General features: G+C 37.4%; 9 protein-coding genes, 5 long non-coding RNA genes and 1 other non-coding gene across 20 annotated transcripts; 5 read left to right on the forward strand and 10 right to left on the reverse strand.

The window, feature by feature from the left end:
- The first annotated feature begins 28,354 nt into the window (after positions 1 to 28,354).
- LOC108806990 (uncharacterized) lies at positions 28,355 to 30,900 on the forward strand. 2 transcript variants are annotated; one of them, XR_001942636.2, is made up of 6 exons: positions 28,355 to 28,583; positions 28,696 to 28,827; positions 28,906 to 29,049; positions 29,169 to 29,455; positions 29,668 to 29,721; positions 29,814 to 30,900. It is a non-coding gene; the product is annotated as an uncharacterized LOC108806990 (long non-coding RNA). The 2 variants fall into 2 exon arrangements; XR_001942637.2 differs by having other exon boundaries at positions 28,356 to 28,583; positions 29,172 to 29,455.
- Positions 30,901 to 33,294: 2,394 nt separating this feature from the next.
- Positions 33,295 to 33,397, reverse strand: LOC130497142 (U6 spliceosomal RNA). The gene has a single exon (XR_008936155.1). It is a non-coding gene; the product is annotated as a U6 spliceosomal RNA (small nuclear RNA).
- Positions 33,398 to 36,130: 2,733 nt separating this feature from the next.
- Positions 36,131 to 37,629, reverse strand: LOC108806867 (protein RER1D). Of its 2 annotated transcripts, none has more exons than XM_018579073.2 (4): positions 37,115 to 37,629; positions 36,806 to 36,986; positions 36,626 to 36,709; positions 36,131 to 36,413 (listed from the first exon to the last, which is right to left on the reverse strand). In XM_018579073.2, the coding sequence occupies exons 1-3, from the start codon at positions 37,483 to 37,485 to the stop codon at positions 36,638 to 36,640; spliced, it is 624 nt and encodes a 207-aa protein (XP_018434575.1). In that variant the 5' UTR covers positions 37,486 to 37,629; the 3' UTR covers positions 36,131 to 36,413; positions 36,626 to 36,637. The 2 variants fall into 2 exon arrangements, with proteins under 2 accessions (XP_018434575.1, XP_018434576.1); XM_018579074.2 differs by having other exon boundaries at positions 36,131 to 36,435.
- Positions 37,630 to 38,652: 1,023 nt separating this feature from the next.
- LOC108808179 (uncharacterized) lies at positions 38,653 to 39,132 on the reverse strand. The gene has a single exon (XM_018580362.1). It carries the CDS (start codon positions 39,130 to 39,132, stop codon positions 38,653 to 38,655), a length of 480 nt encoding a protein of 159 aa, XP_018435864.1.
- A 115-nt stretch (positions 39,133 to 39,247) lies between these two features.
- Positions 39,248 to 41,234, reverse strand: LOC130495669 (uncharacterized). The gene is made up of 3 exons (XM_056987111.1): positions 40,497 to 41,234; positions 40,398 to 40,403; positions 39,248 to 40,285 (listed from the first exon to the last, which is right to left on the reverse strand). The coding sequence occupies exons 1-3, from the start codon at positions 41,232 to 41,234 to the stop codon at positions 39,248 to 39,250; spliced, it is 1,782 nt and encodes a 593-aa protein (XP_056843091.1).
- Positions 41,235 to 42,918: 1,684 nt separating this feature from the next.
- On the reverse strand, positions 42,919 to 43,845 carry LOC108808180 (uncharacterized). The gene has a single exon (XM_018580363.1). It carries the CDS (start codon positions 43,843 to 43,845, stop codon positions 42,919 to 42,921), a length of 927 nt encoding a protein of 308 aa, XP_018435865.1.
- Positions 43,846 to 44,753: 908 nt separating this feature from the next.
- LOC108806794 (soluble inorganic pyrophosphatase 2) lies at positions 44,754 to 46,918 on the forward strand. Its single transcript, XM_018578986.2, has 9 exons — positions 44,754 to 44,911; positions 45,387 to 45,544; positions 45,643 to 45,671; positions 45,753 to 45,818; positions 45,926 to 46,033; positions 46,119 to 46,184; positions 46,284 to 46,404; positions 46,506 to 46,587; positions 46,676 to 46,918. The coding sequence occupies exons 2-9, from the start codon at positions 45,400 to 45,402 to the stop codon at positions 46,716 to 46,718; spliced, it is 660 nt and encodes a 219-aa protein (XP_018434488.1). The 5' UTR covers positions 44,754 to 44,911; positions 45,387 to 45,399; the 3' UTR covers positions 46,719 to 46,918.
- Positions 46,919 to 47,511: 593 nt separating this feature from the next.
- LOC108813373 (nucleolar complex-associated protein 2) lies at positions 47,512 to 51,375 on the reverse strand. The gene is made up of 12 exons (XM_018585911.2): positions 51,240 to 51,375; positions 50,945 to 50,974; positions 50,655 to 50,857; positions 50,504 to 50,575; positions 49,882 to 50,433; positions 49,499 to 49,801; positions 49,094 to 49,423; positions 48,818 to 49,024; positions 48,645 to 48,731; positions 48,466 to 48,560; positions 48,204 to 48,338; positions 47,512 to 48,019 (listed from the first exon to the last, which is right to left on the reverse strand). The coding sequence occupies exons 2-12, from the start codon at positions 50,955 to 50,957 to the stop codon at positions 47,692 to 47,694; spliced, it is 2,325 nt and encodes a 774-aa protein (XP_018441413.1). The 5' UTR covers positions 50,958 to 50,974; positions 51,240 to 51,375; the 3' UTR covers positions 47,512 to 47,691.
- Positions 51,376 to 51,530: 155 nt separating this feature from the next.
- LOC108811096 (uncharacterized) lies at positions 51,531 to 52,906 on the forward strand. Its single transcript, XR_001943231.2, has 4 exons — positions 51,531 to 51,940; positions 52,056 to 52,210; positions 52,362 to 52,429; positions 52,746 to 52,906. It is a non-coding gene; the product is annotated as an uncharacterized LOC108811096 (long non-coding RNA).
- A 6,731-nt stretch (positions 52,907 to 59,637) lies between these two features.
- On the reverse strand, positions 59,638 to 61,483 carry LOC108810461 (uncharacterized). Its single transcript, XR_001943107.2, has 6 exons — positions 61,421 to 61,483; positions 61,159 to 61,339; positions 60,760 to 60,916; positions 60,225 to 60,667; positions 60,006 to 60,146; positions 59,638 to 59,929 (listed from the first exon to the last, which is right to left on the reverse strand). It is a non-coding gene; the product is annotated as an uncharacterized LOC108810461 (long non-coding RNA).
- Positions 61,484 to 66,430: 4,947 nt separating this feature from the next.
- On the forward strand, positions 66,431 to 68,133 carry LOC108808181 (uncharacterized). The gene is made up of 4 exons (XM_018580365.2): positions 66,431 to 66,862; positions 67,152 to 67,772; positions 67,840 to 67,962; positions 68,050 to 68,133. The coding sequence occupies exons 1-4, from the start codon at positions 66,431 to 66,433 to the stop codon at positions 68,131 to 68,133; spliced, it is 1,260 nt and encodes a 419-aa protein (XP_018435867.1).
- A 1,401-nt stretch (positions 68,134 to 69,534) lies between these two features.
- On the reverse strand, positions 69,535 to 69,849 carry LOC108808182 (uncharacterized protein At4g04775-like). Its single transcript, XM_018580366.1, has one exon. The coding sequence runs from the start codon at positions 69,847 to 69,849 to the stop codon at positions 69,535 to 69,537; it is 315 nt and encodes a 104-aa protein (XP_018435868.1).
- A 15,373-nt stretch (positions 69,850 to 85,222) lies between these two features.
- On the forward strand, positions 85,223 to 92,718 carry LOC108806078 (mitogen-activated protein kinase 7). 4 transcript variants are annotated; one of them, XM_056989089.1, is made up of 4 exons: positions 85,223 to 85,453; positions 85,728 to 85,927; positions 91,472 to 91,713; positions 91,836 to 92,718. In XM_056989089.1, the coding sequence occupies exons 2-4, from the start codon at positions 85,747 to 85,749 to the stop codon at positions 92,517 to 92,519; spliced, it is 1,107 nt and encodes a 368-aa protein (XP_056845069.1). In that variant the 5' UTR covers positions 85,223 to 85,453; positions 85,728 to 85,746; the 3' UTR covers positions 92,520 to 92,718. The 4 variants fall into 4 exon arrangements, with proteins under 4 accessions (XP_056845069.1, XP_056845068.1, XP_056845066.1 ...); XM_056989088.1 differs by having other exon boundaries at positions 85,224 to 85,453; positions 85,643 to 85,927; XM_056989087.1 differs by having other exon boundaries at positions 85,225 to 85,453; positions 85,731 to 85,927.
- A 2,618-nt stretch (positions 92,719 to 95,336) lies between these two features.
- LOC130494629 (uncharacterized) lies at positions 95,337 to 96,965 on the reverse strand. The gene is made up of 3 exons (XR_008935749.1): positions 96,685 to 96,965; positions 96,346 to 96,592; positions 95,337 to 96,278 (listed from the first exon to the last, which is right to left on the reverse strand). It is a non-coding gene; the product is annotated as an uncharacterized LOC130494629 (long non-coding RNA).
- A 19,057-nt stretch (positions 96,966 to 116,022) lies between these two features.
- Positions 116,023 to 117,926, reverse strand: LOC108808183 (uncharacterized). The gene is made up of 5 exons (XR_008935748.1): positions 117,748 to 117,926; positions 117,352 to 117,660; positions 116,827 to 116,925; positions 116,609 to 116,710; positions 116,023 to 116,514 (listed from the first exon to the last, which is right to left on the reverse strand). It is a non-coding gene; the product is annotated as an uncharacterized LOC108808183 (long non-coding RNA).
- Between the last annotated feature and the right edge of the window lie 12,312 nt (positions 117,927 to 130,238).

A 130,238-nucleotide genomic window follows, 5' to 3' on the forward strand; every position in this document is an offset into this window, starting at 1 on the left:
TCTAATCTAATTTTCGCGAAACGTTTGGCGGCTAGGGTTGCCGGGTTAATGAAAAATATTCCGAGGAAAGCAGGTTCCTCGAAATTTCCTCACAATATTGTGAGGAATTTCGAGGAAACATGGTTTGAAAGCAGGTTCCTCGAAATTTCCTCACAATATTGTGAGGAAATTTCGAGGAAACAGGGTTTGGGGTTTTGAAAACATCGATTTTTTTCCTCTATGTCATTTCTTATACAAATATAATTCATACTAATGAGGTTTCTTTGTATAGATGATCATAAACAATGAAATAACACAATTACAAAAATAATTTTAAGTATTTCCTTTAACGTTTATTAAAATGTGTAAGTGTTTCTCTTATGTTGTGTGGTTTCCGTTCAATCCGCAAAACATTATTTTCGGTTTAAAACCCTAAAGTTTGACTTCATAATCTGCCTAAGACACTTAATGAAGGTTATATACGTGTTATTCAATCCGCAAAACGTTGTTTTCGGTTTAAAACCCCTTATTCCTCGAAATTCTCTCGGAATATTGTGAGGGAATTTCGAGGAAATACCGAAAATCATTTGTTTCGTAGAAATTTCCTCGAAATATTTCGAGGGTATTTCGACGAACAAGGGGTTTTAAATCAAACCCCTCAACCGTGAAGGGACATTCCAAGAAAATTTCGAGGAAACCCTATTGTTCCTCGGTATTCCCTCGAAAAATACCGAGGAAATGTGTCTTCCTCGCAATTTCCTCGAAATTTTTCGAGGAAATGTGTCTTCCTCGCAATTTCCTCGAAATTTTATCCACAACATAGAGGGTGGGAGGTCTCTCTTACACACGGGAGTAGTGCTTTGGTTAACACGAAAGCTGAGTTTTTCAAATATGGTTTTATTAGCCTCTTCATGCTAGGATGGATAATTTGGTGTACAAATATATATTATTTTCTCGGTCCTACGAGGTATATAATTCTGGACAGGTTGGTAGATTGAATCTCTTTGCTCAGAGAAGAGCAATATATTAAAATTTGAAATTTAAATGAAGATTTTAAGTTGGAATTGTCAAGGTCTCGGGAGTAAGTGGACTATTAGTTATTTGCGGGAAATATATTATAAACATAAACCAAGGTTTATTTTCTTGTCGGAAACAAAACAAAACTTTGATTTTGTTCAATCTTTTCATTTTCATTTTGGATTTAGTCATCTTCATACAGTTGATCCCGTAGGCAGAAGCGGTGGATTGGCGTTATACTATGATTCTACTTATAAGGTGACCATTATATCGTCTAGTAACAGAATCATTGATGTGGAAACAGAACACAAAGGAAAACGGATCTTCTTATCGTTTGTTTATGGGGAACCGAATCAAAACTTACGGGAACCAGTATGGGAAAGATTAACGAGGATTGGTGTTTCGAGAATCGATCCATGGTTTATCATTGGGGACCTAAATGAGATTAGAGGTAATCATGAGAAAGAAGGTGGCACTCTACGGCATGCAGATACTTTTCTAGATTTTAATAATATGATCGATAATTGTGGCTTAATGGAATTTCCTAGCCTCGGGAATACTTTATCATGGAGTGGGAGGAGGAAAGGACATAATGTTAAGTGTCGGTTGGATAGAGCTCTGGGCAACAACGACTGGCACAATATGTTCCCCTACTCCCATGTAGAATATCTAGGTATGTTTGGATCGGATCATAGACCGATTGTGGCGTCCGTTGAGGACAGAGTGATTAAATTCAGAGGCTCCTTCCGGTTTGATAAGAGATGGATAGGTGAAGAGGGATTGATGGAATCAATATCCAGGGGTTAGCAATCAAGACGGGTAAATGATAAAGTTGGAATCGTGGATAGGGTACACTGGTGTAGACACGAGATATCAGTATGGAGAAAGAACAATCCTCCATATGGGAAGAAAAAAATAAATACTTTACAAAAAGCACTTGAGGAGATCCAAAATGACTTTACTAAGTCAAATGAGGAGGTATTGGAGGTTTCCAGAAAGCTAAAAGAAGCATATAGAGATGAGGAGGAATATTGAGAACAAAAAAGTAGAGTTAAATGGCGCACTTGTGGTGATAGAAACACTGAGTTTTACCATGCGTTGACAAAACAACGGATAATCCAAAATAGAATAACTGGTTTACAGAAAGAGGATGGAACATGGGTTAATTCGGAGGAGGAAGTAGAGAGAGTAGCTGTTAACTATTTCAAAGATTTATTCCGTACTTCTTCTCCATCAGGTATAGATAGTTTTCTAGAAGAGGTTCCGACTTCGGTTACAGCAGCCCAGAATAATAGATTGGTAGCTAAGGCCACGGAAGAAGAAGTAAGGGCAGCTCTTTTTATGATGCACCCGGAGAAGGCTCCGGGACCAGATGGGATGACAGCTTTGTTTTATCAACAATCCTGGTCAGTAATCAAAGGGGATATGGTTCATATGGTTAATGAGTTTTTGAGAACTGGGGTTTTTGATGACATATTGAATTTGACAAATATATGTCTTATTCCGAAGACAGCGAGACCGAGTAGAATGACCGAGCTTATACCCATCAGTTTGTGTAACGTTGGGTATAAGATCATCTCTAAGCTGTTATGCCAGAGACTCAAATTAATACTGCCAAATCTGATCTCGGAAACACAATCGGCATTTGTTTCTGGGAGGTTGATATCGGATAATATTCTTATCGCGCAGGAAATGTTCCATGGGTTGCGAACAAATAAGTCATGTCAGGGAAAATTTTTAGGGATCAAGACGGACATGAGCAAGGCATATGATCGAGTTGAGTGGATTTTCCTCCTACGGATTTTATTAAAAATGGGGTTCTCGGCAGAATGGGTCGCGTTGATGATGCAATGTATTTCCTCGGTCAGTTACAAGGTCTTACTGAATGGACAGCCTAAAGGGCATATCTTCCCAGAACGAGGGTTACGACAAGGGGATCCGTTATCACCGTACTTATTTATTTTATGTACAGAAGCTCTTATTGCCAATATCAAAAAGGAAGAGAGGCACAAGCGGTTAACAGGTTTAAAGGTAGCTCGGGCTAGCCCGGCAATTTCTCATCTACTTTTTGCGGATGATAGTTTATTCTTTTGCAAGGCGACAGTGCAGGAGTGTGGAGTAATTCTTAAGTTGCTTAAAGAATATGAGAGCGCATCAGGTCAAAAGATTAATTTCTTGAAGTCGTCGATCCAGTTTGGCCATAAGGTTGCCGAGGAAGTCAGGGTGGTTATTCATGAGTTGTTGGGCATCTCCACTTTAGGTGGTATGGGGAATTATCTAGGTATACCTGAGAGTCTCGGGGGATCAAAAATACATATCTTTGGTTTTTTAAATGAAAATGTTAATAAGAAGGTTAATAGTTGGACAGTAAGGTTCCTTACACGAGGTGGTAAAGAGGTTTTAATCAAATCAGTATCTTCGGCTATGCAAACACATGTTATGTCCTGCTTTAGACTACCGAAGAGGGTTACAAAGAAACTAACAAGTACCACAGCACATTTCTGGTGGGGGGGGGGGGGGGGGGCAGCGGTAAACTGATAGTGCTTAAATTACCCAGTAGAGCTTACTCTCTCAAATAAGAGGTATAACTGTAGTACTTAGGGATCGAATCACGAGGAGCTAGGGAACCAATTAAATAAAATCTACTAATCAATCCTAGGCAAGGTTGGTTTATATGATAGAAATGAAAATAACAAATCCTAAAATGAGCAAGGCAGTTGCTCTAACTAACAATATGAAGGTTGTTTAAATGGGATAAAGAGTGCTAGACATAGGGTTTCTATTCAGGAATGGAGATTATAATCTCTATAAATGCTTTAATAAGTTGCTTGCATGATACTATAGATCTCAGCCGCTTAACATATGTGAATGAATCATTGGTTAAAATATCTAAATCTTTGGCCACACCTTTCGCATGATGACACAGAAAAAGATTCGGTCGATATCCTTTTGAGATATCGAGCGATACACCTTTCACGGCGCCGATCGATATACCAGTAGGGTATCGATCGACGGCTTCTAGATCTGCCGAGGCGCGAACCGAATATTACCGCGAGGTCTCAAGGAGGAATTGTCGTTCTTCTCAACGGGAAACAGGCATCGCTCAAATGGATAATTCAAGATAATCTAAGATCCTAGTGATCTATGTTCTAGTTAGCTACTCTAAAACAAGCATATGGTACAATCCATTTGATGAGTATCACAACTTAGCAATTATAGTTTGGGACTAATCCCACAAACCTATTTAAACCCTAGATCTAACAAGTAGACTACTCAGACATAGCTAAGCAATTCATAACAATAGATAGATGAAAGAATTGCATAGATAGAATAAAGTAGAAATACAAAAGGAGATGAAAAATCTCTCCAATCTCTCTCAAAAAAATAAAACTCTAGTTTCTCTCTCACACTCTTTGCTTTGGTTGTGAAAAGCTTCAAGCTTCAAAGGGTTTCAAAACTTTTCGTCAAAAAGACTTTGCAGGAGTATTTAAGCATTTCCATTAGGTTAAAAACTCGTCAGGGGCAATCTCGTAATTTGGTGAAGTCTTGGTGAAGTAGTCGGCTAAACCATTTCGTCCTCGATATTGATCGACAACACTGAATGTGTATCGATCGGTTATAATCTTCTAGTACGCGGATCTTCTCAGCTACATCGATCGACAACTCAGGATGAGTATCGATCGATTGTAATCGCAATGTTGACTTCCGACTTGGTCTTGAATGGTCAACTCGGGTGTATCATCTCTTGTACTCCAAAATGCTCCAAAAACATCACTTTCTCACAAAATGCTCCTGAACCTGAAAACATACCTAACAGGCTAGAAAACAGATTAAATATATAGTAAAACACTAGTATACCATGGTTAAAAACGGGTGAAATCCATGGTATATCAACTCCCCCAGACTTACTCCTTTGCTTGTCCTCAAGCAAAAATAGTAGTCTTTGGAAAAGGTTTGGAAATATCAGGAACTCAAGGATTCAATATATTGAAGTCATCACTCTATGGGTTTGCAATTCATGTCTAAAATCCTAATCACAGAAGTTCATTATGCCTTATCCTAGCTTAGCAACTAAACTCATCTAGTCAACAACTTAGCAATTCTCATCTGACATTCCCCTCTACTAACCTCATTTCTTAACATAAAATAAAGTGCAGGCTTTACCTTGGGAGTATCGATCAAAGAACATATGGATTCAACTCAAACAAGTATCTGAACACACATGTAGTCTTCTCTAATTCCTTTCTCCCCTCTTCTCTCTTCACTGAATCTCTTATTAGTTTCAATTTCAACAGGTTTCGATGCCACATAGGTCATCTAGTCCATCTCATTGACATTTACGTTGTAACTCATACATTTTTGACAAAGTGTAGCGAATATTGGGGTCGCAGGAATCACTCCTACCCCTCGTTTCCACAATGTGTGATCATTCTTGAGATTTAGAATACTGGGGTCGCAGGAATCACTCCTACCCCTCTGCTTCTCAAGAAATCATTTCAATCTTTTATAACATAAACTTAGATCTCGAGATGCCGAAGAGAGCGAAGGAAGGGAACCAGAAACACACAGACTTTTTACCTTCCAGACTTGTAAGAGGATTCCGATCCAGTGATATCCAAGCCCCAAGACAAGCAAATAAGTCAGTATTAATGTTGGAGGTCAGCTTTGGTTCCTTCAAACAATCTTAGCTAGTGAATATAGATAGCAAGTTGATCCACTTTAGCATCTTTAGTACTATCTGCAATCAGTAATCTAGAATGGTGCTAAAGAGTGGTCAGACAATCAAATATAAATTCATATCAATGTTCCTATTTAATACTTATGCGAAAAATAATTTTGAAAAACATTTTAATAAAAACCAAAAAAAAACACATATTAGTAAACTTCCCCCCCGACTTAAATTACACTGTCCCAGTGTAACATCCGGTGGTGAGGTAAATAAAATAAAACATAATAAATATAACAAGTTAGAATGAATAAACCTGATCGACAAGATGTCGATCGATTCGTAGTGGTAAACGTCGATCGTTAGTAATGGTCGTGTGGTGTCGAGCGATATGAATGGTGAATGTCGGTCGATGGAATTATCATTCTACTTGGATCTAATAATACTGCAATAGTCATTTAGCTTGACTGTGGCAAGTGAGTGACTCATGGGGTGCAGTGGGGGTTTTTGTTTGCTGGTGGGCAAACACTTCCCTCATCTTTGGACTCAGCAGCAGTGAAGCTTCTTGTGGCATCACCTGATCTTGTCCATCTAGGAGATATCTTTGCTAAATCGGCTTTGATGACTTGCAACCTTCTGACCAAATCTTCTGTGTCTAACTGATGCTGATAGAAGTTAAATCTAGAATGCTCAGGTAGATCTGCATGTTGGCCTTTGGCGTGCTGGTCCTGAATCTGTTGATCCTTATCGGCCAAAGCGGTGGTATCGATCGATGCTACAATTGGTATGTCGGTCGCTTCGCTGGGATCACTGTCGATCGACTCCGTGTCAGCTTTGTCGATCGATTCTGAACGTTGGCCTTGGTACTCAAGATTGCTCTGCATAGTGCGTATCTCATTCTTCAAGAGACCAGTAGCTCTGCAAAGGTTGGTCACTCTTTCATTGAGAGTCTCCTCAATGTTATCACTTCTTTCTATGAGTCTCTCCTCCATAGAATTCATGGTTTCGTAAAGCTGATCTTTGATATCATCAACTTCTGCTGCAGTGCATACTCTCTTCGCTGGTGGTGGCTCGCTGTCGATCGATATTGGTTTAGGCCTGTCGATCGATGCTTCGTTGCTGTCACGGAGATCAATATAAGCTTGAACAATGCTCATGTCTCTTTCTAGCTTGTCCAGCTGCCGTGACATTGTGTGTTGGCATCGCAGGATAGGAGAACTGAAAATTTCATGCTTCCTTACATACGCTTTCATCCTATCTTCCAGTTCTGCAAACCTTTTGTCGATCGATGATGAAGTATATGTGTCGATCGATGAAAAAGTAGCAAGCTTAGCTTTGTCATTCTGGCGAATTGTATCCAACTCTTTCTGTAGAAGATCGATCCTCTTGCTTAACCATTCGACATTGTTGTTGAGAGGGCTGTAGACGTCTCCAATCCGTGTATTGATGTAAGCAACCTCCCATTCATCTTTCTTAGGTGATGAACATTCTGGTCGGTCCATGGATGTAGTCTTGCCGATGTCGATCGATGGTACAGGTACTCTGTCGGTCGATACTGGTGGCGTAGCCTCTTTCTCAAGCGTGGTCAATATGTTTCCAAGCTCCACTCTTATCTCAGCCATATCATTCTGGAAGTCTTTGTAACTGACATCCAAAGGCTGGAAAGTGTCTTCCACCAATGTGCGCATGTTTGCCTCAAGGTGCGCCTGAGCTCTCCATACATCAGTCACCATATCATCCACCTCCTCTCTACTGTAGGGCACTGGTGGTGGTGTGTATGCATGGTAAGGGCGTGTGTGTATTGGAAGTTGTAAGCAACCTCTGTGAAAAAGGGATGCTCTATCCAAAAGTCTCTTTACTTGCTCCTTGGTAACATGGATGATCTCACCATCAACTCCTCTAGCATAGCCAAACTCATCTCTGTAGACACCATATTCATCCTTAGCCTCCCACTTGAATCTCCTGGATCCATCGGTAGTGAAGGCACGTCGTCCAAACTCCAGTCGTCTGTCGGGCGATCGGACTCTCGGTCTGTCGATCGATCCTGGATATCCGCCGTCGATCGACGGTGTTGAAACGATGTCGATCGATGGTGAATGTCGAGGTTGACCGAAGTGTTGAGGAACTGGATCCTCCCTTGTGTTGGTGTTGTGATTGTCCTGGACGTGTTGTAGGATGTTTGGATGGCTACGTTGCTGTGTGAACAGGTTTTCTGGTCCATTGGCAACTTGGAGGATGTCTGCTATGTCCTCTCTGGTTATGTGCAGAACTCTTCCATCCATAGCTCTTGCATAGCCATCTGTGTCCCTGAAAATTCCAAATTCATCAGGTGTTAGTGAAACGTTCCTGATATCATAAGGTTCATGAGATCTCGGTTGAGCTCTGTTGAAGGTGTCGATCGATGGGTGTGTGGTGGTGGCGGTCGATGGTGCACGTCTAGCTGCATAGTTGGATCGATTGATCATGTTGTTGCAGTCTTCCATTGATGAATCTCTGAATGCTGGAAGCTGCTGGGTAGAAGGTGAAAAGTTTTGAATTTTCGTGGCTTGAGTTGTCAACCTTTTATACCCATGTGTTGCCCTAATCGGTGAAATTCCGATTTTGTCCTTTAAGTCGTCCGGGTTAATATCGATCGATATTATACTGGCAATGTCGATCGATGGACGATGTCGTTTTGCTGGATGAAGTAGATAATCGATCGATGGTGGGCGTTTGTTGTCGATCGATTGTGGTGCAAATCTGTCATTCTCCAAGTAGATTTCCCAAGCTCTCTCTTCCCAATAGTCTTCATCATATTCTTCACTGTGGTCTCCACTGTGGGAAGAGGTGGCTATGTCTACTGCAAAACTCTCATGAAATCCGCTATCTGCCCAACTCCTTATTGAGTAATCATCTTCCTTTCGGTTGGGTGGGATGGCGAAATTCGGGTAGCAATGATCTGGTAGATCGAGTTCATCATCCGGTGGGTCTCTGTCGATCGATGATCCATAGTTGTTGTCGATCTCCTCTGACTTGAATGTGTCGATCGATGACGTCAAAGTACTGTCGATCGATCCCGAGTACTCTGTCTCGTACTCAACTTCACAATGACAAACTGCGATGATACCAGTATCATCTTCCTTTACCACTAATTTGGCTGGTGGTTTGTCAAGCTTGACAGGGTCGTAGTGGATATCTGGATCTATCATAGTCAAGCACATCCTGTTGGTCTTCATGTCACATATGGCTCCTACTGTAGCCATAAATGCTCTTCCAAGTAAGAGGGAAGAGTTCCAATTTAGCTTGATGTCTAGGACATGAAAATCCACAGGGACGATAGCATCACCAATGTGCACCTCTAGGTCTTTGATGAAGCCTCCAGAGTTTCTCTGAGAGTAATCCACGAAAGTAAAGATCTGTGGTGAAGGCTCTACTTGCAGGCCCAGATGGTCTGCCATGACCTTTGGTAAGATGCTGACTGATGAACCAGTGTCACATAGTGCGTGAGGAAATTCAATACCTTGTACCACACAGGGTATTGCAAACTTCCCAGGATCACTCTTCTTTAGCAAAGTAATCCTTTTCCTCATCTCTTCTCTGACGTTGTCAAACCTTCTCCTAATGTCAGTTTCAGTCTCCCTTGTTTCTCTGAAGAACATCCACAATCTCTTTGTGAAATAAACCTCCTCAAAAGGTTTCTCTGGTGGGATTCCGATAACTCTCTTAGTGAAACCATCAATCTCTTTTCATTAGCTTCCCTCTTAAGGTTCTTAGGAATCTTCTCCTTCCGACTCCTTAACCTTCTTCCTTCAGTTCCCTCTGATGTAGGTGTAGTGTCTGAAGGGTTACTAGTTATTTCGGTAGGGGTAGCTTGTGGTTTCGGTGTGGGTCTGAGTGCATTGATTCGGTTGCTGTCTATCGATGGTAGTTGCACTCGGTATATGAGAGGTGCGTGTCGATCGATAGGTGGAGAATAGGATCGATCGATACGGTTCTCTTCATTGTGTCGATCGATGAGTGGCTCGTCTCGTCGGTCGATATCTTCGTAGGTGTGGGTGGGTGGGTATGGATGAGAAGCCGTGAATTCAGCATGTGTCAATATCCTAACCGCGTTGCAGTCTGCAAGCGTATCCGGAAAAGACATCGTCGATGTCGATCGATGTGGACTAGTTGGTGTCGATCGACACCATTGTGATCCACCGAGACTTAGCGAACTTTCCACTTCAAAGTCTCCTTCTTGTAGCTTCTCCTGTTTCACCACTTGCCAGAAATCATCATCTATGATAGCATTGACGTGGTGTTTCCTATTTCCTTCCCCTACTTCCTTAGAAGTTCCAATCCTCCTGATAGAGTCTTCAGTCTGGACAATCTGTGTCTCAAGTTTCTTAACTTGAGTGCAGATGGTATCTATCCTCGTGGTCAGATTGTTAAAGACAGAATCAATCTTCCCATTGAAGTCTACTGTAAGCTTCTGCTGACCTTCCAGAACTCTATCAATCATGGCATCAAACTACTCTCCTGGGTGGGTGGCGGTGGGTTTTGGTAAGCTGAGTTGCCGTAGTTCCTTGTGTTGGTGAAGGGTTTCTGATACTGTGAACTCTGGTTGTAGTTACTCTTCTGACCACTGCCAAAGAAGTTTCTGTTTCCACTCTGGTTTCCATATCTCTGAAATCCAGTACCTCCAATGTAGTTCACATCTTCCTCTGTATCATCCTCTCTAGCCTCTCCTTCTTCAGCTGAGCAGACTGGCTGCCCCAGAAATGCGTGTAAAGCGTCTATCTTGGCTCTGACTTCATTCATCTGGTCTTCACCGATGGCTGCAACCGATTTCTTCTTGTCAGAGTCAGTGTTCTTGGTGCTGCTGCTGTTGGCTAGGTTCTCAATAAGTCTCACAGCCTCTATTGGATTCCTAGTGTTGAAGTTCCCCTCACTAGCAGTATCAAGAGCCATCTGATACCTTAAGGCGATACCTCTGTAAAAAGTGCTTAACAGCTGCACTTCATTGAATCCATGGTGTGGACAGTCTCGCTGGAAGAACTTGAATCTGATCCACGCGTCTTTAAAAGTCTCACTAGGCTTTTGCGCGAAAGTGGCTATTTTGCTCCTTAAGTCTTCAGCGCGTGCCTCATCAAAGAAATTACGCAAGAAGGCGTTTTTGATGTCGGCCCAGGATGTCAGTGATCCTGTAGGTAGCTGCTTGAGCCAGTGCGAAGCTTCTCCAATCAGTGAGTATTTGAAGAGCTTGCAGAGTAGGTAGTCCTCGGGGACTCCATCCATACGAATAGCAGCGATAAGATCCTCGAACCTCTCCAGATGGTCCATAGGATGCTCGTGTGATTGCCCAGAATAAGGTATCTGAGACACGAGAGAGTAGTACTGAGGCTTGAGCTCGAAGTTCGGCTTCTGAATCTCTGGAAGTCGAATAGCTGATCTGTTGGTGTAGTACTCGTCTGGACGGTTATAGTCTGCCAACGATCGTGTTTGAGCTTCTCCTGTAGCCTCAGCTTCAGTTTCAGGGATTATGTTTCCCTGTGCATCTAGCTTCTGACCTGTTGCATTACGCAGATGACCATCTTGGTCATACAGGTTTCCATTCTCGCCCTGCGTGAGAATGACAATCGCGACCATGCTTCGCGGAGTAGTGTCGATCGATATACGGTTAGAAGTATCGATCGATGTTGATCGGTGAACGGTATCGGTCGACGGTGCTGTCTGAGTGTCGGTCGACTGTTGAACGTGAGTATCAGTCGACGGTAATGCGGCTATGTCGATCGATGCGGAGCGTAGGTTTTTGCGGATTGAGCGTTCCAAGTGTGCAGGATCCTCTGAGAATAATAGTTGATTTCCCTTGTTGCTTCTGGTACTGCTGGGCATGTACCTGAAAAGACAAGAAAAATTTAAATAAGAAAGGGGGTAAAAGAAAAACCTAAGATTAATAAGATTAAATCTAATGGCGATCAAAGCTCCCCGGCAACGGCGCCAAATTTGATAGTGCTCAAATTACCCAGTAGAGCTTACTCTCTCAAATAAGAGGTACAGCTGTAGTACTTAGGGATCGAATCACGAGGAGCTAGGGAACCTATTAAATAAAATCTACTAATCAATCCTAGGCAAGGTTGGTTTATATGATAGAAATGAAAATAACAGATCCTAAAATGAGCAAGGCAGTTGCTCTAACTAACAATATGAAGGGTTGTTTAAATGGGATAAAGAGTGCTAGACATAGGGTTTCTATTCAGGAATGGAGATTATAATCTCTATAAATGCTTTAATAAGTTGCTTGCATGATACTATAGATCTCAGCCGCTTAACATATGTGAATGAATCACTGGTTAAAATATCTAGATCTATGGCCACACCTTTCGCATGATGACACAGAAAAAGAGTCGGTCGATATCCTTTTGAGATATCGAGCGATACACCTTTCGCGGCGCCGATCGATTTACCAGTAGGGTATCGATCGACAGCTTCTAGATCTGCCTAGGCGCGAACCGAATATGACCGCGAGGTCTCAAGGAGGAACTGTCGTTCTTCTCAACGGGAAACATGCATCGCTCAAATGGATAATTCAAGATAATCTAAGATCCTAGTGATCTATGTTCTAGTTAGCTACTCTAAAACAAGCATAGGGTACAATCCATTTGATGAGTATCACAACTTAGCAATTATAGTTTGGGGCTAATCCCACAAACCTATTTAAACCCTAGATCTAACAAGTAGACTACTCAGACATAGCTAAGCAATTCATAACAATAGATAGATGAAAGAATTGCATAGATAGAATAAAGTAGAAATACAAAAGGAGATGAGAAATCTCTCCAATCTCTCTCAAACAAATAAAACTCTAGTCTCTCTCTCACACTCTCTGCTTTGGTTGTGAAAAGCTTCAAGCTTCAAAAGGTTTCAAAACTTTTCGTCAAAAGATTTTGCAGGAGTATTTAAGCATTTCCATTAGGTTAAAAACTCGTCAGGGGCAATCTCGTAATTTGGTGAAGTCTTGGTGAAGTAGTCGGCTAAACCATTTCGTCCTCGATATCGATCGACAACACTGAATGTGTATCGATCGATTATAATCTTCTAGTACGCGGATCTTCTCAGCTACATCGATCGACAACTCAGGATGAGTATCGATCGATTGTAATCGCAATGTTGACTTCCGACTTAGTCTTGAATGGTTAACTCGGGTGTATCATCTCTTGTACTCCAAAATGCTCCAAAAACATCACTTTCTCACAAAATGCTCCTGAACCTGAAAATATACCTAACAGGCTAGAAGACAGATTAAATATATAGTAAAACACTAGTATACCATGGTTAAAAACGGGTGAAATCCATGGTATATCAGTAACAAAAAAGGTATACATTGGTTCTCATGGGATAAAATGTGCACCCATAAAGAGGAGGGAGGTTTGAGTTTCAGGGATCTACAAGATGTCAATACGGCTCTATTGGGAAAACAACTATGGCGATTAATAGAAAAGCCAGATTGTTTATTTTTAAAGGTGTTTAAATGAAGGTATTCCGACATTCTCATCCTTTGGATGAACACAGATCTTATTCTTCATCTTATGGGTGGAGAAGTATCTGTTCAGCTAGATCTCTGGTTAAAAAAGGGATAATCAAAAGAGTTGGAACCGGGCAGTCGATTTCTGTTTGGAATGACCCCTGGATCCCAGCTCCTCGCCCGAGATCAGCACAACAACAAAAACCCGGTTCAATTCTTAAATCCATCCTTAAAAGTGGAGGATCTCATCAACCCACTAGACAGGACTTGAAATGTAAACTTGCTTAATGCATATATACATCCGGATGATGTTAAGATCATCAGAGGTATGGCACTTAGCCGCAATCACCGGCCTGATACATATGGCTGGGCATTTACAGAATCTGGGAAGTATTCGGTGAAATCGGGATTTCGAACGGAAACAATTTACCCGGACAGGGAACCAAGGATAACACCTTTTGGACCAAATATAAAATCTTTGCTGGCTTATTCTTGGAAACTAAATTGCTCGCCAAAATTGCGACATTTTATTTGGCAGATACTATCTGGAACATTACCAGTGTTCAAAAATTTAAAGACACGGGGTATTGAATGTGACCTTAGGTGCAATATTTGCGGAGCGGAGGAAGAAACGGTGCGTCATGTTCTTTTTGAGTGCCCACCAGCACTACAAACATGGGCTTTATCATGGATCCCGTCTCCCCCTGGAATTTTTCCGTCCACATCAGTTTTCACTAGTTTGGACTATTTATTCTGGAGGCTGCCGAAGGAAGTGGACTCAAACTATTTTCCTTGGATTATGTGGTATATTTTGAAGAATAGGAATAGTAAGATCTACACAAATAAGAATGGGAATCCCCAGGAGATACTGAGGATAGCGGATCTCGAGGAAACGCTATGGACGGAGGCACAACTATTGATACCAAAGACCCACGGAAATGTTCAGACTACCAACGATTGGCAAAATTTGGGCACAACCAGAGTATGTTTTGTTGATGGATCTTGGAAGGAACAAGATATCTTTACTGGACAGGGGTGGTATTGTAAGATAGATTCAGAGGACAAGATGATGAGGGCAATGAATCTCCGACGTAACCTATCTCCTTTACATGCAGAATGTGAAGCGCTGAATTGGGCAATGAAGTGCATGAAGACCCTGCAGTTCTCAAATTGGTTTTTGCTACGGATTGTTCTCAATTGGTGACGATGGTGTCCTCACCCGAAGAATGACCAGCATTTACTACGCATATGGAAGAATTTCGCCAAAGTAAGACTTTCTTCCCTAATTTCAAGATTCGACATATTCTAAAGGCGCAAAACACAATGGCGGACAAGCTTGCTCATGGAACAAAGACTTCACCATCAGCTATGTTATATGTTGATTCGATACCTCCGGCTTGGCTTTCCAATCCGGTGGAATCTATATAGAGTAGTTAAATGTTGTCAAAAAAAAAAACCTTCTTAAGGCATCTATGTCGACAGTTTCAGCCAGTAAGATTACAGCGTTTGTCCACGTCATTTGCAACTGGCCCAGTTAAAAATGTTTTGGCGTTTTATGTGATACTGGACAATATGCTTGACGTTTTATGTAATGTCGAGAATATGCTCTGTCGTTTTTTCTCTTCATTTTAGCCAATACTCTCAGTTTTAGAAAAGGGCAACATTGTTCTTCTTCTCGAAGATTCATCCTCTCTGGATCTTCATGTAACTTCCTCAACTCTTTATCTTCCCAGCTCTTTCCAGATTCATGTATTATTTTGTGTTTGTTCTAATTCCTCATAAATTTGCCAATAAATGTTTTCTTCCATTAAAGCCCTAAAGAATCTCAAACCTCTCGGTCTCCCTTCCCGGTGCAATGTAAACCGGCAATTCACCTCAAACCCTATAAATTGGAGAGCGATGAGAGGAGGATGGATCTTCACAGGCAGTCTGCGTCCGATGCTGCCGTTGCCCAATCACCGGGTCCGCACTCCACCTTCTTTCTAAATAGATCTTCCCGATTCATTGTTGCTCGCCTCCTCAGCTTTTGCAACTCTCGAAACATCAACAAGAACGGTCCATTCTTGGTCAATTCATGAGAAGGTAATTGTTATCTAACGCTTAAAATCCCTATTATTCGATCTCCGATTTTTCTCCCCAGGAAAAAATGTTAAAGTGATATATCTTGTGGTGTATTATAAATTTATCAGAATTACTGATGGCAACAGAAACGACGAATCAACCGGTATGCCCCTATGGCTCTCTTCTTCAGTAATGATGTTGCTGGTTTAAAGCTATACTAAATAATAAAATTCTTTTTCAGTGAGCGAGAAACACAACGAAAGATGGCTCCCTAATTGATCTGGAGCTCTTTCTTATTGATGAACATGCATGAACTCATCCTTCTATGACGACAGGGTTGTGTAAGTTGGAAATGTAAACTTTCAAAGCTTTATGGCCTTTACAGACGAGGAATACTCTTCTTTTGTTAGATTTGAAGATTGGTAAATTTGTATAGTTCCAGATGACAATGATATCCTTTTGCTAAAATCTCTACTATTCTGTTTTATCGACACCTAAATTGAACTAATATCTTCTTATTTTAAAGCTTTCCTCTTGAACCGAGCTGCCTACTACTTAAATCATCGAGTGAAGAGTGAAGAGGGAATGAATAAAAAAGAGATATATAGGCTAAGAAGAGAGGGAAGAATAAGAGGGGCAGAAGTTGATACTGTTGCCCTTTTCGTCCTTGAATCCAAAGGTACGTGTGTGTTGTACAGATTAATAATAGATCCGCACCGATTAGGTTGACCGTTTTTAAACAAGAACCACAACCTTACTCTATTGCTATGTATATATCACCGTATGTATTTATATTAAGAATATGTGTTGACAGTAATATAAAAAAATTATAGAGTGGTGACAATAATATAAAAAAAAATCATTGAGAATTATGAATAATGGTGAAAACTATGTGGCACTGCAGATTGAACTTGACGACATCGATAATGGTGCCTCCATGAGTCAACCACTTTCTTTCAAGTTCATAGGATGGGCTGCTGGAACGTGTTTGGTGTGAGGAGCAGCTGTCTGTTCTATTCATATACACTGATGGATGGAGAGGAAGAGAAGCGGTAACGTAAGGAGATTCACTGTTACATTCTTTTCCTTCCTCAGTTCCTCTGTTATGTTTTTACTTTTCTCTTCATCCTCACTCTCCAAACCCAACCCTAACCTACATATCTCTCTTAGCAGAGCCCTACGTTAACCTACATTTCAAAGAACAATCTATATGAGTAATGATACAAGAATATTAAATTGTATTAATGTATTAGAAGCTATATTCGCATGTATTAATTGTAAAATACATTTGATGTATTGATGGTAAAATTGTTGGGGAAATAAGGCACACGGCGCAGCGGAATTTAACGGTCGTGTTTCTCCTGATCTTGTGTGAACCTGTGAGGAAAATACTTCGATGATAGCAGGATATGGAATAAGCAGAAACTAAATGAGACAAGCACTTTTTACGTGGAAAACCTCTTCGGTGTGAGAAGGAAAAACCACGGGACCGTAGTCCACTCAACAATCCGCTATATAAATGTATGTGAGTACAACCATGTCCTCCCTGTTCAACAACCTGAACAGAACAGAGACTCTAGCTACAAAGAACTATCTTCAACACAAGATACTACAACAACAAAAGAGCAACACAAAGCTTCAAAACCGGCAGCAACAAAACGACCTCAGTTCACAAGGATTCCGGTAACCAGAGACTAGTCCCACCGTAAAAATCCAAGATGAACAAGTCCACAACACCTCTGCCAAATTTCAGCTCAATCAGAGAAGATCTCACCGTCGGATTTACCAAACACTCAAGACAGCACTGCTGAAGAACTGTGACGACCAGCTTCACTAAAACCTAGATAACAGAAGATCCAACCGTTAGAATCCAAATCTCTTCGGTGAACCTTTAACCCACTGACTGAAGAAGCTTCCCACAAAATATCAGTCCGATCAAGATCCGTTTGACCCTCCAAATCTGCCTTGACAAACCCAGACGAAATCTGCCTTCTTCTCTCCTTTTCTTTCTTTTGTCTTGAGAGTCTTCTTGAGTACTCTTCTTTCTTTTCTTGTGTTATGTCTGCTGTCATTAGCAAAATTAGGTTAAGAAACTTTATATGGTGTCTCACTAACCCTAATAACCTCCAATGCCCAATACTAATCTCATGGACTAATACCAATGGCCCAACTTCCAAGTTTGGTTATCACCAACCAAACCCAATGGGTTTCCTCCATCTAGAAGGAACCCAACAAACTCCCCTCCGACTAGATGGAGGAAACAGCCATTCCGGTTATCCCTCGGCATACTTCAAGCTTTCCCCTCGGCAAAGATTTTGTCATCATATCAGCTCCATTATCATCCGTATGAACTTTTGCAAGTTCCACTTCCTTAGAAGCAACCACATCCCGTATCCAGTGATACCTCCTCTGAATGTGTTTCGACTTCGAATGAAATGTAGAATTCTTCCCGAGACAAATGGTGCTTTGACTATCAAAAAGCAACTCATACTTTTCTTGCTTGAAACTGATCTCTTCACAGAAGTTCTTCATCCACAACAACTCTTTACAAGCTTCAGTTGCATCAATGAACTCTGCCTCAGTGGTAGATAGTGCAACACACTTTTGCAACTTTGACTGCCATGCCACAGCTCCACCCGCAAATGTTACTAAGTAACCCGAAGTAAACTTGCTAGAATCAACATCTCCAGACATGTCAGAATCAGTGAAACTGACCAGCAAAGGTTTCTTACCCCCAAATGTAATCTTCAGATCAGAAGTCCCTCGGAGATATCTCAAGATCCACTTCATAACATTCCAATGTTCTCTTCCCGGATTGGAGATAAACCTGCTGACAACTCCAATGGCGTAGGTTAAATCCGGTCTTGTACAGACCATGGCATACATCAAACTACCCACTGCAGAAGCATATGGAACCTTCGCCATATCTTCCTTCTCCTCATATGTCTTCGGACTCTGTTGACTGCTCAGTCTTAAGTATGGTGCAAGCGGAGTACTCAACACTTTAGACTTGTCCATGTGAAACCTTTTAAGTACCTTTTCAATGTACCTCTCCTGAGACAAATGAATCAGCTTCTCACCTCTGTCTCTAACAATTCTCATACCGAGAATCTGTTTCGCTGGACCCATATCTTTCATGGCAAAGGACATCCTGAGCTGCTCTTTCAACTCCTTAATTCTGTCCATGTTCCTGCCAACAATCAACATATCATCGACATACAGCAACAAGATGATAAAATCATCCTCACCAAACACCTTCACAAATACGCATTGGTCTGAATCAGTCTCTGCATAACCATGCTCCCCCATAACAGACTTGAACTTCATGTACCACTGCCTCGGTGTTTGCTTCAATCCATAAAGGCTTTTCTTCAAGCGGCAAACCAAATTTTCCTTGCCCTCTTTAACATAGCCTTCCGGTTGTTCCATGTAAATCTCTTCCTCCAAATCACCATGAAGGAAAGCAGTCTTCACATCCATTTGCTCAACCTCTAGATCAAGGCTCGCTGCCAATTCAAGCACAACCTGAATGGATGACATCTTCACAACAGGAGAAAAGATTTCATCATAATCAATCCCCTTCTTCTGGCTGTAACCTTTCACAACCAATCTAGCCTTGTATCGAGGTGGCTTTCCATTCTCTTGCTTAGTTCTGTACACCCACATATTAAGCAAAACCTTCTTGCCCTTTGGCAATTCCACCAACTCAAAAGTGAGATTCTCTTCAAAAGAATCCATCTCCTCATTCATGGCTCCAAACCACAGATCCTTGTGCTCATCCTCCAAAGCTTCATAATAGCTTTCAGGCTTTCCCCCATCAGTAAGTAGCACATACTCATTCGGATCATACCTTGTCGACGGCTTAAGACTCCTCTCGGATCTTCTCACAACAGTAGGTTGGTTCTCAGCAGCTGGTGTCTCACCATGATCGTCACCATGATCACCATTGCCATCTTCATGTGCGGGAGCATCTGCACCGGGTGTACCATCCTGAACCTCAACCTCAACTTCACCGTGGACTGATGTAGAAGGAGTAGCCTCTATATCGATCAAACCTTCATAAACCTGAGTTGGAATTTTGGACTTTTCAATGTCCTTAATCGTTTGATCTTCCATGAACACAATATCTCTGCTCCTTACGAGCTTCTACTCAACGGGATCATAAAATCTGTACTCGAACTCATCCTGACCATAACCGATGAACACACACTGCCGCGACTTCATCTCAAGCTTCAATCTATCAACCTTGGGAATATGAACAAATGCCTTACACCTAAAGACCCTCAAGTGACTGTAAGAAGCATCCTTACCAGTCCAAACCCTCTCTGGAATATCACCCTCCAATGGAGCACTTGGTGACAAATTCAGCACATGAACCACCGTGTTCAAAGCTTCTGTCCAGAAAGTCATCGATAAGCCTGACTGTGAGATCAAACATCTCATCCTCTCGACAATCGTCCTGTTCATCCTTTCAGCCAACCCGTTCAACTGTGGAGTATAAGGCGGCGTGAACTGATGCCTTATTCCATGCTCTTTGCAATAAGCATCAAATGGTCCAATATACTCTCCACCATTATCACTGCGGATACACTTCAGCTTCTTTCCCGTTTGTCTCTCAACCAACGCCACAAAATGCTTGAAATATTCCAGCACCTGATTTTTCGTCCTCATAGGAAATACCCACAACTTCCTTGAATGATCATCAATGAAAGTCACAAAATATGATCCACCGCCAAGAGATCTTGTCTTCATTGGACCACACACATCTGAGTGTACCAAATCCAGTACCTCGGTTTCCTAGAAGGCGCAGAAGACTTGAAAGATACCATGTATTGTTTTCCCGCAAAGCAATGCGAACACTTCTGCAGGTGCAAATCAGAGATTCCTGGAATCACCTCATTCTTGGACAACACAGCCATTCCCTTCTCATTCATGTGACCGAATCTCTTATGCCATAGCTCCATGGCATTATCATTCTCCACCGCATTAACAGCATCCTTGGAGACCTTAGCCTGCATCCAATAGAAAGATGAAGACTTCTCACCTCGAGCCACAATCAAAGAACCACGAGAGAGCTTCCATTTACCACCACCGTGCAAACTGAAATAACCCTCATCATCAAGTCTTCCCGTAGAAATCAGATTCATCCGAATATCTGGGACATGCTTAACATCCTTAAGCACCAGCCTAGTCCCAAGACTAGTCTCCAAGCAAACATCACCAATGCCAGCAACCTGAGCCATCGCATCATTCCCCATCTTCACAGAACCATAATTATCCGTAGTATAGGTAGAAAACAAATCCCGCTATGATGTGGCATGAGTAGTAGCTCCACTATCAATCACCCAACTGGTGTCCTGGCATGCGACATTAATGGCATCACCCTCAAGAAGAATGAGAAACTGATCTTTGGTGACGGTCACCCGATCCACCTTTTCTTCTTGATTTTCTTGCTGCTTGTTTTTCAACTTCCAGCAATCTTTCTTCATGTGCCCTTTCTTATGACAGAAATAGCATTCCATATTTGCAAATCTATTAAACTTGCTCCTGCTCCTGTTCTTATCCCTCTTGGGATCTCTACTTGAACTCCTCCCCCTTGACTCAGTAACAAAGACATCTGAATGTGAACTGCTAGCATTCGACTGCCTTCTTGCTTCCTCATTAAGAACACTGTTCTTCACTGAATCCATCGAAATAACACCTTCCGACGCAGAGTTACAAAGAGATCCTGAAAACCTCCCAAGAATCCGGTAAAGTACCGAGAAGCCACAGACCGTGAATCGCATCATCAAACTTGATGCCCATATCAGACAGCTTGTTGAGTAATCCCTGAAACGCATTCAAGTGATCTGTCATCGGAGTCCCCTCTGATACCTCAGCTCAATTAACTTCTTGATCATGTACATCTTGTTATTTCCGGTCTTCCTAGCATATAACCGCTCTAGCTTCTTCCACAAAGAACGAGCATCCGTCTCAGTCTCAATATGATGCAACACATTATCATCTACCCACTGCCTTATCAACCCACACACTTGGCGATGCTGCAGCTTCCACTCTTCATCCGTCTTTTTCTCAGGTTTCTTCTCCTCGAAGACAGGAACATGGAATTCTTTAACAAAGAGTAAATCCTCCATCTTGCCTTTCCATAGATGATAGTTAGCACCATTCAAGCTTATCATCCTGCCCATATTCTCCATCATTCACACAAGCAACAATAACCCGAAGTTATCAAACCCAAAGCTCTAAAACCAGAAGCTCTGATACCACTCTGTTGGGGAAATAAGGCACACGGCGCAGCGGAACTTAACGGTCGTGTTTCTCCTGACCTTGTGTGAACCTGTGAGGAAAATACTTCGACGATAGCAGGATATAGTATAAGCAGAAACTAAATGAGACAAGCACTTTTTACGTGGAAAACCTCCTCGGTGTGAGAAGGAAAAACCACGGGACCGTAGTCCACTTAACAATCCACTATATAAATGTATGTGAGTACAACCATGTCCTCCCTGTTCAACAACCTGAACAGAACAGAGACTCTAGCTACAAAGAGCTATCTTCAACACAAGATACTACTACAACAACAAAAGAGCAACATAAAGCTTCAAAACCGGCAGCAATAAAACGACCTCAATTCACAAGGATTCCGGCAACCAGAGACTAATCCCACCGTACAAATCCAAGATGAACAAGTCCACAACACCTCTGCCAAATCTCAGCTCAATCAGAGAAGATCTCACCGTCGGATTTACCAAACACTCAAGACAGTACTGCTGAAGAACTGTGACGACCAGCTTCACTAAAACCCAGACAACAGAAGATCCAACCGTTAGAATCCAAATCCCTTCGGTGAACCTTTAATCCACTGACTGAAGCAGCTTCTCACAAAATATCAGCCCGATCAAGATCCGTTTGATCCTCCAAATCTGTCTTGACAAACCCAGACGACATCTGCCTTCTTCTCTCCTTTTCTTTCTTTTGTCTTAAGAATCTTCTTGAGTACTCTTCTTTCTTTTCTTGTGTTATGTCTGCTATCATTAGCAAAATTAGGTTAAGAGACTTTATATGGTGTCTCACTAACCCTAATAACTTCCAAGGTCCAATACTAATCTCATGGACTAATACCAATGGCCCAACTTCCAAGTTTGGTTATCACCAACCAAACTCAATGGGATTCTTCCATCTAGAAGGAACCCAACAAAAATATAATAACTACGATAGTTTAAGTAAGTTACGTGTCTCATTTGAGGTATATCTCTCAACAAAATACTCAAATAAGATAAGTTACAGTAGTACAGCATCTAAATTGCTATGCTTTTCATGTTTCAGACTTTGCATTGTTATTTCCTATTTCCATGTTTTAGATTTTTCAGCCATTTACATTTACGGCATAGTTACTCCGACGAGAAGAATAGTGAAGTCAGATAAAGGGTTGTCTCTCACCTTCAAAAATCTCAGTTCATTAAGTTATGATCATTTTAAAGTCAATACTGCAGAGGGTATCAAACGTGAGAATCTCTAAAGAAGTCATGTTCTCTCCTGAGTACGTGAGGTATCTCACTACAGAGATGACTTGCGAGTAAATTTTGGAGGATAAACCCTGAATCCCATAACTGACTCCCAAAGCTCTGCAAAAATAAGTTTTTCATGGATTAACAAAATTAGCTCACACTTAGCTTTAGACCAAAGAGAACCCAAAACTGTACATAAAAAGGGAAATCAGCTATTAGCGAAAAAACTAAACCAGAGTTTCAATAAGAAACTCATTATAGCCGTAATTAGAACCAAGATCAGCCTTGAGCTGTTCAACAAATTCCTTCCTCTTCACTCCTTCTGGCCTCAAATCCTTAAAATTCGACGGCACTCTAACAACTGAACACATATAAGTAACAATAAGCTACAAAACAAAGGCTGTACACAACTAAAATTTTAATAATAATTAGCCTCTTCAAACATTTTGAAAATTTTAATATAAAGCTACTACTAATAAGCTGAAACAATTACTATGAAAATTATTTACCAAGATTTTTTTTTATAGAAACAACAAACAAAGAAAAAATATTTAAATATTTTATCAAGAATCCAAACATATAAAAATAAGTTAAACAAAAAAATAATAATCAAAACAGTTTTTTTCATGTACCTATCATCTTATAAATTTTCAACAGGAGTCTTCTTTGGTGATAATATATACAATTACAGTAACATAACTGAATTGGGATAATCCTTTGTGAAAGAATATATAATTACTTTTATATTCTTATATCACTAAATTTATAACAATATAATATATTTTTAGTTATGTCAACTATTAAATATTTTAGAGTCAAATTTAGTAATATATTAATAATAAAATTTCTGTTATTAATAATGTATATAATGTTTAAATATATGACTAAAATAAAAATTATGTAAAGAAAATTGATAAAGACAAAAATTAGTGTTTATTTTTTTTGTCATCGACTTTTACAGACTCAAAACGACCCTGTAAACCAAACAGGTAACTCTGCATCCATATGCACGACAAAAGTCGGTTGATTCCTAGCACTTCTGGCGAGGTTGTCGGCCTTTTGATTCTTCGTGCGAGATACATAAATAATATCTGAACTATGAAAGTTTCCTTTCAAAGTCTCGATATCTGCTAAATAGGTTGCAAAAGCAGGCAATTCTTCTGGTTCCGAAACGATCTTCACCAATTGAGAACAATCTGTCGCAAATGTAACCCTGTACTGTCTCAGATTCCGCATACACTTCATTGCCCATATTAAAGCTTCTATCTCTGAGTGGAGAGGAGATAGGGAAGCCCTGACATTCCGTACTCCCATAAGACCATCATATCCCTCAAGTATACTATACCATCCCTGTCCCGAGAATATTTCCTTATTCTTCCAGGATCCATCAATAAAACACCATCGTCCTGGAATGGAATGAAAGTATACAAAAATTAGTGTTTATATTTTGTAATTTTTTAGTCGAAACATTGAATGAAAGTTGTTAAATGCTTCAGTGCTAAAAGTAAGATCTTATCTCAGAAGCATAATAGACATTATAACTAACTTAAAAATACTTATAGAAAAGTAGTCTTTCAACATATAGACTTATGGTAATTATTAGTCTATCAAGTTAAAAAATAATAAAGTAATAACTAAGCTATCATCATGTACATTTTGTGTTAATATATTATATAATGTTGGGTTGAATTGTGTAAAATATCTAAAAATTTCACAGAATTTAGAAATTTATAAGATTTATAGTAACTAAAAATTTAATATATTATACGCATTTTCCGCGCGTAGCGCAGACAACGAGTCTAGTAACTTAGTAAGTATTAAAAGGAGAATAAGTTCATTGGAGAAACTGTCCATCTCTATTATTAAAAGAGAAGTACATTTAGGAAATGCCCCTGAGTTTTCAATGTTAATTACATTTACATGCCACTGATCCTATTAAATGAAGTACTAAATAAAGCTATATTTAAGTATAATTGTCTTTTTTTTATTTAAATAATAGATTTAAGCATTTAATATATTTTCCTAATTTAAATCCTAGATGTCCTTAATAAAATCTTAACCAAAATATATTTCCTAATATATATCACATTAACATATTAAATATTTTAAATATTTATTAGTAATAAATAATAAAATAAAAAATCACACATCATAATAAATTTATATAACATATAAATAAAATATAAAATAATTTATTCATATAGTATTAGCATAATGCTTCCATAATATAAGTCCAATAAGTTATAAATATAAAATTTGTTAATACAATACATTATGATATAATAGACGATTAAATCACAAAATATAATTATTTTAGAGTAATAAATAAAATCATTATGTTTTAAAATGTTATATTAACAATTATGTAATACATTTTAATTTACAAATATATATATAGTATACCATTAGTACAAAGAAAAAATTAAAAGTGAAAGAAAATATTTATACGATCACGGATCGAGCTCTAGAAATAAGCGCAACATTATTTAAAAAAAATTATAGAAATTATAATTCCAAATATGCTTATATATTTTGTGTATTTATAAATTTATTTTCTTTGTTTTTGAAGGATGATAAGATTTTTGAATTGGAAACAATTATGATCCACCTCTATATTATTTTAATTAAGAAATTTAAAATTTATATCATAATATTTTATTAAAATTTTTAATTTTAATTTTTATTATAACTGCAAAAATTAATTTTCAATCTAAATTTATATTTAAATATTACAGATACATCATTTAATATTAAAAAAAACTAAAAACATAAAATAAATAGGCGGGTCAAGATCTAGCTACTTTATTAAAACAGAAATACACATATAGATTAACCCTAAAAGTTGCATATTATTTACATTCTAATGCCACTGAAGTTTTAAATAATCCTTCATTTTAGTAATGTTGTCTTTTCTGATTAATAAATGTATTTTCTTATTTCTAATTTTACCATAGAAATGGAAACAATGACTTCAACGTAATCTATTTTATTTAATTAAACTATACAATATCAAAATCTAAGGAAAAGTGAAAATCGTTTAACAATTTGTAACTACAAATTTCTTCTTCACATATGGAATATGGACCTGTATCCAGAGCAATGTAAGATAAATTTAGTTATAAAAAAAATCATGACTTCAAGGCTTCATTGCTATCATATATATATATATATATATTAATAATTATTCCTTCAAAAGTCTCATGTTTAGTCAAGTTCTCATAGGTATTATATGAACAATATTATTGTAATTTATAACTGAGATAGATATATTTTATTTCTTTATGTACAAAATTCAAATCATCTATATAAATCGATTTTCTAAACCAAATCAATAAATTCAGAATCAAAACAGAATATCTTTTATTAGTCTATCCAAACATACAATCAATGTCAAATCTTCATTGTACCTATAAAATATAGAAACTACAGCTTAAATTTTCCGCTAGCTATTATATTGATTCTTTTTTTTTGTCATCAAACATACAGACTCATATAGACTCTGCACACCAAACTGGTAGCTCTGCATCCATGTGAAGGACAAAAGATATTATATTGATTCTGATAATTCAATTTTTTACTATTAGATTTAGAAATATTTTATTCATTTGCTTCAAAATCCTTTTAATATTATATTTTGAAGTATTTTAATATTAAAGTTATACTAGATTTTCACCCGCGCTTTCGAAGCGCGGAATTTTTCCAATTTGAAAATTTAATTTAAATTTTCTATAAATAATTTATTGTTTTAAATATTATTTTGGCTTTTTGATTGGTACAATAAATTATTTTAATTATATTCCCAAATTTGATTAGTTAATTAGTTGATTCATGGTAACAATCATTTTTGTTTTGTGAATATTTTATATATACATATGTGTTTATTACCTTCTAGCTATTTATCATCATTTAATTTATATTTAATATTGTTTGTTACTATTTGTCGATGCCTATAACAGTATAATTTTTTATAAAAAGGTTTTATAACAATATAGTGTATGTTTTTCTTCCTTTTTAAGAAAATATTTTATAGTGATATATTGTTAATATATCTAATCTATAAAAACAGAAGTACAAAAATAAAATAACCCTAACTTTTCCCTAATATTTACAAAGGATTGCCACTAGCATATTTCAAAAGATTGCAAGATTTTAAATTAAATAAAAAAATCGGTTTTGTCAACCTTATATCTTGCTAACATATAATAGCTTTAATATTGTTTTCCTAAAATAACGTGATACCTTCCTTATTATCCTCTACATATCTTAATTATAATCTGAAATTGTGATTTAGTTTTCAAAAAACTAATCTTACGTGATAGATATCCTAATATCTTAGCATGTATCTATAAATAAAGTCAACGCATAGCTCGACTTCTGCACTACTAAACAGAATCAAAATATCTTTAAATAAGAGTGTCTTATTACTCAAACATTAAAAAAAACATGGCAATAATAATTAATAAACCTAACATATATCATTTTTCCTATTTTATTATTTATGTGTGTGTTTGAAAATAAATAATAAACCTATGTTTAAATAGTTAATGAACAATATTGTTTTTAAATTTATGTAATATTTTTATTATTTATTAGTAATAACTAAAAAATAAAAGTCACATAAAAAATCATTTATATAATATATAAATATATTAGGTTACATATATTTTAATACATACAACAATTTTATTATACAGTATCATAAATTTTTGATCCATAAAAAAATACATTTGTGTAGATATACGGGTCATATTCTAAAAAAATATGAATGATACAATTGATGGTTTACAAGATAAAATAAAATCACACAATATAAACTATAAATTACTCAATTGATGGTTTAAAATGTCATATTAAATAATTATGTAATCGGTTAAAATTTTGAAATATATACTATCACTTATACAAATAAATATTTATTAAAAATTTAGATCACATTCCTAACTATTTTAGCTAATTAAAATTTTCAAAAAAAGTCTACTTTTTAAAAAATATTGCTAACCAAGTTTAAATTCATATCTTCAATATCTTCGTAATCTTTAGTATAATAATAGTATTTAGAAAGCTAACCAATAACTAATTACAATTAAAAATTATACTTATAAATCAATTATGTTGACATGTACAATCGACCAAAACAGTTATGATCTTTCATAAAGTGATTTATAAAATATTTTCACAATACATACACCTTCTCTATTTTGAAACTATGGATACAACTATACAAATCTAATATTATATGGAATAAATTGTCTATAATATTTTTATTTTCTTATAAATGTTATAACTAATGTATCAATTTTTAATACTATACTAACTCATATTTATCTATTTTCTTACTTTTTATGCATAAATCTAATTACGAGTTTTGGATTTGTTTATATGATACCCAATATTAAATATTGGTCATATAATTTACTGGTTAACGCAAAAAGTTATTCGATGTAATTAAACATATTGTTATTTCCCAAAATATTATATTAATACACACATTGCAAGTCATGAATAATATTTAGTACAAACAAAGATAAGAAAAATGAAAAATGACACCCGCTCGGTCGAGCGGGTCAAAATCTAGTGTGAGATTAAAAAATCAGCCAACCAAAACATAATAAAATGACACATATGAAGCATGTCATTTTCTCTTCTACCGACGATCCTTAGTCAAACAAATTATAGATTCCTCTTCGTCTTCCCTCTTGAACCCTATCTCTCTAAGTATTTATGGATTATATACCTTAGTTTTTTAACCCGTCGAACTTCAATTCTATTCCAGTCAATCGGTTCATCTTTCTCTCATCTTCTGAGCAAAACGTATTTTGAACCTTTTTTAACTTCATGATTCTGAAACCTCTAAATCAAGCTTCTAGCGGTATGTTACAATCCACTTTGGCATTCATATACATAAGCATTTGTGTCTGTGTCTCAAGAAATCATATTTCCGGATATTTATTATTGAAATTAGAATTGTGTTTTTTTCCTAGATGGGGAATAAGTGTTTCAGAAATCCAAAAAATAGCGAGAGCCAAATAAGGAGAACCAGGAAAGTTACAGAGAGATTTTTAGGCAAAGATCTAACCGATGTTCTCTCTGCTGAACTGTCGGTTGACTCCATGGTAACAAATCTCTGATTCAAAAGCACTAAGAGTGACGTTTGTTCTGTTTCTTCTATAACATGAATTATATATTCGCAGACAGCCGTGATTTTTGTGGAGTATGATCCAGCAGAGAGAGACACAAGGCTTGCTAACAAGGTCGTCAATGGCTAAAAGAAAAGCATACGACTGAAGGTTTTCGTTGAGAACTCTTGCACAACTTCTCCAATCCATTTTGTTTATGTGAGAAAAGCACACACTGCTTCCTTTATGCCATTTTCCTCCTGCGAAGTTTTTTTTTTTTTTATGGTAACATACCTTTTCAACCTACAAAATTGCTTTCTTTCTTTTTTGTCTTTTAGCAGGCTTAGAAGAAGATCAAGTATGATGGTAAAACCCACCATAAAAAAAAAAAAAGAGTAAAACAGAAAGCAAACATAGAGAAATCAAAGAGATGACTTTGATAAAAGGTAAAAACATATATTATTGACTTCCCAAGCATTGTTAGGCGTTGCTGTTCCATTCCAAAAATATGGAGAATGAGATATCAGTGGAAGCTTTTAAGAAACTTCAGAACCCATATGAGGTGATGATTGTGTTTCATCAATTTGTATCGGTCCATCAAGTTCCTCTATCCCTGATCTCCATGGTATGTCTTGCTCTTTGTTTGTCTTTTTCCATTGACAAGAGAATAGTTAAGTTTGCCAGCTGGTTCTTTTGATGATTGCACTCAAAACGGATTCAAACAAACCACTGCTTATTGTCCTCCTACTTCTCTTTCATCACATAATCTTAGTTATTTCTTTCTCTACAATGAGCTGATTTATTTATGACTTTCGTACTTTGGTTCATCATTTTCAGAAGCTGGCAAAGGAAGTTAAGCTTCTAAAGAATCACTCACATCCAAATATAGCAGTATGCAGAAAAGCTTTTGTATTTCTTTCAATGTTTGATAGACCCTCCACATTTTTGTTTCTTTGGTAACTCTTTGTTCTTTTGTATTAAAGGTTTTTAGGCAGAATGGGAGAATGAAATCTTGAACATCCTTCTTCAAAGAGAACTTTCCGGTTTGCAAACTTCACTTACGTTATCAGAAGATTCCTGAGAGACGGATGTCCGGTCGGTGCCATGAGTGCTGAAATATTCTGCCAGTTCCTCTGCTTCTTCCGACCCTAACGCTCTCTCTAAGAAATCACCTCCAAACCAAACCTCAACGGAGGACAGACACACCAAAGTCGCAGGCCGGTGCCGCATATGCCTGCTCTATGAGTCGCGCATGTCTTTCAGCTCACACGGACATACATCAGACAGTGAAACCATCCAGTGGCTGCTCCATCAATCTGACCCAGCGGCTATAGCCACTACATCTACAAGGACTGTAACCATTCAGTCTAACTTCGCTTCTCTTAATATGTCACTTTATAGCTCAAGATCTTCTCTCTCTACTGATCATCTTTGTACGACCCCAAACAGCTATTACTTTCATTCGCCTACACTCATCCTCATCAGCATCATCAGATGCCTCCAAAGAATGAGTCGCATTCTTCTTCTGAAAGAAACTACACGAGGGAGAGGCCAAGAGGAGAAAGAAAGAGAAAATCTTCTGCTAAGGAAAATGTACAAGGGAATGCTTTGTTTGGGATAGCTGAGAAGGTGAAGGCCATGCACCTCATAAGAGAATATGAATAGAAGAAGATGGACGGAGAAAGGAAAAATAGCAAACATAGCTAATAATGAGAGAGTTGATAAAAATATACTGGAAAGAAGCATTACTATTTCAGATAGGAAAGCAGTGACTCCGGGTTAAGTTGCTGAGAAAGTAGTAAAAAGAAAGAAAAAGATGAAGACTGTTTCTGTAGAAACTAATGCCAAAAGTTAGGAGAGATTGAGGTCCGCAAAAAGTTACTTCACAAGAAGAGGAAAATGCCTTGGAAAAGACTGTTTTTTTGTCTTCCTATCCAGATTTTTTAAGGTTTGATTAGGAAGAAACACTCCTAACAAATTCTAATCAATTAATATTTGTCGTTTGAAAATGATGATATGCATGCATTAGAGGAATTTAAACTACCAAATAAGATTATTTACATGAATTCACATACTACCATGGGCGAACCTACGTTCGTTGAGGAGGGAGCGACTGCCCCACAATAATTTCTTTTTTTTAGTTAAAAAAATTACAACCATTAATTTTTATTTTTGCCTCCACAGGCCATAGCCCATTCTATCTAAAGCCCACTTTAGAAATATATTTATTAATTTTACTAAATATGCATAATTATACTAAAATTATCTAACTAACTTACCAATTAAAAAGCCTAATCAAATTTTCTCTTTGTGTTTGTCGTAGTCTTCTACTCCTCCCTCGAGGTAATTTTTTTTGTCTTTGTTAATTTGTTCTGCTTCATAGTTACTAATTAATTCTAATAGTTTAAAGAAAATCAACTTCTTATAGTTATATAAACTAAATTTCCTCTTAAAAGTGGAGTGGTTGACTTGGTTTCTCTGAGCATGATGTGATGATGATCATGATAAACTATTCTCGGTCAACATTGTCAAAGTGGATTTTTAAAGTTTATATGTTTCGTTTGTATTGTTTAACTAACACACATTTTTTTTTAGAAAAAAAAATCAATGGAAAAATACTTTAAAAAAGTATCATCTTCAGTACCTGAAACTAATGTCGATGATTTGCAACATCAATCTGCTGAAAGGAAAGACAAAAGGAAATCTCCTCCAGTATTAGTATTTGATACCAACTTCGATGATTTGTCATTTGACCCTGATGAAATGAAAGACATAATGGATTATCCTCTAAATCAAAGAGACGAGATTAGACGTAGATATCTAACTAAAGGTCCATGTCAATCTTATGGTCACAAATTTAAACAAATATCAAAAGGAGGTGGTCTTGCTTAAATTCTTTTAAAAAATAATTTTTACAAGTTAATGACAAGTCACATAATGAATTTCACTTCTGCTTTTTTCAGGTGATCAGAATCGTGCCTATAGTGTATTAAAAAAAACATTTGTTCCAGCATGTAGGATCCAAAATTTAATATATTTTTAATCTAATAGTTTAAACTTATTTTAAAAATTATTTTCCATGAAATTTTGAATAACTCACCTTTTGAATTGATATATTTTATATTTAATATAATTATAGTATATTTCCTAATAAACTTATTATTTTACAGTTTAAAATTTATGTGTTTACTGAAAGATTATATATCATTTTAGAATTTTTTATTATAGTTGTAAATAAGTTTCTTTTAAAAATTTGTCTTATGCCCCTAAAATCCTTACACTGGAGGAGATTAGAACAAGTTGGGTTATTAGCCATCCACAGTACAATCCAAGCCATCCCGCTCAAGACATGTAGTGGCTTCCGTTTAGCCTATCACTACTAGCTTAATACAAGTACCGGTCAGTAGTACTACCTAGTCTTGCCTCTGAACTGTTTTTTTTTTAATTAATTAATCTCCCTGAGAAGAGTTGCTGCCAGTAGGCTCTGTCAACAAGAAAAATCATCAAAAATCTGTGTTCTAGACGCTTATACTAAATAGAACACAAAATAGAACCATACCATATAACTTTGAAACTGTGAACAAGAAGAACCCATGAGTTGTGCTTCTTTCTAAAAACAAAAGTAAAGAAAGTAGCTTGATCATGTGCACGATTTGGGTGAGAAAATGCATAAAGAACCCTGTAGTATGGGCAAGAACACCTGCATGCAACATCCAAAAGGGAGAAGAAGGTCATGATAAATGCTACAACAGAAGCTGCATATACAGCTAAAATCAGAGTATTAAAAACAAGAAATTTTTGATGAGAAGTCAAACCTAAAAGAACAGAGCAAACAATCCAACTTAAACTCAGGAAGTGGAACGAAGAAAAGGCTTCTCACCAGAATCATTAATGGACTCAGAAGAAGCAGCGGCAGTAGAATACAAGAAGGCTTCGAACTCTGGTTTTGTCTGGTGTACATAAGAAACATATGACTGTTAGGATTGGGGAAAGAGTTGTCTAGAGAATATACTTGTGAGGTTGAAATAACCAAAAAAAAAAGGGTGGAAATGACAATACTTACCAAGTGCAGAACATGTTCTCAAAACATACAAGAGTCAGGTGCTTGCTTTTTCACTGGAGCACTTGCCTCAATCTCTCTCTCTCTCTCGACACCCAACGCATATAATTGGATCAGGTGTTCTTGCCCATGATACACAAAGAATGAACATGCTTGGATAGGAATGGATCTGAATAAATATTGCACTCCACTATATACAGACTAGTTACTGACTTAGATTTACATATGTGAATGCCGTAAGAGACAAGACCTTTAAATCCTTTGGATAGGAATGGATCTGAATAAATATTGCACTCCACTATATACAGACTAGTTACTGACTTAGATTTACATATGTGAATGCCGTAAGAGACAAGACCTTTAAATCCTGGTTCTTCTGTTGAATCGCCAAATCTAAACCTAGAATTTGAGCAGACCATTTCTCGATTTGTGCGTGTCATCCTTGCGCAGGGACCATGCTAATCTTCTCTGTATCGTTCCAATTTTATCGGATGTCCCCGAAGGGACAATCATGTAAGTGACTCTGGTGATATATAAACAGTCCATTTGCTTTCATGGTTACCGATGTGGGACGAGGAACCTTGTTTTTGTGTGTTTTGTTTAATGGGTTCAAGTGGACATATTTAAACATACCCATCATCTATCTATTATGCCTCCTCTCCTCCTTTGTACACGTCCCCAGTTGTCTTCTTTTCTTTGTAACAAAAGTTGTGTAAAAAGAAAAAAAAAAAGAGAAAGTAGAGGCAGATCAGCAGATGATCAAAGCATCCGGAAGAAATGAATAAATTTCATTAGAGGAAACGTTGACGTTAATAGCAAAGAAACCGGCATTCTAAAAAATGGAAAACAGAGCTGATTTGAGGAAAGAACTGGAATATAGTCTTACATTAATCTTGATGAGAAAGAGACAGACGATTGAGAGCACATGTACTGAAGCTTCTTCTTGTTGCTTCATATTGGCAGAATTAGAATCAGAGAAAAAGGTGTTTTATAGTAAAAGTCCTCAAGACAGTAAAAAACTATCTACTCTCGGCTACAAGATATGTGAACAAGTCCAAATCAACATCGCACACCAAAAAAAAAAGCTTGAAATGCAAAAAAAAGAAGAACCATCTCTGTTTTGATACCAAGCACTCGTATCTAGCTCAACGGGTTGGTCTTCGTCTGGTCAAGTATAAACGAAAGAGCAATATTCCGAAGAAATATCTCTCCATCTCGAAACCAAAAAAGGCATAAAACATTTGAAAATGATGCTCTTCTTCTCATGCATGGATTTTTCTGTTACCTCGAACCATGGAAGAACAGGTTCTTATCGTATCCTGGAAGGCTGAAACTCTTTGGTTTTCCCACAAGCATGTATAAGAGAAATAGATAAGATTTTCTCAGCTCTTCAGAACAATCGACAAGCTGATCAAAACAGAATCATGTCTCTTAAGACTCAAGACAAGAGACTGGAGAGAGAGATTTCCTGAATTAATCGCGACGTTTACACACACTGGATTCGTTGGGACGGAGAGAGACGCAAAGCCACATGCACTCTTTACAGATTTGGTGACATAAGGTATCAAAGCAAGTAAACACTTGAATCTATATAGAGTTTTCTGAGTAAGATTAACGTATATTATACCCTGCTGCGTCTGCTGCAAGGCGATTTTAATCTGATATTTGGTATATTATTTACTCACTAAAAGAATATTCGTCTGCATTGCAAGATATTGAGGAGGCGTCAAACATAACACAGCTCAAAACATTTCTCAGCTCTCAAGAATTTTTGTTTTTCTTTTTACACTCCATCATCGTGCTATAACATTCTACTCATTGTTTTCTTTTTTTTTTCTTTTAAGGTTTGGCCTATCACTGCAAGTATGAACCTCAGAAGTCTATGTTCAGTAAGACTTAAGATCTCATATACTCAGATCTTTGAAGTACACCCCCACCAGTACCATGGAAGCATTCACAATTACAAATAAATAAAAAACTAAACAAGAAAAAAAAATAAGTAGACATATCAAAGCTGCAGGAACAATTTTTTTTTAGGATTAATAACAGAACTGAATTATAGGGTTTGAAAGGATCTAGATTATGCTTGTTATGAACCAACCATGTCTTATTTACATATAAGCAGTCAGAGACAACATACTCAAATCCCGATTCTGTCAACTCCCCAAATACAAACCGAAAATCTGAGCAAAAAAAAGGGTAATAGAGAAGAGAGTTAATCCTCATCTATAGGGTAAGCAGAAGCAACGTAAATGCTATAAAGCCCTGGTTATTTAAGTTCAAAAAAGGTAGAGATAAACGTACAACAATCAAAGCAGAGTATTAGGCAAAAAGAGAAGCTATGTGAATCCACTACGATAGAAAACCTCAATTTTGCAAATGAAGATTAAGTTTGGTTGACCCTAGAGATTAAGAAGAACAGAATCCACGGTTTGCTTGACGCTGGAGATCTTACACAATTCAGTGATGGGATGTCTGAGGAAAGCGCACACGAGTCTGTGATGCTTCATGGAACCAGTCAAAGAACAAACAGTAACTACAAATCATTGTGGACATCCTATGAGAGGATTGGAGAACTGATAATACTGAATATCCGGTTTGGGAACAGAATATTGGAAAAGGCGACAAGAAGCAACATGTATTCCATCCACCAGAGAAACTCAAGTCTGATGTGAAGGATGAAGACTATATGCTGGTGGGTTACAACTTTGAGAAAGAGGTAAATAAAATTGGTGGTTCAAATAGAAGGGCAGCACCTTGAATATAGTTTTGGTTGCACAAGGAATGCGAGAATGATTAAAAGAGGATTCGTATTGCCTCTACAGGTGGGAGATTTGGTGTTGTTCCAAACTCGATCATATTTTGGGAGTTTTTAAAGGGAATCCTCTCAACTCGGAATCTGTAAATATGAACAGGGGAATCTGCAGTCAGTGTATCTCTTGTAATCATCAGAGAGAAGAGAGCAAAGGAAGATATTTTGTTTTGGCAAAAGACAGTCTATTGATTAGTAGGGTCAACAAAATGCTACAAGTTGAAGTACAAAAACATCATAAGATGAAACAATGTGATGTTCAGGTTATATTTACACCTGTTTCACAAGAGAACTCTTGGACAAGTGTGAGGAAACCAACGCAGGACTATATACAAGGAAATCCATGTAACAACAGAAGATTATTAGTTGAGAAATTGATATGTGAATGGAAGAGGGACATAAATCCTTCTATTGCCATCACCATGAGATTGTTTACGCAACTTGTATATGGTTCTGATTCATTCAATAAAAAGAGAAGTTACATTTAGTTCTGATCTGAGTTAACATTTACACACTGAACTCATGGAGAGAGACACACCAGGAGCAGTTTTACAGATTTGGTGACAAAGTTCATTATGTAATCAAAGCAAGTAAACTCTAGAATCTATAGTATTTGAGTAAGATGACGTATTTATCCACTTCTACTGCGTCAGTAGAGCGATCCGGATCAGTAATTTGGCGTATATTGATCCAAACGCACCAAGCCATGGTCTGCATTGCAAGATTTTCGAGGCTGTCAAACATAACTCAAACATAAGATAGATTTCTCAGTTCTGTTAAGCATCAAGAACACTGTTTTTTCCTTCCTTTTATACCATAGCATGCTATAACAATCTACTTAATATTGTTCTCTTACTTGAGTTACAAAAAATATATATAGCTCTCTTAGTTTGTAATCTTTTCCTTAACTTGATCAATGATACCTGGTATAAGCTTCACGTTTGAGCCGTATTTTCATCTCCTTGAGGTGAATTGCTGCTACTAGGCTTATCATTTCCACCATACCTCTGTCAAAAACAAACATCACCAATCTATGTTCAAGACTCTTTACCTCTAACCAAAGATTCAGTGAGAACCCATGAGTTGCGTTTTTTTTTTTTTACCTTTTTTCCAAAATCGAAAGGAACATATCTGTACTTGATCATGTGCACGATCTGTCGTTTCATAGTGAGAAAATACAGAAACAACCAGTAGCAAAGCAAGATTGGCCAGAACACAGGCACATCCAAAAACGAGAAGAAGGTCATCACAAACGCTACAACAAAAGCCTTAGTAGCTGCATACCTGATACATCATAGAATCAATATAATTACTATTTACATATATATATATATATATATTCTTTATTTAAATTCGTGTTAAGTCGTTTCAGATCAGCAACAACAATAAAAAAAATCTCAGAAGAAATCTACCAGAACTTGAACTCAGGAAGACGACGAACAAAAGGCTTGAACTCATCAGAATCTTTACTAGTCTCAGAAGAAGCAGAAGCATGATCCAAGGCTTCGAGCTCTGGATCGACTTTGGGGGAGAGGAAACCGATCAAGAGGTTTAAGATGTACGTCGCAAGACCATACGAGACGACGAAGAATCCGTAAGCGTAGTAAACTCTGTAGATGTAGATCACCGCGGCGATTAGCGTCACTAGCCATCTTCGAACGAGGTGTGGAGCCGATTTGTCGAGGTGACTCTGGAAAGATTTCGAGAATTCGATTCTCCATCGAGCAAGCGGTGAATCGCTCATTGTGTATCCGTCTCCTTCGTTTCCTGATTCGTCTTCCATGGTTAAACCCTAATTCAATCACTGATTAAGATCACAATGATCTTCGAATCGAACACGTCGTTCTGGAGAGAGAGAGAGAGAGAGAGAGAGAGAGAGAGAGAGAGTGGTTTACTTGGTTTCGCGGAAAGAAAGAGGAAACTGAATGACGTGGAGGAGAAAATGGATACGTGTCGTGGTTTGTGGTGCTCTCTGGGAAATGAAAAGGCCTGTTGGGCTTCATAAGATTTCTTTAAGCCCATTTTATATACTTACACCAACGGGAAATAAATTAAGCAGGCTATTGCAGAAGCCCCACCTACTTTCACCTGTTTACAGTGCTTCTTTCCGTAGGTTACCATTTCGATAAGCTAAAATGGAATTTCTATATTGGGATGTCAAAGGTAGAGCTCGTTGGATTCGAGTGAACCCAAAAACAAAATGTTTGTTTTTTGTCTTTAGACAGAGCTAATATATTGATGTGAAAAATATATACATCTTGGTATTAAAAAGAGTTTACAAGGTATATTAAAAACAAGTTCCCAAGAGCCGGCAATGTATATTTGTTTAAGACCTTTGAAATACTTGCTACTTTGCTCACTTCTAGTTTTTTTTCTTTCTCAATAACTAATTTTCCATTAACCAAATCAATGTCTTACACTGGTTATATCAGCTTCTAAAAACGATTTTAACCACAATGGCAGAAGAGAATACAACTTAGGGACAAAGGACGCGAACGTAAAAGTCTCCCTTGCTATCCTATCTGCTGTTTTATTACCACTCCTCGGATGATACTCCACCTGAAAGCCTCTATTTTCATCAAGCAAGAAAGATATTTCCTGCAGCACTGGTTTCATCGTAGGTCATACTTTCTCTTCGCCACAGATTAGTCGTTTTAGGATCAGAGAATCAGTCTCAAAAGTAACATCTTGGTACCTAAATCCCGAGATAGTAGTTATGGCCCACCTTAATGCCTCCGCTTTCGCCTCTAGTGCTGAGTTCAGTCTTGCCAGTTTCCTTGCTCCAGCCCACACCAACCTACCATTGTGATCTCTCATCACCCAACCCACACCTCCCTCACTTGTTTCCTTTTTCCACGCTCCATCCACATTACATTTGAGTCGTGTAGGTGGTGGCGCTTTCCATGGCTGTTTAGGTTCCGCTGGTGTGGCCTAGCTCCATAACTTTCACCTATTCTCGATTTTTCCATTTTGTTGCATCCTCCTTAGCCTTATCAATTGTTGCAAGGATATCATAGTCCTTTCCTATGAAGATAAACTCGTTCATGTTCTTCCATATCCTCCACAACAGCCATGGCACTAAGTCAGCATCCACTATCTCCTCCGGGAACTCTTTTGTTAGGTTCAAGACCCATTGGAGATTGGTGTGTAGAGAGGCTGACCAGATGCCAAAAGGAGGAGGATGAAAAGGTGAATCAGCCCAGATTCGTCTTGCATATGGACATTGGAATAGGACATGGTTTATATATTCTTCACTGCCCCCACATCGACTACAGCTGCTATCCTTAGCAATGTATCTTTTAACCATGTTGCCCGCTACTGGTAGAGTGTTACTGATGCACCTCCAGAGAAAATGTTTGACCTTGGGACTTGTGTTTGCGCTCCAGGCTTGTTGGTAGAGAGCGTCTAAGCTAGGCTGTGATGAAACCATCTGTTCATCTCCTTTATCCACCACATTAACTTGGACCCAGTAGCCCGATTTGACTAGTGACCGGTTTTTGTGTAGTCCCAGACATAAAAGTCCACACTTCTCTTCCCAGCTGGTTTTATGCGTCTAATTTGTTGCTTGACCTCTTCTGTGAAGACTCTCCCAGTCGATCCTCGTTCCATGCCCTCCCACTCTGGTCTATCAGTTCTGAGACTCGCAAGTCCTCTGAGATAGCCTCGCGTCCTAGGTTCTCCCCTAAGACCATAGACTGGACCTTTGTGGCTGGCTGTTTACCTATCCAGTAGTCCTGCCAGATCTTGGTACTTTTTCCATTACCTATCACCATGCGGGCTCCTTGTTGGATCAATTTCTGAGCCACGTGCAAGCTCCTCCAAGCATAAGAAGGGCGATATCCTAGGGGAGCATTCAGAACTTCTGACTTTTTAAAATATCTGCTCTTGTACACTCGAGCCAGCAGAGAGCTTTTGTTTGTAATTATCCTCCACAGTTGCTTCCCTAAGAGAGCCAGGTTGTAGGCCTCAAGGTCCCTAAAGCCTAACCCGCCACAATTCTTTGATGTGCATAGCTTGTCCCAGCTTTTCCAGTGCATTCCCCTTGACTCTTTATTACTTCTCCACCAGAAATCTACCATTATGGACACAATTTGTTTGCAAATAGTCTTTGGGATCAGAAAACAAGCCATTGTATATGTTGGGAGGGCCATTGCCACTGCCTTTAATAGCACATCCTTCCCAGCTAGCGAGAGAAACTTTGTTTGCCATCCTTGCACTCTTTGCTCCATATTCTCATTCAAGTAACTGAGAAGTGATACATTCGGGCCCCCAAACGACTCCGGGACTCCCAGATAGAACCCTTTGCCTCCAGTATTCTCAATCCCCAACTTCGCTTTGATTTCTTCCCTTCTGCGCTTTGTGATGTGTTTTCCGAAGTAGATACTGGACTTCTGGAAGTTTATTCTCTGTCCCGATGCAAGACTGTAGCGTTTCAGAATTTGATTCACTGCCTCAAGTTCTTCTTCTGAGCTCTTACAGTATAGCATGCTATCGTCGACAAACAGGAGGTGCGATATCGTTGGAGCCCTTCTCGCTACTCGGAGTCCTGATATTTTCCCCGCCTCCTCAGCTCTCTTTAGCATCTGCACCAACATTTCTGTACACAACACAAAGAGGTAGGGAGAAATCGGGTCCCCTTGACGAAGACCCCTTGTAGGTATTCATGTTCCCATGTGGTGATCCATTAATCAAAACCTGGTACTGAACAGATGAGACACAGCTCATAATGAGGCCTCGCCAATGATCATTGAGACCCACAACTCGTAGAGACTTGTTCAAGAAAGACCATTATACTCTATCATACGCCTTAGAGATGTCAGTCTTGATAGCTATGTGCTCATGGTCACATTTGTTATCTGAGCTTAGCGCATGTAGGAGCTCGTGGGCTATTAATATGTTATCAGATATGAGCCTCCCTTCCATGAAAGCGGCTTGAGTCTCTGAGATCACTGATGGTAGGATATTTTTCATTCTCCTCGCCATCACTTTGGATATGATCTTATAAGACACATTACATAGGCTGATCGGCCTGTACTCGCACATCTTCTTTGCATTGAGTACCTTCGGGATCAAACATATGTTGGTGCAGTTTATTCCTTCCTCCATAACCCCATTCTGAAAAAATCGCTGCACCAAACTTGTCACATCGTCCGCACATGTATCCCAGAATTGTTGGAAGAAGTGGCTGTTCATCCCATCAGGCCCTGGGCACTTATGGGGGTTAATCTCGAACACTGCCTTCCTGACTACCTCTCTTGTGACAGGTTCCAACAATGCATCGTTTTGCTTTACGGTTATGACTGGGGAGATTTGATTCCACTCCTCTAGTTCAACTCCTACATCTTCTGTTGAGAAGAGAAGCTTAAAGTATTGTTCAGCTACTTTTCCCAACTCTGCATCTGAGAACTTTTCCTTCCCATCTTCATCTAGCAGGCTTTTAATCCGGTTATGTGCTCTTCTATTCTTTGTCACCGCGTGGAAGAACTTAGTATTTCTGTCACCAGATCTTAGCCATGTCACCCTGCTCTTCATCATCCAAAAAAGCTTCTCATTATAGTATTCCTTATCCAGCTCCTTTTTAAGGTTTTCCAATTCCTCTTTTTGGAGTTGTTCCTGCCGGGAAGCTTCATCAATTTTGTAGTGTAGTTCCTGGATTCTCAACGCAGAGCTCGGCTTAGCTTATCGCTTCCAAACCGAGATTGATTTTCTACAAGCAGTTATCTTTCCAAGAAGGCTTGATTGGCCACCTCCCGTGCTTTTCCAGCTTCTGTTCACTGCATCCACAAAGCCCTCCCTTTTCACCCATCTGTGGTCGTACTTAAAGTTGGTTCGATGATGTCTTTGTGTTCCATCAAAGGAGGTTAGGATCGGGCTGTGGTCTGAACGTACCCTCCTAAGGTAATAAGTTATGGCATGTGGATAATCTTCCAGCCATTCTTGGTTTGCCACTGCTCTGTCCAATCTACACTGTACTAGCATGTTGTTTCTCCTTCCTGCCCATGAGAGGAAATTTCCTTGATGCTTTATGTCCCAGAGTCCCCAATTTAAGAGCATCTGCCGGAACTCCATGCCATCTTTTTCTGTCCTCTCTGCACCTCCTAGCTTCTCTGATTGATCGATGAGTTCATTAAAATCTCATAGAAGCATCCAGGGTCCTTTCCTCTCTGCTCCTATTCGAGCAATACGTTCCCACACCTCACTTCTTCTGCTCTTCACTGGATCACCATAGACACATGTGAGAAAGAATTTTTGATCCTGCCACTTCGCCTTTGCATCTATTACTCTTTTATTAGCCTGCAAAATCTCCATGGTGCACGAGTCCTTCCACAAAACTGCTAATCCCCCACTTTTACCACTCGCATCTACTGTAGCCAGACCATGGAAGCCCAGCTTCTCCACAATATGCTCTAGATATCTTCTCCTACTTTTGGTCTCACTAAAGAATATTATCTCAGGAAAATACTGACCATGTATTTCCTGTAGATGTCGAACTGTAGGGGTATTCCCCAACCCCTGACAGTTCCAACTCAATATCCTCATATGGACCTCGAAGGGTTGAAATTACCCATCAACCCTTCTTTCACGTTGTTTCCCTTTGCCAATACTATCCTACGGACAAAATGGTCTGGGACTGGGACTGCTACTAGAGCAGAATGAGGTGGTGTTGCCACCAAACCTTGAGACGACTGTGAAACTATCTCTATGTTCTTGCTTCCTGAGCCTCTACCAGACTCCCCGAGCCTGTGGAATACTGATTGACCGGCTCCACTTTTCTCAGACGATCCCTTCTTTTGCTTTTTTGGGAGTCTATCATCACTGCCACTCAGACGTCGTCTCTTCGAGAGGAAATAACCTCCAGGAGTTTTAGTGTCCATTGGGGAATTGATTGGTAAACTCCTTAGTCTCTCAAAAACTGATGGGGGGCTTCTACTTCCTTTGCTTGATTTCGCCTCCTTTCTTCCTCCAGAGACTGAGCCACTTAGTTTGGTCCTGAGGTCCTCCAAGGTTACTTCAATACCGCTAGGATCCTCCATACCACTCAACCTTTTGAAAATTGAGGCCGAACCTTGAGTTTGATTAGGGCGTTCATCATTACCAGATAGACCAGCAGCTTCTATCGAGTCACTTAATTCTCCTGATCTCTGAGTGTTTGTTGTCGATTCTTGAGTACTTCGGGAGTGGCCACCTCCACCTCGAGACGATTTCTTTTTCCACATCAATTGTGGTGTTTCCACAATACTCTTTCCTTTCCTCTTGCTCCTCTCGATGAAGTTCTAGTCGCCTCTCTTCCTCCTCTGGCTCCCAGAACTGTCTGAGTCTCTCTTATCTCCACCCCTTTTTGTTTTCTTCCTTTGGAGACTTCCTTCTGAGGAGCCATGTCCGCTCCTTTTGGGTCCCGTGACTGCTCTCCTTGACTATGGGACTGTCTTCCTTCTCCACCTTCCTTCTCTATGGAGATCTGTTGTGGGCATCTTGTTTGGTCGTGGGTAAGTATCTTACAGGTGAAGCACACTTTGAGTAGTTTCTCATACTCCAGTTCAGTGGGCAGTGTCGCTCCCGATTTGAATCTTGCTACTCTTCTAAACTGGAGTGGCTCCTCTGTGTTTATCCAGACCAGGGCTCTCACATACTCTATGGAGTTCGAGTTCTTAGCGTGAAGCTCCACATCCTCCACTTTACCCAGCGGCCCCATCAAAGTCTCCACAAACTCTCTCTTCAGCAGATGGATTGGGAGTCCTTTGATGCGGATCCAAAAGGGAATCCTTTTCAGGAACTCCGGAGCTGGTTGTGGTGTCCATCTGTCTACGGAAACTATCCAACCATTAACGAACCAAGGGCCTTTGGTTAGGACGTGTTGGAGATCTCTTTCTGCTTCGAATATGAACTGGACTCGGTCAGCTCCTACACCTCTTCCTCTAACTCTATCCTCCAGGCCCCATATGGGTGGGAGAGCTTTAACAAGACCACCTACTTTGTGAACGTACGGGTTGAGACATCGCACAATCACACTCAGCGTGTTCTCCTCGATGAGGTCTTCAAACTCCAGATCCGGTATGTCTACCATCTCACCTTCTCCAAGAAGGTCCAGCTCTTTGAGCTCGTCCATCAACGACGGCTCTTTCCTCTTCCGTGTACGCAGCATCTTGAAGCGAAGAAAGCTGACACCTTTCGCTTCTGCGCCTTCCTATCAGGATCTTGAGAAGTCACTAAGACTTAATGAGTCCCAGATCTGAGGAGATCTGAGACGGGGAAATGGTTTCTACTGATACTCTTGCGTCACGAGTTGTAGCAGGTAGACTGGGAGCAGCATAAAAAGACGAGGGTACTGATTGGGGCGGACCTGCGGAGTAAGCTTCTAGATCTCGGATGAACGGTGACGCCTTTGCAAAACCCTAGTCGCCGCCCTTATCGCCATCTCACTGCGTTATAAAAAATCGTCTCTTCCATCTTCATAAGATGTGTGTGTCTCTTACTTAATGTTGCTGCTTAGCATCTTTGAAGTTCATTCCTTTATTGAAGTGTCTCGCACTTCTTCTTCTGCTCACTTCTAGTTCTAGGAAGCTAATAAATGAACATTATGAGTCTTTTTTTGTCAACCTGAACATTATGAGTCAAACTTATAACTTCACGTCTTAAAAAAGTTTATGCAAATAAACTCTCGTCAATTGCTTTAAACAAATTCAAAAGTAATACGTTTCCTTAAGTATCGGGTAATCATAATTTTCTTAACTTAATAAATAAGGAACTGTAGCAACAAATAATGAACCAGAAGGAAGGGGAGCGCCTAAATCTATGGACACGCGTCGTGTATTGATTAGTCACGCACATGCTTTTTTGGTAACATCGATGTCGTCCTTTTTTCTTCCTTCTTTTTCTTCAACTCGAATAAAAAGGGTAGACACTACAAAGGCCTATTATAAAGAAACAAATTTAAAATCACAAAAAGGTTAATAATAAAACCACGTCCGTTCGATCCCTCCTCCTTTTAAACTCAACGTACAAGATTCATCGTAAGATTGACGATGAACAACAACCAAGGAATAGGTGACGTCACCGTCTCTTTCCTCCAACGTCTCATAAAGAGAAGCGCCACACTCACATCAAAACTGTACTGTAACTTTCTCTTCTGCATAAGAGAGAGAGAAGAAAACAAAATACGTAACGGAATCTCTCCTTCCGTTTGCCGATTGAATCTTGAAACTGAATCTGTAAGATCATCTCTTCTACTTCATCTTCTTCTGTTAATGGTGCTTGATTATCGTCGTCCCTGCGTGTTGAATCTGAGTAGTTTCGCTGATTATTGAGTTTTTTTCTCTTCGTTTTGAGCGTCGAGAACTAGGATTGTTCGTCGCCTCTATGCTCTTAGAGTAGGAGGTGATTTCGATCGTGTTGATTCGTAATTGGATGAAATCGAGGATGTATCTGCCTTATCTCTGATGATATAGTGTTGGATTAGAGTAGGAGGAAGTGATTTAGAGTGTGTTGTTGATTCGTATTGAGGACGGATCTGCGCTTCTGCGTTATCTCTTATGCTTTCGTGTGTAAAGATTGTTCCCTTGACGCTATAGTGTTTGATTAGAACGATGATTATCGTAGATTGGTATGGATGGATGATTGATTCATCTCTCTTCTGGAATATGAAAAGAATGATTTTGAGTTTTACGGTTTACTTTGAGTTTACAGTGAGCATTTCGATATGGCTGAAAACAAGGATGAAGTAAGCCCCAAGAGCGTTGCTGCTTCCCCTCTGAGGAACCCTAATGTTACTCTTAACGAGAGGAATTTCGCAGCCTTCACAAACAGATCAGCGGCTGCTCATCCTTGGCATGACTTGGAGATTGGTACGCTAACCTTGTTATTGATGAAGTGGCATGTATTCTTTTTTTGTCTTTGCTGCAATTAGAGTTTTGCTAATGAGAGTGTTTGTTGAATCTTGTAGGCCCGGAAGCTCCTGCTGTTTTCAACTGTGTAAGCTTTATAATCTCCCTTTGGACTGTGGAAGATTAGTAACGTTTGGAGAGTTTAAACGAGATTTGATTTGTTTATCAGGTTGTTGAAATTAGCAAAGGTGGCAAGGTGAAGTACGAGCTAGACAAGAACAGTGGCCTTATCAAGGTACATTGTATTTACCTTGATTAAGTGCGGAAAGTCTATGCATTCATTAGAAGATTTGAGAGGAGGGACAAAAAATCTGATTACTGAATGTTTCTTTCCTTCTTTAGGTTGATCGTGTTCTCTACTCATCCATTGTGTACCCACACAACTACGGCTTCATTCCCCGAACCATTTGTGAAGACAGTGACCCTATTGATGTCCTTGTACTCATGCAGGTGCTTTCTCTTACCTCCCATGCAAACTTGACATGAACAGATTGTGAAATAACTTAACCTGAGGTGATTGATAACAATTGCGCAGGAGCCTGTGCTGACTGGGTCGTTCCTTCGTGCCCGCGCTATTGGTTTAATGCCAATGATTGATCAGGTAACATCTCTTATTCCGAAAATGATATCTTCTTCTCCTTCTCTGTGATGTTATTACATTAGTAAGAAACCATGACACACCTTGAAATGGAACTCTCAGGGTGAAAAAGACGACAAGATCATTGCAGTTTGCGCTGATGATCCAGAGTTCCGTCATTACAAAGACATCAAAGAGCTTCCTCCTCACCGTCTAGCTGAGATCCGCCGCTTCTTCGAAGACTGTATCCACAAAACAACATCACATATTGCATTTGATCTGAGTTTTCACTGTGAATTGATTTTGTCTTGGCTTATGCTTTGTCACTTAACACGTAAATTTTAGACAAGAAGAACGAGAACAAGAAAGTCGCTGTTGAAGGTTTCCTCCCTGCTCAAGCTGCCATCGACGCAATTAAGGACTCCATGTAAGTTTGTTTTCTCCAAAACACCCAAGTTTTTACACTTTTAACTCTGTTATCACCATAGTTACAATGTACGGTTTTGAAAACGCAGGGATCTTTACGCAGCTTACATCAAAGCTGGCTTGCAGCGTTAATGACAGACCTCGGTCGAGCCCGTTACTCCCGGGTTGCTTTGACTTCACTATCACTGAAGCCTTCTTATACTCTGCATTCATGGTAAACTTGGTGCATTTTTGCAATGTACATTGAAATACTTTGTCGAACTGGAAGTTTCTGATGATGACGATTGAGAATTCCAATTTCAATCACTATATTTGAAGATACATATTAGCTCTTTCCCTTTTGTTTAGTGTTGTTTTGCATACATCCTAAGAAGTAACTTCCTAACTAGACATGTGATTTTGACCAAACAGAACCTGCCAACCCTGCCTAACCGGCCTAACTGAACCAAAAAATTTTGGAATCCAATTCAATATTCGGTTATTACTTAGGTTCAGTTAAGCAGATTAACAAACAAAATTTGGTTATCGTTCTTTTTCGCAGTTGGTTAGTTCGGTTTTTTAGTTTTTTTTTAATTATTTTTCTCAACCAAATCATTTTAAAAACTTTTGTTAATTCTGGCAGATTTTTGTATAACACAAGTTAACCAAATACTTAACCAAAATTTTAAGTTGCCCAAACCAAGCCGACATGCCTATCCTAACGTTAAAAAGAGAGAAGGTTTATGATTTCTCTGCACTTTTAGTATACACTCTATATACTACCATGACATGTGTTTGTGTTCTACTGGTTTTGTTTTTTTTCTTTAACTTTAATTTGACAATTATGTTTTTGAGTTTGTATACCATATGGAGATGCTAAGCGATGGAGATGCTTCTGTGTCTACCACAAGCATCGTTCTCATATTAAAATAGAGGACGACGGATGTTTCAGTCCTTGAATTTCATTTAATAGACAAGATAGAAAAAAAATCATAGATAGTAGTTTCAAATTTCAATAACTAAATTTGCAAATATTGGTTCCATGCTCCCAAAATTTTTGTTGGATGATGTTTGGCAAAACACTCGAAAAAGTGATTTTTGTAGGCATCGAAGTACACCAAAAAGACTAAGCCACTCGAGCCTTCTTCTTACTCTTTGTCTTCTTGTAGTTCTTATGCCAAGTCTTATAAGTGCCCTTGGTCTTCTTAGAGGTCTTCTTTGTCTCAGGTTCTGCAATTTCATCTGCTGCTGCATCATCATCATCTTCATCATCCTCGTCTTTGTCTCCTCCAATATCAAACAGATCATCCTCTTCATCAGAACTGAACACAAAATCTTCCACCACATCATCTTCCCCTGCACCTTCCTCAACTTGCTTCTTCTCTGCTTGACTCTTCCTCTTACGTTTCTTCTTTTTCGTCTTCTCTTCTTCTTCTTCTTCTGCCTCTTTTTCTCTGCCAATTATACAAATCTCTTTAGTAAAAGAATGACATTATACAATAGCACATAAAATACCTTACTGTAGAATTCATTTTGCATAACAAACAACCCCTACTCATACCATAATCTACCACACCAACCCGGAGATATATACATGAAACCAAGAGATGTGTGCATTTTTAAGAAGATTAGACATACTTGGAGTCACTTCCAGGTAACCAAGAAGAACTGAAAGCTGCAGCACCCTTTTCATTCCTATCTGCTTCATCTTCTTCCTCATCGCTGCTCGGTGCGTTTTTCCCAAACACCGCCGAGTCCTCTCCCACAATAACGCTGGATAAACCAGACAGATCATTATTACCAGCAGTGTCAAAAAATAAACACTACATAGCTGAGGCTAGAAGCAAGAAACAAAAATGCAAAGTGGTCTAATTGTAGAGTCATCATGTATGTAACTCACTCTGATTCCACCAGTGATTCGTTTCTTTGCTTCGCTCTTTGTCGAATAATCACTGCATACTGCGACAGAGGGCTTTCCCCTGCCTTCTTTTCATTCTGAACAGACAAGACCCCCACAGAACAATCAGAACAAAGCTACTTTATAAATCCACGTGAATCAAAAGAAACGAGTAAGTAAACCTCAAGGAATGATGCAGCAGCAGGCTCATTGGGTTGAAAACCAACAGACGCTCTCTTTCTGTTGACAAACTCTGAGTTCGCTTCAATCTGAAGGAGTCATCAAAACATATCAATATATAGCAAGTTACAAGATAGATTTAAGTATAAGTGGCTAATGAGTTGCTTCAAGGTACCTGGCTAATGAGTTGCTTCATTTCTTTCCTAAACCTCTCAGCTTTAGTGGACTTGTAGAAGCTACGCAGCCTTAAGGTCGGAATAGATGATAGCTCAAAGAAAGCAACGGAACAGCTCCACTGAGTCAAATGCTCCACAAGCTCCTCCACTACAGAATAAACGCATGCCTCCTGAAACGCTCTTGTCTTCACTGCCGGTTTACTTACCTAGAGACGACATTTAACACCTTTGGTTACTTATCGTTCAAAGAGTCAAGCCAAGTTCGTACTTTTTACCTTTATTAGCGTGCGTAAATCAACACCTTTGCCAACACCACCAGTGGGGGGTCTATTGAGCTCTTTCATGTCCAACATGTCCATAAGAAGCATTGAGACGGGTATAAAAGTACCAGTTGAAGCAGCAATGCGGTTTAGCATACTAACGCATCTTAGTCTAAGAGGAATATAGCGAGCAGTTGGAACAAGTCTTGCTACACCAGATATTATTTGTGCCAGTGGATAAGCAACTGGTCTGAGCTCAGACTGAGAACTGTAGCTACAAACGGCACCGGTCCAAAGCTCAAGACAATGGATGAACTTCCACTGATACACTTTCCTAAATGCTTCCTGCAAAAACAACCAAATGTAAGTAAAGAGTTGAACAAGAAGAACTCAATTTTCAGAATATTATTGAGAAAGTACTTTTGTTTTTGTGTTGAGGGCTTCACGTAGAATCATTGCAAGTTGCCTTATGAAGACAAATGCATGCTGGTATGAAGCAGAGATATCCGTGCCAATAAGCTCAATGAAGCAGTTCCCAAGAAAGGAGATATGCTGCAACTTAATAGCGTTTACAAACTGGCAATTCAGCACATAGGCTTTGTACATTCCCTTGATGCAGTCATCCACACAATCACTTCCAAGGCGTATGCATAAATCTCTCAGAAACAGCAGCGAAACAACAGAGATGGAGCTACTGCCGGTTCCCCAGAAATGAAGTGCGACCTAAAGAAAAAGAAGAGCAAGTAAGCGAAGAAAGTAAACATTCAGAGAATGATGTTTTTGCCCAAAAAGTCAAAACACACCTTAATGTATTTCCTAAGGAGGCTCGGAAAAGCAGAGAGGAAGACGGAAGAGTGTTTCAACCGCCGGAGGGTAAACGATATCATCCCTTGGTCAGTCATCTGGTTCAGAACGTGGAGTGAGTTCCCAAGATAAGATTTGACCAAGTGATTGTAGTTCTTCCACGGCCTTGTGTTAGTCAGCTCCATGATAGTATCTTTCATTCCTCCAGTTGCAGGAAGCCTCAACAGCTTTCTAAGGATCCCATCCATCTCACTCAGAACGAATATCATAATCTTATTGAACACAGCGCTGGACATAACGCTGAACTTTGCAGATGGGTCGTCTCCAGTATCATCACCGTAGTGACAAGCAGTTCTATAAGCTCTCAAGAGAGAACGCACCGCACCTAGCTTCCCGTCTTCACGGATTAACTTACACCACGAGTCCACCATGGCTGCTGTAATCGTCTTCTGCTCGTTAACTTTCTTTGCAACTTCCAGCTTGGAGGTTTCATCATCACCTTGCTTCTCAGTGTCTTCCAAGTCAGTATCAGCTTCAACATCAGCATCATCCTAACCAAAGGTCAAAGCTTTGAGCACAATTCACATCAAGATACAACAGAATCAATCTACTAGTACTCACCTCAATCTCAGCAGCATCAAACTTTAGAAGATCCTCATCATGCTCTTTCATATACTCAAAAAACTCAGCTTGCTGCAGAAACAAACCATATTTTAAGTTAATCAAAAGCTTCCACCCTATTTATTACAAATCACAAAATCAGACAACTTACTGTTTCTTTAAGTCTTTTAAGCTGTTCTTCATGCTCTTCAGCTTCTTGTTTCTTGGATTTCAACTTGTTCTTCTTGCCACGCTTCTTTTCGCTCATATCATTCATTGCTGTACCATCATCTACTACATCCTCTGCTTTCTTCTTAGATTTCAGCTTGTTCTTTCCACGCTTTTTCTCGCTTATCTGATCCATTGCTATACCGTCTACGTTCAATAAACAGTTTATCAAATCTCAAATCCAATAAAGATAACAAAATTTAAATTTTCTCCAATAAAAAAAAAAGAATTCACCTTTGGCACCCATTTCTCAATACACTTAACCTGCAAAAAGAAAAAAAAAATCAATTTGAAAATCGAGATAACATATACAGTAAGCAAGGCTGGGCACAAAACAATCTACTTTATAACCGGTTCAAACCGGTTGGAGTTCTCATCTAACTTCAATAAGAATGGTTTCTAGCTTTTCAGAACTTAGGAACAAAGAGAATCAATCACTCACGAACACAAACACGAACACGAACTGAGCACAGACAAAATCGAGAGTTCACGAACTACTGAACAGAACAAGAGAGTAGAGGACACGTACCTGCGATTTAGAGTGTAAAGTAAAGGAAGAAACAAAGATATTGTCGTCGTCCGTCCTCCTCCGAGAAAGACTGCTGCCGTCTGAGAAGTGAGGAGGTTTAGGGTTTTATTTTGGGAGTTCTGTGACCTTCCTTGTCACCTGAAAGGTTTTAAACATGACCCGTTAACTCAGCTAAATCGGTTTAACCAATACAATTGAAGTACGCGTGTTTACCAAATTATTTAGGATTTAACCGGCTATGAGTTCTCTCTCTTTTTTTTTTTTTTTTTAACAAACTATGAATTCTCTCAAAAGTCTTTTTTAAGAGAAAATTAGAAAAAAGAGACATCTTCATCTTAGGTTTGTCACTCTAAGATTTTTAGAAGATGTTTTAGGAAAATAAGATTTTGATTCCCTTTAAATATCATATTACCCTTAGTTTAGTTTGAATTATAATTATAATCTATAATTTTTGTAATTGATTTTAAATGTTAAAATATTAAAAGGTTAATAAAAGAAAAGTAGACAAAAAGAAAGACATGGGGTCGTCGTCTTCCATAACGATTTAGGGTTCAATAGAGAACCTTGACAGAAAGAAGAAAGATGAGGCAGAGAGAGATGAGAGATTGCAGGAGGAAGAACAGACCGGTCTAAGTTCGTGCCCTCGTCATCGGTCTGAGATCGTTTCCATCGTCATTGATCTGAGTTCGTCTCCACCGCCGGTTCGTCTCCATCGTCACTGGTCTCAAACAGGCCTTGATCCACATGTCGATTTCTGAGAATTTATTTCTTCTTCTACTGATAAATAGGATTCAAATTTACTTGTTTCCATTCCAGATTTCTTGTTAGGGTTTCATTGCATCTCCTCATCTCCGTCACACCTCGTTCTCTCTCTCGTCTCCGGTGGCAAGGCGGAGCAGCGTCGAAGGCGGTTCTCATTGGTGGATTCTAGCAAAGGGCAAGCAATGGTTCGACATTTGGTCTTCTCTTGTGTAAGTTAATTCTCTTTTCTTTCTACTTAGTTATCTCTCTACTTAAAAGCTTAAAATTATTTGGTTCATTAGACTGTTATGAGACTATGCTGCAAAAGGTCTCAGCTTGATTTGCTTTTCTTCTTTCTTTGTCTTTTGGCTACCTTTGAAGATTGTTGTTGGTGGAAGGCACAAGTATTTGATTAACTACGGAAGACGTTTGAGGATCGTGAGCATGAGGTATATACTTAATCCTTACAATACATAATGACTTTAACTTATTTTTTCTCACTTTGACATTTCTTTTGAGCTAATAATTTTAACTTTGATTTCAACATATCAAAGCTTGTTCTTGATAGAGCATTCTACCACACTTGAACCTCTTTATGTTTTGGTTTATTTATATCTCATGTGTTTCGTTGATCGGGCTTGGAGGTATTTAACCTTTTGTCATTTGTTTCGTTGATCTGGATGGTAGTTGATGCTTCTACTTAATGGCAAGGATGCTGATAAAAAATATTTTGTATCTTCATATTCTTATGTAACTCTGTTTCAGCTGCTAAGAGGAGGTAGCAAAAGCGTGGTCGTTAGCCTCTGGGACATTAGGTTTAGAGGGTGTGTGACTGGAAGACGGCGACGTTAGAGAACTCGTTATTACGACGTCGGTCGTGGTGTGGTGCGGGCGTAAGGAGATAGAACTTTAGGTATAGAATTTTGTGTATAGGTTTTTTTTTTTTGAAAAGAAGTTTGTAAACAATTTCGATATATAAATTTTAAAAATATTTTTTTATTTTTTTAATAATGCTATAATAACAATTGTTTTCTGCTATTAGAAGTTATACAATTGCACAACTAATAAAATGCTATCGAACTGGTACTTTAACATAGTACAAGCTAAACAGAATAGTAGTTTATAATGGAATCATTCGAAACAGAGTAATAGTTTCTAATGGAATCATTCGACCACACCTGTCTTTGTCTACCTCCACTCGCCGCTGGAACTAGACATCTATTCACCATATTTAACATATATTAGAATCATGTTGATAGAGAGAAGAGAGAAAAGATAAGAGAGAAGAGAAGATATGGCAGTGAATAAGAGATAAACACAAAGAACAAAGAGAAGGGGATCGTGGAGGAGAAAAATGTGGGATATCAAGAAAATATTTTCTGAGATTTTTAGAGTAGATTTAGGAAACATCTAAAACCGAAAATGGAAATTTTCATATTTTTCGGATTTGCCTAGAATATGCAATATACCTAACCCAGAACATAATACAACACATGCAACGCCTATTCTTCCTTAGGCGTCACATAAGGTAAAAGACAGAAGAGGCTATGACACAACATCTAAGTAAGGTACAACATAGAGTTCAAGCTATATATCGTTATATATCTACTGGTACACTGAAGACATATTGCTAGATTGTGAAGCAACTAATTCTAGCTCAGATATAAGGTAGAAGAAACTTTAGTTTACGATATATACCCAAGCTATATCTATGTATTAAACTTAGTATCCGTGTTCTGGACTAAGCAGACTAACAGAATGTGTATTCTATATTGGTTAGAAGAGAAAATAAAATATGATTCTCCATTTAAAAAAAAATAATTTAAACATATAAATTATCATACCTATGTTTCCAATCATTTTCATATTTTTTTACATTTTTAAAGTTATGTTTACTATTTTTCTCATAAACGAAGGGCAAAACATGTCAAAAATTACCAAAAGTATGAAAAATACTAAATAGACAAACAAAAGTTTAAAGTGTCTCTTTTTTCCAATTCTCCTTTTTTTAACGTGTCTTTAGGTCAGATTCGGGCAGGTTCTTTTCCGATCCAGATCTTTTGGATATTAGATATTTAGATCCAATAGGTACTCCTCAATTTTTGTCCAAATTCGAGTCGGTCTTTCTCGAATCCGGATTGATTTATATCTAATATATTAAAACTGAAGTACAAATAGTACTTACCCCTTAGAGTTGCACAAAAATTACAATGGCATGTCACTCCTTTTAATTAAAGATTATCCTATTAAATATAATACATACCCAAATAATATTTATTATCTTGCCATACAAATCCAAAACGTGATTCTCTAACATATATTTTGCTTTAATTAACTACATTGCCATATAAAAAAAAACTATTTATTAACTTGCCATATATTTCGCTATTATTAAAACTATATTGCCATGTTAATCTAAAACATAATTAATAATTTATTCTCATCAAAATAAACTACTTTGCCATTATTATTATCCAATATATATATAGATCACATAGATTCTATGTGTGATTACTCATAATAACTAAATTAAAAAAAATATTATAATTTTGTATATGAGTAACATAAATTTGATATAAAAGAAAAGTTTCGAATAAAATTTTGTATTACTAGCTGTTTTATACGAAGTAAAGAACATTTCATACACATATTAATATATAAAATCAATATGACTCATTTTAATATTTAATAAATATTGAACATATACTTTTGTCAAAAAATAAGTTGTCCATTTATAGTATCTAATATAAATGGACAAATAGTACTTACCCCTTAGAGTTGCACAAAAATTACAATGGCATGTCACTCCTTTTAATTAAAGATTTATCCTATTAAATATAACACATACCTAAATAATATTTATTATCTTGCCATAAAAATCCAAAACGTGATTCTCTAACATATATTTTGCTTTAATTAACTACATTGTCATATAAATCAGAAACCTATTTATTAACTTGCCATATATTTTGCTATTACTAAAACTATATTGCCATGTTAATCTAAAACATGATTAATAATTTGTTCTCATCAAAATAAACTACTTTGCCATTATTATTATCCAAATATATAGATCAGGTAGATTCTATGTGTGATTACTCACAATAACTAAATTGAAAAAATATTATAATTTTGTATATGAGTAACATAAATTTGACATAAAAGAAAAGTTTCGAATAAAATTTTGTATTACTAGCTGTTTTATACGAAATAAAAAACATTTCATACACATATTAATATATAAAATCAATATGACTCCTTTTAATATTTAATAAATATTGAACATATACTTTTATCAAAAAAATAAGTTGTCCATTTATAGTATAGATATAATTACTAATTTTAACATTTAAAATAGATAAATTTTCTATATTAATTTAGATTTATATATTAGAAACACTGAATAGAAGAGTTTTTTTACCTCCTTTAAACAATATTCTCTGAAACGTCTTTTAATCATTTTTTTTCTTTGAAAACAATTTTGGTGATAAAAACTTAAAAAATGATATTGAGAGAATTACCCTTTTAAATATTAGGGTTTGAAAACAATATAAAATTAGTAGAAACAAAAACAATAATAAATATTTGAATCTATTAGTAATCATTTGTTTGTGATATAAATACATTCAATACGATAATAATCAAACAATAACCTAATATCGTTTGATCACAGTTAATAAAATCCAGTAATTACCAATGGTTTATAAGATAACAATGATTTTTATAAATTAAAATAAATAGCCATGTCGGCGTGTATGTCAAACTTTAGACATGTATTTAAAAAAATCAAAAAAATCAGATATGATATATATATATATATATATATATATATATATATATATATATATATATATCTGTATATATATATATTTAAATCAAAATATTTGGAATGTAATTTAATAAAACTTAAAAGTATATCTAAATCTCTAATATTTATATTTTTCTGTTTAATATATCAAAATAATTGAATTAAAGTCTGCATAACGTGAAAACAAAATTTCTAATAATTTGGAAGTAAGCGCATTGAACATGATACAAAAATGTCAAAAGAATATAACATATTAATCTAAAACATGAACACAAGAATCAAGTTGACAACATTGTCAAAAATTAGAATATATAAGAACCAAAAATAAATATCCGTGCGGGCGCATGGGTCAAGCTCTAGTCTTTAATTAAAACTAGATCTTGACCCGTCCGACTGGACGGATGTTTGCTTGACTTTTAAAAATATTTATCAACTTATACCAAATTGAAAATTATTGGATTTTATAAAATATGGTCCACTTGTAACACGAAAATACTAACGTTAGTATATATATATATATATATATATATATATATATATATATTTTGCATTATTTATTTGATATTTTAACCATATAATTTTAAAATTAATAATAACATATCTATCGTATTAATGGACAACAAATCTTGTTTGAAAAAATATATTTTTGCTTTTGTATTATATAAAAACTATAAATACCAATAATTATAATAAATAAACAATAATTACAATGATCCAATAAATAGTTTAGTTATCAAAATGGATCATAATAGTAAATTAAATAATGTGGTCAATTCTATAGTAATAATTTTAAAAAGGATATAAGCCCAACCCAAAATAGATGACACACTTAAAATTGCGGTAACAGAGGCAAAACTCTGGGAAGATGCATAACAGCAAACTATTCCGGTGACAGATAGACCAATCCCAAGTTTACCGATTATTCCAGGGCAATGGTGCTTCATAGATGGGTCTTGGAAAGATAAGGAGATGTTCTCTGGTCAAGGGTGGTATAGCACTAGTGAGGGCTATGCGGGATTAATGGGGGCAAGAAATGTCCGAGCTTCTTTATCTCCTCTTCACTCGGAGGTAAAAGCTTTGATTTGGGCAATGGAGTGCATGCGGAACTTACGTCAGTTTTGGATTACGTTTGCAACAGACTGTTCACAACTGGTGAAAATGGTATCGGAACCAGAGGAGGAATGGCCGGCTTTTGAATCTTATTTGGCAGATATCAAGACCCTCCAGAGAAATTTTCACAGCTCAGAAATCATTTATGTATCACGCACACACAATATGAAGACCGATGGACTAGCACGTGGAGCTAGAAATCAAGCGTCTTTTGTTGTGCACATGGATGACGAGCCACCACCTTGGTTTACAGAGTCTACATGAGTCTGTAAAAATCGACGACCAAAAAAAAACTCTGCAATTCATGTTACCAAACAAAACTAAAAGGTATTTCTACTTTAATAAGATAGATATTTGTAAAATACCCATAATTTCTTGGATTCATATCGTATTCAGATATTTATGATCTAAAAAAGACAAGAAACACGTATATCTAATCAAAATATGTCATATATATCTAATTTTTTATAAATTAACTTAAAATAAACTACTAAAATTTAAATTAAAAAAAATAAATTCTAAATTTTATATTTGAAGTTTCATATTATTTGAAAATGTTACAAAATATTAACAAATATTGTTAACAGAAAAATATTTCAACTAAATTATAAAATAAAATATAAAAAATAGAATACAACAAAATATAGTTTTTGGATATTCATGTTTTTAAATCTGGTATGAATCAGTTCTTATTGAGTTGGATCTATTTGGGTCGGTTCTTTTCGGTTCCGATTCTTTCGGACAGAAAAAATTTAGATCCAATAAATATTTATAAATTTTTGGATCGATTCCGGTTCGAATATTTTTGGATCAGTTTCGATTCAGATTTTTGGATCCACTTTAAAATGCGCAGGCTTACACATACCGGCCGTGCCTAAGTTAATAAGTTCTCTCAAAAGCCTACTCAAATCTTTTACAATAAAACTAAGTTAAAATTGCGTCTTGTGTGAAATAAATAATATATATGTGTGTGTATAATTTTTACAAAGACTATTAATTGTTTTGCATTTTTACATATAATTATGATATAATAAATATTTAAATTAAATCATTGAAATTAAGTATCCATTACATATATGATTTAATCAGCACCGACATATAAATCAAAAACAGTTACTGTAATTCACTTACAATTATTTTATGATAAATAAATACAAACAGTCACTATTGTCTATTTAAGAAGATATAATTAAATAAATGTTATTAGCACATATATATAGTATTTTTGATATGACTATTTATTAAACAAAGTTTTCTACATATCTGTTTATATGATCATTTGTGTCTTTTAAAAAAGAATGAATTAACAATTTAATAACAAAAAGTTTAGTATGAGACTTTTAATAGTTTAAGAGTTTATAATCATTTTTAAAAGTTCAATGCAAATTTAAAATTTAAAATATTAAAATCTCAATATTTTTCAATGAAAATTTTGAAATTTAAATATTTATGTATTTTATATGGGATATAATTTAGTTTAAACGATATTCAAATAAAAATTTATTTTACTTTGAATATCTATTATATGAGACTTCTACACATATAATTTTATGATCATTGTTATCTTGTTATAAACAATTAAACTATTTATCAAAATTATCAATGTAATATTTTTAAAATTTTTATTAATTTTTTTTAAAGTTCACAATATAACATAAACAGAAAATCTATTTTTAATATAGATTTAATGTGTTTAATTTATTATAATACTATAAAAGCAAATAAAAATTAATAGTATTTTATATGTATCATCATATAAATAATCACATATATTATATTTTTAAAACTTAATGTGAAATATTAAACAATAATTTAAGTTGGTGTTTGAAATTGGAATTTTTTTTGTATTTATTAATATATATTAAAACATTTCTTTGTAATGGTTATTGGAAAATATTTTAGTAAAAATCAATTTTTGAATATAAATCAATTTTAAATTATTATTCTTGATTTTTAATATTTATATAAAATATAAATTTTGAGTTATTATTATTTTAGATAAAAATAGTTTTAGATAATTAGATTGAGATATTTTGTATATTTTAAAACTGAGGCAAACAGACATTTTCTCATAATATAATAGAATTTTAATTTTTTAATAAAATAAACTGTTAATTGTTTTTAATATATTTTATCAATATTTTTAAGCAACAGTATATTATTTATTCTTTTTTATATTGGTATTCATGTTTCTACACAATTCTAAAATGTATTTTTATTTTAATAATATAGATATAGGAATATGTTGACATTTTCTTAACGAAAATGTTAGGTTGAAGATGAGATGTGATTTCATCTTTCAATATAGTTATTTATTCACTTACTAGGGGTATTTCGGTGCTACGCGCCGGGTTTGGACGTTCTATCTGTTTGAGGTTCTGAATGCAAAACAGTGTAAATGTATGTTTTTGTTATTATTTTGTTTGAAGTAAATTGTTTGTTGAGAGAAATCAGAGGGCAAACTTTGGATTTGCACGTCTTGTAAATGCATTTTTGGCTACCTGCTGATGAATTTGAATGGTAAAATGTTTTTACTAATGGAAGTGATGCGAAATTCTTTCTGTTCAGTACAAATTGTTTATGATAAAACACAAACAAACTTTTAAAAGTCAACGAAGGTGGTTAACATATAACGTGAAAAATAAACAAAGTACATATTTTTATGGTTGAATCTTTAACGGAAATTTGATAACAGGAGACAATACATATGGGATTATTACTTTTTCCAAAGAAGTAAAATGCAGAATAATTCAAACTTTATTTTAAATTTACTTGGTAGACGTATTTTACCAAAAAAAAGCAACTTGGTAGAAGTATTATAAACTCCTCTTGGTCTTAAAAAGGTTAGTAAACAAAAACATAACTTTCTATCTCTGAGTAATGTAGTGGATAAATTTCTCCAGTCTTAAGAATTAGTAACAATTCTTGCATAGATGTTGGACGTTTGGGAGGTCGCAACTTCGTGGTGGTTTGAGTCTTGCCATGTTGTTTAGATACATGTCTTCCAGAGGAATACATGTCCTTCTGTTAGCTTGAACTCAAGTTAATATAGTGAAGTGAGTTATGGGATCACGGTTTAGATCTTTGATGATTTGGTTGGTTATTACCTCGCTCTGAGTCAGCAACATAGACGTTGTCATCTTGAGCAGGAAGGATAGTGTCTTGGGTGTATTGTATGTCTTGCTGGGGTGCCTTGCAACTTGCGCGGATTATTCTTCATTGCTGACGGGCAAGCCTCCCATTAGATTCTGAGAATATTAATCATAAAGTAAGAGCCAAAATGCCAATAATCAATATTTTGATGGGGTAAAGATCAAACAGCAAACCTCTGTTATTGAAAATAATAAGAGAATGAGGTTTGGAGATAATAATCAAGTGGCAGAGACTCTGATGCCGCTGAGAACATAGCCTCCAAAAGAGCTCATCTGCATGTGAGGGTGAGTTGTCAGCAACTGCATTTTGGGCATGTTCCAATTTTAATATCTCAACAACACCTCTCGACCAATGATATATCTATTGGGACAAAGAAAGATACATGATACACGGCTCTGTTATTTGCATATTGATGGCCATCTTCCCTTACTGAAGGTTCTGTCAGAGGCTGTGAAATTTTCATCATCAAGAGATTATGTTTTTATGCACAACAACAACCAAAACATACTGAGAAGGTTTCTTCTTATGACACATACCTGTTAATATTGATGATATATTGCAAAGGGAGTAGAGTTGGAGAGAATACTTATTTGACTAAATTACATGGGTTTTGGACCTGTGCATCCATAAATAAACTGCAAATCAGTGTCGACATGTATTAACCGAAACCAAATTTCAATTATAGAGAAACACTTATATAGTACTCACTTAGAGAAATCGTTTTCTGTCCACATTTATATTGCTTCTTTAGAAGCTTTGGCTCCAGCTTTTGGGGCTTTGATAATTTTGCTTTCAGGAACATTACTCATTACGTTGGCCTCAGCTGACACAGATATTTCTTCTGCATATCAGATGTAGATGATTCCTGCATTTTTTCAATTAGAACATTTTTTTTAGAATCTTAAGATTTATAAAACTGAGACTAAAGTGAAACGGCAGAGGTTGGAACTTGCTTTAGTATTAATCTCAGCATCACCAACTGTTTCAGGAGATGCAGTTTTGGCTGATGAGAGCTCGGTTACGATGCAGTTTTAATTTTGGACAATTTTTGAATGAAAACTAATTATTGAAAACAATTAGATATGGTCAAAATCAGATTTTTGTTACCAGAAACGCAGGAGACTCGTCATTCCCGTCTGAGAACAACGTCTGGACTTCAAATAACAAAGAAATGGCTGTTGCTTCTTATAACATCAAATCCACTGATTTTGTAAATTGCCCACTCTTTCAAAAGATGTCTGAAATTGCTAAGGCAATGAACATTGATGGACCCTTGTAGAAGCATTGACTGTGAGGAATTGGACACAGTAAGCGAATATCAAAGTATAAAATTTTAAACCAATAGATGAGGGGAATTAAGGACAAATACCTTTTGATCAAGGCGGAACATGTCAACTCCCATTGCTCCCCACCTTTCTTCACGTTATGTGTTCTTTTTTGCGTACACCTTTATATCTTTTATATCCTTACTAGGGTCGGCCCGCCCTACGGGCGGGATGTGATTTTTAAAATAATTTCAAAAGTTGGAGTATGTGTTTAATAAACAGTGTTTGTTTATTTTCTTTTATTTTTTAAAATTTGTTTCTTGAGTTATCTTTTGATTCAGTTTGGAATATGATAAGTAGGTGATAGTTACACTGCAGTTAAAATTCTGGAACTCTTGACTCATTTAAAAATTGATATATCAGTGAAATTATGTTTTTATTGTGATGGTGTTGTGAGTTGTCTGTGTTTGTTCGAGATGACAATTTTTTTTTGTTTCTGTAGAATATTAATGAAAGCGACGGACATGATTTTTTTCGTTTACATATAATTGTTTTTGATATTAAAATACTTAAATAATAACTGTTTCATATTTCTTAAGTCTTGTATGAATATATATTACCTTGCCTTTTATGTTTCTCTTCCTAAACAGAAACCTGGTCGGAGGAATAAAGTCATGGAGGAGTAATAATGTTTTCATCATTTCGAACTTGTCTTCTTGTGTGAATTGGTGGAATTTGCTTTGTAGACGTTAAGAGTCCTCATTTTGTGACATATTTGTTTCACTGAGGTCTTTAGGATGATACTGAACCCGTGGTTTATGGAATTTGTTGTTAGTATCAACCGTTTTAGTTTTTTTAGTTAGTTGGACACCATATGAATTTGAAAATATGGATATTGAATTATTTGCGTGTTTGGTACTGTTTGTGAATCGTATTTTTGACGTAGAGCAACGATCTGTTGTTAATAGTGATTCTTACGAACATGAACGTGAATTCAATCAAAGAATCACTTCACAACGATCAAAATTTTGAAATAATGGGTTGTCCCTACTTGCATGAATAATCTATCTTCTTATCTCAAGAACAAAATTGTTGTACACATTTTAATTTTTTAATGAGCAAAGACGAACCATATTCAAACGTGTAGAGGATTAGCTTTTAAAATTAGGACAATAAACTAAGGGTAATTTAGCTACAAAACCAAAGAAGATTGGATAATTGGCAATATACCAAAGATGGCAAAACCGGATGGACGCGTCATCAAAATCGGTGTTAAAAAGACCACAATACCCACGACGCTTCGTTCTGTCCTCCATAGCGTTTTAGCTCGTAGGGTTTTAGTCTCTGACACGAGATATCTCAAAAAAATTTGGCCAGATACAGTATAGATTTCTTTTACACTAATATAGATTGCATCGGTAACCCAAATAGTACAGTGTTTGAGGATAAGTCTGACGCAAACGGCGTCTCTGTAGACGAAAGCCAAAAGATTTACCTCCCATGCGTGTTTCAGAAGATCTATTCGAATTCTGTGGGCGTCTATAAAGAACTCTTAAACGGTTTCGCAATAATATACAAACACAGTTGAGTTAACTGAAGAGAAAAGTGAAAAGTCTGCAAACGATTATCATCAAGGTATTCGACTCTTTGTCTTTTCTGATGAGCTTTAAATATCTCAAAGCAAATCATTGCTAGGTCTCTGTATTTATTTTGTCGAGCATTAAATCAAGATTTTTCAAATGATTGATTCCTTCGGTATAAACTGATTGATTTGCGTTCATGTTTTGCAGAATGGGTCGTGTTTTCCGAATCTGGCGTGGCGACTGGAAAAAGAACGCTGAAGAGCACTGGAACTTTCTACCAAACCATGAAGACTATGGGTTCACTATGTGGATGGATTTCCCTGAGACATTTGAAGTAATCGATGAAACCGTCAGGGAGAACTACATGCTCGGCTCAGCTACCCCTGTTCTCGTAACTTACGGGATGCCAGATTGGATGATGTTTCCTAGTGGACCGTCTCCTCCGATTACGGTGGCTACAACAGCTGACCTTGTCGCCTTACTCTCCCAGAGGCCCCACCCTGCTGAGATAACACTCCTGGTTACATTTGGAGCTAAGAAAGTGGCTGAGTTTAACTTCCTCTCTCGTTCAGATTTCACTATAGGTTCTTCAACCTACGTTGTCGGTTCTGCTCAAGATGAGATAGCTAGAGCAAGATATGAGTGTAAGTGTTGTATTTTATTATTTGATGCGAACACTAGATGGTCAGTGGATTGTAAACTAATAACTTTATTTTTTTGCAGCGTTGGTTTTGGGTGAAAGGCTTCTCATCAGCGAGAGAGTAATGTCTGAGATATTTGGAGAGCAAGAGATGCTCCTCCTCCACCGTGTGGCGCTGGAAATGTCATATGCTGACAGGGTTATGGGACGCACACGAGGTTCAGGGGTGCCCTAGGGAGTTGAAATCATTCAGCTGGATGATGATGACGACATGATGGAGGCTTCTCAGATCGGTAGGACCGAGAACGGAACACTAGCACCAACTGGAGGTAGTGCATGAGTTTTAACCGGCTAAGTACAATTACTTTATGTGTATGTGGTGTTTTGCACGGATATTATTGGATGTTAACCATTTCGTTTTAATACGCAGGTGAGATTGTGCCATTTCAGCCTCAGCCACTAGCACAAATCCCACCGGCGGAAGCACCACCGGTTCTCTGGGATGTGGGGATGGATATGCTTGATTATCCGGAGTTCTACAACGCTAAGAGGGACGGGAAACTAGTAGAAGCTGAATCAACTTTCTGGAATGAGATTATCGACGAGAATTATCAGTCTCTCCAACATGTTTACCTCATCACAAACAGCAGGAACAGGACATATGCGGGACCGTCTGAAGGGGAAACATCAACTGGTTCCACTGCAATCATTACAACTCAGATTGGAGGAGACGTGGTCCCTAGCCAGAACGGGTCAGAAGGTAAAGATTTTAGAAACATAATTTAAATTGTTGGTGTTGTTGAAGTTCGAATATATGTGTAAATAAACATAAGCGTGGTAAAACAGTTAATGCAGGTGGTTCTGTGGATGGAGCAGGAGGAACAGCTAATGTGAACGTCCCCACACCTCTTCCAATGCCATGTCTTACTCTTAGTTTGGCTTGTGGCTCAGGAGAACCGGAGGCTCAGCCACTCCCAACTGCTAATGGTGACACCACATCTTCGGAGGAGAGCGTTCTTGAGGGTGGGTTCTGATGGTTAAATGCGCTGTCATAATAAACTAAATATGTTTCGGTGTCTGTTAGGATCTTATGAACTAAGGTAGTGTCTCACGTTTGGACGGTTAAGAGAAAGTTTAACCTTGGGGGATGGTTTTTGGGGTTAGACTTTGCTTTAACCGTGGTTAAATCGGCAAGGTTAAATGTTTTGTTCTTAATGTTTTTAAAGTCGGGATGTTGGCGGCATAGATGGTCCGTCAATAGAAGTTTGGGAACGATGTTGTGTGGGTTTGTGAAATATGTTGTAATCGATCCCACAAACCATCTTTATTTTCATGGCTTAGTTCCATGTTTGTAATGAAATATTGATAATCGCTTATTTGTTTCATATTGTTGTTGCTGAATCATTGTTTAGATCGAGCTGAGCAAATAACCGATTATGTTAAAATGAGAAGAGTAATGTAGAAACATGTAGTTTCTTCTACTCTGAACTAACATTTGGTTTCTTGTGAACATGGTCAAATAATCTTGTTAGCTGGATAAGTGCGATACATAACCGTATTGATATTTGGTTTGGATACTCCTAAAGTAAAGTAAATGGATAAAAATATATATAACGGGTTAACTCAATCTCTTTGAACATTTGATAAGTAAGGGTTAAAGGGATAGGGTTGGGGGTTAGCGTAACTGTTTAGGGTTTAGGGTGAATGCTTTAGGGGTTAAGACATAAAATTTTACCTACATGTTTAGGGTTTAGCGTAACTGTTTATGGTTTAGGGTGAAAGCTTTAGGGGTTAAGCCATTTCGAAAATAGGAGAATTGTTTGAGAAACTCGTTAAGTGACCGCGTATATTGTTTTGATTTCGGATAACCGGAAAACAAATTTGTTAGATATCCTGGTTAAGTCACTTTTGTATTTCTTTTAGTAACATTTTTGATTAACTGATAAGTGAACCGTATTTAACGTCTTTATTTAAGTTGCCCGGGATTAAAATCTTATAGAGATACAGGTTAAGTCATAGTTGATTGAATTTGCTAACATTTAGGAATAACCGTTTAAGATAATATTTTCACTGTATTGATTTTGGTTGACCGTATAACACATTTGATTCACATACCGGTTAACTCTTATTTGATTTTTTCGGCTATACCAGTTTAGTAAATTATGGTTAACTTAATAATAATACGGTTATACCTGTTAAGTCATTTATCTACACCGGTTAAGTCTTATTTGATTAATTTTGGCTATACCGGTTAAAAATTTATGGTTAACTAAGCCATTTTGGCACAAGATCACTTTGTAAGAAGAAATTTAGAGAGCTATTTTAATACTTACACGTCGTTAATAATTATTAGTCGGATAAATTTATTGCATGTTTTCCTCCAGCAGTGAGATTACTTTTCAATAATTTTGGCTATACTTGTTAAACCGTTATGTGGTTTACTAAATAATTTTATTCTGACTTGAAGGTGAGGAACTAGGTGATTATGGAGCTACACTACAAGTTGGAATGATGTTCAGGAACCGTGACGCATTCAAACAGCATATGGCTATATTTGCAATTGCGAAAAAGTTTTGCTGCCGGCACGCAAAATCTGATCCAAGCATGATGGTATTAAAATGTATAAGCTCATCTTGCAAATGGCGTGTCTATGCAATCAGGTTAAAGGAATCAGAGGTTTTTGAGGTTAGGAAAGTTGACCACATACATTCCTATTCTACAGCTGACCGGGGTGGATACCAAGGCCAAGCCACATCAGCGGTCATATGAGAATTGATGAAAACTAAGTATGCTGGAAACGGGATCGGGCCCAAGCCGACTGAGATTTGTAGAATGATGCGTGGTGACCATGACGTCTCTATTTCATACTGGAAAGCGTGGAAGTCAGGGATATGGCTGTGGATAATGGACATGGAACGAGTAATGATTCTTACAAAAAGCTACCGTCATACCTCAATAACCTTGTGTTAGCAAACCCGGGATCTTTGGCAAATTTGCACACCGAACAAATAGATGGGGGCGGACACAGATTCAAATATATGTTCCTTGCATTGGGAGCGTGTGTTGAAGGATACCAATCCATGAGGAAGGTGGTTGTGGTTGATGGAACACACCTAAAAGGAAGGTATGCCGGTTGTCTACTCACCGCATCAGCGGAAGATGGTAACCACCAAATATTCCCCTTGGCGTGCGCCGTTGTGGATAGCGAGAATGACAAGTCGTGGGAGTGGTTTTTCCAAAACTTATCCTCATTTTTTTCCAACGACAGTGGATTGGTCCTGGTATCGGACATACATCCATCAATCTACAAAGCTATCAGCCAGGTTCTGTTTAAATACCATTTCCCTATCTCTTTAATTTAAGTGAAGCCATTATTAATAATCTTTGGGTATTGCATTTCACTTTTCCGGATAAGTAGATGGTGTGATCATTTCCACAACTACACCAAACATTCTCCAATTATCAAATCCTGCAGTTTGTATTTTAGTTAACCGGTAATCAAAGTTGTTAGCTAGGGCGTTGTTATTTGTAGCCGTCCATAAAATGTCCACATTGGCTAAAAGTATTACAAACCGGTTATTGATTGTACTCATTGCCAATGTTGTTTTGCAGGTGTATCCGAGTGCAGGGCACTGCATCTGTGTTGTCCATCTGAAGAGAAACATCAGGACCAATTTTAGAGAAAGACATTTGGGACATCTGGTTGCAAAGGCTGCAAGGGCGTATAAGTTGCACGATTTCTATGTAACATTCAACGAGATAAAGGCAATGGATCCTGCTTGTGCATCATACCTGATCGAGATAGGTTTTGAACATTGGGCACGATCCCATTTTTCTGGAAACAGGTACAATGTTATGACAAGCAACCTGGCTGAGTCTTGGAACTCGGTCCTGTGCAAAGCGAGGGAGTTTCCAATCGTCCAGTTGCTTGATTTCATCTGTGAGAAGATTATGACTTGGTTTGCTAAGAGGCGTGAGGTGGCAACCAAGTGTTCCGGAGAGCTGACACCACGCATTGAACAACAACTAAGAAACAACTTTGAGAAGACTGGGGGGTACCATGTTCTCGACATAGCTGAGATGGAGTACGCAATCCGCAACAAGTCTGGCGTAAGCTTTCATGTGAACCTAAGCACAAGGACTTGCAGCTGTTATGAGTTTCAGATGCTCGGAATTCCATGCTCTCACGCAATTGCTGCGGCTCTGAAAGCAAACATAAGTGTGAACGACCTGGTTATAGATCAATACAAGCTAGGCTTCTTGAAAAGTGCTTATCAAGGAACTATCATCCCCGAAACAGGCTCAAATGGGGGGGGGTCCAATGCCCGCGGTTATTAACGACCTCCAGTTGCGTCCACCTGCAACTCGACGCCCGCCCGGGAGGCCAAAGAAGCAGAGGTACTTCTCCAGAGGAGAGAAAAGGGTACGTGTTACACACTTTTGTATGAGAAAGATATATATGTTAAAAGATAATATTTAAATAACACCACACTTATGAAAATGCAAGCAGGTTAAATGCGTACGCCGCAGGATCTCATGCAGCAGGTGCAAGGGCGTAGGACACAACAAGGCCACTTGCAAGAACCCGATATAAGTTAAGATAAAACCGGAACTATGTAATGAGAGAACTTCAGGCGCGGGGCAGACTTGTATTGGATGTAAGGAGGATGCAGACGGTGGAAAAAGCAACTAGTTATGTATAATATTCAGACAATTACACAATCTGGGGGTATGTAGGGGAAATGGATAAACGCTTTGTCATGATAAATACAAGTTCTCTTCTATTTATATTCTGAATGTCTGGAGAATCAATGTCGTATAGAAAACCGTATTTGACTTTAACATAGCCGGTTATCATGAAGTTTTTACTCTGGCTTTAAGTTGATTAGCCGGTTAAACAATTGAATGAGATAGCTCAATTAATATATACACAAACCATTGTAGATAAATAACATTATTAGCTGAACCCTAAACCCAATAAATAAACACTAAACCCTAAAACCTATACCCTAAAACCCAATAGATGAATCCACAACCCAAGAAAGAACAAATTGACCCTAAACTCAATACCCTAAACCCAATAGATTAACCCACAACCCAAGTGAGAACAACTAAACCATATCCCATACACCCTAAACCCTAACTCCTAAACCCTAAACCCTAACTCCTAAACCCTAAACCCTAAACCCTAAACATTAAACCCACAACCCAAGAATGAACAACTAAACCCTAAAGCCTAAACCCTAAACCCTAAAGGCCAATGGATCAACCCACACCCCAAGCATGGCCAACCTAAACCTAAACCCCACAACCCAAGAATGAACAACTAAACCCTAAACCCTAACCCCTGAACCCTCAAGGAAATAAACTATATCGTAAACTATATCCTACACTCAAAACACTATATCCTAAACCCTGAAGCTTGGTTCAACACAAACCAGTAAACTATTAGGGATTATTAAACGGTAAACAAATGATCAAAAATTTAAACCGGTTTGTTAGCCGGCTATATGCACCGGTACACGTTACAATAAATAATGTCCGGCTATTAATTTGTTTACTTGGTTAATTCATTTTTTTATCCGGTTAAACAAATGTAGGAGATTCCTATTGATTTTTCAATTACGATACAACATCTAAACCATAACCCCAACAAAATTCTAAAACCTGACCATAGGTAAAACATAACCACTTACCCGTTGATAATAGTATAAACCCTATACCATTGAAAAAATATAAACACAATTAAATTACACGGTTATTATTGTTGCATCAGGTTATAAAATACAAAAACCCGATATTTATTTTGTTTGCATCTGCAGATATATTTGTTAGCCGGTTAACCAAATGTATACGATAGCTAAATATTCATTGAACATTGAAATAACAATACAATTATCCTTACCGGATAAAACATCCAAACGCATTACAACAACTTAACAAATTACATGGGTGGAAGAAATTGTGATAACCACAAGATGAAAACTAACGAGGGCTACTTCCGAAGATGTTTAGACGAGGCCGCAATGACTTCTACAATCTCGGTTAAATCTTTCTTAAACTCGATTACCTGTTCCTTGATTTCTAGCATCCCATTCTCAATTGCCACTTGTTTTTCTGCCAAGGCTTCGATCTCCTCCACGATGGCTTCATCAGCCCACTTAAACAAATGGTTTTCACCAAACACAACCCCGCATCTGTAGAATCTGCGACCCGGGTTTTCCTTAGTTTTTGAGGTTAAAACAACTGTCAATGCTCCACAAGGGCACCTACGCAGTATTCCAGGACCCATTTCCATCTTAATATCCATCACGGATGAAGAGAACATATATAAACGTTAATTACCCAGATTGTACTTCGGGATATCGAAGACAATAACCAAATGTGGGGACATAAGATTAATATAAAATTACGATTGGGGATTGGGAAAAAATTACCTTATACGAAGATCTTTGCTCGCCTCCGCCTCTTGCCTCGTGTTATTGGAAGTACAAATGAACTCTCTCACTTAGATTTGTTACCTAGGTTAAACGCTGCGGTCTAAATAGGAAAAAACCCCTTTTTGAACAGTAAAACCGAAATGGGTCTGTTTAGTTTACCGGATGAGCCTAGCCCAATATCTACTAAATATAGGCCCGTTGGAAGCAAACAATTGAGAGTGTATGGATGTTGGACGTGCAACTTTGTAAATATCAGGCACTTTTAAAATATAGCCGGCTACATGAAAATAAAAATACATGCAGTAGATATATAAATTCGATAATGCAGGAATTTAATTGAGACAGAAAGAGTGTCTTGAAAGTGCAACTGAATTAAACAAACTGGAGAAGTTCAGGATTCGGAAAGGTAACTAAAAATAAACATTGCGGTTATCAAAGAGGACCGACAGAAGCCTCATAGAGAGTGACTACCAGCCTCTCCACATGGCTGTCTATATCATCTGCTGTGATGCACTTGCAAGCATCGATCCCACCCACCGCATGCGCTTGGATAAAAAGGACGGATGAGACAGCTGAGTCTTTAACTTCTTTTTGCTGAGGGATGGTACGGGGCCTTTCAATTGCCATTGCTTTGCAATCTCTTGTTCCAACTTGCCTCCCAACCTGCTTCAGAAAATAAGGAAACATCAATGCTAGGGGTCTTACTTCTTTGTTCATCATGTAATCCGTCCTTTGCGAGATGTTGCAGTCGAACACAGTTACGCTCCAGCATCCGCAATCCACACATATGCCAACCCAGTACTTTTTATCCAGGTAGAATGGAAAATAGAAACGGGCGGCATCAGAGGAAGCCGGAAGCTGCTTAAACATCTCAACAACACTCCCACTGAACTTGTAGCTATCTGTTTTTGTAAACTTCGAGAACTTAGTGTACAATTTGGTGAATTGCGAGACGAACTGTGTGTCCAGGAAAACTGAACTGGCTTGCTGTTTAGAAGATGAGTCAGAGCTGAGCAATGAACTGGTGTGGAACATAAGCACATCGACGACCTATTTACACAAGATTTTGGCACACAAGTGAGAGATATAAAAAAAACGCAGGGAGGCAAATTGGGAGGAGCAAACCTTTGACGATACTTGGTTTTCCCTCTGAACAACGTCGTAGAGTTCGGTGCTCTGAATAGTCCCCTTCTCAGTAGTAATCTCACTGTCGCAGTGAGGCGTGCAATCAATTTAGCCGGCCAAATTTTATTAAAAACGTGTAAGTATTAAAATAGCTCTCTAAATTGCAACTTACAAAGTCATCTTCATCTTCTCCATTAAAGCTGCAAATTTGGCCGAATAATCAATGTTGCCTCCCTTGTAGATCGCATCAGCCACAGCCTTCTTCGCACGGTTCAGAAATCCTTTGTCACACTCGTACTCTCCCATGAGCGACTTTGTTGGTACCTTTTGCCTCTTGCTTTTCCTACAACCATTTGCTTCAGCGTCTGTTGGATCTAAGTTGAGTTCATCAATAACTTCATGGCCAGTCTCGACATTGACAGTGGCGTCCGTAGTATTAACCACAACTGCCTCCTGCGCAAGGCCAAGCGAGAAGGTTGGGTTTGGAAATACCAATGCTGGATCAAGAGGCTGCTATGTTTTAAAAAGGGAGACAAACCAATAAGACAAACTTCGTATTAGATGGTCAGTAATGGAATATGATGTTCTGAAATGTCTTTTACCGATTCCGCTAGTTCGTCTGTGTGTGGAGGAGGTAAGTCGTCATCTTCCGAGGAGGTGTGTTCTGCCCGCACGGCTTCTTCGCAACCATCGTTAGTGACACCATCTACATCGGTGTTCGGTTCTGACATACTAGCACCATCCTGTATATAAGATATATTAGCCGGGATATCGCTTCATTAAATGTTCAAAATAAAGTTTAACCATCCAAGAAATTACTTACATCAGTAGGTTGCATAGATGACCGGTCAGCAAAGTTGATTGCATTCCCTATTATGGTCGTTGGATCAGGGATTGTTTGAGTGCCCGCATTCACCACGGTTGGGGGGCGAAATGACGTCTCCACAGAGGCAACTGGTGGTCTTGCAGTCAACTTGAGTAATTCTTCGGAGAGTGTTTTAATTTGGCGAGCATTATCTTGAACCATTCCAAACACGTCGTTGATGTTTACAAGGATTGTTTCGGTGAACCCGTTAGCGGATTCCTCGATGGTTGATATGCTACCATGTACTAGCTGGAAGTCCTCCTTCAGTTTCTCCCTAACAACGGAGGCCAACAAATCTATGTCAACGACATCTGGGATCCAAACAGTTCCCCCCAATATGGTTTATCTTCCATGAAGTTCTTCGATTTTTTCTTGCACCGTTTGGGGAATTTGTTGCAGTTGAGTCCCGTCACCAAAGCAAAATCTCGGATTGAAAACCTAATTGGTTTTCCGGCGAACAAGAACCAAGCCTCATGCTTCTTCAAAATCTTAAGTTGTCTCGAAAGTAGATATCTCCCAAACCTACCGGAGAAACTGGGTTTGTCGGCGATATCAACCAATCGGCCAAATTGAGTACCCCTGATGTGGTCCACTTCTGCGGGATCAAGAGCATTAAGTATCTCTCTGATGGCGCCTGCTTTATGATAAGGTGTAACCCTAACTCCGGCGGGTTCTTCTCCGATTGCGAACATGCGTTCCGGCAGACGACAAGGTGGTCTCCGGGGTCCGTCGGTATCTTCCATCGAGAGCTTTAGTTGAATAAAAAAGTTTTCTTTTGGTAAATGTGGAAGAGATAAATTTTGAATTTTGGGTGAAGAGGTGACAACTTTGGGTTTTCGGAAAGGAGCATGCGTCTGACCACCAGTAACTGATGCGCAGATACTGACAAGTTTGATAGGGAAGAGAAAAGATCTTGGCGTATCGAATAAGAAGATTCGGTGTCTGTTATTTACATGTTTTTCAAATAGGGGTAGCAGTGTAAAACCGCTTCGTGAACAGTCGCGTCCCTTTTTGATTTAGGTAGTTTGCCAATATTGCACAGTTCGTTGGTATAGCTCCAAATTTCTCATAAACTAATCCATTAAACAGCTAACAGAGACCTTTACGTTCTCTGTTTTTTTTTTCACACTTTCCGCTTTGGAGATTTCTTTTAATATTTGTGGCGTTTGCTGACCTAAGCAGAAGATCAACCTTTGTATTAATTAATCTCATGATCTTAATCTGCACCACCACTCTCTTCCTTTTATGGCTAAGAAAATAGATATATAAATACTAATTTGCAGCTTCTTTCTTTTCGAAGAACTTTATGCATATGCTTATGTCTAAAACGGATCTGACAAAATTGGTTTTTCTTTCTTTTCTTTGTTAACATAAGAAAAACATATATATATTTGCTCACATATTAGCCAACCACAACTCACTCTCTTCCTCAACAACTACAACTCATGATGTCCTTAACCCACCAACGGTCTTTGATACAAACCCTACAAATACACCAAAAATTACTACATTTCCTCCTGTGACCATAACGAATACAAATCCAGCCACAACTCTTACCCCTCCAGTAACAACAGTCCCTGCTACACTCACACCACCCGTGACTAACTTAATGACTCAGTATCCTCCAACACAGCCCCCAGGGATGGTACCTTTTCTAGTGATTCCAGCGCCTGTTGCCTCAAACTCTCCTTCGTTTCAGGTCAAAGCTGGTTCGTGGCAAAGCCTGGAGCCTCTCAAACCTCAATCCAACTGCCTCTTGACTATGCATGCGGGTTAGGTGGAGCGGATTGCTCTCAGATACAGCAAGGAGGCAACTGTTATTCGCCTATCATTCTTCAGAACCATGCTTCATTTACCTTCAACAGCTATTACCAGAAGAACCCTTCTCCACAAAGCTGCAATTTTGGAGGTGCAGCCTCGGTTGTTAGCACCAATCCAAGTGAGTCTTTCACTGAATTGTGGAGGCGGCTAGAATGATTGTGGCCTGCCTCACGATCGCCTGAAACATAGTTAAGAAGCTATCAGTGCTAATCAACGGTGACAATTTCAACATATTATCAGTATTGAATTTACATAAGAGGAAACCAAAATCTATACTAAACATCCTGATCAATACTACACCCAAATCAATACTAATAATCACAATACAGTTCGCAGTTATTAATAGATGAGAGCAGTAAGACTTTATTTTTCTAAAAACAAAATAAGAAATTACAAAAGTAAAACACGATCAGGTTTACATGAAACACTATCAAACTCACAATCAGCCTCGAACTCACCGGGGAATAATAACAGTAGACAAAACAACATGATCAATACTAAACCAAAACAAATACTGATAATCACGATACAGCTTGCAGAGAATAACATAATAACAGTATGACGATTAAAATGAACCCATAACGATTGATACATAGAAGAAAACAGAAGATCACTCACGTTTACATCCTCCATGAGAAAATCCATCCAGAATCGAAGCAGTCTGGCCTCGACGACGGATGAGCACCGGTCGGACTTCAAGTCGGAAAATAAAAGAGAGATTAGCACAAAGATATGAATATGAGTGAGATGTGTAGCAGATAGATTGTGGAGATCGTGATCCGCTGAAGAGAGATACTAACCTATTTATACAGAAATTGCCGTCGAAACAACGCAACCGAAGCTCTCATAGTGGGATTACGAATTAATGTGATTGAAGACGAAGTAGTCAGAACGCCTTCCGTTACAGGAGATGCATCTGGCTGTTTCATTCCGGGGAGGGATCTCAGACGTCAAGCGGCGCTGTCGTAGAAGGGAGGAGAAGATACGCAATTCTTCGTATCTGCATAATTAGGGTTATAGACTTAGAGGTCGAATCCAGACACAGCGACAAATGCATAGCCCATCACATAATAAACAATCAAAAGCCCAGCAAGATAAGTGTTTAATGAAACGCGGAGTTTCAATACGGTGTGCCACGTGTCGACGCGAGAGAGAGCTAATTATCTAGCTGGATGCTGATGTGTCCTCACCAGAAGAGAAGAAACTCAACTTTATATAAATAGATTCGGAAAGTCCATATGCGCGGCACACTCGGGTCTAATGGTTATTAGAAAAGCGGGAAAATCGAAGAGTATGCTGGAAGGAATTTTGGTATTTTTATTGGTATAATACTTCATTTATATGTATTTATATAAAATACATGTCAAAGTGACACATCAAACATATATAATACATTTTCGGAGGAGATTTTGTTTGTTTTTGAAGTCAAGGTTTCAAAACAAATGGGGAACTTTTGTATAGGGGATAAAGTTTAGGAGAAGATTGGGTTAATAATTGGTTGGGGAAATTAGACGATGGCAAATAGATGGGTTTAACAAGAATTTGGGCCAAACTGAAATATGTACTTTAGGAAGTGACGTGTTTGGATCAAGGGTTTTCGTTTATTAAACGGACGATTTTTCAATTCCCCGACATTATGTATCTGTTACGTGGTCGAGCGTAGAATGCAAACGAATTGATCCAATCGACACGGTTACTTTCCGCTTCACAATTACTCGCCCAATTAATCGGTTAGGCGGCCAATTTTTAGAACATGGGTTTATATATACAAAGAAACCTAAAGCTGGCTCCTTTCATTATTTTTTTCTTTTTTTTTTTCTACCAAGCTCCTTTTATTTAGTTTTTTTCTTTGTCTATTCTATGAAAACCATTAAAAATTATTTACCAAAAAATCATAGCTAAACTATATATACTATTATTTGAGAAGTGAATTTGCTGATTTGTTATTTTCTACATGATTTTATGATATTTTACTTATTTGTCCTTTATTTTGCTTATGTGTCATCTTTTCTATGGTTTTAAGATAAATCATTAGTTTAATTAGTATTATTATTTAAAAACTATTTTAATATATATATATATATATATATATATATATATTAAAAACATTATATTTAAGATAATTAATAAACAAATATTAACTAATTCTACCGATGAATATATACTAATATTTTTAAAGTATTTAATATTATTCTTATCATGATATTTAGGATATTTAATTAATAAATAGATTTTAACAATAAATATCAACAAACTCTACTTTATCATAAATAATTTATTTTATATTTAGTTTGTGATTTTAATAACTAATATTATAACCAGTTCCTCTGATTCTTATTAGAAAAATTGATCCAAATACATATTTTTATAATATTAAAGCTGAAATTAAAGGTAAAGTATCATTGAAAATGTATATCGTTAAATATAAATTGTATATTTATGTTAAATATTCATATATTTTGAATATAAAGATCATATTCCTAACCTAAAATAAATTAATTTTTATTTGTGCATGTCAAACATCAAATTATTTTTTGATCCATAAATTATAAATGTCAACATATTTAAAACCAAAATAGTAAATACTATGTAAACGACAAAATGAAAACTAACCAAAAAAATAAAAAAATATAGAAGAACATAAGATGACATTAAAATTTGACAAATAATAAAAATGATATAAATATAGTCTAAGAGAATTTAGATATTTTTTTTGTAATTTTCTTTTTGTTTTTGTCTCATTGTTCTAAAAGTCTGAATTATAGAGAATATTTAATATTTATTGGTTATTATTAGTTTGTTGATGTTTTATTGGTTCTGATTGTTTGTAATCAAATGCCACTAGATTGTTATTCAGTTTACATAAGTGTTTATTTTCAAATCTAAGTTTCCTAATTTAATTATTAATATTTTTTATCCAAAATATACATCCCATAAATAATATAAAGAACATAATTTAGTACATTGATTAACAAGATGAATATTAAAGTTATATAATTTGAATTTGTATCTAATTTAATAATTTGAAGTTTGTATAAAGCCATCAATAAAATCTCAATAAAAACTTTTAAAATGGTTATTATTTTCACTTTAAACTTTCAAATTTTAAACTTTTATAATAAATCCTCAAACTAATAACACTCTAAAGAAAACTACGAAAGTGGCTCATGTGTTTTTTTTATTATGGTAGACATAATTACAAACACCATAGACATGATGCTTAACTCAATTAGTTTTACTTCAAAATATATTTTGTTAAAATTAATTTTTACCGATTTTATTTTATTTTATTTATAGATAAGTTAATTCAGTATCTCTAATTGTCTTGTTGAGTAAAAAAGTCGTGAAAATCCAAGAACCAAAATAATAGCAAAACTTTTATAGAGAAAACAAAAAATGTGAAAAATATGTGTATGATAGAGACAATATAAAGTAATGATATTTTTAATATTTTAGTATTCTTAATCTGTATTTATGTGTTCTAATGTGTGGTGATTCTTCGCTTTTTTATTTTTATTTGCAGAGTTTTTAATTTCTAAGAGTTATAGGATAGCCGTGTCAATATATTTTGATTTATACTAGTACAATAATTATAGATTGACATATTCTTCGTATATAAATTGTTTATTATGATAATTTTTTTTACACTATAGTGAAGTGGTGACAATGAAAAAAAAATTGGTTTATTAGAAAGACAAAATTTAATGTATATGTTTAAGCAAAGCAAACGGAGTAGTGTTTAAAATTTTGTGACATGTCCATCATAATAATAAATAAACATGTAAGACTCTTTAATTTTTTTTGTTAAGAGTGTTATTAGTTTGTTGTTCAAAAAAAAGTTATTAGTTTAAATATTTAGTATGAAAATTAAAATTTGAAGGTTTAAATTGAAAATTATGACCGCTTTAGAAGTTTTTAAGGAAATTTTCCCAATTTACTTAACTTACTATTATTTTTCCTTCAACTATCTTAATAATTATTAAATACATACCATAATCAAACAAATTATATTAATATTTTCAAAATAAGATATTTACAAAATATATTCTTATATATCTTTTCTAAGATTGCATTTTAATAATAATTTTTATATATTTGTATTTATAATGTAAATATATATATTTCTTTTCAATATTTATTTTAATTAATAAAATCCGTAATTAATATTAACTGTTATTGTAATTTAATATTAATTCATTTTTAATTTATAGAATAAGAAATAATGTTTCTATAATATTTATATATACATAATTCATATTCATACTTAAATTTCCAAAATTAATAAATATAAAGTAACTTAATCCATTAATTAGCTATTGATAAATTATAAAATTAAAATAATTACATATATATAATAACATATATTCATGAATTTTATAACATAATTTCAATTTATCATAAAAATATTAAAGTATTAAACTCATGAATAATATTATATTTTAATACACATATTTAAATTAGAATATTAAAAGAAAATTTAATATATTAATTAAGTATGAGACATGTTGAATGACATAAACTTAACTTATACCATAATAAAATAAATTTGGAAGAATAGATTTTTTTTAAAAAAAATGCATATTTATATTTTGAAGTTTTAAAACATAAGTAAAATTAATACAAGGCGAGTTGTATAAATAAATTATCATAATTTTATAAAATTATATTTATATAAATAAAGTTTATAATTCTTAGAAAATAATTATTCGCATGAAATTTACTCCCGCACTTTCAGAATCTAGTTCTTACACTTAAATAAAAAAATCTAGATATGATATCTAATTTAATTGAATTTAATATGTGTTCTTAAAGTTCAGTCAAAAAAATATATATGTTCTTTGTCAAAAAAATGTATAATACGTTGAGTCCATGTAACTATTTTCAGATACTTATTTTTTTCAAACTTCTCTAGAATCTAGATAGGTTGTAACCAAGGTTTTTCATTAAAGTGGGATAAACAAAATATCCTGTAAAAACATAATAGTAAAATAAATATTTACCAATATAAATAAATTTGTACCATTATTTAAAGTTTTAAAGTATAAGTAAAACTGATATAGGGTAAATTATATTAAGGTTTGAACATTATATTCATAATATATCCATATTCATTTAAACATTCATCGCTTAGAATACTTTAAATATTATAATTTAGGTCAAGTTATATTACGTAATGGGCCATTCATTGGTTCAACTGACAGCCGGGTCACAAGTTTTAACGGTTTTTTTGCAGGGTTTATAGAATTTTTAAATAATGTGTTTTTTGAAAACCAAACTGGATTACATATAAGGTCACCAATTTTACCGGTTTAACTGTGAATCTGCGGGTTTCGGAACACTGAATATAACGCTTCATCTGTACATTTAATATAGATACACAATCAATAATATAAAAATCTATCGTATAAATTTAGTTTGTTTTAAAAATAATTCCGCCTTTAAAAATGTAGATCAAAATATAGTGTGTTTTTAAGGTTTAGTCGATTTTTGTCAAAAAAATGTATAGAACGGAGAGTCCATGCAACTATTTTCAGATACTTATGTTCCAAACTTCTCTAGAATCTAGATAGTGTTGAATAATGAACGGGAAAGCTTACTTTGATCATCGACTAAACAGTCGTATATATACATGATACATGTAGTTATCCTAACTATAAGATAAACATCAAACTAGAAGTAGATAAGGATGAAATAGAATATGTCGATCATATATATCGGTACATAACACTCCCCCTTGATCGACACATCTGGTTCATGGTTCATTCATGCTTTTGATGTTGCCTCATTAAAACCTTTCCAGGAAAACCCAGTGGGACAAAACCATGGATAAGGAAAAAGAGTACAACACATGAACTCCCCCTGATGAATGCATCACTGAAGATCTTTGGATGATGCATTCCTATCTGGTCGATGAGCTTCTTGTAATACTTTGTAATTTCGCCGGCCTTCTGGAACTTCATTTGGACATGGTCAAGACGTGCTCCTTTGATGCTGACCACTCGGCAATGTCTTCATGTTCTGGTCGGATGGATGATGCTCAATCAGTACTCGGATAGTACTCGACCGGTACTTGGATGTACCTCTATCCTGCGATTAAATCTTTCTTGCAGGTCCTCTCGTGTCCCACGGTTCCTCTATTCTCATGGCTTTGCCATACTGTGGATACTTTCATTTTATTATTGACTCAGACATTCTTCTGGTCACTATCTCTGGATGATGTCTCATGACTTCTTTCGTTTTGTCGTAGACAATGCTATGTTTTCGAAAACATACATGTTAAGTCATAGACCTTGTCATCACACGCCAATATACTCATATATGGCTAAGGTATTGCAGCCTGATATAAAGATATGGTCCGGATATGATACTGCAATTATATGGTGTGGTCCACCTTATAATTTGGTAGAACTTGGTCGGACCATAAACCTCAACCACTCTTATGATGATTGATTCTTTTATTTCTTTACTGATGTATAGACATTCAATATTAGTCCCATATACTTCATTTGGTACTTGACCACACGTTTTATGATACTACCATATGCTGGTCGATCTTTCCATTAGCTGCATTACATATGCTGGTCGATCTTGGTCGATCTGGTCGATCTGGTCGGTTCATGATGATACATCAATCAATTCACAAGTATACACTCGGATTTATTTGGCTAATTGTGCAGCAATGGTTTATAATTTGCCTGAACCAATTCACCACACTACTTTTGGTTATTCTTATGGACGATTGGGAAGTATGGAACCAGATGGTCTTTGGCATGAGAATTAATGGTTCTCTTTGCCTTCTCCTGCGACCATCTCACATTACACCATCTAATTGTGGCGTGCTGATCTCAACTCATACACGGCTATGATTTCTAGTCCCATTATATTCTGTCCAAAATCAATCGATAACTTGTATCATTGAAATCATTGAACCATTGAACCTCTCTTTAGGTTGGTTTGATATAAACATAAACACAAGGAATTATAATATCCTCTATAAGGATCTATGGACTGATTGTACTAAGTATTTTCTTAGTCTTTCATATCACTTGCAGCTGCTTTGTTTTCAGTCCATGAATAACTTAAGAACAAAACTATTCTATGAGAATTTCTTTTCTCATCTTTTTGATACTTTTATCATTTCTTTATCCAGTGATCAATATGCTACTTACTACATTTCTTTCTTACTTATATCCAGACTTTTTCGAATTTGTGGTAGCATCCACCACATAGGAGTATATCTCCTTATAATCTGTTCCTTTGGTCTCTGTGAGTATCCTTGTGTAATCAAGCCATTCCTTGAATACTTTAAATAGGAATATGAACAGCTTAGTCTATGTCTCACGATTTCTTTTCCTTTCCCACACATGACCTATTTTTCACTGGTTTTATCTTATCAGATGGTGTTTCTATATATGGCCAATACAGCCATCTCTTTTATAGATTCTTTGAATCTTTCTTTGAACCCCCACGGTTTCCTTTAGTCTATGAATGCATTCTTGTATTCTCGTGGGTTCTGATCCTCGCTTATATCTTTTAAACTCAAGTGCTATTTCCTTATGCATCTTTATCTTTTATGTGTCGACACTTCTTTTATAGTGTTCCATTGTGTTCCAGACATGAACTAATCGATTAAAGATTTCATTCTTACTAAGAACCTTCATTTACCTTGCAGTTTGGCGTCCCAAACTACATGGTCCGGTATCTTAGATGTTTAGCTGCGCAGCCTTATCTCAATGTCTGGTTTGGTTTCTCTTATGACCTCGGATATATCATTTCTATGCACCTTTCTTTTTATTTCCGAGGTTCCTTATCTTATGGAACATATTGGTCTATCTTTAGACTTTATAGCAACTTGATTATGTCTCTTATAGGACATTAATTTCGTGGTGCTTAAGCTGGTATGACTTAGTCATTCTTTTTCTTTTCTTTTCGGGTCTAATCTGTCTGGCATTCTTTTAGCTAGCTTTGTATGATCTTTCTTTGGACGTCTTAAATCATATTCTCTGGTCCGAGGATCTTGCCAAGACAAGGATGGTTAATACCATTCCATTTCTCTTTATACTTGTACCAGCTTATTTCTTTCTCCCCCTGATGTTGGATAGTCGGATTCATCATGTAATCCGTAAACCTGGCCATAATCTGATCACCCATATTTTGGCTCAAGGTCTCTTATAAAATCGTGGGAGGAAGACATTCTCATATCCAACATATATTCCCAATTTTATCTCATCTTCTTATGAGGTTCCATCCTAAACGGCACATATTATTGTGGTGGTCTAAACATAATCTCTTAGGATGGTCTATGTCTGGATCATGACCCTTTATCATTTTTAGATGGGAATATCTATGCTCACTTTATATGGCCTGATGCATATTTTTATTACATGTAAATCCACGTGTTCCCAAGCATTAGCTAGTGATCTTTGTATCACAAAGAATTCGGCCAAGTTCTATCATGGTCATAGACCATGTCACTCGGATTTTTAGTGTTGTTCATGTACCACGGGAGTGTCTTCCCCCCCCCCCCCCCTCATGAACATGCTTATAAATCTTTTAGATGCTTGGAACATTATAGCCTATTGAGTTTCCCTTGTGTATATGTTACACAACGTGAGATTCTATGGGATAACTTTTTTGTGCCTTTTTCGATATCAATCTTTGCATCAATTTTAAAGATCTGGATGGCTAGTCCAGTCATGCCATAAAGTGTATAAAATTTTGTGGTCAACCTATCTGGTTACCTAGGCCTTTTGCCTTTATCATACTAATCTTTTAGCATAGTTCAGATTAGTCGGGAGTACAGTCTCAACCATTTTCTATGCCTTGGGCGATTTTTATTTATAATTCTGAAGGAACTTTTTATTTCCTTTGTCTAATGGTTCAATGTGGAAACCATTCATTTTCAAAATTTTATAACTCAAATTGGTCTTTTATTTGGGTGAATAATTCATGCCCCCTTTAAACAATGCCTTTGGTCGGATGATTTTAATTACTATACTCATTTTTAAATTTTCATTTTGTCATTTATCAATCAAGAAATTATCAAGCAAATCAAATAAGATAATATAAAACTAAAACAACTCTTATAATAAAATTGTAAATGACAAACAAATCAAAACATAAATCAAGCCGACAATTCCTTTTATTATTCTGGACGTGGCTTCTTTGGATTCATCCTTATTCTCTCCAGCCTTATTGGCTTCAGGAAGTCTCATCTCACTAGTTTTCTTTAGTATCTCATTATTCTTCTCAACTTGTAATAGATACGAGATCAAATTCGTATAAGTGGTGAAACCTTTTTTTTTTGTAGGTATATTGTAACAATAGATCCCTTGGATCAGCTGTGAGGAATGTCTTTTCCAGTAAATCTTCCTCTGTTACCTCTTCACCACATAGTTTCAATTTAGAAACAATTTTGATTAGAGCTGAGTTATATTCATCTACGGACTTAAAGTCCCGAAATCTGAGATTTATCCACTCATGCCTAGCATTTGGTAATAACACTATTGTGTATCTGGATTTTAACTCTGTCCAAAGGTCTAGAGGGTTCTCAATATTTAGATACTGATCTCTGAGATCCTCAGTGAGATGTTGGCGAATAATTGTTACTGCCCCATATTTTTCATTTTCAGTTGCATACTCGCCTTTGATGATACATCTGTCAAGTCCTCTTATCTTCAGGACACTTGCAGTGTTCATGGCCCATTTTAAATAATTATCTCCAGAGAGATTAAGGGCTGGATAATCCAAATTTGACATCTGAAAATATAGATTTTAGAGTCTTATTATTTGACTTATAATCAGATTCAAACAATGCATTTTAGTTTCTTTCAACCTCTTAGTTATGCAATGTGATTTGGTTTCTTTCAACCTCTAAATTATATAATCTAATCCGATTTATTTTAGTCAATATAGCAATGCAGCTTTGGTTTCTTTCAACCTTTAAATTTATGCAATGCAATCCGATTTTTCTTTCAATCTAGCAATCTAGAAAATTTCTATAAACTTTTTTTTTATTTATCAATCCCTTATGATTCAAGTCAATTTCGACATTGATCAGGGAAATCATCTAGCAAGTAGACTAAAATTTAACAATTTCAATCGAAAACACCTATTTGCAATCGAGTTTCATAAAAAAAATAGGGTTTGTATAATTCACAATCCTAAGCAGTTCTAAACATCAAGAACAACTTTAAAAAAATCAAACTAGACAATCAGATCAATATTCAAGTCGAAATCATAAAAAAATTAGATGTTTTTGGATGAAAACCGATCTTGTTTATGTTTTAGGGGATTGATCGATTTCTAGGTTTAAGGATTCGATTTGATCATTTAGATCAAGGGGGTTTTGAGATTCAGAAACCATTGTGGTTATGATTTTAATTGTAAAACAATCTCATATCGAACTTTTGGTTTAAGAGTTTCGATTTACTCATGGAAGGGTTTGGACCTATTAATCTTTGCTAGGGTTTGATTTGGGGTTTTGCAAAATTTTAATGGTCATTCCTTTATCAATCAACCATGTTCGATTATGAGTTCTTTTAGGGTTTCAAAGTTTACCTTTAGAACTTTGAAGTGTATGTTTGGACCACCGAGAACTGGAACAAGTCGGATCGCGAACTGCATGACCGGAACGGATCAGGAGCTGGTCGCGTGTCTTAGGTTGAGCAAAAACCTCTTGTATCTTTAGAAACGGTTTTAGAGAACGAACGGTTTGAAATCGTCGGATGGGTTTTAGAATTTCAGGATTTTAGGTCACTTGACGGCGCGTCTTAGAATAGCGCGTGAGGGCGCGTCCGGAGTCCGATAGAGGCAAGGCCGACGGCGTTGGATTCGTCTCGTCAAGGGCTTTAATTTGATATATTACTCGTTGTCTGGATCCTTACGGTTTGAGAGAACGAACGGTTTAAAGTCGTCGGATGAGTTTTAGAATTTCAGGGTTTTAGGTCACTTGACGGCGCGTCTTAGAATAGCGCGTGAGTGCGCGTTCGGAGTCAGATAGAGGCGAGGCCGACGGCGTTGGATTCGTCTCGTCAAGAGCTTTAATTTGGTAGATTACTCGTTGTCTGTATCCGTACGGTTTGAGAGAACGAGCTGTTTGAAGTGCCGCCGTCAATTAGGGTTTTTGAGGTAGCTCGGAATTTCAGAGTCTCGTGCTGATAACGTGTTGAATAATGAACGGGAAAGCTTACTTTGATCATCGACTAAACAGTCGTATATATACATGATACATGTAGTTATCCTAACTATAAGATAAACACCAAATTAGAAGTAGATAAGGATAAAATAGAATATGTCGATCATATATATCGGTACATAACAGATAGATTGTAACTGAAGCTTTTTCATTAAAGTGGGATAAACAAAATATCCTACAAAAGAATGTCGTTTCCGTAATTAGCAGACTTTCCTTAATATAATAAAATACATTTTTTTTTCCCGAAGGCTTCTTCATCAACACAACGTATTGCTTCCTCTTCTTCTTCTTTCTGCCTCTTTCTCTAAGCATTTCCCCATATGGGTCTCACCACTTCCTCTCTTATATCTTCTTGAGATAACTATGAAGAAGCCATCTCAATTCAGATCCAGTCAAACCCTTCTCTTGTTCCTCTGATCACCAACCAAACAACCCCAATAACGATCCAGCTTCTGTAATAACAAGGGTATGTCCAAATCTTATTTTTAGTTAATTTTGTTTTTTTTTCTAAATTCGATAAAAGAGTTTGAACTATGATTACGCCGAAAGTTTGCTACTTTTTTTCTTCTTCTGGGGAGTAGTAAGATTGATAGCTAAGTAAAGCAAAGGATAAAAAAGATTGAATCTTTTCACTTTTTTTCTTTCTTCCAACAAGGAATAACGTAAAGAAGAAAAAAGCTTCAATGATTCGTTAACTCTCTCTCTATAAAACCCTTTTTGAGGATTTGTTGAGTTCTTAGCAGAAGAAGAAGAACAACAATGGCGATGTTAGTTGACCCACCAAACGGGATCAAACAACAAGGCAAACATTACTACTCCATGTGGCAGACTCTGTTCGAAATCGACACCAAGTATGTTCCTATCAAACCCATCGGCAGAGGAGCTTACGGTGTGGTTTGCTCTTCGGTCAACCGTGAGACCAACGAGAGAGTCGCTATCAAAAAGATGTAGACAGAGGAGACATGGTTAAGAAGCTTTGGAAATCAAAAGAGATGGTAACTTCAGAAACGTGTTCTGTTTCTGAAGTGGAGAAGAAGAATGAGACAATGGGCTTGAGAGAGAAGCTGGAAATTGATGAGAGTCCAAAAGCTGAAACAAGCTTCACTAAACACGGAATGGGCCTGCAAGAAACTGAAGTAAAGCCCATTCAGAAACAAACGGCAACGGCTCTCTCCACTGCAAAACGTGAAAACAAAAACAGAGAAAAGGACAAGACTTGTGGTCCTGCAGAGTACGGAAAAGGAGAAGAGATTGAGCTAAGGAACAGGTTTCAACAGCTGGAATCCAAGGGAGAGGAGTTGCCCTAATTGACAGCAAGGCATTAGTCTAGGGTTTCCTCTCTTTAGTATAAATAGAACTCTTTCTGTGTAAAAACGTTTAAGCTTGAAATCAATGAAAAAGTTCAACTTTTATATCTCTCTGTTTTGAGTTACAAATAGATCTCCCTCTGCTTTCATGGTATCAGAGCACAGTGAGCTTTCCTGAGCCATGGATAACGCTTTAGATCTTTATTCTCATCCTCAGCTGGACATAGCCAACTGTGTTACTCTCAAGCTTACTGAAAGAAACTACATCCACTGGAAAAGGCAATTTGAATCTTTTTTGTCTGGTGTGGATCTGCTCGGCTTTGTCACTGGAACTTCTCCTGCTCCGGTTCCTCTGATTCATGTTCCTAATATCAACGGTGGCTATCGAGATGTACCCAACCCAGATTATCAGTTGTGGGTCAGATCTGACCAGATAGTCCAAGCTTGGCTTGTGGGCTCTCTCTCGGAAGACATTCTCAGTGTTGTCCTTGGGGCCAACACAGCTCAAGAGATTTGGATCTCTCTTGGTAACCACTTCAACAGAGTATCTTCGTCACGTTTGTTTGAGCTTCAACGTCGACTTCAAACTGTTACCAAGTCCAACAAGACCATGGTTGACTATCTTAAAGAGATAAAAGGGTTGTGTGACCAGTTGAACTCTGTTGGCTCCCCTGTTTCTGAGAAGATGAAAGTCTTTGCAGCTTTGCAAGGGTTAGGAAAGGAGTACGAGCCTATCAAGACCAGCATAGAAGGTACCATGGATTCTCCTCTGCCTCCTTCCTTCGAAGACATTACTCCTCGCCTCACTGGGTTTGAAGATAGACTTAAGTCTTATGAAACCACTCAAAGCTCTGTGTCCCCACACTTGGCGTTTCATGTATCTTCAGGAGACCCTAACTTTCCTCAAAATAATCCCTATGCTCAACAAGCGCCTCACTTTACTCAGTATCGTGGTCGAGGGGGTAACAGTGGTCGTTATGGTTACAGTCGAGGCAGAGGCTACTCTACTAGAGGTCGAGGCTTTCATCAACAAGTCTCCTCTTCAAACTCATCTACGCCTGGAGATGCAAACTCAAACAGACCTACTTGCCAGATTTGTGGTCGTTTTGGACACAATGCTCTGAAGTGCTACAGACGCTTTGACATATCCTTTCAGCACTCTGAACCGCCCACCGCAATGGCTGCTTTACACGTCTCTAATGATCTTCCAGCACCTGACCAAAATTACAACGGCACTGAGTGGTATCCTGATACTGCAGCTACTGCTCATGTGACGAACTCTCATCAGAATCTTCAGTACTCTCAGCAGTACTCTGGAAATGACTCGGTTATGGTGGCTGATGGTAACTTTCTGCCTATCACTCATGTAGGGTCAGTTCCATTACAGACTGCTTCTGGCTCTTCAGGTATATTGTCTCTCAAGGATGTTCTTGTTTGTCCAAACATATCGAAATCATTGCTTTCTGTATCCAAGATGACTGTTGATTATCCTTGTGAGTTCACCTTTGATTGTGATGGTGTGTATGTTAAGGACAAGCTCACCAAGCAAATCCTGACTCAAGGAAGCAGGCTTAAGGATCTCTATCTCCTGGAAAACTCATCTTTTACAGCTTTCTACTCTGCTCGACAAGTTGCGGCTAGTGCTGAAATATGGCATAGAAGATTGGGTCATCCAAGTGCTGAGATACTGCAACTTTTATCCAGAAGTCAAGTTATTAGCATCAATAAAAGCATGTCCAAGATCTGTGACTCTTGTCAACTTGGCAAAAGTGCTAAACTTCCTTTCTCTAGTTCTGTTTATGAGGCTTCTAGACCACTTGAGAGGGTTCATTGTGACCTCTGGGGTCCCTCTCCTGTGTGTTCTGTACAAGGCTTTAAATATTATGTTGTGTTTGTGGACAATTTCTCTAGGTATTGTTGGTTTTATCCTCTGCGACTGAAGTCTGATTTTGTTCATATATTTATAATGTGGCAATCTCTGGTAGAGAAACAATTAAATCAGAAGATCTTAATGTTTCAAAGTGATGGAGGAGGTGAGTTTATAAGCTCCAAATTTGTAACTCATCTCTCCAACTGTGGCGTCAAACATCTGATTTCCTGTCCTCACACTCCCCAACAAAATGGGATAGCAGAGAGAAAGCACAGGCACATTACTGAACTTGGGCTTTCGATGATGTTTGATGGTAAAGTTCCTCAAATATACTGGGTGGAGGCTTTCTTTACTGCTAGTTTTCTCGGGAATCTTCTGCCTTCCTCATCTTTACCAGATCACAAGAGTCCATACGAGGTTCTGTTCAACAGAAAACCGGAGTACTCTGCCCTTCGCGTGTTCGGTAGCGCCTGCTATCCTTCACTTCGTCCATACGCTGCAAATAAGTTGGATCCAAAGTCATTACAGTGTGTTTTTCTTGGATACAATGAAAAATATAAGGGTTATAGATGTCTTCATCCACCAACTGGGAGAGTCTATATAAATAGACATGTCTTGTTTGATGAACAGAGCATTCCTTTTGCCTCTACTTATTCCCATCTTCATCAACAATCCTCCTCTAAGCTGCTTTCTGCTTGGCAACAAAGCTATCTATCCACCTTTGGAGCAGGAAATTTACCTACTGGAAACGCTTCGAGTAATACTTTCTCTCAATCCTCTGTTTCTCGAAAGGCTGCAGGGTTTCAAACTGGAACTTCGTGTATACAGCCGGTGCCGCCAACAAAAGTGTTGATGACTCCTGCAGTTCCTTCAGTGCCTACTAATACCAGTTCTGATGATCACTCTGTTGATCAACCAACTGGTCACTTCAGTTCTTCTGGTTCTTCTGTTTCAAATTCAGCTCAAAGATTATCTGTTCAGTTTGGCTCTCTGCCATCTGTCTCTCTTGGAAACTCCTCTGAGTCTGGAAATTTGGATTCTCTTAATGTTGATCCCAAATCTCACGTGGATCATCAACTGAGGTCTACAGCTCTAGAGAAATCAACCAGTTCTTCTCGTCATGATGATACAACGCAACAGGCAAATGAAGTTCCTCACCAATCTGTTCATCCTATGATCACACGTTCTAAGGTGGGGATTACTAAACCAAACCCACGTTATGTTCTCTTTACAGTAACCTCTACACCTCAAGAACCAAGAACTGTTAAAGAAGCCCTCAAGCATCCTGGTTGGAACGCTGCGATGACTGAGGAAATGGTCTCCTTTGATGAAACTGATACTTTCACTCTGGTTCCTTATCATCCTGAGATGCATATTCTTGGTTGTCGATGGATTAATCGGGTGAAACTGAATGCTGATGGAACTGTCAAATGCCTACGATCTAGACTAGTAGTAAAAGGATATGATCAAGAAGAGGGGATAGACTACATGGATACCTACAGCCCTGTGGTGAAGTCTCCTACAATCAGAGCTGTTCTACATCTAGCAACAGTTTATAAATGGGATATTCGGCAACTAGATGTAAAGCATGCTTTTCTTTATGGAGACTTGACTGAAACAGTATATATGCATCAACCACCGGGGTTTATTAATCCTGAGAAACCAGCTCATGTTTGCAAACTAAACAAAGCAATATATGGATTGAAACAAGCGCCCAGAGCTTGGTTCAATAAATTCAGTGATTTTCTGTTGGCCTTTGGATTTATTTGCAGCATCAGAGATCCTTCTCTCTTTATATATCACCACAATGGTGATATTATTCTTCTTTTGCTTTATGTGGATGACATAGCTTTGACAGGAAGCAACAAAGTTCTTATTGATACTCTGCTCGAAGCTCTTAATAAAGAGTTCAAGATGAAAGATTTGGGTCTGTTTCATTATTTTCTGGGTCTTCAAGCAACTTTTACTTCGAATGGGATGTTCTTGAATCAAGAAAAATATGCAGAAGATCTCCTGCATATCTCTGGAATGTCTGGTTGTACTCCTGTGACAACTCCACTGCCGCTTCAGCTCAACAGAGTTCCGGACACATCTGCGTTGTTTCCTCAGCCAACATATTTCAGAAGTTTGGCTGGGAAGCTTCAATATTTGACCTTAACAAGACCGGATATGCAGTTTGCTGTGAATTATATATGTCAAAAGATGCATGCTCCAACTGAGAATGACTTTCTTCTTCTCAAACGAGTTCTGCGATATCTTCGTGGAACATCTAACTATGGCATTACGTTTCAGTCTCAGACAGATTCAAAGGTCAGGGCATACAGCGACAGTGATTGGGGAGGTTGTCCCGATACTAGAAGATCTACTGGCGGGTTTTGTACCTTCCTGGGATCTAACATCATCTCTTGGTCTGCTCAAAAACAGGAATCTGTCTCTCGAAGCTCCACGGAAGCAGAGTATAGAACTCTATCTGATACGGCTGCGGAAGTTGTTTGGCTCACAAATCTGTTAAGTGAAATTGGAGTTCCTTCTTCATCTCCTCCGGAACTGTTCTGTGATAATTTATCGGCGGTTTATCTTTCTGCAACTCCAGCAATGCACAAGAAATCAAAACATTTTGAAGTTAATTTTCATTTCGTGCGTGAGAAGGTAGCTATGGGGAAGCTTATCGTACATCATATTCCTGGATTACTTCAATTGGCAGATATTTTTACAAAGTCCTTGGCTTCACAAACCTATCAAGAACTCAGGTTCAAACTTGGTGTGGTCAATTCACCCACACAAAGTTTGAGGGGGTATGTAGACAGAGGAGACATGGTTAAGAAGCTTTGGAAATCAAAAGAGATGGTAACTTCAGAAACGTGTTCTGTTTCTGAAGTGGAGAAGAAGAATGAGACAATGGGCTTGAGAGAGAAGCTGGAAATTGATGAGAGTCCAAAAGCTGAAACAAGCTTCACTAAACACGGAATGGGCCTGCAAGAAACTGAAGTAAAGCCCATTCAGAAACAAACGGCAACGGCTCTCTCCACTGCAAAACGTGAAAACAAAAACAGAGAAAAGGACAAGACTTGTGGTCCTGCAGAGTACGGAAAAGGAGAAGAGATTGAGCTAAGGAACAGGTTTCAACAGCTGGAATCCAAGGGAGAGGAGTTGCCCTAATTGACAGCAAGGCATTAGTCTAGGGTTTCCTCTCTTTAGTATAAATAGAACTCTTTCTGTGTAAAAACGTTTAAGCTTGAAATCAATGAAAAAGTTCAACTTTTATATCTCTCTGTTTTGAGTTACAAATAGATCTCCCTCTGCTTTCAAAAGATTCATAGCGTGTTTGAGAATCGTGTTGATGCTCTGAGGACGTTGAGAGAGCTTATGCTTCTTAGGCATGTGAGGCACGAGAATGTGATCGCGCTTAAAGATGTTATGTTGCCTTCCGTTAGATCCAGTTTCAAAGATGTTTACTTGGTTTATGAGCTCATGGATACTGATCTTCATCAGATCATCAAGTCCTCTCAGTCTCTTTCTGATGATCACTGCAAGTACTTCTTGTTTCAGGTACTGTTGATGTAACAACATAACTATCTTATGCAGGCAGGGCCGGATCTGAATCCGGCCCTGACTATCTGTATGTTTTGTTTATGTTACTGACATAAGCTGTGTGTTCTGTTTCTGTTTAGTTGCTAAGAGGGTTGAAGTATCTTCACTCTGCAAACATCCTTCACCGAGACTTGAAGCCAGGGAACCTCTTGGTCAACGCTAACTGCGACTTAAAGATATGTGACTTCGGGTTAGCGAGAACGAGCCAAGGCAACGAGCAGTTCATGACGGAGTATGTGGTTACACGTTGGTACAGAGCACCTGAGCTTCTTCTCTGCTGTGACAACTACGGAACCTCCATCGATGTCTGGTCAGTTGGGTGCATATTCGCGGAGATTCTTGGTCGAAAACCGATTTTCCCGGGGACTGAATGTCTCAACCAGCTTAAGCTGATCATCAATGTTGTTGGTAGCCAGCAAGAATCTGATATTCGGTTTATCGATAACCCGAAAGCTAGGAGGTTTATAAAGTCTCTTCCTTTCTCTAGGGGTACACATCTCTCTAATCTCTACCCGCAAGCTAATCCTCTAGCTATAGATTTGTTACAGAGGATGCTTGTGTTTGATCCAACCAAGAGAATCTCTGTGACTGATGCACTCTTGCACCCGTACATGGCGGGTCTGTTTGATCCTGGATCTAACCCACCTGCTCATGTCCCTATCGCTCTGGACATAGATGAGAACATGGAGGAAAGAATGATCAGGGAGATGATGTGGGATGAAATGCTTTACTACCACCCTGAAGCTGAAACCGCAAACGCGTGATTGTCATCGAGAGTTTTTTTTCGTACTCGAAAATGAAGCTTTGTTGTTATGTTATATAGCGAGTCCACAAACGGCTCGAGTGTGTGAGTGAGTGAGTAGCAGTAAGAGAGTTTGAAGAGCTAGCTGATAAGTATCTCTTTTCTGCTTTGTAAACGTGAATCTTGGAGACTGTTTGTTATTAAGTTAAGGTTTGTTCTTACATCGTCTTTGAGGTGACGAGTTTACTTCAAATTTTCAGACCAAATCCTGTTTTCTAAGACATTTTTCCATACAAAATTTATTTTCTCCAAGATTCAGACCAAATATTACCTATCATCGTGGTTTGATCTCTGACGGTTCGTACAATTTTAAGAAATTGTGTATTGAATTTTTTTCTAAAAGAATATGAATAAAATTTTATATTTATATTTTATAACTAAATATTAAATATTCTCTCGTTTTATAAAAAAAGAATATTATTTGTTGTTTTTATATAGAGTTGTTTGAAATTTCAATACAAATTTTGAAAGTTGTGATTTTTAATCATAAACTAGATTTTAAATGTGCTTTCAAAGCGCGAGATTATTTTATTTACAAAACTTGATTCATTATAAACTATAATTTCTATCTATAATTATATATTTCAGTTTTATATAATTTTATTTAAATAAACATTGACATGTCTCACATTTTTTTCTAGTTTATTTTTAAAATTTAAAAACTGAAACGGAGTATTACATTGTCTAATATGTTTTGCATTGGTCAAATTTTATTTTTTTTAATCATAAATGATAGATTAGAGTTAGGAAAAATATCTAGATCTAAAGAACCAAATCAAATCCGAACCAAAAAGTAGTTCCGAATCTAAACCAAAATTGATTAACACATGATTGGATATACAATTTTAGTAGATGAAGAACCATATTCAACGCATACTCGAATCAAATATTTTGGATACCTTAAAATGCTCAAAACACGGAAAATATCTAAAAACTTGTTCTCCATCAAAACTTCCAAATAAATACAATTTTTTTATTTAAATATTTACTTTTACATTATTTAGATTTATTTATTTTTATATTATTTAATTTATGTATTTTGAGAATTTAATGTATATGAATTTTTATATTTTTACATAATTTAAAATGGATATCCAAACTAAACCCGTAATGTTCAGAATAAGGTTTAAATCCCTAGGTCTAAAATCTGAAATCCGAATAGATTCAAATCAAAACCGAACGGATCCTGATTAAATTATATAAGATTATGTGTTTAATTTATTTAATAATAATATAAACTGATACTTAACATATTTTAAATCTTTCTTCAGATTAAGTTTTATCAAATAAACTTTATATAGCCTAGAATGTCATCGACTTTTTTTATATCAACAATGTCTTCTATTTAAAAGGTTAAAAGATAATAGAATAAAGAATGTGAACAATAGGGAATAGGGATGGCATTTCGATTTTGTTATAGATACTGTTGGTTTCTTTTTGTTTTTCAAGTCAAAATGGATCTTGGGTTTCGAACCTCTTTTCTAATTTGTTTTTCAATAAAAAATATCTTATAATTAATTCTGATAAATTTTGGAATTGGAAAATCTATATTGTAAACTTCATAGCATGTAAAATTACATTTAAAATTCATCTTGTCGTTATAGAATTAATATTATCAGCGTTATATTATTATGTGCATATAAAATCACATAGATATTTTCTTGGCTATAAAGTGACATCTTTATAATATAGGGTATCGATAAGTAATACTCCCTCTGTTTTTAAATAATACATGTTTTGAGATTTTCACACTTTTTAATAAAACATATTAAAATTTACTTATTAGTGCATAGTTTTTTGTTATTTTATATTTCCTATATTTCTAAACCAATAAAATTTCAAGAAATGCAATTAATGTTTTTGAGATTCACAATTATTCATAATTAGTTGACAAAAATTACATTGAAAATATAAAAAATACATCTTTTTGAAACAAAAAAAAATTCCTAAAACATACATCTTTAAAAAACAGAGGGAGTATTGTTAATAAATGCTGGGTTAATTCTGGTTGAATGTGATTGGTTATTACAAATTCCTAACATCCAATTGGCTCAATATATATTTGGTAGAAATATTAAAAAATTCAAAAAAAAATAACATTCCTTTGTAAATAACTTAAAAAATTACGGGCAGAATCTTATGAAGAAAAACAGATTAAAACTACTGCCTCATTTCCTTTGTAAATAACTCCGCTGATTCCTACTCGTTACAGCCTTGTCGGAGCTCTGGGTCGAGTCCATCTAGCGTCGGTTACTCGGGAAGTGCTCCGATAGCAGAGGATTCTCATCTGGAGTAAAGACGCCGTCATGAGGAAGGAGTGGCGTGGTGGGGATTCTTTCGTCAGTCTTAGGTTTTCCGGGAGGCGGAGGCTTCAATAGCTCCGTCGCCGCCGGCTTTTGTTACCGGGAGGAGGAAGCTTTCGTCGCTTCTCTGTCGCCGGCTCATGTCCACGGAGAGTAGAGGCTTCCATAGTCTTGCGCCGCCGGATTTCAGTTTGTCGATGTAAGTTCTGTCGACGGTTAGGGTTTGTATTTTGCTTGAGGATCGGGATGTTAGCTTTGTTGGTTGTTCTTTGGCTCGCGGTTGTGCGGTAATGGAGGAGCTCTCGAAGAGATCGAGGAGACTTCTCCTACTGAAGGAAAAAGCGTGAAGGATAGGAGATGGCAGTGATTGGAGGTTCGCCGGATTGCGAGCTCCGTCGCATCGAGTGGAGAACCGGCGGCGTTTCTGATGAAGGGGTAGGTCAAGTTGAGGCAGTTTGGACGCGTGGTGCTCACTGATCGAAGACTGCATTTTGCGGTTGGGCCTCCTTGACCTTGGGCCTGTTGGAAGATGCCGGGTTCGGTTGGGTGTGGGCGTAGGCCCGTTTAATAAGATGACAATTTGGTCGGTTTTCTTCTGGTTAGTGTAAACCGATGTTGGTCCGGTTTTGGGTTGTTTTTTGGGTTTATGTTGCTTGGGCTTGGTGGTTTGGTCTTGAACATGTATCTGGGCTTGACCCATCTTTTATATATAAATTTCAGTTTGGGAAAAAAAAAAAGAAGATTGTCTTTTTTTTTCTTTTATCAGAAAAGAAAGAAGATTAACAAACAACAACAAAAGACTAATATAGAACATGACTGGACGATCGAGATGGACTTATTGTACTCGATTACATTACTTGTAACTCCTATTCCCTCAAGTCCCAAGCATGAAACAACGATGGTCTTATCGGTTGGAATGCAACTTATGTAGCTCCCACGATAGAACCTTCCTGCTAACAAAGCTAGAAACAACTGTCGCCTTCAATATCTTCAAGGCCTCTTCATTAGTCAACGACCTCGGCGTCTTGTATTGACTCACAGAAGAGCCTCGAGAAACGAAGAAACTCATAAGCTCATCAAAGCCACCACTCCTAACAACTTTAATATCTAATGGTCCAATGTTCTTATCATTCGTTCTTCCTTTTCTATACACAGAGTCAAGACATTCCTTGATGGTGAAGCAGCATTCCTCCATAACCTTTTGTCGCGTGTGATTTACCCATTTCCGGGTTTGGGCTTGGAGTTTTGCAGTGTTGGGCCAAGATAGTTGATGTGAGGTTCAACCGAGAGAAGCAGTATTCCAAGTAAATCCCAAAAGCAAAGTAAAATACTGTGTGGGTTTTGGAGTTTCACACGAAGCTTTGTGTTAAAGGGTCAGTCCAAGAGCAAGCCGTTAGAATCTTCTGAGCTGGCAAGTCCTGCAAGTGGAAAGGAATCATTCAACGGATCAAAGCAGTATATATAGAGGATCAAGAGAGGTATCACCTGGGGATTATCAAGAAAAGTTCTCGTCACAAAGGAGAGCAGAGAGGGTGAGAGAAACACGTGAGGATTGGGGTGTGAGATCATCTTTATTGTATGTGTACTCTGTTTCTTATGCTTGGGTGAGTGACGTGATAATCTGGTGAGTGATTGTATCACACTGATACAGTATCTCTTGATCCTCCGAGATGTACCGAGTGCTTCATTAACAGCCTTGGGAACTCGTATTCCTCGTGTCTCTTTTAGTTACCTGCATAAACGAACAAACACCAAAACATAGATGAATGATCTAGGATAAATGATGAGTTAGATAATCTGATCTATGAAGCTAAAACATTACACCTTAGGGTCGGGCTCTAGCTTCACATCCTTGACTTTGCTCCCAAGTTCCCAATAGAGTACGTAGTGTCCTGGAAACAAGGAGGAATCCACACGGCTAGTGAAATTAACTAGCATTAGGTCATGTGGCTCAAGTAGGAGCTTTGCGTTTGTCACTTCCTTGAAGAGATCTTCTTCGTATGTCTTGTCCATGTCGATGCTCAAAAAAGAATTTTGTCTTCCCACGAAACGAAATTATGGCTCATTGTTGTAGAAACCAGTCACTCGTAAAACGTCCCCCAAACGGTACCTATACAGATCTGTTAATTATATATACATATTATTATAACAAGTTATAATCATGGCCAAAAAAGATTTATTATTAAATAGAAACTTACCAGAAAACGTTGTTGTAACAGGTTCATAATCATGTCCAATTTTAACATCAACAAGATCGACGTCCTTGGGATCATGACCAGCTTCTTGATAGTTTTTCTTGATCTCTAAGAACTCAAAGTATGCCATACATGGCATAGTGGTGTAAGACACATCACAAGGCTTGCTAAGAGGATCTAAATTGAGGCCTATAAAACATTCAGAGCTGCCGTAAAACGTCGAAGTTAAAGGAAGACTGCCACCATAGAATTACATCATTGGTATATACTGTGCCATGGACCCCGTAACCACAGTTTTTATGCATTTTTCATTTGGCCATAGTCTCCTCACTATTGCCTTCCATGATGTTTTACTGCATTCTTGCTCGATAAGGCTGGCTAGTTCTGGATTTGGAGCGGCGAGGAACTTACCCATCCCAAAAACACAGTTAGCATCTGTGATCCAGTCGCTGACACAGCCTGTCCTTATGTTCGAGTATAACTCACTCCAGTAATTTTCCAAGAACTTGATTACTTTGAGGAAAGTAGAAGCAAATGGTGCACCAGCACGAGATACATTCCCTCGTTGTACAAACCCACATAACGAGCACATGCTCTAAGTGGTGTTTTCACAAGTTGAAATTTCATTTGGGCTTACATGCCCTTGATCCCTGTAAATGGTATAAAAAACACAATAAAGAAACACTAGAAGCACCAAGGAGAGCCTTGTTCACTCCTAATATGGCCAACATGTCTTGTCTTATGTATCTAGCCTCCTAAAGCATAATTTTTTTAAATGTCCACAGTACACTAAATTTATTGACTCCCATTGAAATTTTAGCACATCAAGCTAATGTTTCAGTGAAAATGTACCATAGAGCCCCCTGAGGCCTAAGGCTTTTAAACCCATACCAAGAGCTAACACTGTGTTGGTTCGGACTAAACCAATATCATCTTGGACCCGTCAAATTTTAAATCAATTATAAGTCTTTTAAGAACATTTACAATATTTTAGGGATCTCAAACCCAAATAAAACAGCAGAAAAATAAATGTTTAAGAATCAAACCGTAGCACATTGCACTAAAAAATTACTCCAGTGTCATACGCGTCCAATCTTCTACAATCTGAACTCCTGAAAAAAGGACTACGAGAGTTGGGTGAGCAACGTAAAGTCACTCAGTGAACTGGCTACCTCTACCCAAAACCAAATGTAACTGGCCCAGACAATCCAAAATAACAATCAATCTAGCCTAAGTGAAATAATAAATCTTAAGGCTAATCCCTGAACTACACCGACTAAGGTATACTAAACTTTAATCTAATACTAACAACTTGGCCACACGGCATGTATGGTAAAATGGTCGAGGTCGATAAAGTTAGTAATTTGAGCCGAGATTTTGGGAATCAAAGTATGAGGATATATGTTGAATTTCCATCACAAAATGTTAGATATGGTTCAGGGAAAATAGAAGATTGGCCGAGCATCTACTTAGTGGTCGAATCGCGGGTGATAATGATCGATCGAGAAATTTTGAAGTACGGTGTGGTCGAAGAATTGAACGTGGATGAACTATGAGTGGAGTAAGCTGCTCGACCATAGTTAGACAATGTGTTAGATAGATCAGACGGACGTTTTGGAAGCATAACATTTTTGGAAACACGACGGCTTAGAAGCACGACGTTTCCGAAACCCGCAGTTTTCGGAAAAACTTCGTATCAGTAAAATATTATTTTGGAAACAAAATTAGTCGGAATCAGGATGGTAATTAAGAAGGACGGGAAACAAGCACGACGGGATCGAAGCCCGACGGAAAACCCAAAGTTGGGCGAAAACCCTAATTTTTCGGTATTGTGGATTTTTTGAGGAATCCGGAGACTCGGGAAATATCTGTCTTCAAGTTCAGAATTCTTTTGGAGTTTATTAAAAATATTCAGAGCATCAAAACGGGAGTGGAAAAATATTCGGGATTGATCTCGGGTCAAAAATATGCCGGAAAGACCGAAATCGCGCAAATCGACCGAGAAGCTCGAGGTGTCTCTACGCATGAGGCCAGGACGTGATGTCTATCCCATAACTAGCTGAGTGTAAACACAAGAAGGAGGTGTATGCGTACATGTAGAAGTTCCATGCTGCTTGACATGCCTTAGCTCGAGGTGTCGCAGTATCTGCGAGCAGCGCATGCAAGCTGACACCCAGTGGCCCGTGTGTCGCGATGCATGAACCCCGGAAACGCTGAGAGCCATGTGGACGTGGTGGTGTCTCCTGGCATGTAAAGAAAACATGCTGAGAGCCATGTTTGTGAGGGATTAAACTCACCTCCTGATTTTAGGTCAGGTTATAGTTTAGGAAAGGATTAGGGAAAGATAATCGTGGGCTGAATCCCGTAAGAATTAAAAGATGAATGAATGATTTTATTGATGATTTTGGGTAAAGAATATGTTTACAAATATGTTTATAACGTTTACAAAGAAAGAATTAGATGATTGAGAGCTTGTGTGTGAAATGGGTTCCGATCCCTTTTTCTTGATTGATTTTCTCTTTAAATAGCCCCAGGCTCCGTCAGTTGCTACCAACAGGTTCCCGAGATCTCCTCCGTGATTTGAGGGATTTGTAACAGCTCCCCTTTGACCGGGTCCTGCGCCTATTTATTTGTCCACGAGCTACCTCTTTGACCGGGTCCTGCGCCTGTTTACTTGTCAATGAGCTGCCTCTTTTCCTTGACCTCTCTGATGAACATCTCCAGCTCACAGCCTCCAGATCTGACTTAGCTGTTCTTGAAGATTGAATTCATGATGGGCCTTTCGCGGTCCATTATCATTTCTTATTGTCTATCACTAGCTAGGGGGTCATATTTGGCCCCAACAGTTGCCCCCAGCTTTCGAGATAAGATTCCTTATCTCGGAAGCTAGACCTAGCCGCCGAGCATCAATCTTTTTGTTGAGATCTCGAGCAACAGTTATCTTTATTGAAGATTTCCTTTACTTAATCTGATGGCTACGATTGTGTATGAAAAGAAGTAAGTATCCGACTTCTCGGCCAGCAAGCTTCCCATTCCTCAATTCTCAGAGAGTTCAGGTACTTTCGAGATTAACATGTTTAATCTATCCTTTTCCGGAGAGTGTGGTTCTAACTTAGGTTTGGTGGGCCCTGATTCAGCTCCAGTCGAGACGTCCCAGATGGGCGATGACAAGGAGGCAGATGAGGGAGATCCAGCCAAAGAAAGTGATCCAGTCGAGGGAGACAAGGATGTCGGGATGAGCTCCCGTGATAATGATGTCTAAGAGCTGCGGCTCTTCTTGAATTGTAATGTTGCTTTTCATGACTTTTGTCCAATGGGCTTTGTTTACGTTTCAGACTTATAGCCTGAGGAGGCTTTTAAACCTTAGGGTCTTCTGAACCCTCGTTAGCCTGGGAGGCTTTTAAACCCTTTTATTCAAATTTCGGTTTTGTTTTTCATATTAAGTCATTTGACTTGGTTTGATCGTTTCTTGGATGAGATTGACTTTTGTCAAGTGGAAGTTTTGGTTAGGACATGTATCGTGATTATTATATACAATGTCCAATGACTTATCAGGTCTCGAAGATTTCGAGTACATTCGATTACGAAGATCCTTAGAAGGAGTTCCTGAAACATTGAGATTAGCTCCGGGTTTTTAGGAACCTGAGCTACTCTGAAGACCTTAGGAGGGGGTTCATGGGAACCTGAATTTGTTTGTGGGATTTTAAGACCCGTTGAGACTTGCTTAGGATTTTAAGACCTTCTGAGGTTTGATAAGGATTTTAAGACCTTTGTGATTTGATGAGGATTTTAAGACCTTGGAGATTTGATAAGGATTTTAAGACCTTGGAGATTTGATAAGGATTTTAAGACCTTGAAGATTTGATAAGGATTTTAAGACCTTTTGAGATTTGATAAGGATTTTAAGACCTTTTGGGATTTGATAAGGATTTTAAGACCTTTAGTGGTTTCTAAGGATTTTTAAGACCTTAGATTTAGGTTTGTCGAAGTTTGGTTTCGCCTGAAGGATTTTAAGACCTTCGAGGTTACTAAGGATTTTAAGACCTTAGGTCCAGGTTCGTGGAGACCTGAGTTTGTTGGAAGGATTTTAAGACCTTCGAGATTACTGAGGATTTTAAGACCTTAGGTTTAGGTTGACGGAAACCTGAATTTATTTCTAGGGTTTTAAGACCTTAGATTCAGGTTCACGGAGACCTGAATTTATTCGAAGGGTTTTAAGACCTTAGATTCAGGTTCACGGAGACCTGAATTTGTTTGAAGGGTTTTAAGACCTTAGGTTCAGGTTCACTGAGACCTGAATTTGTTCGAAGGATTTTAAGACCTTAGGTTCAGGTTCGTAGAGACCTGAATTTATTCGAAGGGTTTTAAGACCTTAGATTAAGGTTCACGGAGACCTGAATTTGTTTGACGGGTTTTAAGACCTTAGGTTCAGGTTCATTGAGACCTGAATTTGTTCGAAAGTCAAGGTATCCAAGATAATTGCTTTATTGATAATAGGATACATGGTATCACAATAATCATACAATCGCTGTTTGGGCTATATGTTCTCAAACATATGCCCCCTTTCGCCATGGTGGAAAGAGTGTTAAAATGAGATTGGGGTTACACTCATAACACAATTGCCTATGTACCCAGTCAAGGGGTCAAGCCTAACGTAATTTGAGGAATTTAAGTACCTAATGATAGTATTTCTTCAGATTTGTGGCATTCCACGATCTGATTTCAGGTACTCCGGTTCGCACCTTCAGGAGCTTATAGACGCCAGGTCGTACCACGTGGATAATCCGGTAGGGACTTTCCCAATTGATTCCTAACTTCCCAGCATCTGGTTCCTTGGTTCCTTCGAAAATTTTCCTAAGTACTAGGTCACCTACAACGAATTGTTGGGGCCTGACTTTGGAATTGTAATGTCGGGCCATTGCTTGCTGATAGTTTTGAATCTGAAGCAAAACTTGGTCTAGTTGTTCCTTGATTAAATCGAAGCTGTCTGATAAGAGCTGGTCGTTAGCTTCGGGATCAGACGTACAGAGCTCTCGACGGAGGCTCCCAGTGGAGGTTTCCGCCGGAACGACAGCTTCCATTTCGTAGGCTAAAGAGAAAAGGATTTCCTCTGTAGCCTTTCTCGGGGTGGTTCGTCATCCCCAAAGTACTTCAGGTATCTTTTCAGACCAGGTTTTCTTGTTGGTTTGGAGGCGTTTCTTGAGGTTTGCTAATATTGACTTATTAGCAGCCTCCGCCTGACCGTTACCTTGAGGTCGTCGAGGTGTTGAGAAGGTAAGGCGGATATTCCACTTGTCGCAAAATGCTTTGAAGTCACGAGAAAAGAACTGTCCTCCATTATCGATTACGATCAAATACGGGACGCCGTGGCGGCAGACAATGTCTTTCCACACAAATCTTCGACTTCGAATCTAGTTATCTGTTGGAAAGCTTCAGCTTCTATCCACTTCGTGAAGTAGTCTGTCAAGACCAAGAGGAAGCGTAGCTTCTGCCTTCCTCTTCCTGACGTTATGAGTGGTTCTACGATGTCCATGGACCACCTCATGAACAGGTACTGAGCGGATATTGAGGATAATTTTTCCGCAGGCTGATGTATAATCGGTGCATGCCTTTGGCATTTATCACATGAAGAGGAGTAAACCTCGCAGTCACCGATAATGGTGGGCCAGAAATAGCCATGTCTTTTGATTCGGATAGCTAGAGCTCTACCCCCAGAGTGGTTTCCTCAGGAGCATGCGTGCATTTCTTTCATAAGATTGATAGCATCGAGGCCATGGACACATTTTAGGTCAGGTCCGGAAATGCTTCGTTTATGGAAGGCTGACTCGATTATGCAGTATCTTGCGCTTAATGCTTTGAGTTTTCGGGCTTCCCACTTATTGAGGGGGAATCTTACCCTACAAGATGTATTGCATGATCGGTATTCTCCAATCCTCTCTCCCAATGATTTTGTCATGAAGAGATGAGGGCGGGTCTTGTTCAGGTCACTGAGTGTCGTGACCTGATGTGTCTTGTTCAGGTCCCTGAGTGTCGTGACCTGATGTCTTATTGCCCCCGGAGATATTGGTCGGATTAGGCTCGAAGGAGTCTGAATTCTGAGGAATATCTCCAGTTCTGGTGTTGTTCTCCGGAGTCTGGGTCGTTTTTTCGGATGTGCTTTCAAAGGCAGAACGACTCCTGGTCCTGGCTGCGTGGACAGGTGAATCCGAGGTCTGGATCTTGTCCCCAGAGGTAGGCTTTTTAAAGCTACGAATTCTGGGTTTTGGGAACCAGTACGTTGTAAGAACTTGTGTTGCTACCGTCTAGGGGTAGCTACCTTCCGTTTGCTCTTTCGGCTTCCTATCGATCTCAGCTTTGGTAGCTATGTCGATACTTGGCTTTTCGATTCCCTTTACGGGTATGATCCGTTTTACGAGGGGGTCTGATGTTGATGCTAAAGCAGCCAGCGCGTCTGCTGAGGAGTTCTCTCCTCGTGGGATCCTCGTTAGTTCAAATCTGTTGAACTGCTTAGTGAGATTCCAGACAACTTCTAGGTATGCCCCCATTCTTTCGTCCCTTGTTTCATACTCGCCGTGGAACTGGCTAGCTACTAGCTGTGAATCACTATAAGCGTTCAGCTCTCGAATTCCGAGGCTTAGGGCGAGTTTTAATCTTGCAATTAATGCTTCGTATTCAGTCCCGTTATTAGAAGCACTGAATCCGAGCCTGTAGGATTGTTGGATGGTTTCTCCAGCTGAGGAGGTCAGCCTTAGACCGATGCCGGAACCTTGTCTTGGCGAGGCTCGTCAATGTACAGACTCCACTTTGGAGCTTCGGTTTCCAAGTCTAGTTGTTCGGAAGCTAGCTCGATTATGAAATCGGCAAGAACCTGAGCTTTTGCTGCTGCTCGAGGTCTATAATCGATATCGTATCCACTGAGCTCTATTGCCCATTTAGCAAATCGTCATGATTGGCTAGGGCTGTGCAAAATTGTTCGCAATGGTTGTGAAGTCATTACGACGATTGAGTGCGATTGAAAATAAGGTCGCAATTTTCTGGCAGCTGTTACGACAGCTAGAGCTAGTTTTTCCATAGTAGGGTATCTAGTTTCGGCGTCTATCAGACTCTTGCTGGTATAATAGACAGGTCTTTACTCGTTTTGCTCTTCTCGTACCAGCACACCACTAACTGCACCGGTTGACACAGCGAGGTACAGATACAGTAGTTCTCCCATTACTAGTTTGGCCAAGATGGGAGGTTCGGAGAGGTAAGCTTTCAATTGCTTGAAGGCTTCCTCGCACTTCTCGTCCCATAAGAACTTCTTATTATTTTTTAGAAGTTTGTAGAATGGAAGGCACTTATCGGTGGACCTGGATATGAATCGATTTAATGATGCGATTCGTCCAGTCAATCTCTGTACCTCTCTGGTTGTCTTAGGTGACGGTAATTTCAGAAAGGTAGCTATCTGTTTCGGGTTGGCTTCGATGCCTCTTTCGGTTACGAGGTAGGCGAGGAACTCGCTTGAAGGTGCCCCGAAGATGCACTTAGCAGGGTTGAGCTTCATATCGTATTTGTTGAGGATATCGAAGCATTCCCTTAGGTGGGAAATGTGATTTTCTCCAATTGAGGATTTGACTAGCATATCATCAATATAGACCTCCATGGTTTTCCCGAGCTGGCCAGCGAACATTTTATTCACTAGCCTTTGATAGGTAGCTCTATCATTTTTTAAACCGAATGACATGACCTTATAGCAATAGGTCCCTCATTCAGTTATGAATGCATTTTTCTCTTGATCGTCGGGATCCATCATGATTTGATTGTACCCTAAAAAGGCATCCATGATGGACAGGAACTGGTGGCCAGCAGTGGCCTCGACCAAACGATCGATGTGAGGTAACGGGAAGCTATCTTTGGGACAAGCTTTATTTAAGTCGGTGAAATCTACGCAGACTCCATTTTCCTTTCTTCTTTTCTACAACTACTGGATTAGCTAGCCAGTCTGGGTAATGTACCTCACGAATGGACCCAGCTTTCGTAAGTCGGTCAACCTTGTCGTTAACAGCTTGAGCCTTTTCTAGGCCTAGCTTGCGACGCTTTTGTTTGATCGTTTTGAAAGTGGAGTCTACATTAAGCTTGTGAGTAGTGACGTCGGCGTTTATACCCTTCATGTCACTGGTGGTCCATGCAAAAGTTCCGACGTTGCTTTTTAGAAAGTCGATGAGCTCCTTCTTATTCTCGAGAGGTAGCTCAGATCCGATACTCACTTGCTTTTCAGGATTTTTGTCGTCGATACTAACTTGCTCGGTGAGGTTCTTAGGGGGACCTCGAATATTCTGTTGTATCTCACGATCCTCCTGGATCTGTAATTGCTATTGGGGTGATTCTTTGAGAATTTCGAATCCTCCCAGGTAACAGATCCCGGAGATCTTTTTGTTACCATGCACGGTAGATATCCCTTCAGGTGTCGGGAATTTCACACATTGGTGATAAGTTGAAGCTACTGATTTCATTTTATGGATCCAAGGTCTTCCTAGGATCGCGTGAAACGGGGAAGGTCTGTCGATGACTATAAAATTCATCATTTTCATGATTCCGCCAGCTATAATTGGGAGCTTAATAGTTTCCAATGAGGTAGCTGTTTCTCCGGAAAAGCCTATGAGGCTAGCTTTCTGGTCGACGATTTCGTACTCATCTATTTCCATCCCCTTTAGGGCGTTATAGAAAATGAGGTCGACGGAGCTCTCGGTGTCTACCATGAGCTTGGGTACTTCGTACCCTGCGATGTTCAAGGTGACGGGGCATCGTCGTGAGGTCTGTCAAGGTTTGACGTCTCACTTTTCCAAAAGGAGATCTTAGTGTTCCACTCGGGGTTAGGAGGCTTGGATTGAGTGTTAGACACAGCCTTCCGTACATGAATTTTAATAGAATTAACGGAGTCTTGACACATATCGGATCCTCCAAGGATGTAGTCTACCCTTGAGCTGGGGCTCGGTTGAGGTAGCGGTTTGCTCAGGAGGGCCTCAACTTGTAGGCCTTTTCCTTGGGGGAGCTTCCCGAGGACCATGTCGACTCTTTTCTTAGGAGCTGGGGGTGGTGAATCGGTCTCTTTTTCAGGAGACCTTTCTCGTTTCGGTGAGGTATCTCTGGGACCTCTTTTCTGGTAGGGCTGTGGTTTCTTGAGGTCCAAGCCCTTTATTTCTCCGGCAGCAAATTTAACTGCCAGTTGTCGTTGGAGGTCCCAAAATTCCTCGGTTGCGTGCCCTTTCCGATCATGGTAAGAGCAATGTTTGTTCTCATCATGTCTTTTTGACCAAGGGGTTTTATTTGCTGCGGCGACAGGTTTTCCTTCCTTATCTTCCTCGATTGCATAGGAGTGTTCCCCCTAGGTCTGATTATTTCGAGAGTTCTCCTTTTTATAAGGTCCTCTTGCTTCCGAGGTTTCGTTTTTCGAATGACTCGGGGGTTTTTTGTGGAGTTTATCCAGTGCAGCAGTTTCCTCTTCCAGGTTAACATATCTGGAGGCTCTATGAAGAGCATCGTCGATAGTTGAGGGAGGATTGAGCGTTAGCTCCGACCAAAGTTCTGATTTATACCAGAGACCTCTCCTGAGTGCCTCGATGGCAACTAGATCATTGGCATTCGAGAGCTTAGTTCTCACTGCTCTGAATTTTTCGATGTAGGCTCGTAGCGAGTCTCCCACTCGTTGTTTAATTTTCCAGAGGTCAGCCTCGGATGCTTACTTTTAGGATGTGAGTCGAGTATTGCTTCATGAAGGCATTACTTAACTGGTCGAAACTGTCTATCGAATTTGGTTCAAGACCAGAGAACCATTCGAGGGCTGTTCCGACCAGGTTTTCGGCGAATATCCTGCAGTAACCTGCATCGCATTCTTCTTTCGTGAAGTGAGCCTTCACGATAGCTAGCCGGAAGGCTCTCAGGTAAGCCTTTGGGTCTGAGGTCCCGTCGTATTCGGGGATCCTAATTTTTCGTGTGTCTCTTATGTAAGAGTTGGCAATTCTGTCAGTGAATGGAGTTTCACAGGTCTCCTCGATCAAGCTCTCGATCTCGGGAGCTGAGCTCGTTGCCTTGTGGACTTGAGCACCCAGCTTTTGGAGAGCTGCGTGAGTCCGCTCCATATATCTACGAATAGCCTCAGGTCCCTCTAGAGGAAGGACAGTCGGGTCATCGTTAGGTACCTGACGAACATGTACCTGGCGAACAGGTCCCTGATGGAATCGTGTTCGATCATTTTTCCAAGTGCTCGGTGGGCTGATTTGCTCACTGGCTATTGGGTTATTTTGACGAGTTAGATTATTGGGGGGAGCTGTAGGATCAGCATCCGTCCTTTGATGTTCGCCCGGATTCGTGTTTAGGTTTCTGGCCCGAAACACCGGAGCTGACGTTCTGCCCCCGGACGGGTCGGATACTCCTTCTCCTGACCTAAGAATAGGTGGTGGAGGAGGTAAGCGAGCGCTCTGACCAGTAACCTGATCGGGAATAGAGCTAGTCGATGCTATGTTACTTCCCATAGCACTGGTGAGGGGTGGACTGAACACGGAAGATGTCCTAGCATGAGGCGTTTGGAAAGCTGGTCCTTTTTCTCCTGATCCAGTGTTATCAAGGGAAAAGTCGAGACATCCTCGAGGGAACGAGGGGTCAGTTACTCGATCTCGGAAGGTCACTCCCAAGCCCTGACGTTGCGGTGGTTGGGTTGTTGCGGTTAGAGATCTAGTGACCTCTTCGAATACAAGCTGTTGCCTTGTACGCTCACCTTCTTGAGTTTTTTCTACCAGCTGCATCATCATGTGACGGATCTCAGAGAGCTGAGCCTCCGTCTAGTTCGGAGCAGGTTGGTGCTGAGGGGTAACGAGGGCTGGGAGCCCTGGATCGATCCCATTGGAGGTTCTCGTGTTGGCTGCTCCAGCATTGTTCATCGAGATACTGTTCATCGAGATACTGTTCATCGAGATACTGTTCTTCCGAGTACTGTTCATCCGAGTATTGTTCATCGGGATACTGTTCATCGGGATACTGTTCATCGAGATATTGTTCATGGAGATATTGTTCACTGAGATACTGTTCACCGAGATACTGTTCACCGAGATACTGTTCATCCAGTACTGTTCATCCGAGTACTGTTCATCGGGATACTGTTCATCGGTTAGATGAATTTGTTGTCTGATCGACTGGATTCATCCTTAAGTTGGAGTAAGGGATTCCATTGTTTCTTCCCCACAGACGGCGCCAATTGTGAGGGATTAAACTCACCTCCTGATTTTAGGTCAGGTTATAGTTTAGGAAAGGATTAGGGAAAGATAATCGTGGGCTGAATCCCGTAAGAACTTAAAAGATGAATGAATGATTTTATTGATGATTTTGGGTAAAGAATATGTTTACAAATATGTTTATGACGTTTACAAAGAAAGAATTAGATGATTGAGAGCTTGTGTGTGAAATGGGTTCCGATCCTTTTTTCTTGATTGATTTTCTCTTTAAATAGCCCCAGGATCCGTCAGTTGCTACCAACAGGTTCCCGCGATCTCCTCCGTGATTTGAGGGATTTGTAACAGCTCCCCTTTGACCGGATCCTGCGCCTATTTATTTGTCCACGAGCTACCTCTTTGACCGGGTCCTGCACCTGTTTACTTGTCAACGAGATGCCTCTTTTCCTTGACCTCTCTGATGAACATCTCCAGCTCACAGCCTCCAGATCTGACTTAGCTGTTCTTGAAGATTGAATTCATGATGGGCCTTTCGCGGCCCGTTATCATTTCTTATTGTCTATCACTAGCTAAGGGGTCATATTTGGGCCCAACAATGTTGACGTCCGTGTGTCACAACGCATGCGACTGGAAGCATGTGGAATGCACACAAGTGCTTGGGTGGTGCAACCTTAATGGCCAGTGTCTTCTATGTATACTCAGCTCCCCCTGCTCGTTTTCATTCATCCCAGACACAACAAAGAAACTTAAAGACGTGGGTTAGAGAGAGAGAGAGAGAGAGAAAGTAGAAAAATAAAGCAAGAGGTTCCGAGTTTTTTAAGAGTTTTAGAGCATTTTCGAGATCAGTTACTATGCCGAGAAGTTCCGAAATACTATCCAGCAGCTAGAGGAAGTTCTGTCCGAATCCTGATCAGTCCATACAAGTTTAATAAAGAGACGTTGACAATGGGTTTTGGCTAAGCTCTCTCCGATCGACACGCTGCTAGAACATTGTGAGTTAGTTTGTTTGAGTTCCACTTGGAACTTAGGATAGATCGAGTATTCATATAGAGTAGAATGCTCACACTGTTCCATGAAAGAGTCCTTAGGGTTACTTTATTTATCAACCGGAATCAATTTAGCATGGACTAAGCTGAGATGAAATGGAATTAAGACTGAGATAATAACCTGACTAGAACTAGGATGATCAGATACAATTATGCATGAACCGGTGTAGCATGATAAATTATGGCTTGGTTGAATTGGCATAGGATTGAGATGCATGTCTTGCTTTATCTATTTGTTGGTTGAGTAGTTATGGATCAGACTTTCCTTAGAGATATTAGGTTGATTTCTTGCTTGGTAGTTGGTAGTGTTGTTGTTGTGCATGGTTGGAGTTGTGCAGGAGATCTTGGCCATATAGGCCGATTTCCTAGTTAGTGTTACTTATAGTACTAGTAGTTATTGTCATAGACTCTTTAGTATTGTTGAGTTTTGTGTAGGAGTCTTGTCCATAGGTCTTTACTATGGATAGTGTGTAGTGTGTGTGTTGCCGACAGTATTTGTGTAATCCGCCCATACTAGGCTTGTTTAAGGACGATCAGTGTTTCCTTAGCCTCGTATCTAGCGGGTTCAAGGAAACCTTTATTTGCTGGATCGGGAAAACTCAAAGAGACGAGGTCATGGCTTATGGCTGAGTGTTACACGAGGGTGTAACGTGGCAGTGACCCGGAGGACTGTGAGCTGTCGCGCGTTGACCCGAATGACTATGGACCGCGGTTGGTTGAAAGTTCCTTATTCTGGCCTTTGTGGTAGGGAGATAGGATATTACCGATGTTGAGGAGGAACACGAAGTCACCATGGCCCAAGTTAGAGTGTTGTGTCGAGTTTGGTTAGAGTTTTGTGTCGAGTTAGTCTTATTTATTGTTGTTGTGTAGAGGGTTGTGGAACCCTCGAGTTAGTGTTAGCCCCGAGTTACGTGTTAATTTAGATCGAGTCTTGATTGTCAGAATTTTTAGGGATCCGTTTGAGTAGTTGGCCGTGTGGCTAAATTGTTAGTATTAGATTAAGGTTGAGCATACCTTAGTCGGTGTGGTTTAGGGATTAGCCTTAAGCTTTATTATTGCACTTAGGCTAGATTGATTGTTATTTTGAGTTGTCTGGACTAGTTACATTAGGTTTTTGGGTAGAGGAAGCCAGCCACTGAGTGACCTTACATTGCTCACCAAACTCTGTCCATTTTGCAGGAGTTCAGATTGTAGAAGATTGGACGCGTAGGACGCCGGAGTAATTTTGCAGTGCATTGTGCTACGGTTTGATTCTTAAACGTTTACTTTTCGTTGCAATTTATATCGGTTTGGGATCCCTAAAATATTGCAAATGTTATTAAAAGACTTATAATTGAGTTAAAGTTTAACGGGTCCAAGATGATATTGGTTTAGTCCGAACCAACACAACGTTAGCTCTTGGTACGGGTTGAAAAGCCTTAGGCCTAACCGCTAACTCCGGGTACCGGTTGCAAAGCCTTTAGCTTTGATTTAGCGGGACGTGTTAGTGGATGAATTGGTCTAAGTTGCGGAATAATTATGTCGTCCCTAGCCCATCATGTAGCGCTTCCAAACCTTGGTAGACAGTTGGTCTGTCGATCATGTTCTTATTTGATTGTTGACCGGTGGATCGACCTATGCCTAGAACGGTTCAGGAGTGTTACAGAGGTGGTGTCAGAGTATAGTTACGATTATCCTCACTGGATCCCATGTTTTCAAAATGTTTTCAATAATTTTCGAGTAAAAAAAGAGTCGCCAATGCACTCTCTAGGAATCCGGTCGTGTCAAATCGTTGGGGATGGGTAAGATAGATTTTATTTTATTAGTATGTTGTCTAACCCCTATATATATTGTAACATGATTCTGCAGGTTGCTGTACTGGTTTGGTAGGGTGGAGATTTGGAGTTACGGAGGATTTCTATGTTTTGCCTAGTCCTATATTGGCCGATCTTTTTCAGCCACATGAGTTCGATCAGTTTGTTCCTGATACACATCCGAAACCTATTATCATTTCCGACGATGACACAGATTCTGATGTTACGGTGGTTCCGGCACCGATTATTATAATTTCTGACGATGACACCGAGACAGATGATGTTGTCACAAAGATTTTCTGCACAAGGGCCACCGATCCCTATCACTATTTGGTCTACTGGCACTACCGGAGATACATCGAGTTATTGGCACTACCGGAGATACATCGAGTTATGATCCCGTGGAGGATCAAAGATTTCCGCCACCCACTCTGGAGGTAGGGACGCCATCATATGGCTCCCCACCCTTACAGACATTTGAGCTGCCTATTTCACCTATGTCTCCGAGATTTCCCGACTCGACCTTCATTCCGGAGATTAACATGGAGTACGAGCTAAAGACAGGATGGCTGACACTCTTTTATCAGCCTGTAAAGTGCGTTGGAGATACTGACGACAACCCATTACAAAATGATCCGGACGTGATGATGATGGAAGAGACATTTAGTCTGCCGCAGAATTACCCTTTTCTCATACCATATTCGAGAGTGAGAGCCTTCCAGCTTTTCGACGGTGGAGACAGCCACGACGGACTTATCATTCTCTCAGCCGATTTATGAGTACGGAGAGCCTTCCAGCTTTACGACGATGGAGACAGCCATGACCGAGTTACCATTTTACCAAACTACTTATGAGACAAGAGGGCCATCTAGCCTTCCAGCGATGGACGCATCTTATGTTCTCGGAGGATCTACTTCTTTTGGAGATCCTTACGCTTCTTAGTCCTATCACTATGGACAAGGTAGCGATGTTTTCCTTGGTGTTGGAGATGGATATGTGGATCCTCACGGATACCCATATCATACTATGACTTATTTTTGTGGATCGGATCTATACCCGATGTGTCTTATTTGAGGAGTTGCGGAGCACTTACCTGTTGTTTGCCCGAGGTACGACGAGCTATCTGGGATACCATACCTACCAAGTGCGCAACCAGCAGGGAAATCATCAGAGTGGAGCTACTGCCCCAACTGCGACATGTTACTTTATATATGGCGCTCTTAGACCCTTAGGACCTTTAAGGGTACTTACCAGGCCCTAAGCGTCTAAGAACACCATATATAAATTAACATGTCGCAGTTGGGGCAGTAGCCCCACTCTGATGATTCCCCTGCTGGTTGCACACTTGGTAGGTAGGGCATCCCAGATAGCTCGCCGTACCTCGGGCAAACAGCAGTCAAGTGCCTCGCAACTTCGCAAATAAGACACATCGGGTACATGTCCGATCCACCAAGATAGGTCATAGTATGATATGGGTATCCGTGAGGATCCACATATCCATCTCCGACACCAAGGAAAACATCGCTACCTTGTCCATAGTGATAGGACTGAGGAGTGTAAGGATCTCAAAAAGAAGTAGATCCTCCGAGAACATAAGATGCGTTCATCGCTGGAAGGGTAGATGGCCCTCCAGTCTCATAAGTAGTCTAGAAAAATGGTAACTCGGTCATCGCTGCCCCCATCGTCGTAAAGCTGGAAGGCTCCCCGTACTCGTAAATCGGGTGAGAAAATGATAAGTCTGTCGTGGCTGTTTCTCCCGTCTTAAAGCTGGAAGGATCTCCACTCTCGAATATGGTATGAGAAAAGGGCAAGTCTGTCGGCTGAGAAAATGGCTCATTTATCATCACCACGTCCGGATCATATAGTAATGGGTCGTCGTTGGTATCTCCAACACACTCTATAGGCTGATAAAAGAGTCTCAACCATCCTGTCTCTAGCTCGTACTCCATGTCAATCCCCGGAATGAAGGTCGAATCGGGCAATCCCGGAGACATAGGTGAAAAAGGCAGCTCAAATGTCTGTAAGGGTGGGGAACCATATGATGATGTCCCTACCTACGGAGTGGGTGGCGAAGATCCTTGATCCTCCGCGGGATCATAACTCGGTGTATCTCCGGTAGTGCTAGTAGACCAAATAGTGGTAGGGCTCGGGGGCCCTACTGCAGAAATCTCTGTGACAACATCTTCTCACTCGATGTCATCATCAGAAATGATAATAATCGGTGCCAGAACCGCCGTAACATCATAATCTATGTCATAATCGGAAATGATAACTGGTATCGTATGTGTATCAGGAACAAACTGATTGAACTTCTGTAGCTGAAAAAAGATCGCCAGTAAAGGACTAGGCAAAACGTCGAAATACTCCGTAACTCCAAATATCCACCCTGTGAAATCAGTACAACAACATGTGGAATCATGTTATAATATATAGGTGTTACACAACATACTAATAAAATAAAATATATCTTACCTTTCCTTAATGATTGGACAGGACTAGATTCCTAGAGAGTGCATTGGAGACTCCTTTTTGACTCTAAAATTATTGAAAACATTTTGAAAAAGCGGGAACCAGTAATCATAATTGTAACCATGCTCTGATACCACCTCTATAAAATTCCGGAACCGTTCTAGCATAGGTCGACCCACTGGCCAACAATCAAACAAGAACATGACCGACGGACCAACTATCTACTAAGGTCCAGAAGCGCTATATGACAGGCTAGGTACAATCCTGTCAAAATCACATAATTATTCTGCAATTTAGACCAATTCATCCACTACCATGTCCCGCTAAATCAAGGCTTAAAGCTTTTCAATCCGTACCCGGAGTTAACGGTTCCGTTAGATCGAAGCCTAAGGATTTTCAACCCGTACCAAGAGCTAACACTGTGTTGGTTCGGACTAAACCAAAATCATCTTGGACCCGTTGAATTTTAAATCAATTATAAGTCTTTTAAAAACATTTGCAATATTTTAGGGATCCCAAACCCAAATAAAATACAACGGAAAAAACGTTTAAGAATCAAACCGTTGCACAATATACTGCAAAACTACTCTGGCGTCCTACGCGTCCAATCTTCTACAACCTGAATTCCTGAAAAAAAGACAACGAGAGTTAGGTGAGCAACGTAAGGTCACTCAGTGAGCTGGCTACTTCCCAAAACCTAATGTAACTGGCCTAGACAACCCAAAATAAAAATCAATTTAGCCTAAGCACAATAATAAATCTTAATGCTAATCCCCACCGACTAAGATATGCTCAACCTTAATCTAATACTAACAACTTGGCCACACGGCCAACTACTCAAACAGATCCCTAGCAATTCTAACAATCAAGACTCTATCTTAGAACACTGTAACTCGGTGCTAACACTAACTCAAGGGTTCCAGAACCCTCTACACAACAACAATAAATAAGACTAACTCGACACAGAACTCTAACAAGACACAACACAACCCTTTAACTTGGGCCCTGGTGACTTCATGTTCCTCCTCAACATCGGCAATATCATATCTCTCGACCACAAAGGCCAGAAGAAGAAACTTTCAATCGACTGTGGCCCACAGTCATTCAAGTCACCGCGCGACAGTCCACAGTCCTTCGGGTCACTGCCACGTTACATCGTCGTGTAACACTCAGCCATAAGCCATGACCTCGTCCCTTTGAGTCTTGCCAATTCAGCGAATAAGGGATTTCTTTGAACCCGCTAGATACGAGGCTGAAAAAACACTAATCGCCCCTAAACAAGACTATTATGGGCGGGTTATGCACATATTGTCGGCAACACACACACTACAACACTATCCCTAGGAAAGACCTATAGACAATACTCCTACATAAAACTCAACAATACTAAAGAGTCTATGACAATAGCTACTAGTACTAGAAGTCACACTAACTAGGAAATCAACCTATATCACCAAGATCTCCTGAACAACTCCAACCCTGCACAACAACACTACCAACTACCAAGTAAGCAATCAACCTAATATCTCTAAGGAAAGTCTAATCTATAACTACTCAACCAGTAAATAGATAAAGCAAGACTTGCATCTCAATTCTATGCCAATTCAACCAAGCCATATTTATCATGCTATACCGGTTCATGCATAATTGTATATGATCATCCTAGTCCTAGTCAGGGTATTATCTCAATCTTAATTTTATTTTATCTCAGCTTAGTCCATGCTAAACTGAGTCTGGTTCATAAATAAAGTAACCCTAAGGTCTTTAAGTGTCTTTGGTGTGTCTGTGATGAATGAAAATGAGCAGGGAGCGCTGAGTATATATAGAAAACACTGACCATTAAGGTTGCACCACTCAAGAGCATGTATGTCGTTACACATGCTTCTTGTCGCATGCGTTGCGACACACGGGCATCCACATGGCTCTCAGCATGCTTCCTTTACATGCCAGAAGACACCACCACGTCCACATGGTTCTCAGCATGTCTGTGGTTCATGCATGCGACACACGGGCCACTGGGTGTCAGCTCGCATGCGCTGCTCGCAGATACTGCAACACCTCGAGCTAAGACATGTCAAGTATCATGGAACTGCTTCATGCACGGCTACACCTCCTCCTTATGTTGACACTCAGATAGTTATGAGGTAGACATCACGTCCTGGCCTCATTCGTAAAAACACCTCAAGTTTCTCGGTCGATTTGCGCGATTTTGACTTTTCCGGCATATTTTTGACCCGCGATATATCTCGAATATTTTTCCACTCCCGTTCTGATGCTCGGAATTTTTAATAAACTCCAAAAAAATTCTGAATTTGAAGAAAAATATTTTCCGAATCTCCGGCTTCCTTAAAAATCCACAATACCAAGTTTAGAGTTTTCATCCAACTTTGTGTTCTCCCATCGTGCTCGCTTCCCGTCCTGCTTCCGACTTATTATATCTCCAAAATGATATTTTATTGATACGAAGTTTTTCCAAAAACTGCGGGCTTCGGAAACGTCGTACTTCTAAAACATCGTATTTCTAAACCGTTGTGTTTCCAAAAAATTGTTATGCTTCCAAAACGTTTGTCTGATCAATCTAACACATTGTCTAACTATGGTCGAGCAGCTTACTCGACTCATAGTTCATCCACGATCAATTCTTCGACTACGCCGTACTTAAAAATTTCTTGATTAATCTTTATTGCCCGCGATTCGGCCATTAAGTAGCTCGACCAATCTTCTATTTTCCTTTAACCAGGTCCAACATTTTGTGATGGAAATTCAACATATTTCCTCATACTTTAATTCCCAAAAGCTCGGTTCTAAATTTTAACTTTATCGATCTCGACCATTTTACCCGTTCAAGAAAGTTATTACACTGACTATCAAACCAGAAGCTGTCTCGCTTTCTGTGGTCTCAAAATAGAAGATGAGAGATTTTCCTTCGTTACGTCCTTTGATGTGCCTGCAAACAGTACCAATAACCTTTTTGTTTTGTTTTTAATTTTTTTTTTGGAAATAACAAAACAAGACACGTCTTAGAGTTTGAAACACATTACTTGAAAAATATAGGTCTACAGAGAGATACATACAACATCCTCTGTTCCAATTCCTCTGCTGTCAAAGGTATCAACTTTGGAACTCCTCCTGAAGTACCCGAGCTGCAAAATAAAAAATAATTCTTCCTTAACTCTCTACATATTATCGTTGAATAATAATATTAAACTCATGTATCAATAAGTTTTAGCCAAATTTCCTCCGAATGGTTTCTGTTTACCTTTTTTTGCAAATACAAAGAGGTATCGAAGAAACTGCAAGTGCCGACCCACATGAAACTCTAGGAGACTTGAAATCGATGCACGTGCAATTTTTTAACCTTAAGAAAAATACAATAAAATTTCATGTGGGTTGATCTTTTTTTTTTATTATGTAATTTTAAAAGAAAATTAGGTAAGATGTTACATTTTAGATTTTTGACAGAAGTCGCAATTGAACTAATAATGAATCTAACAGAAGACATTCAAACAACACCAAAAATCAACAAGAAACTTACAACATCTGATACTAACCAAGCAGCTAGATATTATAGTTAATATGGAAATACTGTTCTAAGACTAGTCAAAACATAAATTTAAATTCAAGGCTCTTCTAAGACTAGTCAACGTTTAATCCAAATCCTTCCTAATCTTTCATTTTACATTACAGCACCAAAGACTTTAAAATTGTTGTGGTTATCACAGATTCACATAGCAGGAATACTTTTGCTCTGAATCTGCGGAGGTTTCATGATTCAAAATGGTACCTGGTCAAGAGAACAATAATGGGTTGATCTTAGATGAGATCAAAGGGCTCTCCATTAGCGATACGATCAATATAAGAGCGATAATCTTCGTAGGTCACAAAGGGTAGGTTCTTCTTGAAGCTTTGCTTATCTACTTGTCCGTTGAGGAAACCTCTAAGGTACTCGGTTTGAGCATTACGTGAAAGTATCGCTTCCAACACGGAATCTTGAATCTGCTTTGCGTTACTGGTGGTATCCTCAAGCAGAGACAGACACGCTTTTTGGTTTGTTGGATCGAACTTTGGCAACATGACTGCTACTTTGGTTTGTCTATCAAACAAGAATAACAAAAAAGAAACTATAATTCAAAGTCCCGTCACTTTATAACGAAACTACTTACAAAAGAGAGAGTAAAACCTCTGTTCTGGCGAAGCAAATGAGTTGTGGTCGGTATCTCTTTACGATCAATAGCTTTTAGAGGAGAAAATGTAGAAAGCAGACAAAAAGTGCCGAATACTTTTGTTGATGCTATTTTTTCTTTTTCCAGAAATAGGATTTTACAAAGGATGAGAGGAAAACAAAAATTTAAAATAGGAAAGTAATACTAATCGTGAGCACTACTAGGAGATATAGATTTTAGGAAAATCAGACACATTAAAAGTACTTTTGTCTTCGAGTATAACTTTCTGTCTCATTCCTTATTTTTGTAGGCTATACACTACCACAGAGGGAATCCAGTCAATCCGATGGGAAGAATGTCCTAGTGGAGCGGTGGCGCGGTGATATTACCTTCCCAAAAATTATAATATAACACGTGTTAGCAGGGGCGAGTCTGTGTTGTCAATGGGTGGGGGACAGTTGCCCATCATAAATTTTTTTAAAGTCTCATAGAAAAATATGTTCAAAATCACGTTCAATTCCAAGACGCCGTATTCTATAAGCTCAAACCATGTGATTTAATAAATCTTTTTTTATCAGTTCCGGGTCGAGGACATTAGTGGATTTTATAGTAATAATGCTTCTGTTGAAAATTTAGTTTTGTAAATATACATTAGTTTTATGATCGGCTTGTTTAGGCGATTAAAAATGGATTCTTCATCGATAAAGGATAATAAGAAGAATTGGCCATGGCCTTCGGAATTTGATTAATTCTATGGTCGAGTGGTTGAAAGCGGTTATATATTTGTCTTTCTATTTAATCATTCACTAGATTTTGCCCATGCGGGTGTATATTACAAAAATATATTGCTATTTATTTTTCATGTCAATATCAAAGCTGAATAAAAAATTCAAATCTGAAGAACCGAACCGATCACGATCCGAAAGAATAATATCAAATCCGAACTAAAATTGATTAAATATCCAAATTATTCAGAATTTTGATATTTAGACAACCGAAATCATAACCAATTCGAACCGAAGTATTTTAGATATCAAAATATATCCAAAAAGATTTATATATATTAATTATTTTTAATTTTAATGTATATAAAAACATCCCGAATATATATGATACTTTTAGATTGGTTTAAATACGTGAAAATATATAAAAAGTCAAATATAAATATCTAACATAGTGGAAGTACATTCAAAACCCCAAAAATATTTAAAATAATTATTTATTTTTGATAAAAAAGATATTTAAACCGAACCAATTTATATTCAGATTTATATACAATATATTATTTTATTTATAGATTTTAAGAAATTCAAAATATATAATGAATTTTTTAAAAAATAATTTAAATGGGTTATCCAACCCGAGTTGAACCCTCAAAGATTGAATATAATTCGAACTGAAATTTAGAAATGTCTGAATGGGGCTGAAATCTTTGATCCCGGAAATCCAAAACCCAAACAGATCTCAAACGAACCCGAATGGATACCTAAACCCCCAGCCCTAGTCACTATTATGTATTATATATATATATATGTCATCATATAATTAATTGTATTGATCCATCTTATAAATAATCGTATAATTAATAGTATGTGATATGTATCATCTTATAAATAATCATATATATTATATCCTTAAAGTTTAACGTGAAATATATAAATCATAATTTAAGTTGGTGTATGAAATTAATCTTTGTTGTATTTTTCTTATATATACTGAAAACATTTTTTAATAATGGTTAGTGAAAATATATTTTAGTAAAAATAAAATTTTGAATATATGCATATTTTAAATCAATTTATGATATAATTATTATTTTGATTTTAAATATGTATATAAAAAAAAAATTTATTTTATGATTATTTTAGACAAAACAATGTTTTTAGGTAATTAGATTAGTCCATTTTGTACATTTTAAAACTGATATAATGGATTTTCAATTTTCATTAATAACATAAGCCATTACTTTTTTTTCTTGACATATTTTTATCCATGTTTCAAAATTTGATTTTTTGCATTAGGTTTCTATGAATTATTATTAATTTTATGATACTTTTTTTGAAAATTGAACTCTAAATTTTTTTTATATTTGAGTAAACTGAATAAGGTAATAATAATTTTTTAAAGAATTGTTTTATATAATATACTATTTATATTTCAGTTTTTGTTTTTATTTTCACCATAAAGAATTGTAAATAAAAAGAATTGTAAATATAGTGATAGAATTGTAAATAAAAGGAAATATAGAAAGAAGATTGTTTAATTTATTGTAAAAATAATGGCTAAATATTTAAATAAAAAGAAGTATTAAATATGTTATTCATGTTTCTAAACAATTCTCATTTGTTATTAATTATTAAAAATACAATGGCTAAATGTGTAAATAAAAGAAAGTCTACATCTCTATTATCCATGTTTCCAAACATATCTCATTTATTCTACTATCCTTGTTTCCAAACAATCTAATTGTGTACTTCAACTTTAATAATATAGATTTGTTATTAATTTATTAAAAATACAATGGCTAAATGTGTAAATAAAGAAAGTCTACATCTCTACTATCCATATTTCCAAACATATCTCATTTATTCTACTATCCTTGTTTCCAAACAATCCAATTGTGTAATTTAACTTTAATAATCTATATTATTCAGTGTTATTAAACCCGGACCGAACCGGCGGTCGGACCAGGTTCAACCACGAACCGGACACAAATGCGGGTTGGGTTAATGCCAAAATCCAACTATAATTGAATCGGTTAAAAACCCCTATCGAACCGTTAAAAACCCGTGAACCGGCGACCCAACGAATCGGCTAAACCCTGGTTCTTGTATTAAAACAAAAATTATTAATAAAACAAATAAATTTATCTTTTTAAAATAAAAATAGGATTCAGATTAATAAGGTAAAGTCATCTCATATTTTTCTCTTGAGTCTTTGACGTCTATGCAAGACTGCAACTCACAAGGTATCTACTTCTCAAGGTATTGTTTTTGTTTCGAAGATTTTAAGAATTGAAAACTTAGATTTGAAGAACTCAATCATGGTATAATTTTTAATTTTATTTCATAGTATAATTTTTTAACTAATGTGTCTATAATTTTTGTAAAGGTGATGAAGATTTGGAGTGACAAAAACCCGGAGAATAAAAATTAAATATGTTTTTTCTATTGATTTGAGATTTGGACTATTACATTGTTCTATTACTTTTATTACATTTTTAGTTTGTTACTTTTTAAAAAAATTAAACATTATGGTTATTGAAATATTTTATTTGATATGATCTTTATCTTTGTAAGAATATACATATTCAAAATATCATTAAATTTAGTTTAGTCTAATCAAACCCGGATCGAACCGGATCGAACCTGGTCGAACCACATTGACCCATGACCCAAAAAAAATCTGGTTCGCTTGCCGGTCCGGTTTTAACAACACCGATATTATTAAAACTCAAGTACAAAATAAGAGTGTTTGGTTACTTGGATAACATTTATAAAGAATAAGTTTGTTTGGAAACTTGGATTGTAGTTAAAAAAATTGTTTGGAAACTTGGATTGTATTTTTATTAAAAAAATATCTCTATCCAAATAAAACAAGCAAATCTATTTAAACTTCCTACATTTTAGGAAACCACTAATTGATCATTTATGTTTTCGTGATACACAATATTTTTCCCTTAGATTTTTAAAGTAAATAAATATCATTCAAATATAATAAATGTCATAGGATGTTCGAGTTGGATCATTTTCGGTCCGGGTTAGTTTGTAACAACCTAAAAATATATCAATAAACTTTCATTTTATATATGGCAGTAATAAATAATTTATATACAAAATAAAAATTCGTGCAGGTGTGCGCGTCAAAATATAAACTGAATTAATATATAAATATGTTATATTGCTATGTAAATAAATGTTTATAGATTCTTTAGTTGACTAATTTCTGATATAGCTTATATTGAAAGAAATTTATTTTAAAAAATTATATGAACTGAAGAAAAAACAATATAAAAGTACTGTACATTTGAATACAAAATCATTTATTTTAACAACAAACTAGAAAAATATGTTGAATTGTATACAAATTACAATGTAATTATTTAATTATTATAGAAATATGTCACATTGTTTAAACAAAATATCAATGTAAAAGTATTGTACAGTTATATTCTAAAATTATTTATTTTAACAACAAGCCAATAAATATATTGATTGAAAAGGGAATAAAATAAAGTCAGAAAACACATAGTTTACGAGAGGCACTCTAATATGTCGAATTTATTATAAAGAAAATTTTACTAAGATAAATATATTCAATAATTACAAACAAATAATATTTTTCATAAATAATTTCCAAAGCGCGGATCAAAATCTAGTATAAATTATTTCCTTATACATAACGATCAATAGACTTACCACTATAGCTGAGTAATTGACCATGTCCAAGGGCCGGCCTGATCACATCGACCATGGATTAAGGGCCGGTTGTGATAGATCACCAACCATAGGTGATAGGCTAATCGGGCGATATTGGTGTGGTATAGGGATTAGAAGGTTTGATCTGACTAACTTAAAGGATTAAGATAGTCAAAATTTATAAGTGAAAACTTAGGTTAAACAAAATAAGGAATCAAACTTAATATGCATGTTAGAAATCACATTCCATAATTTATCAATTCATCACTTATGTTTTTTTTTGGTTTCAAAATCAGAAAATGGTCGTGGGAAAGAATTGACTTATCGTCAAAATTCGGTGTAGAGGAAGATGGATTGTGTGATAAACTGGTTTAGAGTTGAACATTTAATAGCCTATAGTGTAAACTTAATAATTGTATAGAATCATTTGTACATAAATAAAGAAACAAGTTTAATTTATCTGCAATATTTGTCATAACAACTCGATAAAACAAATCAGTGACTGAATTAAAAACTTAATAATTCTGTTAAAATTATACAAGGGTATTCTGGTCTCCACTGTAAGGTGGATCCAGATTGACCTTGCATTTATATTTACCCAGGGAGATAGAGAAACAGAGAAATCAACGAAGAAGAAGAAGAAGAGTGACGACGGCGAGATAATTTCAGGAAATTTTCCGGAGGAGAATGTCGAGGCGGAGCCGACGCGGGAAAGAGAAGAACGGCGATATGTTTTTCAAATTTTGTTTTTGTAGATATTTAAAGCGTTTGAATCTCATTATTTAAGACCTCTGGGTAGAAATGGTGGAGGTGGCTTGTAAAATCAATGTGAGGTTATCTGCCTTCTCTCTTTTCGCTTCCCAAATATGTGATGAAGCAGAGATACATCAAAAGTAGCCACGAATAGGTGGAGAATCTTCTTTTATCATCACCATCATATCTCATTTTTGGAGCTGCAAGGATAGTCGTGACCAGTTCGAGCTTCTCCGACGCGGCTCTCCTTTGTCGCGAAAGCTCGATGAGCAACAATGGCCACTTTTGGCTTTATTTCACATCTGGTCCCTTGACTTTTGAGTATATTCATTTCTGCACCAAAAATTTTTGATTTGCAAATACAGTCTTTTCAAATTGACTCCTCACTTTTTAAATGTACAGACAAGACCTTTCAAATTACACATGTACACTACCATGTTTGTTGTGTACATGTACGCCACCAACCTTTAATGTACACATGTAAACTAACGAATGTAAACAATTTTACAACACATTGGACATGTAACATGTATCTCAAACATATGTGTACATGTAAATATCTGATAAATATAATATGTATATTGTGCACATTAAGCTTTGTCGATAGTCCAAAACATATGTGTACATGTAAATTTCTTTTGAAAATATATATGTTAAACATGCAAACACCTTTAGATGTGTTTAAAAAGGAGTGGAAACCTTCCAAGACCTAGCTTTCAATGCATAACCATGTGTACCTGTGAAATATTTTCCGCAAATCTCGTCCCATCGATTTGTTTCAATATGGGAGCATGCTTCCATGTAGAAAGATTGTTGTTTTCTGTACAGCGTGATTTTGTATACCACATGTCGTGTACACGCGTACATAAAAGGTGATTGGAAATATGTGGTGTCATTATACACATATAGATGGATTGGCTTACTCAAAATGTTAAAATAAATAACAAAATAGATCAATCAAACTAAAAATAACGTGTATGATAATTGATGTACACATACTTCGAAGAGATGCTTATGATACCCGTGAGGAGTAAGATCACACAATTTTCCTTATGCATTTCATACATATCACAAAGCACAATGAATTTTAACATATTCCCATAAACCAGGTAAGTAAAGGTATCTCAATGCTTTAGCCACTCCACTAAGAAATATATAGCATACATTTGTAAGTATTAATTTACAATTAAATAGCATCCGAATGTACACACAAAATCTCGTTGTCCACATGTACAATGACTCACATATACATGTGTATGTTAGTATGTTATTCATATTCGTATGTGTTACCTCTCATGTGTACATAAATGAAATTTTATGTTTTAATTACTTTTAGCATCTCATTTTATTGCATTTTAGTCATTTAGATTGTATATTAGGTGTATATGTTGCATTAATGTGTTCATTTGCATATTAGATCAATCAAACTAAAGATAACGTATATGACAATTGATATACACATACTCCCAAGAGATGTTTATGATACCATTAAAGAGTAAGACTGCACGATTTTCTTGATGCATTCCATACAAATCATAAAGCACAACAACTTTTAACATGTTCCCATAAACAAGGTAAGTAAAGGTATTTCAATGCTTTAGCCACTCCACTTAGAAATATACAACATACATTTGTAAGTTGTAATTTACATTTAAGTAGCATTTGAATGTACACACAAAATCACTTTCTCCACATGTACAATGACTCACATGTACATCGGTGTATGTTAGTATGTTATCCATATTCGTATGTGTTACCTCTCATGTGTACATAAAAGAAATTTCATGTTTTAATGACTTTTAGCATCTCATTTTATTGCATTTTAATCGTTTTGATTGTATATTAGGTGTATATGTTGCATTAATGTGTTCATTTGCATATTAGAGAGTCTGGAATGCACAATTAAAAGTTTGGGAATGAAAATTGGGGCCTTATCTGCACATTTTAATACTTTGGCGGCAGAATGAAAAGAATCAAAAGCCGACAGACCATTTCTAAAAATACACAAAAGGCCAGATTGCTACGTTGAAAGTATTGGGGTAAATTTATAAAGCAATTCAATCAGATTGGAAATTTGAGGCATATTGTGAAAGAATCAGAAAACTAAAGGACCAAAGATAAAAAGACAAAACTCATCCATTGATGTTGCTTGATCTATCTTTTCGTCGGATCTTGTTGACGACGATGGCGAGCCGGCAATAACAGATCAGAGACACTACGGTGAGGCTTAATTCTGACGACGGGACGAATAGAAACGACCACCAGTGAACGAGACCTAACATTGACGGCATCTTGGACGGATGAGATGAGGATGGAGATGAGGATACGAATTGGAGCTTATTTTCATTATTTGGTTAGGGAAATAGATGTGAAGCTACTAGAGAATATGAAATGAATGGCTTGTGAGATCTGATAAAGAGTATGTCGGAGTAAAATCGAAGAGGTTAAAAGTTTAGTTGGTCAACCTTATGGTTGGTTAGTTTACTTATTTTCTTTTAGTTAGTGTATAGATAGAAAGTGAGTTTAGGTAAAAAAACTGTTCTAGTAACAAGAACTGTTTTAAAGTGTTATAAAAAAACTTAAAACTGTCTATAAGTGTAATTGTTTCATGATAAAAATGCATTTACTTTTCTTCCAAAAAATATAGATGCCCTAGGCCAATGCTGTTTTTAGTGTATTACACTAAAGGACAGTTTTCAAGTTCTTGTTATATGGAAAGACAATTTTAGCTACTAAGGCTATTTATTGTGGTTGTTTAGTTTGATACCCTTAACTAAAATCAAACGGGAGTTACATTTTTTAACTAGTGAGACCCATAATCTTCTCTTCCCTTATTTTTTTCTTCATCAATCTTGTTCTTTCTTTCCTTCTAACAGAAAATTAATTTTAGAAAATTAATTGTTTATCAATTTCTCCAAAACATAAACCTAGATCTCAGCTACCGTCAACCTCCACACCATACTTCTTGAAGTTGCAACCAAAGCTCTAGCCTTTTCGGACCAACTAAACTAGCGTCAGACTCTGTCACATCTTTTTCCTGCGTTGTAACATCACTTTTCACCATTATGCTCCGTCAGAAGAAACTCGAGAGCATTAATAGCTGTTTTTTGTTCCGTTTGGTCCTTTAGGTTTTACATAATTGTATTTTGACCCCAAAATTTTTAATTGTGCAAATATATATTCGAATTAAGCCCCTAAATGTTTAATTGTTCATTTCAACCCTTCATCATAATTAAAGAAATAGTCATTTGTATTTTTCTTGCTTTCATTTTCAAAATAAACATTTGTCTTTTTGATTTTTCCCTAAATTTACCAATTGTGCACTCTAGCTCATGTAAATACTAAACACAATTAAACAAATATATGCACTAAATATATCTAAATACATCCAAAAATTATTCAAATGAATGAAAAATATCCACATGTATACATCTTTACAAAAATGTTTAGCATATATTTTTGAATAGAATTTACTTGTACACATAATTTACTATCCATGTGGACACGATTTTTGGCTGTCCACATGTACACCAAATAACAAATATCCCCATATACACCGCTTTACAAAAATCTACATGAATATATTGTACTTATAGCAGTACCCCACATGAAATTTACAAGATCTATATTTACATACATTTGGAGGTCGAGCTTGGTTGAGGCTCGCCTACGATTTCGAAGCAAGAATAGAGTACAGTGACATGAGAAGAGATAAACGCTGTGAAATGATGTGATTAAATCCCACATAAACCAGATGTTAAATTTAATTGTGGTAATATCACTTAGTTGCGGACTTGTTTAGTTAATTTATGAGTCATCTACACCTAGAAGCGGTTTCTGAGTTTTTTTTTACATCCTCAAAAATGAATTCCAAATATGAAAGAGGCAATAGTAGTAGATATAAAAAACCAAAGCTGTAATGAGTAGTGAAAATAGTATAGTGTATTTTTTTGTGTACACATAGACAGTTTCTCAAGATGTTAAAATTATTGAAAGTATCTCCCTTAGTAGGATCCAGACTATGGATCGTGATGGATAGCATTTCACTAATAATGAGAGATATATGGTTAAATCTGGTTACCAAGTAGAAAGAGTGTATCCAGATAAGGCAAGATCTGAACCAGAGATAGGACCATCAATTATTCCGTTAAAAGCTTTTTGCTGGAAAGTTAAGTGTCCACCAAAAATGAAATATTTTATTTGGTAATTGGTATCAAAATGCATAACGGTTAAGAAGAATTTAAAAGTTTGAAAGGCACGAAATGCATAGATTTTATGGTATATTTGGAAGGCACGAAATAATGAAGTTTTCAGTAATTTGGATATTGATCCTCAAAAAATATTACAACTGGCAGAAACGGAATTTATACTTTGGGCGGAGGCACATGCTTCAATTATACATGGAGCTAATCAAAATGGTGATTCAGGACTACGGCCAGGATCTATACTACCGATCCCAGGCAGGTGGTGTTATACAGATGGTTCATGGAAAATTGGGGAATATCTCTCAGGCCAAGGATGATATAGCACTCTTGAAAGTTTTGCTGGATTAATGGTAGCTAGGAATATAAGGACGAGTCAGTCACCACTCCACTCGGAAATAGAATCATTCATTTGGGCGATGGAATGCATGAGAAATCTCAAACAATTTTCAGTTACTTTTGCAACGGATTGTTCACAGTTGGTAAAGATGATTTCAGAGCGAAATGAATGTTCAGCCTTTGCAAATTATTTGGAGGATATTAAGATTTTTTAAAGAGGAGTTTCACCAATTCGGACATGATTTATATACCAAGGACTCAGAACATAAAGGCGGACAAACTAACACGCAGTGCAAAGAATCAATCGTTGTTTGTTGTCCATATGAATTCAGAGCTACCAAGTTGATTCACAGAGTCTACATGAATCTGTTTATATGTTGCTGTAAAAAAAAAACATTCGCGTGAACGCGTATATCAAAAGATAGTATTATATTTAAATCATGAGAAGAAGGAATCTAGATAGCGTCAACATGTTGGGAACATTTAAGTATAGCACTACCTCGTAAGATCCCTTAAGGGCGAGAGACATAGAACTAGCTAGTTAGAAGAAGGATCAAGGCAAAGGTAAATAATTTGGGTTGAAGAGTAGCCTTGGATACACATGGAGTCAATATTTAGCATGTGAAATCTTTTTTTCTGTGCAAAGAAAACATTTGCCTAAGTTTTTTTTATTTTATATTTGAATTGTTTTGTTCAGAATTTAAAATAGGCCATATGCAGTTAAAGAAAAAGTAATGAATTAAGCATTATGTTTATAAGATAAACTTCAGTGGAAAATCTGTTGAACCATTAAGTGTTGGGATATATGCATGATGAATAAGTAAAAGACATGTTTCCGGAAAAAAAGACATGTCTCAACCAGAGTAATTCTTTGGTTCACCAACTTATAAAAAATAATGTTAAGTTATATTATTTTTTAAAATAAAAAATAAATAAAAATAATAGTAATTGTAAAAAGTAAAGATTTTTCTTTTTTAAAAAAAATAGCATCAGCAAAACACTAAACCCTAAATCCTAAATCTTAAATCCTAAACCTTGGCAAAACATAAACCTTTGGATAAATCCAAAATCCTCGAATCTCTTAAAAAATTATTTTTAACAGTCATCAAGCACACTCGATCCTAAACCCTAAATACAAAACCCTGAACCTAAATACTAAACTCTAAATCATTGAATAATTAAACCCAAAAACCTTGGATAAATCCTAAATCCTAAACCCTAAATACTAAACCATAAACTCTAAATACTAAACCCGAAACTTTTGGGTAAACCATAAACCCTTGGATAAATCCTTGAATTGTTTTAAAAATACCATCAGCAAAACACTAAATCCTAAATCATAAATCTTAAACCCTAAACTCTTGGTAAAACCTAAATCCTTGGATAAATCTTAAATTCTTGAATCTTTTAAAAAATATATTTTTAACAGAGACAGCAAACACACTCGAGCATAAGCCCTAAATATTAAACCCTAAATCCTAAATATTTAATTTTAGGATTTATCCAAGGATATAAAGTTTATCAAAGGTTTTAAGGTTTACCCGACGGTTTATGATTTAATATTTACGGTTTAGGATCGAGTGTGTTTGTTGACTGTGTTAAAAATATTCTTAAAAATGTTTTTTACTATTATTTTTATTTATTTTTATCTTTTAGTTTTAAAAATATAATATAACTTGACAATATTTCATTTTTTTTTTTAAATACAGAATATGAAATAACGAAATTCTATGTTTATCACAGAGATGAACCCAAGAATTACTCTTTCGACTACGTGGCAACACTCTCACACTGCTGTTACGTTTTAAGAGTATGTATATAGGGGAGATGTGAGACAAGTGATTAATTACATTCTTTAGAAAGAAAGAATTGAGGGACAAAGAACTCACCTCCACTGTCGGTGAAAATATATTTCTAGTTATTGTTTGAAATATGATTTCAGTAAAATCTTTGAAGCTAACGAAAGTGTCTTTGACATGAAATTTGAATTGGAAGAGGTAAACATGTGAAATGATTGACGATAAGAGATAAGAACATGATTAATGGGGGTTCTTAGGATGAGTTTCGTAACCGAATATAAGAAATCGTCTCTTAATTTCTAATAATTTTTAACTAAAATAACTAAGAACTGGTTCTTAAATATCTTATTTAAGAACCGGTTTTTAATTTTTTTTAGTTAAAAGTTAAGAAACTTTTTATATTTTGATAAAAAACCCCCTGTTTAATCATGGTCTAAAATGGTAATGCTTAAAATTATTGACATACACTTTATGAGACGCCTAGTAGTCAGTAAAGAGGCATTGAAGTAATTAAGTTGAAGATATAAAGGTTTGGGATAAAGGAAGCTTGTATCTTTTACTGGAAAATCTTTTTTTTTTGAACAACGTTTTACTGGAAAATCAATCAACAAAAGAAATAGGTCTAGACAGTAATAATTTTAATAATAGTTTTTGAATATTGAAAAGAGGGATGGCCAAATCAATCAGACGTAGTGAACATTTACAAGAGAGAGAGAGAGACTTATAATTGAGGATTTATTGAACATATACATAGACAAGATTCTTTTGTATGTCTGGAACATAGTGAACATTTATTTACAAGAGACTTAGAATTTGAGGGAAGAAAGATGAAGCCAATATAAATGATGGAACGACAACTACCAGATGGGATGTGATAAGTTGCCCCAGAATCAAGGATCTGTGGTTGTGAAGTATATGTTGTTATGACTTATGAGATTGGATTAAAGAGCCAATGCGTTGGTGATCACTGGCGAACCTACGTTCAGCAAGTTGGTAG

The sequence above is a fragment of the Raphanus sativus genome, chromosome 6, assembly GCF_000801105.2.
Source record: "Raphanus sativus cultivar WK10039 chromosome 6, ASM80110v3, whole genome shotgun sequence".
Classification (NCBI taxonomy): Eukaryota; Viridiplantae; Streptophyta; class Magnoliopsida; order Brassicales; family Brassicaceae; genus Raphanus; species Raphanus sativus.

Excerpts from the sequence above, each read along its gene's own strand:
- LOC108808180 (XM_018580363.1), bottom strand. The coding sequence starts at position 43,845 with ATGCTGCGTACACGGAAGAGGAAAGAGCCGTCGTTGATGGACGAGCTC.
- LOC108806794 (XM_018578986.2), top strand. The coding sequence starts at position 45,400 with ATGGCTGAAAACAAGGATGAAGTAAGCCCCAAGAGCGTTGCTGCTTCC. Across the intron at positions 45,819-45,925 it reads AGAACAGTGGCCTTATCAAG|GTTGATCGTGTTCTCTACTC; the intron begins GTACATTGTATT and ends TTCCTTCTTTAG. Across the intron at positions 46,588-46,675 it reads GACGCAATTAAGGACTCCAT|GGATCTTTACGCAGCTTACA; the intron begins GTAAGTTTGTTT and ends TTGAAAACGCAG.
- LOC108813373 (XM_018585911.2), bottom strand. Across the intron at positions 48,732-48,817 it reads TGAAGCAACTCATTAGCCAG|ATTGAAGCGAACTCAGAGTT; the intron begins GTACCTTGAAGC and ends TGACTCCTTCAG. Across the intron at positions 48,561-48,644 it reads CTGCTGCATCATTCCTTGAG|AATGAAAAGAAGGCAGGGGA; the intron begins GTTTACTTACTC and ends TTGTCTGTTCAG.
- LOC108806078 (XM_056989089.1), top strand. The coding sequence starts at position 85,747 with ATGGCGATGTTAGTTGACCCACCAAACGGGATCAAACAACAAGGCAAA. Across the intron at positions 85,928-91,471 it reads CAACGAGAGAGTCGCTATCA|AAAAGATTCATAGCGTGTTT; the intron begins AAAAGATGTAGA and ends CCCTCTGCTTTC. Across the intron at positions 91,714-91,835 it reads GCAAGTACTTCTTGTTTCAG|TTGCTAAGAGGGTTGAAGTA; the intron begins GTACTGTTGATG and ends GTTTCTGTTTAG.
- LOC108808182 (XM_018580366.1), bottom strand. The coding sequence starts at position 69,849 with ATGGATATTAAGATGGAAATGGGTCCTGGAATACTGCGTAGGTGCCCT.
- LOC108808181 (XM_018580365.2), top strand. The coding sequence starts at position 66,431 with ATGGCTGTGGATAATGGACATGGAACGAGTAATGATTCTTACAAAAAG. Across the intron at positions 66,863-67,151 it reads TCTACAAAGCTATCAGCCAG|GTGTATCCGAGTGCAGGGCA; the intron begins GTTCTGTTTAAA and ends GTTGTTTTGCAG. Across the intron at positions 67,963-68,049 it reads TCTCCAGAGGAGAGAAAAGG|GTTAAATGCGTACGCCGCAG; the intron begins GTACGTGTTACA and ends AAATGCAAGCAG.
- LOC130495669 (XM_056987111.1), bottom strand. The coding sequence starts at position 41,234 with ATGAAGAGCAGGGTGACATGGCTAAGATCTGGTGACAGAAATACTAAG.
- LOC108806867 (XM_018579073.2), bottom strand. The coding sequence starts at position 37,485 with ATGGAAGACGAATCAGGAAACGAAGGAGACGGATACACAATGAGCGAT. Across the intron at positions 36,987-37,114 it reads CTTCCTGAGTTCAAGTTCTG|GTATGCAGCTACTAAGGCTT; the intron begins GTAGATTTCTTC and ends ATGATGTATCAG. Across the intron at positions 36,710-36,805 it reads CTTTCGATTTTGGAAAAAAG|AGGTATGGTGGAAATGATAA; the intron begins GTAAAAAAAAAA and ends TGTTTTTGACAG.
- LOC108808179 (XM_018580362.1), bottom strand. The coding sequence starts at position 39,132 with ATGGTTTCATCACAGCCTAGCTTAGACGCTCTCTACCAACAAGCCTGG.